We start from the raw sequence: 142,745 nt of genomic DNA on the forward strand, positions 1-142,745 counted from the left end.
CTTTCAGCCAGAAAGCGCGGGGGAAGCTTGCAGGGCTCGCTCGGGTTTTTCGGCTGGGCAGGAGACATGGCCATGGCTCAGGGTGAGCCCGCCTTGCCTCACGTGGGTGGCAAGAGGTGACCTGCACGTGTGCCGTCCCCTGGGTGCTTCCCACTCGGGTCACTTCCCAGGGGAGGCAAGAAGTGAGTTCTCTGCCCTACGGCATGAGCACAGGGAGAATAAATACTGGGAAGATCAGTGAGCTATGAGAAGCCGGGGAGAAAGGCCTGGGGACGCCCAGCCGGGCGGCGCCGCACAGCTCCAGCGCACCCCTCCTCGGGACGCGGCCCACGCGTGTCGCCCCCGCGCGGCGCACGGGGCGGCGGTGCAGCGCTCCCTCCCAGCCGCCAAGGGGGCGCCGCAGCAGGCGGGCGCAGTGGAACGGAGGGGGGTGGTCCGCCCCGCCGCACTGCGCATGCGCCCGCCGCGCGGTGTCAGAGGGCGGGAAGCAGCGGCGGCGGCGGCGAGTGATGCGGCGGCGGCAGCGGGAGCAGCGGGAGCAGCGGGAGCAGCAGCAGCAGCAGCGGGGCCGGGCGTTGCCGGGCGCCGTCGGGGCGCTGTGCCGGGCCCTACCGCCCCGCGGCCGGCCTGCCCCCGACACCCTCCGCCGCGCCAGGTTCGACCGGCCGCAGGCGGTGAGCGCGGGGCCGCCCCGGGACACCCTTCGCCGGCGGCCCCCGCTCTTGCCTAGCGAACCCCTCCTCTTCCTCCGCGCCCTCGGCGAGGGAGGGGCACGGGGACAGGGGCAGCCGCTCGGGGCGGGCACGGGTGGGGGGACATCTCTGGGGGGGGACGGGGGCACCTGTGGGGGGCCAGGGCCTGCGTGGGGGGGACTTCTGTGTGGGCCCCGGGTGGCACGTGTAGTGTGGCTCTCGGCAAACTCGCTGCTCTTGAAAGGGCTTTATCCTCCTGTGGTTTTAACTTAAAGCTTGGTATTTCGCCATGGTCTGCAACACCTTTCTCGTGTCACCTGAGGTTTGCTTCCCTTTGCTGTACACCAGCTGGGGTCTTTCTGCTTCAGGGCTTTACAGGCCGATGCTTGTGGGGCCTCCAGCTCGCACACAGGGTGCTCCGCTCACTCAGTTAGCTATTTTAAGCATTTTACAAGTGTTGACTGAAATTCCAGCTGTAAGAATCACTGTTTCAGTTTGTCAGCATACTGTCCTTGTGTGGCCAAGAAATGATTTCCAGTTCCAACTCATTGTATGCTGCATCTTGTTTGTGAGTTTTTGATACATTCACGGTCAGATCTCTTCAGTGTCTTCAAGTGCTTGTTTGACTACGGGCGAGCTGTGCCATATGTGGTTGTATCAGAGCAGATAGTTTGGAAGCCACGCTCCTGTATGCGTGTGCATCAAAGTAGAAGTGCTGGGTCTTGCTGTACAGCCAACATTAGTAGCCCTTTTCTTCCTGAGTGCACCTTACTGTAGGTACCGTTCATAAGACAGCTAATACGTGATCCTGCCTGATTCGACAGTGTTGGCAGGATGGAGCTGTGCTCTTCCATGTAACAACTGATGCTCAGATACGGGTTTAATTGCCTAATTTTAAGACTAAATATATGGCAGATATTTTGCCTGCTGATCTCCCCCTATCTTTCTTTTGCAGAGCCTGGATTTCTGGAGGCTGCTGTACACTCTTCTGAAACAAATCCACGGAGGCAAGTGGACAGAGTCTGATGCCATAGGTAACCTAGTCAGTCTGGCTGACTATGCGATTTCCATCTGTCCCAGGGAAGTACTGGGACTGGTTTTGTAGCACCTTTTCTTTGGCTCCTTGCTCCCTGTCAGGAGTGCTCCATTTTGAATACCTGTGCCACCAACTTACTGTTGCGTCACAGCTGTGCAGGCAGGTTTACTCCCCTTTGGCTTGCTTTGTGCAGGAAACTGGGATTTTCTTGCGTCGGCTAGGGGCTCTTTATTCCCTTTGACGTTTTACTGCAGGTCAGTCTCTGCAATGATCTTATGCATTCTCAGCATCTGCAGAGATAATTACAGAAATAGATTTGTTTTTCCTTTGATTACTTCTTTCCCTATTCCACATATGACCCATGATTCTATGGTTAATTTTCTATCAAGTCATATGTCAGGGCCGTGAATTATAGGATATGAACCATAAACGCAATGTTTTGGATTGACGTAGACAAAACAAGAAGTAAAGTGTGTGTGATTATTTTCGAGGGACTGTGAATATCTCTGTGGACGGGGCCACTACTCCAGAGAGAAGCTGTATGCACTTTGGCTTCTCACAATGATAGAGCACTATTTACTTCTTAAATTTATGTTATTGCAAGTACGATACTACTCCCCAGACTTCTCTCTTGAAAGATGTCTATCTAGAGCCCTTTCATTGTCAGAGGAAGTTTTGAGAATGGGAATGTCTATGATAGATAAAAGTGTCCTCAGACCAAAACCACTTAAAATCCACTTTTGCCCTTGAAAGCAAAAAAATCTAAACAACATTGTTTAAGCCCCTGAAGAGCGGGGAATCTGATGGCTCTGTAAACGGCGTTAAAAAGGGCTAAGCATTGTGGAGTGTGGAGCAAAATCAGCATAGTTTTGCTGGTAGCTCAGCAGGAAATCAGCATGGTTCTGTGTTACTCACAGGACTGCTATTTTTCATTTGGCTGGTTTTGCTTTTCCACTCATCCACAATCTGCTGTGTACAGTAAGTCAATCTATTGGCTGTCTCCTACAGCTTTGTGGAGGTGCTCCTGCACAAGTGCAACCTCATTGAATCCTGGCTGCTCCCATACTAGTTGCGTGTAGCATTTGGAGACAGGTTTTCGATGTGCATGTGGCAGGTTACTGGCTCTAGAGAGAGCAAACCCAGCCTTTGCTGGTAGATTGAGAGGTAGGAATGTGTGGTTCTGCTCAGAACTGCTCAGCTGATTTTTAAGAAACTTGTTTAGTCACAACTTGGTGATTAAAGCTGAAATTCAGGTTGGAGAGCCGTACTGTTTTTCAAATTACACTAATTACCTTTGCTTGGCCAAGTGAATGAGTTGTCTGCTGCGAACACAATCAATATTTTACTGCCTTTCTTCTGTGTCCCTGCTCTGGAGCACTTGTGGTCTTTCATGTATTTATTTCATGCAAATGAAGTGGAAGCCTTGGGCATAGGGACTAAATAACTTCCTCAGGTTTGTACAGGATCCTGTTGCACAACAAAGAATTGACACAGATTCCTCTAATCCAAGTCTAGTGCTTTAGTCCATGGATCAGGCTTTTCTTTCGTTGCTGTTTTTATACAACCTCTTAATTATCTTAGCTAAAACAAGGAGACCAGCAGTTGCTAGATCCCAGAGGAAGGCTGTGAAGACTCCTTCGGTATAAGGGTTACTGTGTGCATAGGAACAGCTTTCTGGAAGAGAGAAGCCATACCCAAGTGGTCTTGTACCCTTTCTTTTTCTAAAGGAGACATTGAACTTTGGCCTGTAGTCTGCATGTGTTGTTGGGGTCACAGTGGTTCTTTTCACTGCTCTGTAGAGTGAGACCTATATTTCAAGGACTGCATGCCAGATGTTGGACCATTTGCAGTTGTGAGGTGCTAGAATAAAGCAGTGCGTTGCAAGGACAGAATGCTCTTACAGATTCTGCCCATGGAAAAGGACAGATTTTTCCAGAAAATTTTTCCTTGATCTGGGAAGTCCTTTTTATCAAGTGACTTGATAAAGTTGCACCCCAGTGTGTATTTCTGTTTTGAGTTAGTAGTTTTCATTAGTCAGATTTTGATCTGATCTTGTCATATAGGTGAATTTTGGAGATTAAAATTTGCTTTGAATAGAACAGCTAGTAGTCATTCCCTTGTGTCCTGGTTTCGGCTGGAACAGAGTTGACTCTCTTCTTAGTAGCTGGTACAGTGCTGTGTTTTGGATTTAGTGTGAGAATAATGTTGATAACGCGCTGATGTTTTAGTTGTTGCTAAGTAGCGCTTATCTTAAGGCAAGGACTTTTCAGTTTCCCATGCTCTGCCAGCAAGCAGGTGTGCAAGAAGCTGGGAGGGAGCAGAGCTGGGGCAGCTGACCCTGAACTAGACAAAGGGGTATTCCATACCATGGAACATCATGCCCAGTATATAAACAGGGGGGAGTTGGCCGGGAGGGGCGAATCGCTGCTCGGGCATCGGTCAGCAGGTGGTGAGCAATTCCATTGTGCGTCACTTGTCTTTTCTTGGGTGTTATTTCTTTTTTTGTTGTATTCCTTTTCATTACAATTGTTATTCTTAGTTAGTAGTGTATTTTATTTTTGCTTGAGTTATTAAACTGTTCTTATCTCAACCCACAAGTTTTTCTTTTATTTCCTTTCCTCCTCCCCACCCCACTGGGAGGGGGAAGGGGCTACGTGGTGCTTAGTTGCTGGCTGGGGTTAAACCACGACACCTTGTTATGGTTGTGATGTGATATTGTTTACAAAAACTTTCTGCATCGTGTTTTTAAGTGGTTGATGTATTTTATTGCCTAGCTAGCAGAAAATAAAATATTTGAAAATTCACATATAAAAAAACCCCACACAGTTTGATATTTTAAAATGTAGGAACTATTGTGTTCTTGCAAAAAGAAACCAGAAACCCCACTGAAGCCTAGCACTCAGCGGTTATAAAATTCTGCAAATGGCTCTTTTGGTTTCTCATTTTGGAAGAATTTTTTCTTCACACAGTAAAAAACACTTATTGTGAACTTTGGTGGGAAGCCATTAATACACTCTAGCCTTTTAAACATGTCAGAACAATGGGTCTCTCGTCAGTGGAGCATGAGTCAAAGTAAGCTGTGTAATAGTACTCGGGGCATAACCTTACTGATGAAGTCATGATTAATGGTTTCATGCTGCTCTTTCTTCACAGAGGCTGAGAGCTGATAGACTTGGTTAACAACCTAACAACCACACCAGGTAGCAGTGCAATATGCATTTAGATAGTTGGAGGAAATGTTTCTTTTCTGGAGTCGCAATTCATTTTTTATAGTATGGGAAAGAGATCTGGAGCCGCAATATATTTTTGTTTGTTTGACAAATGAAGCAGAAAATGTTTTTCTGCAGCAGTAGTTTCCCATAATACCGCTACCTATGCAGGTGTTTCTTGCCTGAGTGCATGAAGTAATGTATCTGTGTCTGTTCTTGTACTTGATTTAGTTCCTTTCCATCTTGGAAAGGCTGCCAGGCTAATGCATAACCCTTATTTGAATATCATGTTGTAATTCACTGAAAATATTCTGCAGGATTCATGAAGCAGAAGAGCACAGCTTGAGTGTAGTTTTAAGAGAGCTGAACCCTGAGGTTCATCCACAGCTTGGTCTTACTTGCTGAACGTACTTTTATAAATAATGTGCATGCAGAAGGGGATTAGTTGGAAGGACTGTGTGGGTCTTTCTCTATAAATTGCCTAATCCTAATGAAATGCCGTAAGAAGATGTTGTCAAAGAGGAGGTGTTTGAGTGACTGGTGTTATCTGCTATCTGAGTGATGGTTTTTCCTCTCTCTCAGCTGCACATTATGGAGGAATCCATCTTGGTCTTGGGTACCTATACAGCCTCTACTGCCATTTATCTGAGCACCGTTTGCTTGTAAGCAGAGCGCTGTAGAGATGAGGAAGACTAAGTGACTTCTCTAAGGTCATGGAAAGGCTCTTTGAGCCCCAGTTCCAAAACCATGCTTTGACCGCTGGCCCACAATTCCTGCCTGATACTCAGACCAATCGTACCTTCTCATGTGAGGGCAAGTGTGTTGCAGAGGGAGAGATGAAATGGGGGGAGATAAAGGACCAGAGCAACACAGAGTTGCTTCCTTTTGGAAGTATTTCTACCTTTACCTGTTATGGTAATTTCTTTCTTGACAAATGCACAAAGAAAAGAAAAGGGCAACATGAAAACCTAGCTTATGTGAGAATATTCAAGAGTGACCAAAATAAAATCTCTAATATCTGAGTGCTCCCTCTGTGCATGAGGGACTGGAGTGCATATCTACAGCAAGATTTTTAGCAAACCATAGGCATTTCTGCCACCCTAGCATCGTGACGGGAAGCTGCTTGTTTTTACATTCACAGGTTCTGCAAAAAGAGCAAGCGGAGTGATTTAGGTGTTTGGGTTTCCTTTTTGTGTCTGTAATGCAGAAACAAGCTAGATTTAAAACCAATTGTCCAACTGTCATGTGTCTCTGCAGAAGCTCTGCTACACAAAACATTAGTCCTGCAAAAAATTAGTAGCTGTGCACCATCATGTCACCTGCTTAATCATGCTCCTGATCTTGTTTTTTGTTCTTCAGTCATGGTTAATGTCTTTGTCAGGAATTCATCTGTAGCTTTCACGTGGCCAATCATGTATTCCTGCTCCTACTGCTGAAGTTGTGTAGTAATCTGTATAACAGTTTCAGCTGTGTATTTGGTCTGAGGAGCACTCTGGAAGTAGGCATCTCCTTAGGGATCCGCACTCTTGTTTCCCTAAATCCTAAAGCTGGTCAAACAGTGCAAACGATATACCTTCCTCTGGTTTCTCAAGGCGCAAAGGGCTTGGTGGCTCTTTGACTACCAGTTCCTTCCAGCCTCAGCAGAGCTGTAGCAATGTACTGGTCCTATAGGGTTGCTAGCATAGGTCAGCTTACAGCTCCTCCCTGTGTCTTGGCTTTGTATTACTTTTGGTGGATAAGACTCCTTTAGCATTTTGCAAATCGAGTTAAATCAACCACTCTTCACTGTGAGAGTCTCTTGTAATGAACAAATTCCTTTTGAGAGCAACAGGATTTTTTCTTGTTTTTTGTTTTGAAGTTGGTCATTATGTGGTTTTTGAGCTTCAGCAGTCGATGCCAGACAAAGAAAGATTACAATATGTGTCAATGCTGAGGGATGTTTTTACCACAAGTGGCAAGGAGCAGGCAAATGAGTATGTAATGTGATGAATTGGTCTGTTAATTAAGGACAGCAGTGACTATCCCTGTGATTGTGTGAGGTTTGTACTTCCTGTTATTTTTCTGTGTGTGAGTGTGTACCTTTTTATGAAACCCTACGGAGATACTGAAAAAGGGGAGCAGCTTTCTTCCTTACTTTTAAGAATGCCTAAACTGGATCAAACTGAAGGTTCCTCTAGCTCCATCCAGCTGTGCCAGCTGTCAAAAGTGGATGCCCAGGAGAAGGGAAAGAGCAAATATAGAAGGATGCTTTCAGGGGGGTATTCTTTCAGCCTCCAGTAATTTACATCTCAAACCTCTCAAACCAGAGAGGGTATCTTTGTGTTTCATAAGCTTCCATGAACTCCTGTTCCATAAATCCAGTTCCTCCTTGAGCCTGTGTAACTCTGTCCATAGTGTCCCATGGCCAGAAATTTCAGAGGCTTGCTGTATGTGTGAAGAACATCTCTCTAACTTGTTTTGACCCACATGCTTGCTAACTTTGTTTGGTGGCTCACAGTTCTTGTATTGAATGTCGTGCAAATTATTCCCTATTCACCCATTCCACAACGCTCATGGTTTTAAAGAGTTTTGTCATATCCATTCTCAATCCTTGGCCTATGTCATCAGTTCTTACAATGAAGCTGTTCTGTACTTGTGACCGTACTTGTCCTTTCTCTTTGTTTTTTTCCAGGTCTTCTGTAGCCTTTTTGGGACTGAAGAAGTAAAATAACACTGTGAATTTGAGATATGGGGTAACAGTGGATATAGACAACAACATAATGTTGCTCCCTGTGTTCTATTTAGTTTCCTTTCTAGGTTTCTCACATTCAATTTGCTTTTGGATGCATATGAGAACCAAGTGTGATATTGTCATGAAAAATCTTATCTAAGATTGTGTTCCTGAGTCCAGTGGTCAGCTCCAAGCCCATTGCTATGTCAGTAAAGTTAGGATTGTTTTTTCCCTTGTGTGCATAATTTTTCATTTTTTCTAAAAAGGATGTTATCTGTCATTTTAAAGCTTGGGCTTATTAGGTTCTGCAATCCTTCACGATCTGCCTGCATTCCTTACTACTGAGTAATTTCACATCAGCACCAAATTTTCTGTCACTATCACATTGTCCGTGTGTCATTTTGACAGCAACTGTTTAGCACAGAGCCCTCATGTGAAACCACTATTTGTTCCTACCCTCTGGTTCTTGTCTGCGAGGCACTTGTCATTGATTCAAGGGCCTTCCCTCTCCTTCCACCGCAGTGGCTTAGTTTCTTTGTGCAGTTGAATCCCACTGGGAAGTCTAAATGTCCTGCATGGGTTGAATTTTCCTTAATCACTTGCTTGTTGCCTTTGGAGAACTCCAGTAGCTTTTTGAGCAGGACTTCCTTTTACAAGTACTGTTGGTTCTTCCCCAGTATGTATCGTTTATCACTGTGCCCCCTAATTATGTTCTTTATTATAGTTTTCACTTAGTACAGAGCTGAGGCTTACTGGTCAGAACCTTTTTTAATAACAATTTTCTCTGTGTTTCCTCGGTATTTTACAGTTCTGTAGTGCTTGTCTTGTAGCTGTCGGGTAACATTTGTTGGTGTGAAGGAATATGGATCAGAGCATTCCTGAGAGCTGAATAGTCCATGTGGTCTGGTATGCAGTGTGATGTGCTGCATTATCTCTGCCTGCTCACTGGTGCTCAGAGATTTGCAGGAGGCTGTGAAACTCCTACCTCTAAATTCCAGTTTCATTCAGGAGTAAAGTGACTCAGAGTGTTTACTAATTCACAGCATGCTTGGTGGCTCATAAAAAATGAATAGGTGAATTGGAGTCCTGTTAGAGTGGGGATGGCTGTTTACCTTTTTTGCCTTTGTTAATCTTCAAGAGGCCATTACTGACCTTGATCTCAACTTTGAATTTCTTCTTTTCTCTTATCAGTAGTTCCTGTAGATCAGAATGGGGCGGCATAAGGAAGACTTTTACCCTTTACCTCCTGTCCTTTGTCAGTTGTTGATAAAAACTGTAATCTCCACTGTCCTCCACTAATCTTAGCCTTGATTAAAAATTCTTGCTTTCAGAGGAGGCAGCAATTCCTGGAACTGAATGGTAAATGCATTGAATAGTGCAGTGTGTTATTCTCAATTGTTTTCTTCTTTTCAGATAACCAAATTAGGTTTGTAAAGTCAGCATTGTGGTACCATGGCTATGGCAGGCCAGAACTCTATCGGCTCCCCTCCGACGGCTCAGCGGGTAGTCGGGAGCTGCTGCTGGCGTTTTCCTGGCTGCTGCACAGACTCAGCCTCTTGGAGCAGCTTTTGGCTCGGAACAGAGTAAAGACTGGGGATGAAACCTCTGTGTGCACGGTGAGCATATTTGTGTCCTTCCACCTTATCTGTCTATAAGTAATGTTTTGTGACAGCAGCCATGTTATCACTAGTGTGTAATGTGTGGTATCTTGGTACCTTTACAAATAAATGCCTTACTCCAGCTTTAAAAAAACTTAAAGGGGCCAGCATCTGGAACCTGTTTTCTTTCACTTCTCTAAACTTTCTGTGTGCAGGTGATCTAGGTTCCTTCTCTTTTTCAAACTCCTACCCCTACCTGAATTCCCTGATTTTTATTTGCAGTATAGGTGAGACCGGTGTGGAGGAGTATAAGTGTGAATGTCTTTGATCTCTATGCTTCTGAGTTTTGTGCTTCCAGACTGTAGCATGAGTGGTTCTACAGTGTAGGCAAACAGGTTTGCTGTGAATGCTGAGTATGTTCGCACCGGGTAGAGCAAGTAATCCTAAGGCAAATAGTACTTTTTAAAAACTTCAAGATCTCAAATGGCAGCTACTGCTCTTAGGGTAACTAATGACCTTGTAGCCTCCTTGAGAGAACAGTGGGGTATATTGTTGTGTTTTCATCAATAAAACTATGTTAGCACATAGAAAGATAGAAAGCCTGCTCTGAAGGAAGCTAAGGATAGCTGTTTGTCTGCTTTAGCTGCAATATATATATGTGATCAAAAAAAAAAAGGGGGGGGGCAAAAAAATTCACAAAAACACAGTCTAGTAATGTTTGGTAATACTGCTTTCAACATCCGTTCCTTGCATTTAAGACCGCATGCACATGTTACTGTATAGACAATTGCTCTGGACCATAGAGTGAGAAGCTCAGGAGAGAAGATGATGTGTTTTCCATGTGTATATGTTGTTTGTTGCAAATAAACCGTCCCTGCTCTTAACAGAACAGATAACATAGGCTGAATTTAAACTAATTGGTGCAATGCCTTAGTGTGGCCGAGGCCTCTCTAGATGGTTGTGAGTTCTAAGTCATCTTCATCTGGTCAGACATTAATTACTGGTCAGCCTGGTTCAAAATGACAGGCTCACAGAATTGTCTCATTTTTTGGCAAAGGACGTTGTAGGTCAGAAGCCCTACCTGCTGATACCTCGTAATGTCTAAGACCTTGTGGTCTTCATGGTCATGTATACGTGCTCCCCTAGGCTGTAGGCTGCCTGGTTTTCCAGAATCTTTCTAGGGGACAGCAAAGCCGGAAAGCGCGAGTTCGGAAAGCTATGATATAGATACAGTGTCTTCGGAAGGAAAACGCTTGTACAAATGGAAAACAGCTCAAAGGGAAGACTCGCCTTTGTAACAACATGCTAACAGTATTTTGATAAAAGGGACCACTTGCTACACTACAGTTGTTTGCTGCACAGAATAGAGAGCACAAGAGGCGGTGCTTGGTGCACTGGGTGTGAGTGGTGGTGCCCTCCGGTGATGTGAAGGATGCTTTGAGACTTTAGGAAAAACACACTTCTGGAGAATTTTTTACTTTAAACTTCTTTTTGTTTTTCTTGTGTGGTAGCAGATTATTTTTTGCGTCCTTAATTTCTATTACAAGAGAGTGATGAGTGAAGTGTAGCAGTGACATAATTCAGGAAATGGGGCAGCGCCCATGTTATTTTCTCTAAGGTCTCAAGTTTTGCATTTTCCAAAAGGAGATGAAAGAACTATAGTAATACAATGTTATCTCTTATGGCCACACAGAGGCACACTGAGAAATTTATTGCTGTGCCTTTCACTGCAATTCTAACCTGCTCTACCTGTGTTTCTCAAAAAGCGTGGAATACATATTTCATGTTTTTATCCAATAACTGTCGAAATGGTGTTTGGAAAGGTTTACAGGTCTGGAAAATTTCTTTTCAATAGGCTAGACAAAAATTTTATAGACTGGGAGTTGGAGTTAGCATGTGTATGTAAGGCTCATTGTATCAATGGCAACATTTCTTGTATGGTGTTCATCTAGTAAGTTTTCATGCTCCAATAAAAATAGATGTGCGTGGCGAAAAAAAGATAGAACGTAGTTACAGCGTAACTAGTGTGTTTTGTGATTTTGCATCACAAGAAAGTTAAAACAAACAGAATTTTGAGGGAGAGGTCTTATTTTTTATTTGATCAACTAGGCATTACAAAACCAATACATTCAACCAATAAGACCCAACCAAATTAAGATCTAAGAATGCACAGTTAAGGACGTAAGGAGGTAATGGTGGGTGAGAAGGAGAAGATAGGTGGGTCACACACCTCATTTTGATTAGTAAGTCAGTTCTTTGTAAACCACTTATGAAAGCCTGTTGTTTGTTGCATAAGTGTGGTAGTTTTGTTGTTGTTATATGTTGTTATTTGATAATTATTGTTATTTTATGGGATACCTTCATGTGGCAAAGTCTAGTCATTAGTCAGACAGCATTCAACAATATAGCCCCTAAAATCATAGTAAGAAAGGAAGAAGGTGAGGTTGTCAGTTTGACACCTGACATCTTGTGAGTTAAAGTACAGCTTGAACAATTGAAGTACTGGAATTTTGACTCTGGGAATGTTAAATACCAGGCATTTGTGATACTTAAGCTAAAGTGTTGGTAGATCTGTAACAAATTGTAGAGGCGTTGCTAAACATGATGCCAGAGATGTAGTCTCTGCAGTCGTAACTCTCTTCTATTTAAATTGAAGGAAAAGAGTAAAAGAAGAAGAAAAAAGCTTCACTAGAGAAAGATCTGTCTCAAAAAAGAAAGAAAGAAAAGGAAATGTTCTTTAAAACAACTGAAATTCTCAGCCGAGAAAGAGCTTGAAAAATCTTCCACTGCATGGAGTCTGTCTTTTTTTTTAAATTATTATAAACAAATGAAAATATTTTCCTGAAATGAAAATGTTGCTAAACAAAAATCCATGAAATAGTATTTGGTTCTGTGCATTGCTGAGATCTATGCCAAAATCAGCAAAGCATGAAAGCCAGTACTTACTGGCAAAGCACATCTGTTGGTCTACTAGTGAGAATAAATGTGAAGAAAATCCTTACCCTTTGTCTTCATCTAAAAAAATGGGAGCCTCGAGGACTGTAGGCATAGCTGTAGTTCAAATTGATATTCACATGGTTTGCTTTTAAAATTTTGTCTGAAATCCACAAAAGTGTACAGGGTCTGTTGTATGAAGAAGAGAGAATGCAGCTAATCCCTAAATTAAGGGTACAATCATGTTCTGACTATTCTTTCAGCCCAAGTTTGAAACAAAGCCTACAGCCTGCTAAGTTGCTGATAATATGCCAAATACCCAACATATCAAGGGCCAATTAAATTAATTCCTTTCATTTCATTTCAGATTACCACTCTCCGGCCTTTTTTTCTTTGCAGTTCCTTAGCAACACAGTTTTCTTCCCCTGCAAATTGAACACTTCCATCAGCTCTAAGGGATTTCAGGATGGTTATTTATAGAGGGACAAGGGTATTCATGACACATGATGGACATGGAGCCGCTGCATGGAATTCATAATCTTAAGATCCTGAGCTGGGGAAGGTTTCCACAAGCTGACTTTTACATGCACTTAATCTTCAGAATCAAAAGTTAAGTGATTCCTAAAATTATAAACTAAACAGTGGTGAAAGCATGATGAAAGGGTTAAGGTGGTAGGAGGTAGTGCTTAATATGGCTAATGTAATTAAAAAAAATAATCTTGAGGTAGTTGTTGGTAGGGACAGGTATGGTTAGTAGCCTAGGATGATTATATGGGTTGACTGCTTTTGTGTGTTAGGTAAGAAAATCCTTCAGGGCACCTTGTCTCATGTGGCCTCCAGCTCATTTTTTTTTTTTTTTTTTTGGAAGGGCAGTACTGCAGTCTCTCCTGAGCCAGGTTACTGCATGCCTGCTGCAGGCTGCCCCGATGAGCAGGACTGAAGGAGCTACTGCCCTCTCCAGCCTTCTACCCACGGCTCTCTTCCAGTATGTGAAGTTCATAAACTGAGCGGGGAGACAGTTAAAAGAGCAGACTGGAACCCGTGTTGCTGTGCAGGAGGAACAGGAGAGGGAAGAAGGGATCGATGGTGCATGTCAGACTCTGGTACCTGGCTGCTGTAGTGCAAGTCCGTTCTCTGAATTTACTGTGCTGATCTGTCAGCACGTTGGTGACTCCAGAGGCAGTAAGTGAAAGTTCAAACCTTGCAGTGGTCAACTCTTTAAAAAAAGTAATCGCTAATTCTGTTAGATCCATAAAGACTTAAGTACAATCTGAATTGGAGGTGCACATCGATTTACTGAAGTGTCTACTTGGGAGTTCTCTCCTGTTATTGCCTTAAAGCACTCGGCGATTAATTGATGGACATTGTCTTCAAAGGCTTTTTACACCCCTTGTGGACTTCTATCTCAAATATGCACTGCCATGATGTCAGTCTTAACATCTTTTGTTGCTTTGGTGATCATGTACAGGCAGATTATTCTCAAGTGCCATTCATTGATTCCTATTTACACATGAAAATTGTAGAGTACAAAACACATCTGAAAACTTGTAGGTGAAACGCTGTCCTTCACTGAACCTGTAAGGCAGACCTGGGGAGTTCTCATATTCTCTCTCTCTCTCTCTGAGAAGCAGATAATTGCTTGATATAAACCTGCCTTTTTAGCACATTCAGTATTTGACTAATTTTTTTTTGCCTCACTTTTTAAATTTTACTGATATCATCACAGCTTTCTCCAAATCTATGATGGTTTGTGCAGATAATAGCAGTACTCTGTAAGCATGTATTCTTTCCGTTTCCAGGGAGGAATACTGCCTGTACTGGTATTATTTCTACAGCTGAAATTAATCTCTGCCCCATAATTCAATTATGTGTGGAGGCTGTTGAGTTTTTTAAATGGGGGTAGTGATGTTATATCCCTCATTATCACCAGGATGCGTGGTACAAATACTGGTTCTTGGTTCCACTAATTCCCTCTGCCTGCTTCTTGCCCTCTGAGTGAAATTGGATGCCCCTCCCCTTTGTGAATTTATAGTAATCAACAAATAGAGCTATTATGGCTATTATAGTTGGAATTCATGTGTGTGTCTCTAGCATGCCAAAGTGAACTCAGTTTAATTACTTCTGGTGGGGAAAAATGAAACTAAACTTGCCTTCTGACTCTTCGCTTTGCAATTTGATTAATCTTTTGTTTGTCATGGTCTAGTGTGGCTCACTGGCTATTTCCAGTATAGTGTAAGGCTTACGCTTGGTCTAATCTTGTTGTTGAAATGCCTTTCTCTTATGGAAATCTTGACTGTCACTGCTGTTCCATAAACTACGTTATTAGAGGAAAGTGTTAACGTAGCAGCCAAGCTTGATGTTCTCCGCAGCAGAAAACCAGGAAACCTTTGGCACTAGAGTCAGTAAATATAAATTTTCTGGGTTTTTTTTCCCTTCTTCACCTATTCCAGTGGGGGCGGAGGAAGGAATTCTATTAACCTATTGATTCTGAGTCAGAAGCATAATTACTTTCCAGATCCTTATGGGCTATATTAGTCTGTCAGCTTTCATTTTTTTTATTTCCTTCCCTTGTTCCTTGTGCTTACACTTCTATTCTCTTTGTCCTCCTATCTTCCTAGTAACTCTCACCATTTATTTTTGCCCTTTTTTTGCTACTCTTGTTGCTGTATTCAGTAGCTGCTAAGGCTTTTTTAAAAGCCGTCCCCGAAACCTAAACAGAGGGCACCGGCTCCTTAAAGTTTCTCCTGCAGAATTTCCCTCGCCACATTTTTGCCAACGAGCAGCGCTGCTTTGCCTGTGGCAGCCTGATGTGTTTGGTGTGTGCTGCACCCGTCTCCATGCCGCCTCTGCTGGGGTAGCACCAGGGCCGGACCTTTGCAGCTCACTGGGCTCCTGTGTGGCTGAGAAGTCTATTGTAGCACACTCGTTGCACTGCTGCCCACCCTGTAAATGCTTCTGCCAGAAACTAAGGGAGAAAAAATCTTTGAATTTTGCTTTTCTGCATACTTTTTGAAGTCACTTCCTGAACAGGTAACTGTTTAACCCTGAAATGTTAATTTTTGTCTTTAGTTACTGATATTGCCTGTAGGCTTATGTTTTGTGGTCCGAGGTGATTAAATTAGGAATATGTTTTTGCCATACAAGAACTGGAGCACATTATAGTTTGGACTCTTGAAATGCACTTTTTTTTTGTGTTGAAGCACAAGTTACAGGTGATAGCTGAAATTGTCTCCCTGTCGTTCTGCATGTGCATAGGTATATGCTATTCCTTCAGATCTTTTGTGTGTTTTTTAATTCCATGCTTTGGACTTGTCATTGAACCTTTTTCCCAATGAAAACCAATTTCCTGTGGTACACTGGAAAATGTACGGTTAACAACATTTATTTTTGCCTGACACAGTGAATACACTTTTAAGAGTCTTTTTTTTTTCTTTTTGGACAGCATGTCAAGGTAAAATGCTCTAAAAGAGGAGTCTGAAATGATCAGAAAGGCTTATAATTTATTGAATTTGCTGTTTCTCTGGTAATGTCTGAATTTCAAATAAATGCAAAATTTCTTGAACCTGGTGTTACAGCTGATGTGTTCTGGATGGGATTCTACCAACAGGCACTGGAGTCACTTGAGCTTTCACGTGAGGAGAGGAAGATGAGGACTGGCATGCTAATAGGAAGGCTTAGCATGGTCATAGTGGTACTCTGTACTTTGCTGAAATCCTGTGTAGGGAGCCCCTTCCTTGTCTGTTGGGGAAACCGAGTGATTTTAAGATGTTTTAGTGCCTCTCCTGCCCTCCAGTGGTGGGGAGCAGCCAGTACCTTTGGTACCTTCTGATTCTCTTTGCTCTCTGGCCTTTTGATTTAAATGAGAACATCCTCTGCTGTCGGTGTCCCACTTTAAGTGATCAGGGTTTAACTCTCGTTGGAGGATCTTTTGAAATAAAGCACTTTTTTCTCAGGAGGACAAAAGGAGCGTGCAAAGAAGGGCATGGCAGACCTTCTACATATGGCAGAGCTCTGCCTCTCCTCTCCTGGAGGGCAGTTACAGTTTCTTCTCCTGTTGGCCTCTTGCTCCAGATTTGCTGCTGATGTAGCATGCTGCATCTTTCTCTCTTCACCGATTACCCCCTGTCCAGCAGGTTGCCACAGTGGAGCAAAATGGACGTGGGCAAGCAGGGCTGCAGCTGCAGGCAGAGGAAATGCAGTGCAAGACATTATCTATATTGCATTTCTTGAGCCCTGCAAAATGCAGTGCTCTGTGAGTTAAGGTCTACCCTGCCACGTGTGTGTTTTAGTATATTTGGTTTCCATGTTTTGTCTGAATACATGATGCAGTAAGCTTTGGGATTTAAATGTTATTTTAAAACCTTGCAGCTCCAAAGATTAGGCAATGCTGCTGTGCTCTTTTAAAGGCATAGTGCTTTTGCTCTATTGCAGAGCTCTTAAGTAACCTCCTGAATGAGTGAGGAGGGATGGGATAAGGGACTGACTTGCTCTAGTGCCTCAGGCCTGTGGCTTCTGCCAGACAGGCTAGTTTGAACAAGGCAGGAATGGGTAGGAGCTGTGTTCACACTTTCTGTCTTCCCTCAGCACTTTCTCTTTTTCACTCTTTGCCAAAAGTGAGCTTTTGAGAGTGCTGTTGTGAGTAGTAATTTTTACAAAAGGCATTGAAATTTAAAAGCTAAAAGGCCTTGCGGAAACACAGGATTTTACATTATTTATTTTTAATTGCTGAATACGCTATGAGCGTAACTTTTACGTTGTGAGCAGTTATGTTTGTGGAAAACATTCTTCTGTGCAAATATCTGGATATTTAATTGGTTTGTGCATCATGTGGGAGTGGGTTCTTACACCATCTATCTTCCCATGCATACGTCTAATCTGGATCCTACCTTGTCTATGAGGAAATCCAATTAGTGTTGTTGATGGTGCTGTTAATGGAAATAGTGTTGTCGCTTTCACATTCATCTGTTCAAATTGTTCCTTTTCACGTTTTGCCCTCCTGCATATAGATATATGGCTGTATTAATTAAGAAAGCATGTCTGATACTGTTATTTCTGGCTATGGTGTTTAATTTTAAAAAAAATTATGCTCCGTTTAAAGATCTGTAATTACACAGCTTAACATATGTTATGTCACATCAAAACCATTGTCTGAATTATGAGCGGTTCAGAATGAGCGCTCAGTAAAAGCTGCAGAAGCACTTTATTGGCTTGATTTATGTGATTGCCTTGCCTTTCCTGAGTCCTGCAGCAAGGGATCTAGATATGCTCCTTCCCACCTTTGTGATACCAGGCTGCGTGCTTAGCGTAGTTAAGATTTGAGTAGTACCTGAGAGTAAATAGTTTCTGTCTAGACCCAGATTAACTCAGGCGCAAGTGAGTAGCGGGCTGGGAGCGTGCATTGGAGGTTTCAACTGGCAGTTGCTTTATTTTGCTCTGCTCAAGGGTTGATGTCAGGGAGTTGACCTAATGCACGTATCCATGGGTTAAACGTGTTATCCTTGTTCCAGGAGGGTTGCTTCACCATGGGAAGAGCAGCAAGCTGTTTGCTGGCTGTCTGAATATGGAAGCAGAGAGCTGATCCTTGGAGGGATGTGGAAGATGTCCGGGGAAAAGCCACAGCGGGCTGGGGGTGAGCCGGGGGTGAGCCGGCGGCGGCCGGGCTCTGTCCTTTACCGACAGGTGGCAGCTCGTAGTCAGAAAAGAGCATCTCTCGGGGAGCTAGCCCTGCTGTAGCCTTGTTTTTACAGCAATGCAGGCAGCATAGGCCTTTTCATTTCCATTGTGCGTACAGGGCATAGTAAATTTATTAAGGTAAGAATTTACAAGCATTAAGATACCTAGATGAATTGGAAAAGTACAGAAAGTGTAGAAGTGTGATGAAGTTGCACAACAAACGGTTTTCTTTGCAGTACTGCTTGTGGCATATTGTAAGTTCTCCACTGAATCTGCAGGGAATTTTGCTTTAAAACAATTTTTGGAGTTCGTTTAATTCAAAGTGTGTGAACAGAGCAAGGTCAGCCACATACCAGGTCACTAAAATCTTCAAATGGAGCAAGTAGTGCAAAAAATGCTGCCTTCTCACGTGTCTGCAAACACATTGATGCTTATGTTGTTCTTTGATAGACTATTTATATGATGAAGTACTTGTTTAATTTATCTCTATCCACTGTTGGTAGAACTGCTCTCCGATTTCCAATAACATGGGATTGCTTTGTATTTCAAACCAAAAAGAAAAGCTTTATTTCTGCTCTAAAAGTTGAAACTTCTTAATCTTTAATTTCTCTCTAAGCACGTTGCATGCAAATTGTTTGCTCAGATGTATGGAATGTGAATGAAAAGTGATATATCACCATGTCTTTTTTCACACCCTCCTTTCTCCCACCCCTTATTCTTTTCCTGTAAATACTTATATATCTGATGGCTTTTTTCAGTTCAGTGTGTTTCGTGAATCTGACTTGTCTGCTCAGAGCACTTCTGCCATGAGGACTGTTGGCTTTTTTTACACTTGCTGCATTGTCTAACCACGAGTCTATTCACATGTTTTGAGAATGATCTGGCATCTTTTTTCATAACAATTGGACTTGAAAGAGCCTGGGGAGGAATGTTTCGGGCAAAACTCCTGTGGTGTTGGAGACTGAATTCTAGGCTGCCTTGCAAAAATTTTAAATGTATGCTCTTAGGACATAAACCGGGTTTAGCTCTGACTAAGCCAGAGATGTATTTATGAGCTTGGGGTAGATTTTGTAGTTTGTGAGCTGCCTTAGTTGGGACGGTGATGTGTGGTGTCCTGGAACGTGTATTTATTATGGGGCTTAGCTGGTTATTTGCCTGGATCTTTTCCCACAGGGAGAGCTGGGTTTAAGTTCTGCCTAAGTGCAGGCAGGATGATAGTTCAGGATTTGGCTTGAAGAGAGTTCATGTAAATATATGCATGTCGCCTTCATCAGGCTTGTGCTTGCTTTTCTGAGTCGTGCCAATTAATGGATATTGAGATCTTCTAACAGCAGTACTTTGAGCTTTTAGGACAGAAAAGCTCGTTTGGGGTGAGTTACAGTGGGAGTGGAATTGAGGGGCTTCATTCTAGCTTCTGCTTAAGTTACGCTAATCACAGGTGCTCTGGAGAGTCCACATCATCCAGTTTGACAAGACTAGCTCTGATACCACCAGTGCAATGGGAAAAGACTGACACTGCAATGAGGGTATCATACGTGTTGATGTGGCTTTTGTACTGCAAGCCTGTGGCACCGTTCTGTAGCTGGAGTCCATGCACCTCCCTTCTCTGAAACAGAATCAAAGAGTAACATTAATTGCAGCAAACAGTTTACAAGCAAAAAGCTTTTCTGGTAAGTGGCTATGAAATGATCTCTTCCAGAGCTGGTGTGGAGCGTTCCAAGTGCGGGGAGCCCATTGAGAGCCCTGGGTAGTTGTCTTGGCTGCTCTCTTTATGACTTTGACTAAATAATATACACTTCTGTGTCTCGGAAGTGAATGTAGGTGTGTACCCATGTTGCTGCATAGATTAGATAAATTTACAGTGATATTTGAAGCAAAGGCTCTAGCTTGGGCTGGTATTTTAGTGATTTTTCTCCCACTGGGAGAGCAGTAAATAGTCTTAGATTGTAAAGTTGGGACTAGAAATTGAGGTCACAGTATAGTATGCAAGACCTTTTTTTTTACCTTGTTTACCTTATGCCAGGCTAAGTATTTCATAGCAAAAGTAAATTTTTTGTGCAGTTTGTGAAATAAATAATAGAGATCCTCTTAAAAAATGCATTGGCTGGCTTCCTTATTTTAATATTAATAAGGCAGGTTGCTACAATAAAATTAGCTCTGCATGGTGTTTGTCACTGTACTGCCAAAACAGTCGAGTCTAATGCCATTCCTTCCTGAAATGAATCCTCAGGAGAGCAGTATTTGTGCCATTCTGAAACCTCTAACCAGGGAAGTTGGAGTTGAACTATAAATTATGGAAAACGCAGATTTTAATCTGGGAATCCCAAGTCTGTCTTTGGCCTTGCGGCTTTCTGGCTGCTTATGTGAAGTGTTTTAATGTTGTTTACACATGCGTTTTCTCTGCTGTAGTGACTAATATCCTATTGCTTGGCTCATCATATTTATGGACAACGTGGTGATCATATCTGTATGGTTTCACAGTCCAGAAACCTCTCCTGGTGGGAGCAAGACAGTCTGAACCATGATGGTACTTAGCTAGGACTGCAACACCCTAGGACCCAGTGCCTTTTGATTTAGGGGCACGGGGCTGAAGGCATCTGAGGAAAAAGAGTGATATTGCAGTTGGCACAAAGGAGATACTGTCTTTTTTTTTTTTTTTTTTTTTTTTTTGGAAAGATGGATCTATGCCTTTAAAAGGAAAAGCCCTTTACCAGCCCTGTGCCCCTGTGATTTATAGCATGCATTTATCTGAACCACAGAGCAAAGGGAAAAAAACCTGTAATCTTGATACATTTTGTTATGTGACCAGAACAGCATTTTTGTGCTTATAAATAATATGAACACTCATTGTATTAGAGGCCCTGTCAACTGAGGTGATATTTAGGTTAAAACAAGCATTAGGGGGTTATTTGATCACGTTTATAGATACACTTCTGCTGAAATCTGCATTTAAAGCAAGATTAAACTCTCTTCATTTTACAGTTTGCATTTTTAGTTTAGGATCCAAATTGGAATGACATTCAAGCTTTGCCTGCCAACTGAATCTTTATAAGATTTTATTGAACATGGAAGTCTGTGAAGCAGGGAAGCACATATGTTTAAATACCATCAAGGTCTATGGGTCCAAATATCTGCTTAAGTGTTTTCTTGAAAACAGTCATGTTTCAAGTAGGCTTTTTAAATTTCTACTTTAAAGAAATGTCTTGAGAGTCCAACAACTGGGAGACACTTTCTTAGCTGGCGAACGTCCGTTCTGAATAACCAGGCCTTTGCAGTTCTGTGTTATTTCTCCTTCTTATGATATACTGTAGTCAAAAATTTGGAATTATGGATTGTGTTTATTTTATGTTCTTTCTATAGACTGGATGAAGTGGACAGCTCAGCCTTACTTTAAGTGGTGTTACTGGCATCAGAAGTAAAACAACCCATGTCTTCTTCCCCTTTTAAGTTGCAATCTGCAGGAGTCTTAGCTGAAAACAGAGAGAGATATCTGTTTGTAAATGTGAATAATCTCTTTGTGCAAGAGGCTGGGGGAGGTGGAATTCCCCCATGTTCCTTGGGAAAGAGATACAACAGAAAGGTCTTGCTTGCTTTATGCCATTGGCCAAGCAGAAATTTCATTCAGAAGATGAAGGTGGATGTTCATGGTTGGTTGTTGGGTTTTTTTGTTGTTCCCCCCCCCCCCCCCCCCCCCCCCCGGCAGCAGAAGGAAAGGGGGACAAGATGAACAAAAGGAAACTCTTTGCTTCTCCTTTCTTCCTTCCAAATTACTCTAGAGAAAGGCAAAACAAGGCAAGACAGGTGGTGCAGCTGTAGCTGGGAGTGCCTCTGTGGGCTCCTGGCCAATGTCAGCTGGATGATTGTTTCTTTTCCTCTATCCTGCAAGAAGGGAAATGCTGGATGGAGAAAAGAAAATAGCTGGGTAAGCACAGGCCTGCAATTTTGTCCCTATGTAAGGCATTGATTTACAAAATAGGGTCACCGAATACAGCCTGCAGCACTTTCGGGAAGACACTAGAGGAGCTAAATCTGTTTTTTATGTTCTTTGACTTATTAGAATCTAGTCAAAATGTGATTTCCCCCCCCCCCCCCCCAATCTGGGTAAAGAACATGCTTGCTGTCTCAAGAACACTGTGTCTTCCTGGGTACAGAAAATGAAAGATGGGAGAGGAGACAGCTCACCACGTCACAGCTGAGAAGCTGATATTTATTCCAGACTTCAGTACTTGTTTAGGCTGTTCCCAGTCCTGTATTCTAAAAGATTACAATTTCTTTCTACTGCTGGAACTTACTTCCTTTTTTGGGGATTTTTTCCTCCTTGGCCTATTTGCCTTGTATGTTCTTCACTACTGAATGATTTGAAAATATTGAAGCTAACTTAAAACATTTGGGTATTCTCTTCTGCTTTTAGTGTGAAGATGATTTGCCTAACAGCCAGAAAGGTACAACTGAAATAGCACCTGAATATGAGCTAGAAGACAGAGTAGATGTTCGATATCTTCAGTGGTTAAATGGGAGGCTGAGGTTCCAGTGGCGCAGTTTGCATGCTCAGCACCAAGAGCAGTGCAAACTTTTGCACAAGGTAAATGATTCTTCTAACTCATTATGGCATTGTTTATTATTTAAAAGCCTTGTCAGCTACTGCTAAATGTACAAATTATTCTTGTTTGCTAGTTCTGCATTTTCTGTAGATAAGAGTGAATTATCTAAATATAAGTATCCCCACCTTTCCTCAGTGTGGCAGAACCATGAGAAAATGAAGTATGTACAGTGTTCGTAAGGTTATAATTGTTGTATAAAAGTCTCTCTTGCAGGTTGGCACATTAGGCAGTTCTGCAACCATAGGCTGTCTCCATTTTTCTCAGAAAATGCCTGGTAGAAGCAAGACAGAGCACTCTGGTCCCACAGACAAGAAGTAGCGATTCAGAACTATAAGTTCCTCAGAAATGTGGATTCAAAATATTGAGCACAGGTGTTGAAAGTAATAGCAGCAAAATAAAATGCAGTTTCCCTTTCTGAAGTACTAGGGAACATCTGAGCAGAACCCAAAATCTACCTGCTCTTAAATCAGGAATCGGTAGTGGTCTCTACATTGCTAAGATTCCAGTTCTGTTCCCATTTATGAATGATGTTTATATGCCTGTTTAAAAATCACAGACATCTGGGAGCAATCATGTCTGCTTAGGATGGAAACAGCCTGCAGTCCCAAAGTTGACAGTGACGGTGACTGCAGAGACAAATTTAAAGAAATGGTTCTAAAGATAGTCCTAAAAGTTATTCAATAATGTCTTCCATAGGCCCTCTTTCTCCATTCATATCTCTTCAGGTAACTTATATGGAGCCACTTGGTATTGTACTCAGAACCTTCACAGAAAACCTTTCTGAGAATAGGAATGGTTTTGAGAAATTTCTCCTCAAAGAACAACATTTATCAGAAACTTGTCAGAATCAGAACAAGAGGGTTTTGAATGAAGATGCCTTCTTGGTTTTAATCCCGTGTCTGACAGAGCAATGCTGAAAACTATAATGAGGTTACATTTTGTTCTTCACATGAATTGATTGCTAGGGAAGATGTCTGATTGACAGCCCTAGGGAAAGATCAAGTGCTGTGTGTGCAGCATCTAAAATAACCTTTTGCTTCTCATTGCCCACTGTGAATGTGCTTTCCTGATCTGGGAACGAAGATAGCAGTTCACCGTAAGTGCAGGTGCAGTCCTTGGCTTTTGCACTGAGATTACAGACAGTGATGCTATTGGGAGAGGTGGCTTAGTGATATAAAACTGAAACGAAATGATTGGCATCTTCTCCACTTGATAAGCTACCTCTATTTAAGGTATGCTGATTTTTATAGTAGGTGAGGCAAATACCTCCATAACTCATCATCAGTGCTCTGATTTATGTAGTACTCGGCAGTAACAAATCATTAGGCAGCTTCAATACCTCGGCTTGCAGTTAATGAGACCAAGGAAGAATTAAGAGCAGGTCGAACCTGGGGTCTCGAGTACAAACAGAGATACTCTCAATGGTCCAGATTGAGCACTGAAACGATGAAGAGATATGCTGATTGGGCAACAAGCTAAACTTGTTGACAGGGGAGATGATGACCTCCTGTGGGGATTGTACTTTGAAATAAACTTGGACTCTTTTTCCCCTGTGGCTATCGAAGGAAAAATGTTTGCTAAAGTTAGGGCTGTTAAGTCAGACAAATATAAGAGGTTAGTTATGCTGCAGTTCCCTGGACCACAATTGCCAGAATCTGGAAGAATAAGCAGGAGGGAGAATGTTTCTCTGTTCATCCAGTTTCCCAAAGCTGCCGTTACTGCCTTCTCCAACAGTCATCACTGGACTAAATTGAAAGCAATAAGTGGTGCTGGTGATGATTCTTACAATCAGACTATGTTCTGCAGTGCATGTAGAGGGCTGCCATCACGGATGTATATGTAGGAAGATAGATTGGAGCCCAGCTCCTTCATATGTGATCACACACTGATATTATGCGTGCTCAAATATGTATGTGCAACTGTGGAAGTTCTGTTCAGAGCTGTAATAAAGTGCAGTGCTCTGATTTATATTTTAGTCTGAATTAAAAGCAAGAAAATTGAAAGGTAAAAGTGACTTTGGAAGGGACTTCATTACAGTGCCACATTAATGTTAACATTTACAGTAACACAAAATATAACATACACAATTTAACAGCTGCATAAACAATAATTGATATTTCCTGACTCTATAGAGAAATTGTCTGTACTACTGCATTGATTTTGAAACTTTTAAACTAGTCTATGTTTTAGAAGACTGAGCTGACCCAATATGATCTCTGTATGAGCTGCTGCTTTTCTCATATAAACCACAAATACAGTATGCAAAAGGCTAATGAGTGTTACGGTTTTTAATTATGCTGACAGATTTACAGAGGGCTTTCTCTGCAAAATGATAATTATGGCTTTTACTCACTCTGTTTAATAACTTAACAGGTTATGTATCTCAACTGTGGAACAGTCTTATTTACTGCTGATCATGAGCTATAATTTTTGCCAAGTAGTGGCGACACTTCCACAGATTTCATTCTGTGACTCACACAGGCTCTAAAATACCATATTCTCTATTTGGGGCTTTCTGAGAAAAACACATCACACTTGGAAAATATGTTCTTATTCAGGAGACGACTGCTTTTCCACTCTGTATTTTTTTTTAGTATGGATATTGTTACTGGAAGTAAGAATTGTACATAGAGGATCCAGCAAGAGGCTACCAAGATAGTCAAGGACTAGCTAAGTTGGGCATGACCTCCAAGAAGAGGCTGAGGGAGTTGGGCTTGTTTGCTCTAGTGGAGAGGAGGCTGAGGGAGAGGTCACCTAATAGCTGCCTTCAGCTATTTGATGAGTAGTTACAAAGATGGATCCATGGTCGTCTTAGCAGTACCAAAAGACAAAGGGAAAGGGGCCACTGATTGTAGATTATAGCTCGGCAGGTTCAGGCATATTAGACAAAGCTTCTCTGGGATGATGGGCAGCATTGGAGCAGGTCACCAGAGACGCTGAATGGTCTCCATCCTCGGAGGTTTCCAAGACTCACATACACAAAGCTACAAACTGATGTTGGCGATAGTCCTTGTTAGAGCAGGAGGTAGGACTAAAGACCTCCAAAGGTCTTTTCTGTTTCTATGATTTTGTGAAAAAATTCTGAATTGCTTGGGTGATCAGGGACATGTACTTTCAGGTCAGAAGCAATGACTCATGTTTTGATGAAATACTACTGTACTGCCTGAAGAAAGGGTAAGGGAGCAGTAGGAGAGAAATATGAGGGGGAAACAGGCAAAAATAAACGGCTGTCCTTTCTCTAAAGTACACAAATAACAAACTGATTGCTGGGGCCTCTATCTACTCTGTCCTGCCTGCAGCCACTTAAGGCTGATGGTATGAAGTTCTGCAGTAACCGGTGTAGGTTACTGATGAGGGAAGCCTCCCTGGAGCTACAGCCGGTCATGTGTTGGGATTTGCTTGTTAGGTGCTCTGACTGGCTGTTCCTCTTTGCTAGTTCTTCTGATGAGCTGCTTTTCAGTGACTTCAGCTCCCAGAAGGCATGTTGAAGCTTACAGACACACACGTGTACTGCTGCAGGAGGAAGCCTTCCTCAGGGAAATCTTAACCTCTCTGTTGCTGAGGAATTTTGCAGCCTGAGGCTATGAGCTGTTGAATAACATTATAATGGCTTCTCAACATGGACAGGTTGGCCTGCTTTGAAAGTGTAATATAGTAATACCATTATAATTCCCTTGAAATTCTCAGTGGTACATATTTACCTGATATACCTTCAAATATATGGAAGCGTGAAGGATAAATTACCTTGTTAAGGCATGCCTCTTGGTTCCTTCTGTTCTGTTTCTTCCTCTTTCTGTCAAGTGCCAGAGGAATATCTATCTGCCTGGTTTTTGATCCCTCTTGAATTCATAGGGGAGAGCAGCTGGTTTTAGTTAGGCTTTGAATTACCACTTTGCCTTAAAAAATGTGAATGAGAAGCCTTGCATAGTTTCAGAAAAACAAGTAGGAACCTGCATAGTTTAAAACTGGTATTGTTTTTTGGGTCTGTCAAATGCACTGTGCCACAATCAGCGTGTGAAAAGAAATAGCGGAACAAGTGAGATTCTGCAAAACTGATGGATTTCCTGTGGGTATTTTCAGCTATCCTCCATCCACTAAAAGACTAGGACAGAAATTACACCTGAAATAGGGGAGGGCTAGATCGGGTTCAGAGGTGAATTTTGTTAAGCAGGTGAACATCTGATTGTGGACTATGCGTGTAGGTTAGTGGGAATAAAATTATATTAAATGGAATTCTTGATGATAGAAGAAGAGTTTGACATGATTGGCATTATCAGATCATGGTAAAATGACAATAATGGTTGTAGTATGCTTGGAAACTGTAAGAGCAAGAGTTGTATTCTGTCGGTAAGAATGCAGAGCAGCACTGGGAGATACCTCCTATGAACGGAGTGGTTTCTTGTGCCTCCTCTAAGATAAATAATATAAAATAAGATGAATTACAGTGGATGGGATTGGTCGTATCTGTATATCTGATGTTGTAGTAAGAGAGTAAAGGGACAAGGACAAAGTCTTGATCTCTGAATAACGGAGGGCAGAGACTGGTGCTGGGTGATTACCTCATTGTCAGTAATTTATGAGTGAGCTAAACTGCAATTGTTAGATACATCTGTATCTTGGCATGAAGAATGTACCATGTTACTCTGTAAATTACTACATTGGTTAATTATATCTTTTTTGTCTTGAGATATTTCATTTGAAAACCTGTGTTTTTTCCTAAAGTGAATTTGCCATTAGATCTCAATAGCGCATTCTTTAATGCAGTAGAAGTTTTTCCTCTCATGCAAGTGTGCGTGAACTATGAACAAGCCCTCTTTTTATCTTCTCTTAGGTGAATTAGACAAGTTGATCTCCCTGCAGGGTGTCTAAGCTCAAGGGCGTTTAGGAATTGGTACTGGAAACTCCCTAGAAGTGGTGTTTAGTCGGGGCTGTGCCTGTACTCTCATGCAAAGGATAGTGTAAGGTTAAATCAGACCTGCCTCCACCTCAGTCCATCCCAGTGCCACGAAGCAACAGCTATACATGCTCTGTCTCTCACCCTCTCACCTGCTTCTTTTACCTTGGTACTGTTTCCCTCTTTAAGCCTTGTTTCATCTTCAGTGTGTTGTGGTTATCAGTAACAGATTGTAAAAATACAAATACTGGATTATTCCAGTTACAAATACTGGATTATTCCAGCATCCATCTAGTCTGGTCTCAGGGGAACACCTTATTCCTCTGTTGTTACAGCTTTAGAGTATTTGTTTTAGGCTTTAGCCAGTGATGCTGCTGCAACATACTTTTGAAGAGGGGCTGAAATTCATTCCTGGTGCTGGAGGCCCAAAGGTTTGGGAGCCAGAGTTACGCAAGAATGCAGCAGGGAGACGAGCAGCAAGTAGAAAGGAAGAACATTGTGTGGGGAGGTGCTCTTTTATTTTTAAACTCGCATAGCTCTGCACATGTGACAGATGGTTGTCACCAGAAGTGAGTTTTGGGAAAGGAATGCTAAAATATTCTGAAGTTTCAGGGAAGGGTTGATAATTACCCAGTGCCTGTCAACTTTAAAATAGTTGTCAATACCCAAGTGTATGATAAAGTTCATATTAGAATAAAGGAAGAAAAGCAGGAAACATTCTCTGTCTTCTGGAAGAAATATTAATGAAATATGAGCGATTGTCTGACAAATGTGCACTGCTATCTTGTTTGGCAGCTGCAGTTATTACAGTAACAAAGGGATCAGCTCTGAATAGGAGGAATTGCTTTTTATTGTTCCCTTGACTAACTTGGGAAGCTTCTTCGTCAAGTAATTGATGATACCATCACCAGCGCAGCTGGGACAAGGTCCCAGTAAGTGAAAGCCAACAATATATAGCAGCAAAAGAGAAACTTACTGTAACTAGGTAGCATTTTCTGCTTTAAAGGAAGAAATAAAAAATTATTCTGAGGCTATCCTTTACCTGCTATCTGTGTAAATGGTTTTTCTTTTCATGCTATGCACAAGAGTGTGTGTAGTGTAAGGAAAAAGACTTTAAAACAGGATGAAAAGAGAAATCTTTTAGTTTTACTGTGGCGGCAGCGGTAGCAATTCCTGCATGTGGTTCTGGTAACAATACCAGACGGACCATTTTGTGAGATGGTTGTGGTGTGTGATCATCATTTCCTGCAGGCTATTTTAAAAAGGTCTGTTGTATTGGTGGTAGTAGCTACATTTGTACTTGTCCATTGGGAATGGGCTTGTAACCACTGGTTCACATCACCGTTCCAATCCATGCAGCCGTTAGATGATAGCTAATGATGTTGTTAATGATCTGGTCCTTGTACTGACAAATATCTTTTAAATTAATCTATTCCAGATCCATTTATTCACTAGTGGCTCCCATATGGACCAGATCCTTGGACATTTTTCTGTCACAGAAACAGATCTCGTTAGACAACCGGAGAACTACAAGCAGGTAATGCTTCTCCTGTAATTCTTGGATGCTTAGTATGCTTTACACAAACATTGTTCAACAGAAGACTGCACTCCTTGTAACATGTTTTTAACTTGGTTTCCAACAGAAATAAGGGCTTATATTGAATTGTCAGTTTCCTCACTTATAACTTGTATTCACCAAATTTGTTTCTTCCAGTTTGATAGAGCATAGATACAAAGGTATTAGGCTAAGTTTTGTAAAAACTGGTAGACAGGGAGTGGGGAGAGACCTGACTGAAAGTGCCACTGAAGAAAAGGCTCATAGAATAAAACATTCTAGAACAGTTGGCTGACTGCTGTTCTATACTACCAGTAACCACATCTAGGCCAGCCAGGCACAGTGTCTGCGTGTGACCTTGCCTGAGCGGGTTGTCGGTGAGAACATGAGAGATCTGATTTATCTCGCCAGGAAAGCCAAAGCACACCTGATGCTAGTATTCATTAGTTCCAGAAATTATACAAGTTGACTACCTTTTTGGATGGTAGTAAGGGGCTTTATTTTGAGAAATATTTTAGAAGCACAGAATGGTTGAGGTTAGAAGGGACCTCTGGAGGTCATTGGGTCCAACCTCCCTGCTCAAGCAGAGTCACCTAGAGCAGGCTGCCCATGACCACGTCCAGATGGCTTTTGAATATCTCCGAGGATGGAGACTCGACAGCTTCTCTGGGCGACCTGCTCCATGGCTCAGTCATCTTCATAGTAAAAAAGTGTTTTCTTATGTGTTCAGACAGATCTCCTAGGACAACATAATTTTTCCTAGTGTACTGTTTTACCCTTAAGTATGTATTCTGCTGCTCTCAAATACTCAATTATCATAGATGTTTCAGTTTATTATTTGAAGCAGTACAATTCATTTGTTTTGATACAATATAATACATTTGGTTTACAAATCTGTTTGTAAAAGTTCATTCTATGTGAAACTGAAATAAGACTGAAATTTTGAGCTCAGCCCTAACAAAATCAATATTTGGCAAACTTCTGCAGTCTGTCCAAATCTGTTTACTCAAAGAAGATATTCTTTCTGCTGCTACCTTAAGAACAGAAGTGGGCATTGTAAATACTGTGCACAAAGAAATTCAGAAAAGTAGATTTGAAGATGGGAGATAGTCTTATGTTCAAACCCCCTAAAGTAAAGTGCATGTTAATCTTTCATTACTGAGCATTCCTTGGATGAACGGTTCACATCAAGCCTCTTGATAAGGTTCAGCTGTTTAGAACATTTTCCTGGAAAATTATTGTTTTTCTAGAGCAAATGGCTAAGTCAGCTTGAGATTTCTTTTTCATTTCTGCTTCACAGTCCCCCTCCTACGGTTTGCTCAGCAGCTCAGAACACACAGCAGCACAGTCCTCTGAAGCCTATATGTTACAGTCTTCCAGAGCTTAGCAAATGTCCAGAAAGTTCTGGTGGGCTGGTACTAGAAACTTCCAGGCTGTGTAGAAGGACTTTGCAACTACCTTTTTCCAAAGCCTTACCCTGAATATATCACTGATCTGTTACAGTAAAGCATAATGATACTCTAATAAAGCCTGTTTGGTTTTGACTGCGCTGTTAATGAATCATTCCAGGAGTTTTCTTTCTTGCACGCTGCTCCCTTACCTGGATGTCTGCTTCAGCTGTGCTGTTCAGTGGAGGCTCAGGATAAAATGGAAAGAATCTTTCTGTATATTAAAGATTATGGTTAGGTAAAGTGCTATAGTCAAGAAGGTTTAGTGGGCAGCTATGTTGCTTAGTTAAAATCTATGGAGTTTTCATTCCCCCTTTCCCAGGCTTAAACAGCAAATACATGAAACAAGGGGCACCCCTTCAAAACAAGGGTGATCACTGAGAGGGACAGAGGCAGGGTGGCAGAAGAAGTTTTCTTTAGATAAACTATGAGTGGCCACAGTCTCCATCTCCAGTTTCTGGGCAATCCCAAACAAGCTCCAGCTCCAGTGCATGTGTGTTGGAAATTCTTTTCTTATGTCACTTACTGCTTGGACTGGTCCAAAATTGGAATTGTTTGTCAGCATAATCAGCTGTGAAAATCTTAACCTCTTGAAGCTCTCCAGCCTGTTCAAGAAAAGGGGTTCCTCTAAGCTGCTCTTTTGTGCCTGATTCTAAAATAAACAGGAAAAATTGCAGGAAATCATCACAACACTGCAGTATACATATTTTCGAGAGACTTAAAATTCTTATTGTCATCATTTGAGCAATCTTTGTAGTTTTTATCTCCCCTTACCCTTATTTCCCAAAAGCAGCTTCCAGAAGTCATGTATGGGCTCAGTATGTATAAAGAGCCCAATATAACAAGGTGGTATGGACTTGAAAAGGCAAGGCTGTTTCAAGTGTCAGTTTTCCAGATGGATATAATACTCGATACGCAAAGTGATGCTTCTTTGGAAAATGTAATAAAAAGCCTCTAATTTTCAAATATCTTGATAAGATTAAGTAAATTATGCATATTTGAATAGCTTAGTTTTCAAATATTGGTGCAGATGGCAGCACTCTGCCAAATGTTTTTTCAAAAAACTGTGAAATAATTTTTTCTCTAAGTAATGTGACATTTCTGTTAATGTTACCTCAAATAACAACCTGCTGCATGGATCAATAAAAAGAGCAAGCATGTCAATATGTCTTACTGTAATGCACCCCTGTTGGTGGATGGTATTATGAATTCCTTCTCATGTTAGGCATCCTTCAAAGGATAGAAATGCAAAGTGGATCGAAGTGTCAAAAATCAGCTATCACAGAAAGGACATTGGGCTGTTTTTATTGAAGCCTAGAGTTCATTTTCATCAAAAATATCCCACGAGATAAGTTGCTCTGACCTGTAATAAAACAAGAGATGTTTAGTCTGACAGGAAAAGTGTGATAGGATGCAGAGAGCTGTGAAGTTAAATTTCAGTTTATGAAATGGAAAAGTCATGCTGCTTCTTTTCTGTAGAAGTTGCACATTAACTTGTTTAAAATGTTCTTCCCTTGGACTTCTGGCTATAAAACTCTTTTAGTGCCTTTATGTACAGCGATTTTGCTGGACATTATTATTCTTTTATCATCATAAATGTCTTTGTCAGATTCATAGAGCTGGAAGTTTTCCAAGTGTAATAGTTTTAATTATGTTTTTCTCTAGTGAGGCATGATCAAAATTCCAACTTTTCCTGCAGTTTGGCTTGGCTGTGGTTATATATATGTGTCTGGCTGTGAGTTGCAGGTCACCGCTGTGTTTAGTTCCTGAGCTGCCCAGGGGTGTCAATGAATGGGAGGTGATGTTATTTCAGCTGGCGTTCAATTTCCACTTGAAGTACGTGTGCATGCTCGTGTTAGCTCTTGACCTCTACATGTATGTCCTTTCTTTCCCAAGATGCTGTCATGTCTTTTTGAGCACTCCCTGGCTTCAGGAGTGTTGCATGAGAAACACGCTGGTGGTCATTTTCTCAGCAGAAGCGCCTCAGTCAGTGGTGATGGTTATGGAGCCGTTTGCCTGCGAGGCCATGCCAGAGCATGCAAATCGAGGAAAATTACAGCACGGCAGCGTGGAGCACCCTGTGCATTGCTAGGGAGCTTGGATGTTCGTTGTGTCTTTTCTTGAAAACCTCTTCCATGTATCGCTTAGAGTGTGCTAGAACCTAGTCTAGAGCATCTTGAATGTCCTGTGTTTTGTTACGTTTTCCAAGCTGTATTGGTACTGATTGTTTTTAAACAATTCCCCTAGTCAGCTGGTGTGGGGCTGGGGGGCTGCTGTTATTTGCCAGCCTGAAATATCTCAGGGCAGAAATGGAGTTCTGGTCTCTGGCACTGTGGCTGAAATAGTTTGGAAGCGTACTGGGGAGGCATGCAGAAGATGTGGCTGAGGGTAAGCAACATCTGCCCCAAACTTTCCAGGGCAGTATGGTCTCTCTCTGAGGATGTGGTCACATTCCTCTTGCGACTGTGAGGACAGTGGTTGTGATGTGCGACCGACTGGGTACTTTTTCATCATTGTAAGCATAATATAATCCCATTTTTGTCTATGAAGCCCATATACCTTAATTCTGCATTGCAGTGTCACCAGTTCTGATGTCTTACCTTGAGCTTGAAAAAATGTATGTTGCACTTAAGAGTCATTAAATTAACTTTCTCATCAAATTGTTACCATATAGAGATCAATGGACTTTGAAGCAAAGCAGCCTAGTCCTTTGGTTTCTTCATATACTGCTTTATACGTGGAATTCAATCTTGCAGGTTTTGTGATTAGCAGAGATTAAAAGTTGTAGTCAGAACTCAGGTCATTGGTACAATGGTGGCAGTGCTGGAGTGATCATTGAAATTGTAATGAGTAAAGATGACACCTTTAAATGCCAGTAGATCAATTTACTGAGTGTGACAGCAAATAAATAATGCAGCTGTCTGCCAGATGGACGTGCAAAGAAATTCATAGAACTTGGAAGTGAATAGCTAATAATTTTGTATCAGAATTTTGTGAAAAATATTTATACTTGTTGATCATTAACACGTTTTAAAGGGAATTTATTTGACTTAAGGAGCTAAGGTCCTTGGTAGCAAGTAAATAGGAGCAAACAAATAGTCTGCCTGACTTCGCATACATAATGTATGGTCAATTCCATGCCCATAAAAAATTCAGGTGAGCTTTAGCTCTCCAAGCAGCAGGGATCGGGTGGGATGGGATACAATGGTACGGGCATGGCATTGATCTGCTTTCTGGACTGTTCATCTATCAGGGAAGGAAGCCAATGTACAGTATGTGTATTGCTTCCTTCAGTCAGATGGGACTCCATAATTTCTTATTGGGACATCCAGGGGGTCAATGATCAAGCTGTAAGATAAGTTGATTGTGGACCCTAAATCTCATGACAGTTTCCATTTAAAACATCTGTCCCAGATGGCTGTTACAGATGGGTGACACAACAGGTTTATTCTCTGTGAGTAATAGCCCATGGTTTGAATTCATGCAAAGCACTAAAGAGCTTCTGTTCTTTTCAGAACAAGTACATTCAGATTGGGAGCATTAGGAACTGATAGGCTTTGAATTTGCAGGAATGTTGAACATGCATTTACTAGTTACTTTGCATGAAATTTGAGTCTTCAGTTTGCGTCATGTGCATGCACATGTGGGCTTGTGCACTTCTTGCATAAAGTCCTCCTGATCTACTGAAGTATTTTACCTGCACAGGCATGTTAAACGGTAAGATCAACCAGTATATTTGGTGCACAAACACCATGTGAGAGCTTTTGGTCCATTTCCGTCCGAGTGACAGCACCACCTCCTGGAACGTATGTGAAGGCAGAGCAGCAAAAGTGAAGTCTGTTGTCTAATACAAGTTATTCAGCTGGTTACCGAATAATTGCTATGGTATTGCATTATCTCTAGAAATGGATCCTAAGTTGCTGACCATCTTGGATGAAGATGGAATAACTATGGCAGGCTAACTCCAGCTGCTGTGTGCCAGGCTGTATTTGGTGTCCTTGTACTGGTTGTTTGGGACTTTATGGAATGTTCCTGGTGGTGACAGACGCTGCAGGCAGGTGCTAAATGAAAATAAACAGTCAAAACCCTGCTGCTAAGCTTGACACTGTGTCACATTACTGATTTGACACAGACCTGTGCTAGTATGTAGTATTTCTGTAATCAACCCTGTTATGGTCTTGTATGGTAGGGGTGAAGGATATGTAACCTTATTTGAATTTCAAAGAGCCTGCTAGGGGACCGTCTGATATTTTATGATGTCCTTCCATCTGTTGTACAAGAAGCAGTTAAATCAACACATTTTTCAGAGTGTAGATACCAATGGAAAAAAATCACATTCATGCTATAGTCCATGATGCTGCTGTGTAGAAGATTAATTCAGGAAGCGAAGGCTTGTACTGCATGCAAATTCCAGAAAAAAGATTTGTTCTTTTCTGAAAAAATGACCTTGAGCTTCAAGGACAAGCTGCCTTCATTGGTATAAATTGTCGTACATTCATTATCTTCTGTGATGCTCTGGCAATTGATTCTGTTTGATCTGGCCCTCAGCTTTTTGTATGTTCATTGCTTCATTCCCTTGGCAAAAGCCACATTTCTGTCATTTCTATCATGGAACAGGATCAGTATTTCATGTTGTAACTACCGTTCTAATTAAGGACAGCTTTGCCTATTTGTCATCGTGTTTCAGCTTCTTAAAAGGAAAAAAAAATACTTGAAATTTCTCAAGTGGACCCTGCATAAAAAATAATACAGCATGAAGTTCAAGAGTAATTGCATCTGGGCTTGTGAGTATTTGTGAAAATGTGGGGGTTTTTGTTTTGGTTTTTTTTTTTCCTCTGCATGTTCTGTCTGAAATCCCTCCTTGGCCAGTCTTGACTCCACAGAAATCTTCATGGAGATTGATTTTACTAGGTGTTATGCCAGGCTCTGTGTGAGCTCTTCATAGAAAGATTGTAGCATGAACCAATTTTCAAGGTGGGGGGAGACCATGTTGCTGTGAATGAGATCGGAAAGGTGGAGAACAGTCTTCCCCAAAGGAATACAAAGGTCTGTGACAGTTCTTGGAGCAGTAGGGCAGAAGAGACAGCCAAGCCCCAAAGGATCTAAACACAATGAGATTTTAGACTTTACTCTACACACCCACAGAATAAACTTAGTTTGAATCAGTGGTGACTCCTGACCATTTACTGAATCTGCTTACAGGGCTTCAGATGACCAGAATCTTTGGATTCTGGCATTGTTGAACTTTCAGAACGGCAAGTAAGCTGATAGATTCTGTAGCAAGAACAATTTTCCTTTTACAGAACTTTTTAAAGGTACAGGTTTTTCTAACCCAATGCATCAAAATTTTTACCTGTTTTTAAGCAAGTTTGTTTTTCATTGATGATTGCTGCTGGATGCGTCTTAAATAAGTTCTTTAATGATGAGATGAGAAGACGTTCTAGAACTGCTGACCTTTAATAAATTTCAGGGTTCACCAATGAATTGTATGTTAGACCCATGGACACACATGTTTTGAAAAGGTCAATTATGACAAGTTTTTTGAATTTGCATAATTATGCTCGCCATAGCACTTTGCATAAAAATAGCAAATGCTTTGCCCTTTTAAAGTATTCAGGTTTTCCTCTCTTCCTGTCTTTAACTTGCTTTTACTAAACCATTCTAACATTTTTCATTGAAGAACACAGGGAACATGGACTGACTGTGTTAGGAGCTGCAGGCTGGGAGCAGAAGTAGGGCTCTGGGCAGGCAGAGGAAAGGGATAGGATGGACAGTGAAAACCTCTTTGGCTCTTGTTCAGTGAAGTCAGGAGCTGGAAGAGACCCCTGCATGAGGGCATTGGGGAGGCAAGGTGACTCTGATGTGAAAGAATTCAGACTATCTGGGTGAAAAGAGACTGAGTGAGGCACTGAAAAGAGGCTGCGGCAGGAGGGGCTGAATATGGACAGGAAGGGCAAGACTGGAGAGGGGAGTTAGGGAACTGTGAACAGGGAAGATGAGTCTGTCTAAAGACTTGAATCACTGTCTTGCTCCTTGCGGGCTTGTGAGAAATTCCCTACTTGCAGGAAAATGTCATCCCCCTCCAGCAATGGTCCAAGTGAACCACCTACTACTGCTGCTAGTTAGTCTATTGACCCAAGAGTCTGAAGCATATCTAGTCTCTCTAGAGGTTATGATCCTGCAGATATGCGATGGGTATCTCTGGTGCTGCAGGAGGCATTTTCAAAAGTATCTGTCTAAAAACACCAAAGATATTAAGTCTAAATTGGAGTACGATGTTGCAGTGTAATGTATGTTTTAGGATATTTTATCCCAGAACCATTGTATCATTCAGGGAGCAGACTGCCTTGTTTCTGAGTCAAAGCTGTGGTGAAGAAAGTGGCTGATGAAGGTGAAGAAGTGGTAGTAAGAGTGTGAGAATTGTTGGAAGAGGAAGGAAGCCTTAATAGCCAAGGCAGTAGAGATTTGTCCTGGAGAGCTGCAACACTTCTGTGCCTTTGGGTTCTCAAGTTCCCCACGGCAAGTTACTTACATTAGACTTCCCATGGTGGGCTGCCGATGGGATGTTCACATTTTTTGTGTGTCCAATTTGATGCTCAGAAGTCTGATTTCTGGCAATGCTGAGTGTTCCTAGCTGCTGCTGAACTTGGTGGGACCTCTGCTTGGAGCCGCTGAAGAGTTTCAGCAGTGCAGGCAGCATCACCTAGTAATGTCAGATTTAACCCCAGATGGTGTAGTAGGTCCTTGCAGCACACTGCTCTGCTGAAATATTAGGCTGGATCCTAGAGTCAGTAGAGTGGTGTGTGTTAATGCAAGCTGGGCCAGCTGCCTGGTTTCTTCCACTAGAGCTGATCAGCCAAGACAGCGTGCCATGGCTATGTTGGCTCAGGAACTAACTCAATGAAAATTACCTAAAGCATCTCTGCAAGCTGTTGAGTTGTGCTGAGTAGATGTATCTATGAAGTGCTTTATAGTAATTTTTAAATTATCTGAAAATCAGGTCTCAGAAGTCCCAGTTAAGGCATCTAAAAGAAATGGAAGCATTTTACTTTCGTCTCTTTGCTTTCATTTCCCATTTGTAAAACAACAATAATACTATCATCTCATCTCACATGGGTCATTAGGAAAGATAACTTGTTTATGTGGAAGATAAAAATTCTGTCTTCAGAATGGGATTTGAATGATGTATGGCAAAAAAGTCCATGGCTTCCCTCTGAAGAATAGACAGAATAATATGCAATTTAAAAGGAAAAGGAATAGCTTGTGGAGTGAGTACCAGCCATTCTGTGCCCTTGGTGAGACAGATTATGAAGGGAAATATTTTGGTCATGTAATTTTAGACCTTATACACATGGAATGGCCAAATTAGTATTGTTTAGGCAGCTTGAATTCTGGCACTTTTTAACTTTGAATGCTTCAGTTTCCAACCTTAGCAGTTATCTTGCTGGATTGTGCATTAAAAGTGTAAAGCATACTGCCATGTGCTCTGAACAACACTGCCAGTCAAAGCCAATGCTTTTTTTTCCCATTAAATTACTTAATGTTTTGTGTTGTTGTTCCAGCCACAGTTACTTTAGACATTTTACATGCGTGGTAGTCAGATTGGTGAGAACTAACATGGGAGCTGACATGAATATTGCAGAGGAGAGCAGATCTGATAACATACTGAATTATATATGGGGCTCCAGCACCTAAATGCAGGAGGCCTGGAGGCTCACACAAGAAAGCTCGAGGGAGCTGAGTGATCCAGAGTACTCGATTTTTGATGGTGGTTGTTCAAATAAGAAAGAGTGGAGGCTGTAAGGATGGATTTAATATGAAGGTCAACTGCAGGCTCAAGTGAAATATAGCCTCTGTGCTGCTGTATGATGAGCAGGGTCAGGAGCATGTCAGTGAGACTTGGCTGGTCTGAGCTAGCTTTCTGACCCTGTCTGAGAATCCTGTCCTGTCCTAGACTACTGCTTTCCCCTTGGTGCCCTGATATCAGTAAGCTGAACGATGGAGCAAGAACTGGCTTTAAACTCCCATGGGTTATGTTGGTTGAAAGACTTATTTTTTTCTCTCTAGATATCTCTAGTTTGGTCTTTTGGTGGTGTAACGTCAGGAGCAGAGTGCCTGCCGTGGTGGTGTGCACAATGAAATCTGCTGCACTGGGATGGGTAGAGTTTCAGAGCCTGCAGGGAGGATGAGCTGTACTGGGAAACCCACATTTTCCTTGTGTGTGAGGATGTTCAGCACAACACATTAAAGTGTTTTGGTCCTCTTAGTGGGACTGCCTAGATCACCTTTAAAATCCAGAATACTTACTACTTATTGTTGTTTTTGTGGGAGAAGGCTCTGTTGGTTTGAAGCTTGGTACATTGAAGGTTATTGAAACTGGAAAAAGCTGTTATATTTTGTTTCTTCCAGCTGTGTACATGCGAACCCTTCCTTACAATTACTGGAGCAGCAGTGGATATTGTCTTACAAATGGGGTGATTTGGTTGTTGTTATGTATTTCCTGTAGAGTAGGAGAGTAGCTACTGAGAAAACAATTTAAAAATGAAATAAAAAAACTCTCGGTGATTCAGATATCATTTTTCCTTCTCACATTTCATCGCAAGGAAAGAATAAGCACTAAGAAAGCAAAGAAACTGTCAGTGACAGCATGTGCTGCCCACCCCGTGCTGCGTGGCAGGAACAAAGAATTTTATTCCTGCCTTTTTTTTAATGATTCACTCTACAGAAGGAGGGGGTAGGCTGCCATGTCATTTTCCTTCCAAAATACCGTAGGCAATTGGTTTTCAGTTCATTTGCTGACATTTATCACATAAAACATGGTTTGCTATAGTAGTTATTAAAACTGGTTGGAAACAGTGGATCAGGTACTCATTTGCAAAAATGAGGCAGAGCAGATGCAACCCTTGTCATCTGTGTAAAATCAGGAAGAATTACAGGGGTCAAATGGCTTCAAAGCTTTTTAGACAGCGTCTACTTGTAGCTGAGTTCTTGATCCTTCTTAAGAAAGTGAAGGGCTCTGGCCAGCTGTGCACTGTAGAAGCAAGAGCAGTCAAATAGTGCAAGATAATGTATATTGGTATTTCTAAGGCAGATTGAAGTCAATTTTAGAAGGGATGACTTTGAAAAAAAGTTAAATATAAATGACTTCCCTTTGGACGCTTTCTGTGGTGTCCTGTTGGGGCAGACAGCGGACCAGTTGTCTTGGGTGAGGAATTCCTCTCCTAACTTCCCTGGTCATCCCTGTTGTGCTGCTGCTGGAGGTTTTACCCCCCTCCGGAAGCAGTGGGGCTTGGCTTCCAGCTCCTGTCTGGAAGATGGACAAGGGCTATCCAGGGCCAATAAGCAGCTGGAGGTCAGAGTGGAAGTTTGGGGTTGATGACAGGAGAAGGAATGAATGGGTACCCGTGGGAGAGTTAATTTAGGGAGGTTGGAGAGGCTAGAAACATATGGAGTCACTCTTCCTCATGCTGTAGAAAGAAAGAAAGAAGCCTCTGCTGGAGCTAAACTGCTTTAAATCTCAAAGAATGAGTATGATCAAAACAATCTCCTCTGTTTCTCCTTCCCTGCAACTGTCTGCGGCGTCAGATGGTTTTCTGCTCATCTGATGCCTGCTGTTACCGGCTGGTTCAGTTCCGCCTGCTCTGGGACAGGCACTTTCCACCTCTGCAGTCCCCTCAGATCCTGCTGGTGGTTCCCTTTCAAAGCAGTGTGGAGTATCCCGTCCCAGGAGGCGGCAGAGACACGTAATTAAAGAGCTTTGAGAAAGGCAGATAGGGACAGAGAACGTGCCTGTGTTTATGTATCACTAAAGGAAAATCCGTATAGCCTTATAGCCAAGTTGGTTAGAGATGGGCTGGATGAGTGGAAAATTGGGCTACTGAACTCAAATTGGTGTTTGGTTGTTAGTGGCGTCCCTCTGGGATCAGCTTTTGGGCCAGTACTGTTTAACATCTTATTCATGGCTTGAATGATGGGATGGAGCACACCACCAGCAAGTGTGCGGACAATACCAAATTGGGCATAGCAGCGCTGGAGGGCAGCGCTGCTGTTCAGGGGGACCAAGACGGGCTGGAGAAATGAGCTGAGAGGAGCCTCAGGAAGCTCAGTAAAGGCTAGTGCAAAAGCCTGCATCTGGGATGGAATAACCCCTTGCAATGGAACAGGCTGGGAGCTGACTGCTTAATAAGCAGCTTTGCAAAAAAAAAAAAACCAACCAAAAACCCAAACCCAGTGCCTGGGGGTCCAGGTGGACAATAAGTTGCCCAGGAGCCAGCAGTGTGGCCAGGCAGCAAAGGCTGACTGCATCCCAGGCTGTGTTAGCAGGAATGCAGCTGGCAGGGCAAAGGGAGGGAACCTGTCCCTCTGCCCAGCGCTCGTGAGACTGAGTGCTAGGTGTCTGGTTTGGGCTCCCCAGCACAAGGACAGTAGCATACAGGAGCAAGTCCAGTAAGGCCACTGAGGCGGTCGGGGCTGGAGCACGGACCAGGCTCTTCTCAGAGGTGCACTGGGACAGGAGAAGGGGCAACAGGCACAAGTTGGAACCTGAGAAATTCTGGCCAGATATAAGGGGAAAAAATTGCCACGAGGTTGGTCAAACTCTGGAAGCAGATCCTGGAGAAGGGGTGACATCTCTGTTGTTGATGTTCAGGACTTGCTGGACAGAGCCCTGAGCACCTTGCTTTTGGCAGGAGATTGGATTAGAGACCTCCAGAGGTCCTGTCCCACCTGCGTGGTTCTGCTTGGCAGCTGATGGTGTTAGTATGAGACCAGCTTCTTCAGCTGACCAGCACTAGCTTGTCACCCAGCCATGAATCATTTAGTTGTTGAACTCTGTACCCGATTTCACTTTCCCAGTGCCCCTTCTTGAGAAGGATGCTTTATTTTTTTATTACTCCAGACAGTTTTAGTGCTAAAATATTTCTTTAGATATTTTTTAAGCAAGGTGGCCTCTGGCTGCAATTAGTGTCCCATTGGAAGAACTGGCAGCATTATATAGCAACACTAAAGCAAATCATTCTACCTCATGGCATTATTACCTTGATCTGAAAATTTCCCCAGGCTGCAATTTGTCACTAATATTGCCTTCAGATAAACTTATCCATACAAAAAGAGAGGAGTTAATAGAGCTGCAGTTCTGGAGTTGCCATCACCATTTTTTTGGGATGAGTTATTACTTAGTACATTTTATTGACCAAGCATATAGAGTTCTTGGTCCTTGAAAAATGATGCAGTGGTTCATCACGGACTCCATAAATTGTTGGACTACGTAGCAGCAATATCTTAGTCTCCTACACCATAAGAAAGGAAGGTATCTCGGAAACACAGTAGATACATAGTGCACTGAAGTAGGAACTGCACTATGCGGCTTGACTGGTACGAACACTCGGTTATGATTGCCAGTGACAGAAAAACTGATAAGATGATACTGAGTTTCACTGCTGCTTTTGTGCTTTTGCTTGTTTTATGCCGTACTTAACATAATTTGAATGCTGTGACAATGACAGTGACATACTATAATTCCACCTGAGACAATGCAGCTGGAATTAATAAGCTGGAGAGACAAGGCTGAGGTGCTTTGTCATCAGTTGGCATTGGATAATTTTTTTTTTTTGGTGGAAGTGCTAACAAACCAGTGGTGGGAGCAAGCTGGCCCAGCTCAGGTGATGCTTTGGGCCAGCGCAGGGAGGCCAGGCAGGCTTTGTGGTCCCATACAGTGCTATAGAAAAGGTTGTACCAGCATCATATCGGTGTCTGTAAGCTGAATGATGAAATTCCCGTTTATCAGCTGGGTCAGCTGAGGCTGATGTGCAGGGGCATGTGTGGTGTGAGATGTATGTCTTGTCTTCACATTCTTATCAAAATACCCTGGTCATGCTGCCTCTTAACCTTCCTTGGTAGGAGACTTCATAGTGAGTTGCTTACTTGCTGCCATTCTTTGGTGGTGGAGTCTGAAAGGGTCTCATTGGTCCAGCCTAGTGGATCTTAACTGGGGTATTGGGCCCTGAAGGAACAAATTGAATCTCAGGAAAAAAATGTTAAGGGGAGGAGCTTTAAAGCTCATAATCTGTCTCTTGAATTGTGCCTTGAAGCTAACAGTAGCCACTAGAGCATCTTTGCTTGTGGAGTCTTTACTGTTGTTGTTTTCATCCAAAAGAGAAATCAGTTATCGGCTTCTGACAGAAAAGGGACTTCAGGCTTGTCACTCTTCTCTTGTGCCAAAATATGGCTATTGATGAAGGCTGATCCTGAAGTGCCCCAGAGCTATGATGATCTTGTGATCCCTCGCTGGGACCTCTGTTGTCCTGCATCCACTGCTGCATCAAAAAGACACTTAACCCATCCAGAAAGTCAAACAAAACAGGACCACTGCATTCTCCAGCCTCATGCTAGTTAAAGAAGCAAACTACAGTTAAATTCATATATTGCAATGGCTTTGGTCACAACTGAACTGTTGCTGGAAAGCTGAACTGAACTCTGTTTTTTAGAGGTAAGAATGCAGCTCAGATTGTGAGGAGACTGGTAGAGCTTTTTTTATAGCCTTGTAAAATTAAACTTTGTGTGCAATTGGCCCATAATGTTAACTCAGCTCTACTGGCAGGTATTTCTGGTTTTTTAAATAGCCAGGGAAATAGAGTTATAAAATCAGCTTTTACTCATGCTTTGCAAGTGGTTTCGGATTTGTGGTTCTTTTTAAATATGTTTGTCGCTTAATTTAAAGGACTGTGTTATGATACTAGCTAGAGAAATGAATTGACATAAGGGAGACTGTAGCAGACTTCAAATTAGTAGTTTCTGTAGTCAGTAATGCCTATTTTAAAATGCGTGAAAATACCTGCATGCATGATAGGCTATGATGGCTTGTCAAAGAAGAGCTAGGCTGGGAGAAACTGTATTCATATCAAGTTGGCAAGCTTAGATGAATCCGCATATCAAATAACTTTTAAAATCCGTTGTTTAACTAACATGAACATCTGTGATAATTCTGTGTGCTGTTGGGTCTCCAATGGTGGAAGCCATTCTTCTTTTATGTTTCTTTTTCTGTCTTTGAGTGAGAGCTAAATTTTATTTAACGTTTATATTTGTTAATGCTTAGAGGCTGGGTTTCTGTTGCTGGGGATGCTGTACAAGCAAGTCCTAGTCATGATGTACATCTGATGGTGTCCTGGGAGTGCAGGTGAAGCCATGCAGCTCTGTCCCTGATGAGCTGCCCCTTGAAGCAGAACTGGGGACCCCTGGATGTCACTGCTTACCCGGTCCTAGGTTACGGACCACCTGGTCCTTACAGGCCAGTAGGCAAAGAAGGTGGCAGGGAGCTGGCAGGCACCTGTGGGAAGGTCTGCGTCGTGAAAGCACTTCACTTGTGCCTCCGAGCCCCTGTGTGTGCAGGGAGCAGACAGGGAGGGAAAGGGAGGCTTGGGAGCCTTACGTGGCCTTTGGGACTGTCAACCTGTGGTATACTCGGTTGAGAATGGATGAACCCATACGGAAAAGCCCCTGCAGGAGTTTAAGACATAGCTTGTGTACAACTTGTGCTACATAGCCCTTTATTTTGAAGAGAAAGTACTAAAGCTCAAGGGAAGAAAAAAAGCCAAACCCTTGGCTTAGTAGGTATTTGCAATATCGGCTAATTTAAAAAAAAAAACAACAAAAAAACCCCAAACACCAACAACAAACACCAACAAATGTTTCTTTGCCTTTGCATAAGGATAGTGTTTTTTGTTTATTCACTGCAAATGCAGGATAAAGATGTCAAGGAAGGACACAGTAGGTGGATATAATAAGCTGGTGGCAAGGATGGATGGGATAATAAAGGGGGGAGGGTAAAACCTAAAGGGTTAGTTCCCCTGCTGAAGTTAGTAGTCATAACATGCACACACAAAGGAAAGGAAATGCTCCTCCTATGACTGGCTACTTCTTCATGGTGTAGTAACATCCAGTGTGGAAACATACAAAAACCAGGATATTGGTACTGTTCAGAAGTGTAGCATCAATTCTGAATTCAGATGAGTTTAAAAAGCAAATTAGAAATTGCTTGTTCCTGTTGATTACTATGTGCGTTTTTGTGGTCTGTTAAAAATACAGGAAAATGGGCAAGTATGGGGGGGGGGGGAAGAAAAAAAATGAGTATGGATAATGCTTTGTTCTGTGTACAGAAACAGTCTGAATAAAGCAGATGAATAATGGTCTTTTTTTGACATCAGCTACATGGGGGTTCTGGTTGGCAGTACAATATGAACAGTTGTCAGGCAGTACTGTGATACAATTTGGTGCTTTCCTTTGAAATCCTCTGGCTGAGATTTCTCTAAAGTAAATTGTGATTTTTGGTACCTACTGGATGTGCTTTCACTGAACATATATTCAGCTAAAGGTACTTAGTACTGCCTGAAAATTTGGCTTTTCAGGTATGCCAAGGTAGGCACCCAAAATCAGTGGTGCCTTTGGGGAAGAAAATGTGTACCTCTTCCATTCTCATAAATCTTGATCTTGGCTGTTAAAGTAGAAAACTCGCACTTCAGTCGTCTTTTTCGTGATCTTTTTTCCCTGTTTTAGTATGTGCCATTTCCACAGGGAAAAATGCGAAGTGGTCCATTCATTGACCTGTTCCTCTGCAAATGAATGTCGTTGTTAGTACATCTCAGTTCATTGCCTATCAATGTGAAAGCTGTAGTACAATTTTTATGTGCCAAATGCCTCATTTTGTTTGCTTTAAATTCCATTTTCTTTCAGTTTCATTTTAAACAGCTGTTTTCTAAATCCCTCCACAAATAGCAATTATGTTTTATAATGATGATCTTTGTCACTTAAGTTTTTAACTAGTGGTTTGATTCCCTGCTCTCAGCAATGTAAAACTGAGATAGCTCAATTGAAGTTCGAGCTGCGGTGGTATAAAACTGATGTTGGTGAGTGGAGAAGTCACATATTTTGTTTTAGGTGTTGGAGGTTTTGCACACATCTGAGCATCTGGAATTACACTCCTCTGCCCAAAGCTGCTGTGTTTTGTATTTTATGTATTTTTATCTTCTGCAAAAGATCCAAATCCTGTTTTCCCTTACAGTGTACCCCACAAAAAAGATACCATTACAATTCCAAAAGAGATGATGCTCAACAGACACAGAAATACCTGCTTCTGGAGCCACAGAGGGCCTTTCCCCATCCCTGCTAGTGTTTTGGTCAAGGTCCCTATGGGGTCCCTAGTTGGCGGTGGGAGAAGTTCTCATCCACTTTTGTCATCCAGGAGCCTTTCTGATCTACCCGCCTAGTGATGGTTGGGCTGCAGTGTTTCTCCTGCTCTGTCTCAACCCTCAGTGATATTTCACAGGCAGAGAAATGACTTGAGTAGCTCTTTATTTGCCTTGTGGCTAGAGGCTGCTTATTGGTCTGTTGGTTTTTGCTCTTCAGCTGCTTGTACTTCACACTACTCCAGCGTGACCTTCTAGTTTTCAGGCCTATTTATTTTTGCTTCAGCCTTCAAGGGATATATGGGAATGTCTTAAACCAGCTTTGCTCCTGAAGAAATCACAATGTGGAACTGAATCTTGGAGCACTGAGTGTGTCCACCTACAGTGTTGGGTTTTTTTTTGTCCCAGCCTGAGATGTGTATGGTATCAAGATTTTCTCTGTTTTTTGGTGAAGGGGTCTCAAAACTTAGCCCTGCTAAAGTGCAATTTGGGCAGTATGTGCCATTTTAAACCAAATGTCATCCACCTAACAGCCTGCCTGCCGAGAGGCTCTCATTTGTCAAGGTTTGCTTGGTTTTTTTGGTAAGGGAGTTTTGTATTGGTAGCAGAGATGAAGCTGTGTTGTAATTTGTTTATTTCATCTGATGCTTGGTTAGGTCTCTAAAGCCTTAATCCTAGTTATGGTTTACTTCTGGTAATGTAAATTGTGTAACTTTTTCATGAGTGAAAGTTTTTGGAAGGAACTCCTCCATTTACCTTCTCTCCTGCAGTTGTTAGATATTCAGAACTAGTATTCAGATTACCAAAATTCAAGTTGAATAAAGCCATTTCGTATTAAACAAATAAAAGTATGAAATAGTCTTCTGATACTTTCCCCATATAAGCTTTCATACTAAGCCAACCCTGTCTTGAGCCTTGAGTCATACTTCAGAGATTTTGGCGTTTGGAGTGAGGTTTGCAGTGATCTGGAGTCCAATGCAAGTTTTCTGTCTACAGTCATACGTGAATAGGTGATGAATCAGCAGTTTTTGTCTCTGAGCCAAGAAACATAGTTTATTGCTGAAAGACCACTTTTTGTCTGTCTAACAATAGGATGATTTTCTGAATATTTAGGCAGAGCAATTTTTGATTAAAAATACTTTTGCCAGTGATACAGTAGTTGAATTATGATCTGTGGGCATCAGAGATTAAATACTTGTTGCAGGGAGCTCTCTGGAACTGAGCCTATGAAAAGGATGCATTATGCTGCAAATTATTAAATATTGATTTCTGTAACAGTCTGCAGGCATCAATGAATTTAGCAATATGCTAGTAAATAATATGAAAAAGATTAATATCTCAACAGAAAAAGTAATTACAAATATGTTTAAATAATGATTTTGGTGGAAGTTAGATTTGTGGATACCAAAGAGGACTCAAGTTTGGCCTCTTGTTGAGTATCCAAAACCACCTAGAAGATGTTGTCACCTAGGACTCTTGCAGCTGACGTTCCCAAAGCTTCCTGAGGTCTGTGAGCTGTGTTGGATGCTGGATGTTTGGCTTTGGAGATTACAGCCACATGTCAGAGGAAGCGAGGCATGTTCTTTACAGAGTTCGCATTCTTCTGCATCACTCTCAGGTTTCCTGGCAGCCGGCTCTGAGACAGCTCAGTTAAGCACAGTTTAGCCTCTATAGCAAAGCTGTTACTTGCAAGGCGTTTGCACCAGTGACGATTTCTTTACAATGGTTTAGAGAAGTTGTTACTGCGAAGTGTTTGCTCTCAGCATTCATTATGGAATTACTTCTCCACAGAGATTAGCAATTTGAATTTGTCATTGCTTTTTCTCACAGTGTAAGTATTTTAGAGCAATAACTTCCTCCAGAAGAATGAAGGAAATGGATTTCGTTGTCTTAATTTTGTGTGGAGGGAAAGACAGTTTTCATGCGTTATCCCTAAGCATCACTTAGATATCCATGTGAGGCAAACTTTTGACTTGCTGCTTCACTTTGTTCATGAGACAAAATTAATGCTTTTCTGCAGATGTTAGTCTTTAAATTTCATTGGGAGGCATGACAACATCTGGGTCCTTAGGTCACTGAAAATGAGCAGGCAGCTTTAGTTGCAGCTTACAAATTTGTCTTACATTGAGAGCTTTATGTAGCAGCAGAAGTGGAACTGCTCATCGCATATAAAGGCATCTCAGTGTTGTACTAAATGAATAAGAAAAGGTACTGTATTTGGGGAAAATGCAGAGGTACAGTTTGGGCTTTGGTTTCCACAATTGCAGATACAGCTGAAATACCAGCTGTGGCGTGACTGTGATGAGTGACCTAAGAAAATGTACGTCATTGACCTCAAAGTCACAAATGTGTAGTTTAGTTAAAGAACAATAAGTGCTCATGAGAAGCTTGAGTAAAGGACAACGTTGGGGGAAAGAAGCTGGCTGATATAGATAGCTGTTCATTTGCTAAGCGCAGATATGTCTGAGTGAAAGCCTGTCACCCCTGTGTCATGTGGAGACTGTCCTTGTGAGCAAATTCATGGCATGCAGACATACAATCCATTGTCCCATCCCCGCCTTGAACATTTATTTGTTTTTATGGTTTTTGCTAAGGTATCTCAAGGATAGTTGTAGTACATTAGTTTTTATTGTGTTCTGCTTTTTTCTCCGTGCTGCAATAACATCAGAGTCTTGCAAGGCCCATATAAAGGATGGCAGAGGATATTGGCATCCTTGAACACTGCCTTCAGTCCCTCGGGGCAGAAGCTCAAACGTTGGCTATTGCAGGCTGCCTAACGCTGTCACGATGCGTTCCAGCTATGTTGAAAACTGTCCTCCTAGGATGAGCGATGTAGTCATCCCATTACTGACTTATGGCTGAAACAATCTAGCACACAGTTGCTGGCCTGATATTTCTGAGGGTGGTAATACCTTAGTGAAAGGTGAGGATGCCATAAGTAGGTGAGTCAGATGAATGCTTTCAAATGAGCTGTTCAAGTTTTGTATAACTCATGGAGCAGTTTTAAAAAAAAAAAAAAAAAAAGCAACAAAAAAACCCAAAATGCGAAAGATCCTGAAAGGCTTGAGATTAGGAGGCTGCTCAGAAAGCTTTGATTGTTGTTAAGGTCAGTTAACTCCAACAGATCATTTACAGGTTTGGTGAAGTTTCAGAACCATATCCTTTCAGTTGTGGTGTGAAAGCAAGTGGCATATGGCTTTTTTAACATGCAGGAGCTCCTCTAGTGAGGCTAAAAGTAAAGATGATGACTATGTTTTTACTAAGATTTTTTTTTTTTGAAGGCTTAAAATGAAAAGCTCCCCACTCCAACCTTCAGCCCTCTTTAGCTGTCACAAGACATGTTCATACTGCAATCACACGCAGCTCATGACCACATTACAAAGCTACTTTAAAATCAGTAACTTAGCTGTTGCCTGAATATTTAATCAACTTTTTGGCTGGGTTTTATTGCCAGCATCAGATCCCATAATGTAAGCCATTTGTGCTGTAGATATACCTATGAAAAAAAGGAGAAAAGAAAAAAGGAGACAGAAACCCATTTTTCCACCTTTCATATACCAGCTGAGCTTGAAACTAGCTAAGTCATTAAGAATAATGCCAAGTGTCAGTTGTGCGAACAAATATGTAATAATTGTATTTTGGATCCAGCAGTGTTTTAGAGTAAACTGCTCATAATTTCCAGCACTTACTCTTGCAAAGTGTGTTCCTTTCTTCGATTTCTTTATCTTCAAGTTATATCTGCAGAATAAAATTGCAAAGTCAACTCATGCTTTGCAGTTAAATTATGTTGTGTGGTAAGTAACTAAACCCAACAAAGCTAGCAGAAGATAGTTGTCTATATAAGGTGGGTTTAACTGGTACTGATCTGATCCTTATCATTCTCTTTGAGACCATATACTGTTTGTGTGTCATCTTAAAGTTGCCTTTGGCGTCAGATTGGTGTTAAAATTGTTCATTTCAAATATATGGCCAGTCCTGAAATTGTTAAAACTGGTAAGCTCTGATTTATACCTAATTTGTTCATCTCTCATTCTTTCCAACAACTTTTGTTTTACTGATATATAAATATTTAGTCTTGGAATGTCTCTTTCTCCATATACCTGTGTGCATACATATGTGTTATGTATATATTTATGAAAAATATATAATTTGTATAGCTAGAACGTAACCTCTCTCCAAGTGCTCTCAGGTAAAGGGAGGGATTCCTCATGCAGCAGATCAGACAATTTCTAAAATACATAACATTTTTAGAGGGAGTTGTTCTACACTATTTCGGAGCATCAGAGATCATTTCAGTTTGAGTGATCTGAATAAAGGATGAAAGGTTTTGGGGAAGGAGGCAGAGAGCACTGGAGATACTGGAGTTCTGAGTTTTCTGCAGGTGTGTGAGCAGCATGGGAAGGAGATACGTTGGACTAGTGGAGGTACGTGTATATCGCACTTGGGGTCATTACTATTGAATATGAGGAGACCCAGTCAAAGACCAGCTGTGTAAGTTTTAGCTGAGAGAAGGCTGTACATGGCCTGGAAGAGAAGAAGGTGTTTAGACCTTACAGCCTTGATAAATGTGAGTGAATGGATAGATGAAAAAAATACTCTTGGAGAAACATAGCTTATTTTGGTAGTCAAGACGCGTAGAAGATTTGAAGATGGTCATGCATCTAGGCCTTAATATAGCAGAATTATGGCTCTTTGATCCCTCAAAACAATATGGAAACTCACATTTATGTCTATAAAAGCTGATGGTGTTTGTACATTTGGGGCGAGGAATAAATCGGTGATGCTGGGAAAAGTGTTTTACATCACGTTTCTGCAGCTGGTTTTACAATGTTCTTGTAAAGTAACCCAGTGTTGTCCCGTGTACCACTGACACTCTTTTTTTACTTCAGACCAAACACACATTTCATTTGGTTCATTTAGTGACCGATGTTACCTGATTTTCTTTCCTTTGTCTCCTTTCCTCTAGCTGCTACAGCTTCTGGAGTCTGAAACCATGCAGCTGGAAGCCTTTCTGGAGTGGAAGCAACTGGAACCAGTTTATTGGCAGTGGATGGTAATGAATCAAACTGATTTTGAAGGGTGCAGCTTTCTTGACTCTAACATAGCTGACCACTTCCAAAGGCCCCTTTCCACAAAAATAAATGCTGCAAACCAACTGCTCAACAGCACTTGAGAAAAAGGAAGAAAGCCTTTGGTAAAGTAAGGAATGTTTTCTTAGTTCTCCTTCATCGCTCTGTTTTCTTCAGTAAGACTCACCCAGCTAAGCTGAGGAATTGCAGGGCAGAGTGGCAGAATTTCATATAGTTAACACAAATGAAAATGTCTGATCTTCATCTCTTTTAATGTTTTTTAAATATAACAGTCGTACATTTTCTTAAAATTAAATGGCTTTTCAGAAGAGGGCCTCTAAGCTTTATTGCAGACTTGAGAACAACTAAATTTGCAAGCAACTGATATTGAAAACAACTTCATTTTTCCCAGCCAAATAGTGTGTTGAAATTGCCAATTTCCCCTTGAACTGTGTTGAATGATTATAAGAAAATCAATAAGCCTTTCTCTGTGCGTCTTATGATTTCTCAAGTGAGTGTGAACGGTACCATCCATCTCACTTCTCTCTACAACTTTTGCCCATTCACAGTTGCTGAAAATAATTCTTTAGAGCACCACATTAGCCGTATGAGTTTACAAAATCTTGAGAATCAGTGAGCTGACTGTTAATTGCTCGTATGCCTTGTTCTATACTAAAAGCAAGACAAAGGAGTGTAAAATTACCTCACCTGTCTTGGAGGAGTACTTCCAATGCAGAGCCATTCAAATTGTCATTAGTTCTATAATGGTTTTTGCTTTACATGTCTACCATCTTATGGTTATTTGGAAAGCACTAGCATCAACACTAGCATAAGCCTGGCTCCAAACAGGCAAAATATAACTGCAAGTGTTATGGCATTTCAGTGTACCCACCAAAACATTTGCCTCTGTGTTGAACAGTGTGGGGAGTATTTTGAGTGTTAGTGTGCTTCATGGAGTTAAGTCCTAAATAAAGACTTGCAAAAAACCTGACCAGCACATCTTTTTAAATTGTTCAATAGGCTGGATGGCAAATTTGGCTTTTTCTTTTGTTTCGTTGATGATGGTTGTTGTTCCCGGATGCTGTAGGATGTATGGAAATGAGATGTGCTTTGTGGATACAGTAGTTTTCTCTTTCCGCTTAACCCGTGTTTTGTGTTGCTGATCTGATGGATGGGATGATTCTGTATAGCTGCTGCCAGGTCTTCCTGATGATTGTGGGCAGGAGAATGACATAACTACAGCAACTGGAGCGACTGCAGTAATGTTACTTTAAAATTCTGTCATTTACTGAATTTCAAATGTAGGAAAAAAAAACCGAAAAACCAACAAAACCAAAAAACCTTTGTTTTATTTCCATGCAGTTTGTTACCCTGCTGGTGCCCCAGAACATGGCTGCATTGTCATGAGCTGGGCCTTTGGTCAGCATGAGCTGCTGGCCTCAGTGCTGTTTTGTGCCAGTTTGCAATGTTGACGCTCACTGAGAAAAGAGGTTTTGTAGGGTGTCTTTTGCCATTCTTAGCTATTTTACAAAGTTTTTTCTTGTATGAGCCTAAAAATCTCTTGCTGTGAATTAAGCCAGAGTTTTTAAGCTACCTGCAGAGAAGAGAGAGAAAGGGGGCAGGAGGGGAAATCCCATCCTCTTTATAGCAATCTTTTATGTAAGTGAAGGCTGTCAGCATGTCACTGCCTTCCCAGTCCCCGTTTCTAGGCTAAACAAAATTGCTTCTCTCAATGTCTCCTTGTAGGCCATTCATTCAAACTTCTGATGGTTGTTGCTGCTCTCATATGGGACTTGGCCTCCCATTTGTCTGTGTTTTAACTTCAGGTGCCTCACCCATATGTCAGTGTTACAGTCAGCACTCTTCTGTCACGGAGACTTGTGTTTATACTTTCTAAAATGGTACTTGACTTTAACAGTATGACATTGGTGACTTCTGGTTTTCTGACATCTGTTCCAGCAGTGTTGCTGCTGAAGCCAGTAATTACGCATTTGGTTTTTCCTTGCCTGTGTGTAGAGTGTGATGCTCAACTGCTGAATTTCCTCTCACTGTTTTCAAATTATGTCTACAATTTCTAAAGATAATTTTGAATGCTGATTATGTCCTTAAGAGATTATGACCTCTCCTATTTAATGTCTTCTTGATAACAATACGGAAATAAATATTTAACACTGTTTGAGTGAGGAGGCCTGGGTCCTTTAGTTATGCTATGCTACCCTGGCTTGAAAACTGTGTGTTTCTGCATAATCTATGCACCACGGTGTATAGGTACATGCACATGCACTTCAAGGAGTCTGAATTTATTTGATATCTTTTTTTGAGTATTTCAAATAACAGTTGCTATCTCTGAAGGCAGTTGCAGAATTAATTATAGAGCCAGCTAGGTGCTCATGGTCAAGCAGAGCTGACAGAGCTCCTGACCAGCCTGGAGCAGGGGTCTCTTGGGGTTTCTCAACTTGTAGAGTTTTACATGGGCACAAGTGATCCCGTGGGTGTTACAGCTTACTGTGCCACATAGCAGATGGGGCTCTCCTGAACAGCGTAAGCATGTATCTCCTTCCTAGTCATCACTTTGTTACAAAAAGCCATAGAAGTGCATCCAGCCTCAGAGTTTGAGGGGAAGGGGCATATCTAGAGCTTCTGCAGTACTGATGATCTCTGTCCCATGAGTGTTACTTTATGCTTTAGTGCAGTGGAGAGTAGCTCACAGTATGCAGTGCTTTCTAAAATAAGCTAGGTTAGCAACACAAATTTTCTGTTAACTTAGAAATATGTTATAGTGAACCGAGGTTATCTCTTAAAATGACTCTGAAATTGTGGAGCAACTGTATACTGAGATGGCAGCAGTGAATTCCCAGGAAAATGGGGGGGGGATGTGGTGTGGAAACCATTTTAGGTCCTGCTGAAAAGTAGCTTTTATTGTTTTTCCTTTAGGAAACTGTGTTAGATAATATGGCTGAAGAGGGAAATATGTGTGAGTCCCAGGACGCTCGTGGAGAGAAAAGTGGGCTGCCAAAGGCGACCTCGTGCTGCCCCTGGGCTGTCAGTCTGACTGGGCAAATTGACAGATTATCCAGAGATCTAATGACTCTCCGTGACCAACTGCATAAGCTTGTGACTCACCGAAAGGCTGCATGGTGTGAGAAGGTAAGGCTTTGGGTGGTGTTCTTGATCACTAGTGATTTGTAAGATCCTATATTTTTCAGCGCTCTCGCTACGGCCCATCCTAGGGCAGCCTCCCTGTTGCTGCTCTGTGTCAACCTTGCTGCAGTCTCGATGTCAGATCTACAGTCACTTGTCTGTTTATGCCCACAGCATGCCACATGCTCTTTCAAACACAAAGTAGGCATCTGTCCCAGAGAGGCAGCATGCTGAAACAAAGCAAGTGTTCTTTTGGAAGGGAAGGCATCAAAGGATAGGGGTTGCAGAGGAGAGAAAAGAAGAGGAGGAATTCATGGCAGCCCCCGGAGGCGATAGAGGCAGCAGGTTGAAAGCATCAGTAATGGTTATAGTGAGAAAAATAAAGATAGGTATTTGCAGGGAAAGGACGGTGGAAGAGGCCGGAGCTTGTCGTCTTTCACTGAGTTAGTAGTCTTTGAAATGTCTGATGGGGGAAGGAATAAGGATTTGAAACCTGTGAAGTGAGAGAAGGGACTAAGCACAAGATTTGGTGGAAGAACAGACTGGCTGTGGGAGGCTGGCTGCGGAGGAAAGCAGGTGATATGAAGGAAGTGTACATGATATTTGCTGACATAGGGATGGGGAGACACTGGGAAGCACCTGGAGGGGGTGGTGGGACATAAATAAAGGAGCTGTTAATGTAGATGTAGAAGGTGAATCTGAATATTAATATGCTGGCACAACGAGAAGATACGATGAAGATGCAGGCATAAAAACTAGTAACTTTTTGCAGGCTTCAAGAGGAAAGAAGGATACCAAAGAATCTATGAAACCTGTGGATGGAGAAAAAGTGAAAGAAACAGTTGGGGCAGATAGAGCAGTAACAAAAATACTGTATCACTATTTTGTGTCTGTATTAACTCAGGAGAGGGTTTTTTTGCTTGGTTTGGTGTTTTTTGCTTTGGTTTGGGGGGGGAAGGGGTTAGATTGAAGTGTTGGTAGGCAGCATTATAGACCAGCTGACAAAATGAAACGTGGCAGGTTGTCAGATAAAGAGGTATTTGCCCAAGAGTTCAAAAGGGTCTGGCATGGAAAAAGTGTGTGGAGAGCTAATCGCTCTCTTCCACTGTAAGGATAAGGAACTAATTAGGATCAGTTGGATAGGGACAGGCACAAGGAGCTGCTGCTTCACACAGAGTATGGAACTTCTTCCCACAGGGCACTGTGGATATAAGCAGTGTACGTGGATTGGAAATCTGTTGGACACATTTTTGGAAGATGAAATCTATCAAAGACTATCAAATATACAGATATGAATTACAAACTTAGGAAGCTGCGGGAGTACAAATCATTGCAGGCTTAGGGAATATTCTGAGGAAGTATCTCCATATATTTGCCTTTGTCTTATAGTCTTCTCTAGGCACTTGCTGTCAATCACTATCAGTGATGGGGTACTGGACTAGGCAGGTCTCTAGTGTCATCAGATTTGGTTGCTTTTATGGCAAAACGGACATGACTGTTGCAGGACAACTCAGACCTTGAATTCTAAAAATAAAACTTCCAATGCATGATTTCCAAAGCAAGATATGATCTGACTCCTCTTACGTATAACAATATATATGCTGTTAAATATTATGTTAAATATTTAATAATCACACTGAAATTTTTTTATGCTTAAATTCGGAAATGAAGCCCAAAAAGATTAACTGATGAATTCTTCACTGTACTTTGAAATAGATGCACTGATTGGCTTTGAATGATGGTCGGTCAAGTTCCAGTGTTTCTGAGATTCAGTGAATGTCATATGAGTTTATGACTGTGGGTAACAAATGGAGTGCATCTTAAGTGATAAACCATCTTTTTAACAACACACAAGTGTTTCCTCTTCTACATGCCCTGGGACAGAGTTGTTTTGTAACACTACAGAACAGCATTTTTTGGAATGCTGAGGGTCAGATGACTCTCCATCAATCCTCTTTATATCAACCCTTCCTTTGAATAGTGTTGGTGCTTATGTGATGCTTTCTGCCTGTAGTCGTCTTTTTTCCCCACAGTCAGGATGCTTGCTGAATGCAGGCTCCTCTATCAATTGTATGTTTCTGTACCCTTCAGTCTTTTCCCTGGAGAAATAAGCTTATCACTTATCAATCTTTCCTTCTATATTATTTTTTTAGCCAAACAAAGAGAAGATATAGTGGTAGCTAAAGTGGTCATTATCTCTAACTTTGTATCTTGTGATACTGAGACATCTGGAAATTATCTTGACTCTCATAAGCATGCCTGGCTGAGGGACAGTACAGTTTATTATAGCTCTTGTGCCCACTACCTTGTACTTCACAAAAACCATGATAATCCACAGAGTAATTATGTCTGTTGTTACCAGTAGGCCTGATGTCTGTGCCAGGCAACTGAGTAGAAACTGTTCTGAAGAACAGAATTGAGGGCACGTGATTAAACGTGATATACTGGGGAAGAGACAGCAGAGTTTTTGCAGAGAGGAATCATGAATCTAAAATCCGTTGGAGCTCTTTGAAGGGACCAGTGAGCGTGTGGGCAAAGGAGGTTGGATTGACATTGTTTAATTGCATTTACAAACGGCATTTGATAAAGTCCCTGAAAAGATTCTCAACACAAATAAACTGCCCACGTGGCTGTCTTTCCTCTTACCCTTGACCAAACAGCAGAGCAGGAAGCGGAGAGGAGGCAGCTGTGATCGATTTGCGGAGGTGGCCACCGGTGGAGCATCAGGGGCCCGTGCTGCTCAGCGTGTATCTAACTGCTCTGGGAAAGGAGGTGCATAGCGAGGTGCCCAAGTTGAGAGATGAGACTAAATCCCTGAGAGCACGTGAAGGACAACAGCAAAGGATTGTTGAGGGTCCTTGTACTGAGTAGTGAAGTGGTAAAAAAAAATGTCAGATGAAATTGCATGGCGATAAATCTAACAAAATGCATCTGAAGGGAGAATCATAATTTTACATGTGTCTTTTCTGATCTGACTGTCATGGCACGTGAATGAGCTCTTGGGGTTATAACAATGGTTCTGTGGAAATGTCAGTGGTGAGAAATAGTAAACTGAATCCTAAGAATTGTTAGGAAAGCAGAAGAAAGCAAAAATTAAAATATTCCCATCTGTTCCTGGAATGCCGTATGCAGTTCTAGTCCCAGTCATTAAAAAAAAAAAAAAAAAAAAGTGGTTGAGCTGAAAAGGCACAGGGAGGGGAAGCGATGATGACCCAAGTTGTGAAAGGGTTTCTCGGTGAGGAAATTTACCTAGGCTGGGGCTCCTTGCACTAGAAGAGGAGAGAATGAAGAGGGGTATCGCACTGGAGCAGGAGGAAATGTTTTTACTGTTCTTCTGATGCTCCTTGGTTTTCATGATGGGTGAACCCAGAGAGAATTACTGGACAAATTAATGAAGAAAACAATCTTTGTTAAGCAAGAAGTATGGGAAGTATTCTCTGGTCAGGAAAGTCCTTCAGCCACAATCTACTGGAGTTTAGGAAGTTGTATCTTCCAGTGAGGTATTGTTACATATTTGTCTAGTCCTAAACTTATTTCCTAGCTATTTGCTATTGAAGACTATTGGAGACAGTGCTGGGTTAGATGGAGCTTTGATATAGCAAGTTACAGTTGCTCTTTCTTTACATCCAGTTTTGAGCATCACAATTCAGGAGAGAAATTGGGGAGAGTCCAGAAGAGAAAAATGAAAATCACCATAAGTCTGGAATGTAAAGTCTTTGAAGGTCTTTATGTTAAAAATGGAAAGACTAAGGTGAGGTATATGATTCTTTGAATATGAAGAAGTTTTCTGTAGGGGAGAGATTTTTATTTTTTTTCCCCATGTCCTCAGTGAATGGGACAAGAATGTGTGTAAATCGCAACACAGAGATTCTAATTAGATACTAAGGAAAAAAATTCCTAATGCCCAGGGCAGAGAAATGTTTGAGTAGGTTGTCTGGTGAGCTGTGGAGTCTCCATTCTTGGACCCTGCACAAACCAGGTTATACAAATATCTGTCGGGGTGGCTGAAGAGGAGTTGGACCTGCTCTAAGACTGTGGATTGGGCTTGAAAACCTGTTGAAGTCTCTTTCATTTATGCAAGCCTGTGATTGATTGATTTTGGACTATGTAGAGGTTTTTCAGGTGTGTTAAAGTTATTGCTACGCCACGATGTCTGGTTTGCACCACTAAACACAACTGCTTATTATTTAGGATGTGGTTTCAGGGGCAACGTGTCTATTTGTTGCAAGTTTGATCATTTGCACACTGTGATTCTGGTAGTTAAAACTATTGATCTTAAATCTTTTAAAATTAAGGAACTTATTTTCCTTATTTTCTTTTGTTTGTTTCTGCCTGCCCCCAGCTCTTTCTTTGGTTATGTGCTTGGAATGACCCTGAAACCGTTTCCCCTTTCAGGGACATTCACTAGAAGACATCTGAACGTTGCTATGGATTTGGGTGATTTGTGTAGCCCTGATTAATATGACATTTTAACTGATATCCATCTCTAGGCAGCAATGTGTTCAGTATCTTGGAGGAGAAAAGGCATATGACAGAGGTGTGATCTGAATATGGGGCTTTCTTATTGTTAGCTTTGTTCTTTTCCATGCAGTACTGGGCAAATAGTCGTCATTTCTTTGGTGACGTTTTGGGGATTTGAAAATGATCAAAAAGTTGAGTGAGATGGTTAAGCTCTAAAAATGTTTCTCTTCTTAGAAACAAACTTAACTGTAAAAGATGAAATCTCCTAATTCCAGAAGAGAACTTGTTTGTTTGTTTGGTTGGTTGGTTGGTTTGGTTTGTTTGTTTGCTTTTTCCTTTCTGAATATTTCATGTTATCTACTCCTCTATTAGACAGCGGGATTTGATTTCAGTCTGTGTTAAGCATTCGGCATCCACAAGCTGGAATGCAGAGTATTTGACTTCAAGTGGTGATCGTTTCAGTTTTCATCACATAAATGCTCACACCATACTGAGCTTTTGTTGAAACTTGGGATATTGTATCTTGGGATCCTCTGTGTTCACTAGCATTTAAAAGCAAGCCAGACTCCTTTGAGATGGTGATATGATGAGATGGAGCTTGCTCATGCATACGCCTCTGAAGCGTAGCCCAGAAAGAGCCATTAATCTGAGCTTGAACACGCTCTTTCCACAGTAGAGTCCTCTCCAGAAATACTGGTGGCTGTCCTTGCACACTTGGCTCATGTTGTGCCTGAGTACCCAGAGTTGAGATTTTAAGAGGTTGTAATCCCTGGCCCACATCAGACCTCCTTAATGGCAGTGGAAGAGCACGCTGAAATCTCCATTTTGTCTTTGTGTATTTTTCTCCTTATTGGTCGCCTCCCCTTCCATTCAGTAACCTCTAACCTTCCCAAACTGTTGTATCCGCAGCCTTGATAGGGATGGGAGGATGCAGGGCTGCCCATTTTGGAAGAGACGCCCTTTGGATTCATAGTGTGTTGGGGAGGGGCTGTATGGGACAGGGATGTTTTGTTTTCTCTTGCTGGGGAGAGGGGAGGTATGGGGATGGTCAGTGGTGGTGGCAGGAATGGCCTGGGATACCCCATCAAGTGGGGATGGCGGGGGCTGAAACACAGAGAGGCTTTCGCTCCATCTCCAGAGTCCTGTAATTCACTCAAACTTTTTGCCACTGCCACCTCGTCACAGCACACTGCTGGAGACCTTGTAGAGCCTAATAAAAAAAGGAGATTTTTTTTCTAAGGATCTTAGATGTATAAAAGACTGAATGGTTTTTGATGCACTTTGATTTAAGGCTTAACTATGTGAAGTAGGGAAGCAGCTCCAGAGGCTGATGCTGAAACATAGTCCTACAGCCTTCTGGTTTTGGTTGGGTTTTTTTGTTTTCCTTACCGAGATTGAGTTGAATTTTATCTACTCAAAGAATTGCACTTCCAAAGCTTTTCTATATGCCTCATGATGAATTGGAGGGGGGGATGAGGAGCTGTGGGTACCCTAGTAGCCACTGCTAGTGCTTGGTGGCTGTGCTGTGTGTGTGGCTAACCTGCATGAAAATACAGGCAGGTGCAGTGTATGTATGTGGGTGAGGGAAATATAAAGTCTCATTATTTTCTTCACCATGTGAATGGTGAGAACACTGGTGGGGGTTGGACTGGCTCCTGGTGTGCTGCGTTCCCTCCTGCACTGGTGTGGGGCTGGGTTGTGTTTCTGCTGCCTTAAACCTGGGACTTGTGGCAAAGAGACAGCTGAGCTCTCACCAAAGAACTCTCTGAAGGCTTGTCAAAAGCTCTTTTTTTTTTTTTTTTTTTAAGCAAACTGTTCGCATTGCATCTTTACTGTTTCTGGTGTTTATTCTGGTTCTCTGGGCTTTTTGCTAATATGAAGATGTTAGTGTAGTGAGTAGTTAATTATCCAGGCTGTCTGGGGTGCAGGAAGTGGAGGAGTGGTAGGGAATGGTTCAGTGCCGCGTTATTTCCTCAGTCAGCACATTCCCTTCCCCTGCCCCTTCCCCGGTCCCAGAGCGTTTCTGTGTTCCACTTTGTATTTGCAAACCTCCATCTGGAGCACCGAGCAGCTGTCAGTGGAGCTTTTCATGCAACAAGAAATTGAAGAACTAGCAAGGCCACAAGAGCAGCTTTTGGAAATGCATGGTTGGCTGGGCCCAGATGCCTGGGTTAGGGGGAGGAAACCCAGAGAGATCAACAGAAACATCCATCAAAGGGAGCAATGGAGGACATGGACAGGAGGATGGCAAGGAGGGACAAGGCTAATGGCTTTTATGTGTGGTTCTTATTTAGTTAAATGTAGGATTAAATTTGTTGCTGATGGAATTACCATGGTGTTAGCAGATTTAGGTTATTAGAAAGCATGGATCTGCTGTAAACAGTAGGAAGTAAGATCCTAATGTTTGTATTCACTTTTTGCTCATGTATTTTCTTGCATTGGTTTATTTCATCAATATTCCTGGCGGGAGATCTGAGGCTGCTTGCTTCTGGTTAAGTGCCCATGGAGACTGCGGTGGAGATCCAAGTGATTGTTTCTGGAGGGCAGTGTGCTCTCTCGTGTTGGAAGGAGGAAAGAAGCCATCTCCGTGCATCAGTTCTCCGCTTAACATTTGTGTTAGACCTGAAGCCCCTAGTTAGCCTGGTTTAAGGCTGGCATACACGTGGAAAGTTACTGCAGATAAGCAGAGCTGGGAGATTTTTTGAAAGAATCTTGCTCACTCCTGAGAACTCTGTGCAGGTTGGTCAGACTTGAATAGTCAACGTTAAGCTTGCAGCATACAAAGAGATGAAAAAGATTAGTATTTATTCTTCGTTTGCAGATGCAACTTGCTGTGCAGATTGCTGAATGAGTGCTGAACTGTGTGAGAGACAGAGTGACTCTACCAGTTGCTAAATCAGCAAAGTGATTTCAAACACACACAAAAACTGTAACTGAAAATAAATTACCCAGCCTGACATTTTTCATAGGGCTTATATATTCTAAAAGACTCTAGCTCCTTAGGGAAGAGAGAAACATTAAAAACTTGAGTGCTGTCTCCTGTTATGTGTGCAGAACTCTGGGGTTTGAAGTAAGCGTGGGTGAAAGTTTTTCTTGCTTCCCAAAAGATGCTGTTTTCCCTTCCTTTGCCAAAATGCAGAATGTTTGCTCAGGTGACAGGATCAGTTAAAGTATAATCAATAACCAGTGTTAATATTTTACTTGCATTATTTGCTGAGATGTTGGATACCGACCAAGGCAATGAAACATGTAGTAAATGCAGCTGAAGAATTATACACCAATAAATTTTCGATGAGCTTTATTTAACAATAAACTGTAAAAAAAACCTATTCCAATGAGAGAACATGTTTTGTAGCCACTGTAAATGTTTTAGTGCATTTTTAAGAAATAAGTGTAGTACTTATGTTCTCACAGTTAAAACGCACAATAAAACATGGACGAAGACTAGGAACGCCTGTAGGGCGCAGATGTGCAAGGTATGTAAGATTGGACGTCCCAGCACCACCTTTATCTTTTGAATGTGAAAAGCTTGGAGGCTGATGGGTAGGATTTGAGGTACCTGTGACCACAAGGTTGCTGGATTTCAAGACTCTCTTGCAAGTGGTGAGCCACTGCAATAAATGTTGTCCTCCAAGGGCAATCTCTTGGGGACATAGCTAATTCTGGCTGACAGAGGCCATATTAAACACCATAGCCAGTGGCTGTATTTTAGAGCAGCTCTACCTGAAACACTATTAGTGTGTTTTACTGAACCTTTCAAAGTAGATTTTGGGGACAGTAACTTCCAGGAGGTATCTGGCTGCTTTACAGCTCCGGGCAGACTGTCGGGATGGGTTCCTCCTCTGTCAGCAGGAGTTACAAGCGTTGTATACTTTGCAGTACTGCTTGGTTTTTAGGTGAGTTGACAGAGGTGCTTTTAGAAGGACTGTTTGCATTCATGCATTCAAAGCTTAACTGTAAGTTTCCTTTTTTCTTAAAACCTTGGCCTTGTTCTCTGTCGTCTGCCCTGAAATTGAAGGTCCTTGATCATAAGAGAAAAAAGTATCCAACTCATTTCTGTGTCTTTGTCCCTTGTGCTTGTAGAAGAGCTGACATAAAAGTAAATCTGTAGTTTAATAGTCACATTTCTTCTTCCCAGCCAGAAATGCATCTAAATAAAGCTTTAGTACACTTCTGAGCTCAGAACTCACTACTTTTAACTCTTCGTCTTAGCGGCGCTCTCAAAACCCTGAGAGCTGTTTGATTTTTTTTTCCCTTTGCAGGCTAGCTGTAGCGCCCAGCCTTTGACTGCTGCAAGAATCACGGTGGCCATTCAAGCAGCTTCACATCCACCTACAGCTGCTACTTGCCATCAAAACTGTGAGCTAATAAGAGAAACTGCTGAATGTATTTTAAGAGTAGTGGCTTTAGAAAATGTCTGCTTTTTCACTGAAACTCTGCAAATGTTTTATGTAGACAAATCTCCACCTGGGAGTTATAATTCATTTGCCTCATGCCATAGTTGTGGATAGGCTGGGTTGCTGGAGCGACCTTTGTTGCTCTGGATGCACTGCTCCTGCCTCCCCCAAAAGCAGCAAGAGCAGCTGCAGGGCTGGGTGCTGGTGGAGGTTCTGCAGTGGTCATGCAAAGCCCCTGGAGGGGACAAGAGAGTGTTTTCTAACTGAAAACCAAACCAGTTTAGGGGTGAAGAAACTCCCTAAAAGTTGTGGGGGTTTGGGTTGGTGTGTTTTGGGGTTTTTTTGTGGGTTTTTTTCTTCATTTTCCTTGTAATTTTTGCATAAGACCAACCCTTTTCTGAGAATTTGTATGACTAGGTGGTAATACCTTCTTCTCATCTGTGTATTTTAGAAGTGGCTTGTATAAACATTCCTTCTTTTGGCTGTATATACAGGGACTACATTGCTTGAATTCATTTCACATCCTGTTCTCCCAAAGCAGGGTAATACAGAGAAGTGCAAGTCACAAGCAGCACTCTGTTTCTAAAGTGGCTACTTTCATGTTGCACAGTGATAAAGCTCTGCTTAAAACAAAGTGGGGCCCTGCAAGCCTCTGCAAGTCACTTAGATCTGAGATGATATCTCATATCATCAGTGTTTGTCTCTGCTGCCCAAGATAAAAGTTTGGAAGAACAAATTGAAAAATAAGTGAGCAATTTATTATACGAAGCAATACTTGTCTGTTGCCTTCCTTTGTAATTTGTAGTTGTCAGGGTCTTTTTCAAAGTAGCACTGCAGCCTTTTTGCAAGTGTCTAAATTACTTACACTGACATACTCTGGGTTTCATATCATATATTTTCAGTATGTGCCTATTACTACATTAATTTGTGTGATCTTCTAATTGAATTCAGGGATTTTGAAAAGTCTAGAGATAAAACTGTAGTTAAAAAGAAATGCATTATAAAAGGCTGGGCTGTTAGAATGGAAATTTTTTTATTACTGTAAAATGCTGAAGATTTATAATTTGGAGAAGGAAATAGGTGTTTATCTCTTATTCCCTGTGGTGCAAATTCAGAATTGTGTGGCATATGGGACTTTCGCAAGTCTGAGCTGTGTCTCCTTGTAGTCGATGGTAAAGAGCCTGCAAGTGTGATGCTCCTGCCTGGAGCTGTCCCACCTTCCTGAGAGCAGCAGGACCATGCTGGGTGGCAGGCTCACATATCTTCTCGGGAAGTAGCTGAAGAGGTTTAGATGAGCTCCTGGCTCCAGAGCACAATGATTCTGGCCATTTCTTGTATGCTCTTGCTGATGCTTCATGTCTGCTCTTTTTATGCTGGCATCGCTGGCATCCTCTTTAGCTGAACCGAGGTGATGCAGAAATTGCTGATTTCTTTGAAGACCATTTATTATTTTAAGATTTGTCCCTGGCTGGTTCTGCCCACAGAGTTGCTGCAATAAAATAATCACATTACATTTTTGACTCCCATCTATTTTTTTTTTTCTTTGAGTTCAGTTGTTCTCCTCAAAAGTTAACCACTGGAAAAACAAATTACTCATGCCAAAAACTCAGGAACAGAGAATTCAGAAAATATCCATACAACAGGAAACTTTTTTGTAGCTTTGTGGAAGAGGGATGTATCTCATGAGGCTTTCAGCATAGCTACCTTCATTCTGGGCTGTTTGCCTCAGGTATGTCCTTTAGCTATCCAACCCAAAGGCTGTCCTTGAAGCAGCTGCTTCTTTGTGCATCTCTTCAAGGGTAGGATTCAGTGCAGCTCTGTCGCAGGAGGAGAGCTGGGTGAGGTCCTTACTGTAAGCAAGTCTGCTCACACGGGCTCACTGCGCAGCAGTCAGAGTTCAGTTGCTTTTAGGCCTAAAAGGATTAATTTCCCTTTTGCTTTGCCTGTGTGATAGATATTTGTAGACTCTGCAAACAGGCAATGCTTTTATCAGTCATGTGCTTTTGTGTTTCGTATTGATATTTGGAGGTATATTTCGCATTTTTCTGGTAAAGACCCTGAAAAAATCTTAGTGCTGTTCTTTTCCTGTTTTCTTCATCCTATATCCTTTTCCTTTATCTTAAGCTAAACTGACTTTTTTGACCCCTATCAATGTGGTATTTGGATACATGAGTCTAAATACAGACCCATTTGATTATCTTTAAAAAAAGGGGGGGAGGGGGGCAAAAACCCCCCCAAAACAAACCAAACAAAACCAACAAAAATGTTGTCCATTCAGACAAGATCAGGTTACTCCTCTTTATGAAATTATTTCATTCAAATGCTTTAATTAACTTGTAACTTTCCATTACTGTGCTTCCTCACCATCTAAAAGCTTTCCGTTGGAGAACAGCATGGATGTCGTTCTAAAGGCTTACGGAATGCTTTGCAGTATTCAGTGTATAATAAAAGGAAGCACAGAGCAGCAGTGCCCTGCCAGACTGCTGTGGTAGCTGTTCTCGTCGGATGCAGCTATGTGCTTTCCTGGTGTTAAAACTATATTTTTAGTTTCTCCTCAGAGGACTCCTCCCCCAGTTAAAAGATGGCCTCCCGTTCTTAGATAAAATAGGTACAGTTGCCTCTCTGTGGCTTCCCTGTCGATTTGTTTTGGAATGACAATAGGTGCGCCTGGGAGCTAGCATTTGAATAGTGAATGTCTTGCTTAAAATGCATAAGATGGAGATGCATACATTCCTCTCTAATTGCAGGAAATTGCAAATCCGGGCAAAATTTGGAATGCAGCTGCTTGTATAATTACATCTTCTGTCAGTTGCTATAGCTCAGCTTTACAACCCTTCTAACATCTCTTCATAGTTTACGGTACAAATAATGCCCCCATTAATATTACTTTGGGATCACCCCTTTCATTTATTTGCCACCAATTCCAAAGGCCTAAGATTTTTCCTCTTGCTGAACTAATAACGAGTGTTAGTAATTATATTAAGGTGAAATTTTGCTTTAGCTGTTATAATTATTGGTAAGCCAAAAGAAATTGAGTTTCTTACTGTTGCTGGGGTTTGGGTTTAGGAAGAAATACCTATGCACGTACCTCAAACCAGTTTGATCTGCCTACAGCATCAGGTTTTGGATATGTGCAAACCTTGCCATTTCACGGCCTCATGAAATAGAAGGTAACGGTAATGGGTCATGGAAAAGTTGTTAGGTTATTGGCAGCTAAGTATTGCTGTCTGCTACTGGTCATTAAATGACAGCTAAAATAAGATCACAATTCAGAGCTTAATGAAATGTGTTGGCCCTGCTTATACCACCATCACAACTGGAAAATGATTGAAAGGTTGGAAAGGATTAAAGGAGGGGTAATAAAGGAATTATTTGGTCTGTCTTTTTGAGAGGTGAGAAAAGTGTAATTTAACCAAGGCAAAGTTATAGCTGGATCGTGTTCTGCAAGTTCTTAGACAGAAGGGGAGTTTTGAGGGTATAAGACTTCAGATGAAAGATAGTGTAAGAAGACCCAGTGGCTGAGGCGGAACTCACTGAAAAGGGGCATGTTTTTGACCATAAATGTATTTCCCTGCTGAGATAACACAGTGATAGGGTATTTTCTTGATCTGGTGGAGCCTGTGTTTAAAAACCCAAAAGTATGTGTTTCTAGAAGAGACCCTGTAGCTTACTGAAATGTAGTAGAACAGTGCAGAAATTACTAGGCGAGATACTGTAGCCTGTGCTTTCTGGTAGGTTAGACTAATCAAACAGTTTATTATGACTTTAAATCCATAAATGCATGAGCATTGGTATTAAATGGGCTATTTCAGAAGAACATCAAGTATCTTTGTGTACGATCAAGGATCTCACAAGAAGAAAGAAACCTCATTTAGGCAGGACAGTGTGGGAAGTGTTCAGCTATTAAAATAGAAAATGATGGTTTCCAGCGTTTTTAACTGGTTGCTCTTCAGTGTGTAGAAATTGCTGCAGAAAATTAAAAACCTTGAAAGCTTAGAGCAAAGAAGCTTGATTCAATGAGACAAGTTTTATAGAGCTGCAGTACTAACTCTGTAACTTTCTTAGAGGTTTGAAATTACATTTGGGCAAGTTACTATAAGACATGAATTTGAAATTAGGGTAAGGTATTTTTTTATAGTAAGACACCTGCTTACTCAGTGTTGTAGTGTTTCCAGAACAGCTGATTGCAGATATTGCTTTTGCTTTAACTTGTGGGTTTTTTTGTATAAACAGCAAATGCCTTTAGATGTTTTTCTGAAGATTGGGAGTCTGATTTTCTTGGAAGTCACTCTTCAGCAAATGTTTGAACTTCATAGGCTCTGCAGGGTCCTGTCCTCCCCTGCTCCGTAATTTTTCCCTGAAGTAGGAGCTGCAGGATTTGATTTTTCCATCACTTATGCATTCACAGCATCCCTTGAAATGGTGCCTTTCTCTGCTTCTCTGAGGCTGAATGGGTCACTGTCTATAGCTAAGGAAGGAAAGCATTTGTCATACACTTAACCATGATCGTTCAAAAAAAAAAAAAAAAGCAAACATTTTTGTTAAAAGAAACTGGCCCCCTAGCCAAATTATTGTTTGTTTATTGTTAAAGAAGTGCAAAGCCCTCACCCTACTTATGCGTGAAAAAGGTTTTATTTTTGTGCCTTTGAAGACACACAAGCACATAAAACACTTGGGTTATTCATAACTGTTCTGTTCTGTACAGAAAACAGTGACGAACATGGAGAGCAACGGTGTTGGCTTGTTCAGTTCTTGCCATCTCTCTCTGCTTGGGCATCTTCTTTCACAGACAGACCATGGTGCATGTTTTTCAGCTTTGCTCTGTGTGCAGCAAGGTGCAGAATGCGTATTATATAGCCAGGAAATTCTTGTATAGGAGCACAAAGAGGTTGTGGGTGGAAATTGTGGGATCTCTGTGACTATTTTTATTGTATTTCACTTTTATTTAATACTTATAGATCTTTCTGCTCTGCTTATAGTGGACTCTGCTCTTCCCCCTTCTATGTTATTGATACTTTTGCTTATTATTTCCTTTTGCTCTTTCCTTTTGTACTTGGTGCTGTTTTTTCAGTGCTGACAAGGAGGGCTTTCTTAAAAGTAGTCCCCAAATCCTGCTCTATCCTGTTTTCTGTATCCCGGATAGACTGTCAGCTGGGATTGCAGTTCTGCAAGGTTTTTCTTGGGGGGTGCGAGGGGGTGGTGGTGGAATAAACACTAGATATAAACTGTAAGACAGCAAAAGGTATAAATAATGATAATTTATAAAGTGTTATTCAGGCTTGTACTGATTAAAGACAAGTGTTCGCAAGGTTCAGCCCCTGGACTGATCTGGATTCCACTCTGGAAACTGAAAATTCCTAAACTAGCCTTAATTTGCAATGCCTGGTTTCCAGCGCTCAGCTGTCAGGATTTCTGCGTGGCATCCATGCTGGCAGTCTTTGAGCCATTCCAATATCTCCGTGCTTATCCCGCTTTCATTTTTTACTTATAGATCTTTATCTATAATTGATGCTTGTCTGTTGAATGAGAGTCTGCTCAACATACATGGAGACTGAGAGCTCTGGGCAGCTCCGCTAACCTGGGGAACGCCTCTCAGTGCCTGTGCTTGGGATATTGCCATGTGCTGGGGGGCTGTTTGGAGCCAGGCAGGTGAGTGCACTGGCTGACCTGGCAGATCTTTTCTATTTCTGCAGTCTGGCCCCTCATTAATCATATATTTCCAAGCTTTTAATATTTCACTTCATCCTTTTCAACTCCCCAGGTACTGAGGGCCATCTTAGGCGTGATAGCTTTAAAATAAAGCTCAGAAATGAGCTTCCTTTAGGAATAAAAAATTCTGCAAGTCAAATGCTGTTTGGTGTTTTTGGAGGGACTAGGTGAGTTTATGAAAGGTGTTGAGTGATTATGCCCTGATAGCAAAAGCAGTATGACTTGGTGGCTTAGATATTGCATCCATTTGTATTTCCTAATTTCCTTTCACTCCCCAACCCAAAAATACAAGATCTGAGATTTTTCTGTTTGTTCCTTGTGACTCGGAGCACAAAGGAGCAGGCTGCACTGTGTTTTCCAGCAAAGGCAGGCATCGCGGTTTGTAGTATCTGTACAGAATGGCAAGAATAATTTGTATTTCATGCTGTATGCATATGGGGTCTTCTCCCTATTCATAAGAGAAATATGAGAGAGAATGAGTGGACAGATAGGACTGGAGCAGAAAATGTGCCATTTCTAGGCTTGTGCAGTTTGTTTTTCTGAACAATACCGTTATTATAGCCATTTCTGCAAAACTCCTAGAATAATTTGAAGAGATTGCGATTTAAAAATAATGACATGATTCGGGTCTTTATCATCCACTTCAAAAGGAGCTCCAACAATTTGGTTTGCTGCTCCTTCCTCGAAGCTGGCAACAACATGATCATGAAATAGAAATGCTCCTATGCCTCCCCCCGCTCTCTTCCTCGAAAGAGGTGTTTGGACCTTTGCTGCTGCATTTTAAACTTCATCTCTAGCTAGTAGCTTCCTTCGGGTATGTAACTGAGAGGCAGAGCATTCATTTGCTTTCTGAGGCTTTCAGGTTGCCATGTCAAGTTTTAACAAGCTGAAATATTGACTTCCAGCATTTGGAAGATCGTCACATTTGTTAGGTCATTACTGAAAATTATTTAAATAATGTGATGTGGTTATCTAGATCTCTTAGCATCTCTTTGGGATGTCTTGCGTGTTGGTAAAATTCTCTCCAAATAAGTTCACATCCAGCTTGCTTTTTAGCAGAAAAAGAACCATTTTGTGCATCATTTTTACCGCACTTTTCATTAGCGAGCTGTTAAAACTCTGAGACAGATCAGCCTCTCGGGGATGTTTGAGCCACATGGAATGAGACACAAAGCGCTGGGAAGCTCATTACCAGCAAGGTGCAGGCAAATGTGAGGGAACTGAGGAAACCACAGCAGTAATTGTGAAGGGCTGGAAGGTCTCCTCTTTGAGGAGAGATGAAATGAGCTAAATGTGTAGGTCAGCTAAGGTCTGATAGAAGTAGACTAGATGGGCAACTGAAAGACTGGGACTGTCCACATGACAAACATCCAGAGAAAGTGAATCTGGGTATTACTGTTCTGGCCTCAAAACAGTGGAACATGCAAAGAAACTGGAAGACAGCTTATTTAAAATGTGTGACACATTGCCTTTTCCATGATTTGCCCACTGAACTCATCCCTATAAAATTTATTCAAAGCCAGAAGATTCCCAGGACTGAAAATAGCTGAGATACTACTGTCTGTCCTTTTCATCCAGACAGCTATCTTAGGTTAGAAGAAATTTTAGAGAAGGTAGGGGAGAGGAAGTGCTGGGGAAGTTAATCATCTGTGTAGGTGTCTCCAGGCTTGAGGTTTCTCCTGTGCATCAGTGCGTAAATTAATCCTCCGCGGCAGGGACTGAGCCGGGTTGCCTGCTCAGCCTGTTTCTTGGATGTGCCTCACCTCACTGCCCCTTTCCCCGCTGAACATGGCAGCGTCGTGGACCGGGCCCATCCTTTTCTGTTTCGGCTTGGCCATTTTCCTCAGTCAGACCTCAGCCTGAAGGTTTTGGGAAATGCAGCATCAGTCATGGCGCTGTCCCTGGGGAGATGGAAAATCCTTTCCGCACTTGATGGATGTCCCGCCTGGCTTAATTCTGCAACGTCAGGAACTAGAGGCTGCCTGTCTCTGCCCACCCTCTGGCCGATGTTGAAGAGATCTCTTTTATTCTAGTGCTTCTTCCTTTGCATATTCCTGCGTGTGAATCTGCCATCAGTGTCTGTGCACGCTGTAACCCTTTGCACTGTGCCAGGCTCAGGAAGGGCAGCACGGGCTGTCACTTCACTCCCTTTTTGGTCTGATCTAAGATGCAGCAGTCCTATCTGCAACTGCACTAGCTCGTTGGCTTCTCCTTAGAACATGAAAATTATTATAGTCTTCCCTTTAGCTTTTAGTTTTTAATACCTTTTGAAAACGTACGGTGGTCTTTTGGAAGACTTAAGTTATTTTAAAGGAAATCATCTGGGAGCACTCGGGGCAGTTTGGCCACTATCCTGTCCCAAACAGTGGTCGGTGACATGGTGAGGCGAAGAGCTAGAAGGAACTTACCAGGAGTACTTGCCTCGGTTTACACTCATGGCATCTGTCCATCTGCATCTCTCATAGGGCTGGTGAGGACCCTTCGTGCCATGGGAGGTTCCTGCTAGCTTATCATGGTCTTGGGAGTGTGAAACCTGGTAGGGTATGTTGACCCTGGAGCACGCAGAGAGACACAGCACGCTTCCATGGACTCAGTTGCAGTGTCTGTGAGTGAGTGCTCTGTTGTGCTGTTGCGAGCAGCTAACCAGATCAGTAGTCGCTGCAGAGCGGGATATGTGTCGGTTTGAAGATGCTGATTCCTCATCAGCTGGTTCCCTCTACGCTTGGCGTGGCTTTTCTCAAAATGCACCGGGTCCCTTTGGGATGAGGTTGGTTCTGTAGAAGTGGAAACTGTGATTATCATGGCAGTATATTTATTCGGAGAGGATGTACAGCAGTTGTCAGACAGTACTACGTACCTAATTGGGAATTCAACTTCCAGCTGGTAGATTGAGACTGAAAGGTGGAGCTGTGGGATAGAGATGGGCAGGCACAAAATGCTGAGGCTCCTAATCTTTTACAGTATGTTTGTTTAATACAAAGTGGTCTGCTGAGATTGTTTTGCAGTGTAGAATAATCATTGTGTGCTGACTAATGGGAGACAGCAAGCTGTTGAAGAGCATCAATTAACCATACAGGAGGAGGTTATTGAGTATTTTCACAAGCATTCAGGATGTGAAGAGTAAAGAATATTACTTGAAGGTAACCCTCAGAGATTTTTAGCTGTTGAAATCTACAAACGGCAATAAGAGTATTTGTGGACATACACATGGTTGCAGAGCTTACCAGGAAAAACAGTGCAAAAAAGAACTTGAGCTAGCTTTCCAATTCCAGATTGTGCTGATACAAAATAAATAGTGCTTTGCTAAACTTGTTCTCGTATTTCATATTCATTATTTTGAAAATTTTTCCTGTTAAATTTAATCTAATGTTGTCCCAGGAAATGTTCATCCTCTTTACAGAAGATAACATGTGCAGTGCCCTTCTGATATTCAGATGTTGGAATTTGTTATACTTCTGCTTCCCTGACTGCTCTTAGAGTTAGGCTGTTGTCCTTGTCCTTACAGCTGCTCCTGCTTCAGTATAGTAATTCCTATTCCTGCTATTGCTATGAGTTGAAACTCAATGCACTTAGTGCTGGGAGGAGCATGCTCTTCCATCATGTGCCTTGCACAATGGATAATAAAATTGTCCAATTTTGGCCGGTGGAGAATATGAAAACCTATGTTTCATTAGGAATACTTTTATACAGCCCTACTCATATTCTGCCTGAGTTTAATGCAAAAAATAAGTAAATTTTGTGGGCTCTGTTTGCTGAGTGATTTTGTTCTTTGTAACTTACGGCAAATTTTTCCCGTCTTGGATTCCAGTGTTAAAACCGCTCTGTGGAAACGTTTTCCATTTATTCATAGGCAGAGGGGAGATCAGATAACGTTGAATTTATTTTTTCAGTTTTGTTTCTTCTAAAGTGGTGTTAGAGAATTAGACCTCCGATATTCTTTTAGCCAACAGCAAGAGATGTCCTGGGATTCCTTGGGGATTATAATAAAGAGGGACCCTTGGTTCTTGGACAAGGGCAAAGATAGACTTCTCTCAGCTTCAACTCTCTATTCAAATGCCTTAATCGACAGACGTCTCCTTTAACAGATGGTTCTGCATCAATAAAGACTTCAACGTGTTAGGAAAAATTCAGAGAAACTTACTCCTTTTCTGATTTGATTGATTTTTCTTAATCTTTTCTGAGCAGGGGTGGGGGGAGGAGGGGAGAATAACACATCAGAAGACTATGGAGGGGATTAATTACTTGTCTGCAAAGCTCATGAAGATATTCTGGTGAAAGACTTGGGATAAGTGAGTGAAGTCCTGGTGAACTGGCGTCAGTGGGGAAATTTAAATGTGACTGCAGCCCTCGTGCCTGCAGTGTTTCTCACAGTAAGAGAATGTAATATGAGCTCCTCTATGTCAAAAGCTTCTGAATTTGTTTCAGTAATGAAACCCTCCCTACTGATCTATGGAAAAAATCCTTTTTTCGCCAGATACGGCAGCTGGTTTGACCCTGAGCATTTGTAGCTTGGCAGTGGCAAAGACGGGGGGGGCTTTGCTATCTTAGGAATCTTGTCCTTACAGCTGGTGCTGCTTTGAGCTCTGACTGATCTCTGGTGCTTCACAGAGATGCCAAAATATCCCTGACTTTACAGGGAGCTTGTCAAAGCTCTAATATGTGAGATACTAATATTTTAATGCAGATCTGCAGATTTAAAACCCCAAGGAGTTGTTCAGCTTCACCCGTGGCCAGGGAAGGGAGGGGTTGCAGAGCAGTTTCAAGGCTGGAAGGAGGTATCATTAGCACTGAGCTTGACCAGGGTTGAGCTTTGGCCAAAGGATTCATCCCTGGAGCTGCAATGAAGCATTTCATGGTTCATTATCCTCACAGTAGGAAACAATGTCTTATTCTGAAGCTGAATATCTAACTCAAATATTCATCCATTTGATCTTCTTATGGCTTTGTCAGCAAAGTCTGGTGTCTCACCACTTTCTTTTCCGCTTTCTTTTAGGATCTAAAACAAATTATCTATCTGTCTCCATGAACGGAATAGTTTGAGCTCTTGAAGTTTCATACTATAAGGCTTGTTTTCTGGGCTGCGAGTCATTGGGTGACCTGCCTTTGAATCCTACTCTGTTTCCCTGTGGTTTTTTGAAGCATGAACTGCAGAACTGCGCACAAGTTCCAGGAGGGCTCTGGGATTTGTGCAGGTTGCAGAGGCAGCATCGCTTTTCTGCAACTTTGCTGCTTCTTGGCTGAGCTCATTTGGCAGCTTGTTGCCGTAGCAGAAACAGAAAATGCCGTCAGACCAAGAACCATTTCCCTGAAGGCCTTAGCAGGGTACCTCTTCTTATGGATGTTTCCCCACTGACAACCACATTTTGAGATGAGTCACTGAATTCATTTTTAATCCACTAGTAAAATTGGCAAGGCAATTGCCATCTTGCAAGTTCTTCAAATCAAAATGTTAGAGAACATTAAATCAAATGCTTTGGAGAAATCTCAGTATATACAATTGCTTTTATCATCCAGTCTGTGATTCTGTCACAAGAAAAGCTTTGTTTTATTGGGCCTATCTTCAGTGAAAGTGTGCTGCCTGGCACTCATTTTGGTCTTAGCCTCTACTTCTTTGTCTCTGCTCCATTATTTTCCTTTTCCTATTTGTTACCCCATAATGAGAATTGAGAATTAAGGAATTTCTAGCTTACAGTTGTCATCCCTACTTTTTAGCATTGCCAAGTACAGAAAGCGTTTGCAAACCGAAATAATACTGTTAGTCACGAGGCAATTAATCTGTTATGACAACATGGTGGCTTAAAGCACAACGGTGATGAAGGTCACTCTGCTGGGTCTCCCTTTTTGCTCCGTGTGTTTTGCTCTGAAGTCCAACCACCCACTCCTCGGTAAGAGGGAAGCGTGCAGAGCCCTTGTGTATTAGTCATCAGTGGAGCGGCTGGTAGACTGTGAATCTGCAAACAAACGACTACAGGCGGCTTTTTGGTCACTGAGGCTGCTACCTGGTAGAAAGCACGTGTTAGCTTAAATCAGTTTTCACTGCCACGCACTTAGGTTTACACTCACAGTTGGCTCTCTTCTCTTTGGTACATCCTAGTCCGAACATGACAATTCGTGTTGTTTCCTGGCAGGAGGATTTTTTCACAGAAATCTACCATACTCTTCCCCACCCTTTTTTTTTTCCTTCTCTCTACAGGTGAAAACAAGAGCGGAAGAACTACAGAAGGAGGGGTTCTCTGCCACTGCTAGAAAGGTACAGGAAAGTGTTGAACTAAAACTGCTAGATCTTACACACCTTTGTGCTCCAAAAAAAAATAAAATGCACGGTTCGTGCAGACTGGTGTTCAGAAGCAAACATCCTGCCAGCAAAATGGGCTTCGGTAGGTCTGTATCCAAGGAGCGTGTTTCAGCTGTCAGTGCTACAGAGGTGATCAGAGCACTGCAGATGAGAGAGGCCAGCCTGGCGAGAGAGCTGAAGCAGCTGCAGGAAGAGTGCAGGCAGAGGCTGGGTGAAATTGCAGAAGGGTTGGATGGAGTGATTTGTATCTCCCCTTGAAGAGATAAAGCTGGACTGAGAAGAGCAAAGGAGTAGACTGACTCGATCAGAACACGTTGTGCAGCTTGGCATGGGGGAGTGCGAGGTGAGAAACCAAATGTAATTTTTAATTTTTAAGCCTGGGAATCATAACTTGTTACTGCTTTGTGACTTGCACTGGGGCAATAACCTTGATGGTTCTCTCTGCAGCCCCTTTATTGCTAACCTTGCCAATTAAATTCTGCAGTAGGCCTTGGTGGGAGTGTGCGTAAATCTCCCTTTTATCTTTCGGATTTCTAGTTCTTCTGCCAAGCACTGGACTCTTTTACAGTGCTCAGCTGCGAGGCACGGCATACATTGAGGCTGTGCGTAGAAGTACTAATTGCATTCAATATTTTCCAGCAAATGGAAGAGTTCATTAGTCAAAGAAATCCAGGTATTGGAGAACATGCAAAGTACCGAGGCTTAGAGAGATTGGAAATGTTCAAGAAAGTGTGCTGTTTTAATTCAGCTGGTTTGCGTATTTGTGGCAGCTATAATGCAGTCACCATAAGGAAAAACAAATGCCTAATAATAAATAAAGCAGCACACTGATTTCATTTACTGGTGTGATGCACTTGAAGTAATTGGGTTCTCAAAGAGAACAAACTAGAAACCCATTCCACCGAGTTATGGGTCACAATTAGATAACTTATGGATCTGCTATAGGAAGTTTCTGTAAAATAGAAATACGACCTTAACTTCCAAGCTTGAGGAGTCTCCAAGCTCTGTCTCTGGAGGCTTCTTCCCCTGGAACATGCAAATGTTTTCACTTGGCATTCATTTCCTACCCTTTTCTGTTTTGCTTTCACCAAGGAATATTTTTATATTCTAGTTGTACACTTTCAGGAATAAATAAATTTTTAAAAAAACAGTTTGCTTTTCATTTGTGAATTGCTATGAGCAATAGGCTTTCCTCCGTCTGGATTTCTCCCTGCTACCCCAGCTTGGTGGTGTCGCTGATTACCAGCTGCTCTTGGCTCACTCAGTAGCCAAACGTGAGGAACCTTTAAGGACCTCTTCCCAGGCATCAGCACGATTGCTGCTCTGCAGGGAGACCATGCACGGGTGGGAGTGGGTGGACAAGGCTCAGGTCTCCTGGTTTCTGCTGCACCAAGTAGACTTCAGATGCTTCCAGACCCTGCTCATCTGCACCACCCGTGTTGGTTCTCATGCAGTTTTTGCAGAAGTGAGTGGCAATGCAAACATCAGTGGAGAGCCACGCGGGGAGGGCTGGTTTGCCCTGGTTGCACCCAGTTGAACGCAAGCATTGCTGGTAGGCCACGAGTATACAAGCTCAGTTTAATATGGGCCAAGTTTCAGACAGCCTTTCCTCTGCGCGGACCTGGTGGCTTGTCCTGGTGGGAAGTGCAGTTCTCAGCTAGAGACCTCAACGCCACTCAACCCTACACAGATGGGACAGCCCCCAGGAGCGGGGTGTTTGTGTGCGCTGACTGAGGCTGTCAGTCACAACCAGTGTGCCTGCTGTCAGCTGGCACCGGGGGTGACAAACGTAGTCCTGGAGCAGAAAACTCCAGTGGGCTAGTGAGATCCATCTTTGGGGCAGGTGGCCCCAGGCTGCTGCTCCTGGGAGAATAGCCCTGGCCTTAAAAAGTCAATTGACATTGCTCTGCTTTTCAAACCACCTCTGTAGGTGCAAGGTACCAAGCACTGAACTGTTTCAAGCTGGTACAGCTTTGGGAGAGTGGTGGCTCCAGGGCTGCTGAAATTCAATGCATAAGAGGACTTGTTCAGACACAGGTTTCACAGAAAATTATTCATGAATGGGAAAGAAACAGTATATCCTAGAACTAACAAGAGTGGCAGCACCAGTCTGTCTCTCTCTGAGCATTTTATATCCTCCTTCAGCTTTTGTACAAGGGAATTTTCATACTGCATCACATTTAGGTTTAAAACATTACCCTCAAAAGATCCTTTGTTCTCCCGGGATTTTCAGCAGAGAAGAGTGGGCAAATATTCTTGAGCATGGTGAGAGCACTCAGATTCAAGTGCAGGTCTAGCTTATGCCTTGCTGTGGCTTATCAGGGTTGGCTTAATGCTGAATGCCACCAGGTATCATGCTGCTGTCCACTTCAGCTGACAGTAGTCACTCATGGGATGATTTATTTCCTAGTATCAAATACTTGTCACCATGCTGCACTTAGTGCAGTGTGCTTCAGTGTTCATCCAAGGATCCCGTTTCAGCAGAGACCACAACTGGCAGCGCCTTTCCCCTGCTTGACCCCAAAGAATTATTTTTCTCTCTGGTGGAATGTAAAACTGACGGCGCTCAGTGTGTCTGTAGATATGCGTGTGTGTGTGTGATGTATAAAAGTGCCTACAGTGAATCGCAGACAGCTGTACCGAGGTGGCTGTATGGGAGCTGTCAGGAGAGCCAGTGGGTTGGAGCTGGAGCTGCTTGTCCTGGCACGTACACCGAGAGGGGCTGCAGCTGAAAGCAGCTTAAAAGAAGATCGCCTTTCCACCCGTGGTGCTGCGCTGGCATTGCGCACTTCAGACGCCTCATGCAAAGAGCGTAGGCAAGTATAGTTTTTATTTGCTTGCACTGATTTCCCACTGCCTTTTGTTTCAGGTACCAATTAGCAGTTTAAACCAGAGCAGATATTCTGCGGTCCCCGTTGAAGGTCAGCGGGGCGTTTTGAGCTGGCAGTAGTTTTGAAACCAATCCCTGCAGCCCCTTCTTTCCTTTGCCCCTCTTCTCAGCACCGGCATGGAGAGCACAAAGCGGGAGGTACTTTAAGGGCCTGGTGGTCTCATGCACCAAATTTTGGAGGGTGATTTTCCTGTGAAGGCTGCCTTTTAAAAATCGCAGCACCTCCGCAGGAGCTGGACACAAAGGGACTGAGCTGTGGTCATGCCTCGGTGACTGGTCACAGCTTTTGATTGCTTTTGAGGCATATCGATGCATCTGAAATACAGATGCTTTCCAGTCCTCGTGAGCTTGGCAAGGCATCAGCTGTCTCTCCAGTACTACAGGGAGATGCTCTATGATAAACACCACTTAAAAGCCTAAGAAAATCATCCCTGGATTAACACACTGGCTGCAATGAGGGCAGGAAAGGGAACTGGGTGACTGCAGTCACACTTAATGGGATATAACCTAGGAACAAATAGATGTTTGTCACCTCGTACCGTTACCGTGGCATTTGAAGTGTTTTCCTTTCCTTGTTTAGGCTGACTTCTCTCACCCACCGTCACAGCCCACTGGTTTTAAAGGCTGCAGTGACCTTCTTGGTCATCGGGGCTTGGCCCCGTGTCAGCAGTCAAAGATGCTGTAGAAGGGGGAATGGCTGCCCTGGGAGATGTGTGGCAACCAGCAACCAAATGGCTGGTTCGTCTCTGGCAGACGCTGCGACAGGCGGAAGATGACTCAAGCGGTACATATTATCCATGGGCTCAAGCATGCTTGGTAAATGTTAAGTATTACTTCACAGAAATTGGAGTGTGTTGTGAAAAAACCCACTAGAGACCAAAAAGTGAAGATATGAGCTGTTGAGCGGTTTGTCCTTTGCCATATCACCACGCCGGTTGTACATTTCCTTGTGAAAGCAGGAATCTGCCCTAAAATTGTTGATGAACAGAGAAGAGTGGGTATCGGCTGGAGAAGCTGGTAGAGAGCGAGTCGCACATTGTGTGCAACTGGTTGCTAAGCTCAAGTGGTGGGGGAAGGCTGGTGGTGATGCTGCCCTAACATCTGCAATAGGCAGCCAGGTTTGTTTTGGTTTGTTTTTTGTTTTTTTTTAAGAGGCTACAGCAAAAGTTCTCCCTGTTGGTGCATCCTAAAGGGAGTTAGTTTAGTTTGGGCTTGGAACCAGGGTTTCTAAGTGGTCTCAGGAAGAGAGGAGCATATTAGAGGCGATGGACCATGCTGGAAAAGCAGGAAACCAGGGTTAAATCAGCACCCACCGGAGACGCTGCACGTGGTCGTGGGGTACACCTGACAAGGGTCAGGCAGTAAAGAGCTGTCCCAGATGTTCACCTGGTGACAGCTCACAGCAAAGCCTGTCTGCAGGAAGCCCCCATAGCAGCTAGCCGTCCCTGCGGGGCTGGGAGCGTGCAGCCTTTTGCTTCATGCTCTGGTAATGCCTCACTGAAGACGGGCATGGTTACTGCTGCAGTGTTTAAAGCACACTCTCTCTGGTGATGGATTGCTTCCAAGCATAGCCTTAAGAGAATCTTTTACAGGACTTCTGTGTGTGTAGTTTCTGGTAGGCCAGCATGGAGGTGTTTATAGAAGAGCACACTTTAACTCGTTTCTCTGATGTAACTGGTGCTTGCTTTCCAAACATCTTGCTAGGAAAATGGAATTGGCCATAAATACTTAACGGGCTGATAACTCTGGCTCGCACTGTGTAGCTAGAAATATTCCTCCCCAAATAACTGAGCATCAATCAGCTTGCAGTCAAAACAGGAGATTTGCTTTGCAAAAGGCAAGCGAGGCATCTGCAGTCACTGCTCCTGACAACATTGCGCCTGCTGGTAAATAAGGGCTGCAACCTATGTTTAAAAATAAGAGCTGCTGGGAGTAGTGATTTTCAGCCTAGAGTGTTTTGGGTTCCCTGTGGGATTCCTCCGCCAGCTCCTGCAGGAGGATGAGCTGGTAGCAGTTGGTGTGAGCGTGTGTGTGTGGCAGCGTGGTGCACGCTCAGTGGGAGTTAACACATGCCTGATGCTCGAGCTCCCTCTTCTCTGACCCTCAGCCACTTGCAGCGAGAGCCTCGCGTCTTTCACCCTCGCCCTTCGCCTCCTGGAGCTAGCAGCTTGTGTGAAGCAGTCTGCCGGTACCGCTGCTCCTCGGCTGACAGCCCAAGCCCTTGCAGCCGGTGTCCTGTAGCCTCCAGGCTGGGAAGCTTCTTGTCCTCCCAGCCCCTCTGTACCTGCCCTGTGTCCCAGCCACCAGACCAGCAGCCAGCCTGGTCCGGGTGGGCAGCTGGGCTGGGAGGGAGCTGTGCTCTCTTGGTGGCTCATGCTTTGATTTAGCATTGAGTACAGCTAAGAAATGTTTGAGCATTAGCTTTCTAGCGTGGCTGACTGCCTCAAAGACAAGCAAACAAGGAATTCGCTAGGGTAGCTGTCAAAGCAGGTTCTCAGCCCCTTCTAATGCTCTCCTTCTCCCATCTGACCTTATTAACGCAGCCTGGTTGTTTTGCAAGACGCCTCCTTTGCCTTGCAGCAACCCACGGCCGCTCTGGAGGGAGCGGAGCTGTGAAACCTCTGGAAGGACTGAATGGCTCCGTGGAGTATGACCGGAGCGCCGGGAGGGAGCAGGATGTGGGGGGTGAGCTGGTGCGGCAGGACCGTGCCTGCCCTTGGGTTTGTCTTGCAGGAGCCACCAAATGCCCTTTGTGTTACAAATACAAATCCAAGGCAAAAAGCTGGTATTTACTGCTGTTCCAGCTGCTCAGCTGGCAAAATCTTCTCCAGCACTTGGGGGGCAAGTAAAGGATTTTGCTTAATCGTGCTTGCCTCTTGTCTTGCACGTGGGATTTGCAGCTTCCCTGGGCTGTACGCTGATGGGTGCCGGGGCTGCGCTAACAGCCAGGCCCCAGGAGGATGCAGGGCATGAGGGGTCTGGCCATGGAAAGCGGGCAGGCAGAGTTTTTCTCGGGATGCTTTTACGTGAAGGCTCCCTGTTGAACTGGGTTGGCCCTGGAGCGTAGCGGGGGAGCTGGTGGGTCCCCCAGCCCCCTGTTCTCCTGCTGCTGCAGCCCCCTTGCATCCCTTGCTGGGGAGGGATGAAAGGCGGCTAAAAGCCTGTGCGTTTTCTGTAAGCACAGAAATCACTGCCTCTTGCGCTGACCCAGCCCCACCACTCGACAGCGTCGGGCGCCTGTAATGACTTGGCTTCTCCAGGTTGCGCCGTTAATGCCGCGAAACGCCCGCTCCTGCCGCGGGCTCAGCAGGGAGCTGGAAGAAGTCTTAGGCTGACGGTGAGCCCTGAAGCGCAGTTCATCCCGTGTTTGGCATGAGGCAGTTCGTGACTCCTGCAACAGGATTAGCCCCTGATCCGAGCTGGGAGGAGAGGGTCCCTGGATCAGGTGTGGAAAGAGCCTGGATGTGTGAGGTGTGGATGAGCCGTGAGCCTGGGGAAGTTCGCTCTGTGCGAATGCTTCACGGCCCTGAGACGTGATACTAATTCATTCCAGTCCTCTAAGTAAATGTGCTTTCTAATTAGCTTTTTTAAAGGATTTTTCTTGCTTATACTGATTGATATTAAAAATGCTAATATGTATTTTATAATGCTAACCACCCGCGAGGAAACCACGCTATCACCCTTGATTAATGCCAGCTTTCATGGCACTGGCATAGCGTCTTCTCTCTTTACAAACCCCTTTTAAAAACGAAAATACACTGTAAAGCCCATAGCTGAGGGTCCAGGCTGCCCGTGGGGCTGGGGGAGACGTCCTGGCCAAGGCTGCGTGTCCATCCCTCTGCCTGCTGGGTACCACCGCGGGGGACAGAGCAGCGTGGCCAGGCTGCGCCGTGCATGCTGACGTCCCCTATTAATCCCTGGCTCCCCGCAGTTTCAGGGCACACATTTATTTCAGGCTCTTACAGGTTTCCATTTGTATTTTCCCTTTTTCATTGCCACCCTCTCGAGGCCAAGACCAGCAACAAAAGGCATCATAACAATAAAGCTCGATTGCAAGTTATTTACTTGGCATCGTTGCATCTGCCAAACAACGATATTAATTTTGTCTCTCAATGAAGGAAATATTCTGCTGATTAGCCACGGGGGCAGCATTTGTTCTAGAAAGCAGCCTTTAATAGGCCTTTATATCACACTGTAATTCATATCGCTAAGTTAGGAAGAGCTTTTCATTGATGCGCTCGGGGTCTGCACCTCCGTTGCGTGGCCGGGCAGGGGGATGGTGGCTCACGGCACGGGACAGGCACAAGCCTGCATTGCCGCGGAAAGCCAGACGGCCGGGATTTGGGCTGTAAGTGCTGTGGGGAAGGAGGGTGCTGCAGGGTGGGAAGGGCAGGACTGCAGCAGGGAGGGACGGCGTCACCCCGAGCTGTCACCCCCGCAAGGGTGCTGCAGGGATGTGCCGCTGTGGCCAGCCCAGCCGCGGGGGTGCACAGCTCTGCTGTTCCCCTGGGAGCTCCAATGGGGATGGAGACGGGCTCACAGGGCTGTGAAACTTCCCAGGGAGAAAATTGCAGAGCCCAGGGGATTGGAGAGCATGCTTTCTGCAAGAGTGCGCCTCTGCCCACCAGCCATGGCCACGCTCCAGCCTCTGCGGCCGGCAGGGATAGGAAAGGGAGTGATTTATGGTCTCGCTGCTCAGCAGGGATTTTTCGCTCGCCTGTGTTTAATTTTATTTGGAGATGATGGTGCATTTAAAAAAAAAAAATCTCTCTCGTATGCTTGAAGAGAAAACCTGGGGCTGAAGTTTCCCGGTGCTGCCCTGGTGGTGCTTAACACAGTCGTGCCGTGAGTAGTTAATGTGGGGCATGCCAAGCCTGCACCGAGGACCTGGCGGGGATATTCCCTCCCGTTTCAGCTACAGCTCAGCATTACTGCCTACGTCGCTGTTGCTCTCGACCGCGAGTCCCGGCTAGACATGCACTTGGCCCTGGGCTGCATGGCCAAGGGCAGCACTGGTGGGTCTGGAGCCCCGCCGGCCGCTCCCTGCCACCCAGCTGCCCTCCCCACCAGCAGCGCTGCACATTGCTCCCCTCTCTCGGCACCATTTTCCCAAGCACAGCAATGTGGCACATGGCTTTGAACTCCGTTTTTCCGGCGGGGACCCTACGGAGCACCACGGTGCCTGTGGCAGAGCCGCCTTCCCGGGGACCCCCCCCACCAGGAGTGCTTTGAAGCGGCAGCTCGGGGGTCCCGACGGGCGCGGGTGGGAGCCGGCATTCCTCTGCCGGCTGCTCAGGGGAAGGCGAATGCCCCGGGTAATGCTGAGGGAGCAGACGGGATTGAATTTCTAAGGGCAAAGATGCTTTTTAAAATATTTTTTTGCATCAATTCCTCAGAAATTGTTTGTCTCAAAAGAAATGGGTTAGAACAGAGGAAGAAACAGGGATTTTGCTGTTTTGGCTGCAGGGACTCTGTATGCTAATGAATAATCAAAAGGACCCAAGTGCCCCTAAGAGCCCTGCTGTAAGAGACGCTCCATCTGCCGCTCATCCCCTCCGTTGCCACCTCTGGCTGTGGGGACAGGGCCTGTCTCTGTTTCCCCATCTCAGGTAGCAACCCCAGCGAGAAAAAGCGAGGAGGACATCACCGGGCTGTAGCTCCTCTCCTTTTGACACGTTGCTTGGGGATGGAAACCGAGGTGTGTGCTGCTGTCCTGGACCGAGGGCAATGATACGTTCTTGAGCAAGGTGAAGCCAGGCAGACCTGGGGGTTCTGCCAATGGGGCTATGTGGCCAGGGGAGGATGGTACAGGGTGCTCCAGGGCTGCATCTACCTGCTTTGTGCCTGACCAGCCCGACCCAGCGAGGACTGAGCTGCTGCCTAGCCTGGCTGCGGCCAGCTTATCCCCTCTCCTGCAAGGGAGCAGCCGGCAGCGACCCTCTGGGGTGAGCTCGGGGAGGTTTCAGTGCCAGCACATGGCCTGGAAGGCTTGCTGGCACATGGGGCTGCTCCCAAATAACCCTCAGGCACCCCGGGGAGAAGGTTGCTTTCAGGTCGGAGCTTGCTAAACCTGTGGAATGTGAATGTGAAACGCTCCATGGCCAACAATGTGAAACATTTCAGCTTTGCTCAGTGGGAGCATTTCAGCAAGATGTGGGTATTTTCCCCAGCTATTTCTGAAGAACTGCCACAACCTAGTCCTTGAGATGAATATTATATTCACAAAATTATTAATTTATAAAATATTTCTTTACTAGTATGAAGGTTTAATGCCGTTTCAAGTGTGTTTCTGTGTGGGAAGTCCACATACTTAGGAATGTTTATTTGATAATTTAAGACGTGCTTATCTGATAAGACCTTTCCCCACGCACAAAATCCCCACGGTCGTGTACAATTCCCAGGCGGAGTCACGCATCATCGTGTTCATTTGTTTTGAAGAGGTGATACAGAATCTCTACTGAAAAGTAAGTGGTGTCAGCCTATCTGCTTAATGCATTGGTGCAAGTTTAGCTTGCTGGTTTATCAGCCTCCTGAACAATCTGTATTTAATTCCGCATCCCACCTCTCTGCTGACCTTTGAGACCATCTCACGTGGCTACCAATCAAAGGAAGAAAGAAATTAGAAATTATTTCAGATGGGGCTGAAGTATTTAATCATTTCAGTCTCCAAAATATTCAGTGGAGGGTCTTCTAGATAACATTCCCAAAATATGGTCCAGTAATATGTAATCAAATAACGGGGTGGCCTATTTTTCAGGGCTTTTTTTTTTGGATATTGCTGCTGTCTGTGCATCCCCCCTGGTCTTACACTCTGCATGGTGACACACACACGAAGGGACAATCCACGGCATCTCAGCCAGAGCCGCACATCCCTGCTGCCCTTTGGCTTCAGAAATAAACTAATAAAGGATAAAAGGGAATTACGGATCTAATGAAAAGGGTTGTTTTTCCACAGGACAGGCCATGCGCCTCCATCCCTGTTACACAGAGCATCTCTGAGCCTCACTAAGTGTCAAATGAAACGGACTAATGAAATGGATTAGGATCTTAATAGCACATTTGATTAGTGAAGCTCTCACCTCCGGGCGCTCTCTCATGTGTGTTAATGGGCGCTGCGGGGGACGGCTGCCTAAATGAGCCTATTAATGGGGAAGAGCTGATGCAGGCTCCCCGCCACCGTCGGCCGCAGCCGAGCGGTTCGCCCGGGCTGCAGCTCGAGCCCCTGGCAGCCCGCGGGGAAACCCGTGTCTCTGCCCAGCGTGGGAAAGGGCACTTTTGTGTAGAAAGGAAAAGAAAAAAAAAAGGGAGAAATAATAAATTTTTTATTTGTTGGTGAAGAAAATGACCGGTCTGTCCTTAACTTAAAGGACATCACTCTAGGAGGGACTAACATTTTGTGACGGATGGGGATCTATGAGTAGAGCTGCTGGGCTAAATGTATTCGTGGAGCCCTGTAAGAACGTACCGCGGTAATTCCTATATACTGGCGTACCACCCTTCCTCCCCAGTGGCTGGACGTCACCAAGGTCTCGGGCGTAGGGAGAAATGCCTCTGCGTTAGTGGTGCCTTCTGCTGTAATTAATGCTTCCTAGAGTAGTGGCGCAAGGGTGAAATCAGTGTCTTCCACTAATTAACATGATTACGCACAGTCAGCGCCTGCTCCCGCCGTCCTCGAGGGCCTGGAGGAGGATGCGGCGGGAGCGTGGGGGCTGCGGGGAGGAAGGGACCCCTATTGCCCTGCCTGCAGGTTGGGCAATGGAGGGTTAAATACGTTAGAGGCATGTGAACACCGGTGTGTTTCAGGCTGCATCTGGGGTGCCTGAATAATTCCTTAACTAATTTTCATAATGTTTCTTATTTCAGTGTCAGGCAGTAAATAATACAGAGCCGTAAACAGCTAGGATGCTGTAGGGAGCCAGGAGTTATAAATTGCTGATGCAATAAGCTATCAAGTTATCTTAAGGAAGGCATTTAAAATATATAAATGAATAAACAAACAGAGCTGGTTTTTTTTGGATGGCTCCAGGATCCAGCAGATTACCGAGAAAAGGAGTCCGCAAGCAATCAGCCCTGCACACGGCTGCTGTCTGCTGAGAGCAAGAGTTTCATCATCCCATCCCGTGAGTTGCCTCTGACTGGGGCTTCTTTTATGGTACTTGTCATTTAAAAGCAAAATAGTTGAATAGCTAACCCCCTGACTGCTGTTGTGGCAAAGTGCCTTCTCCCCAGAGTATATTTCCTTGTTCTGAAGTCTGATGAAGTCTCTGAAATTATGTACTGAGGGGATAACCAGCATCCCCCAGCCCGGACACTCACTGTGCTGTAGGATGGCTCCAGGTACGATGCTCCTCCCTGCTGCAGCAACAGAGTGGAAGGTGCCCAGGCGGCCCGTAAAGGTTTTGGGGAAATTGCTAAATTTAACAAAAGTTGGGGGGAAATAAAGAAGCCTGGCTCTGTTTTTGCAGAAGCAGGTGCCGCCAGTCCATGGTCACCCTCTCTGGGTGTCTGGGCTCCCGTCCTGGCTGTGCAGCATCTCCTCGTGCACAGCATGCAGCGATGGTGCCACCAGCCCCGCTGCAGCAAGGTGCCAGCGAGAGCAGCCCTTGAGGCACTACCCAGGCAGCTTTAACAGGTAGAAAACAGCTCTCGAGGAGCCTCAGAAAATTAGGATTTGAAGTAAAAGTGGGTTGGAGCCCAAACAGCCCCTCTGTGCCCCACATCCGAGCCTGGGCAAGGGTCCCCAGCTGTCCTCCTCCAGCCCTGCCTGGCATCCCTGCAGGTGAAGGGCACGTTTTGGCAGCTGCCTGGGATGTTAGGTACAGATGTCTGGGGCCTGGGAATTGTTTCAGGAATTTGGCTCGTCGTTTGTAAGGCAATTAGTCATTGGAGTAATGTTAGCAGTGCCTGATGTCACCGCCGTTTCCATGGCAATGGGCAGATTCCCGAGGCAGGCAGGAGGAGCATGCGTGTGCGTGCGTGTGTGTGTGTGTGCATGCGTGTGCACAGGAGCAGTGGCATAGGGAGCGCGGGAGAGCAACCAGCCCCAAGCCAGAGCCCGGAGGTTTCCGAGCCATCGCACCAGCAGTGCCGACGCTGCCGGTGCTGCAGCCCTCGTGCCCCAGCACTCCCCTTTGCACGGCTCTTCCGCAGCAAAGCCCAGGGTGGCTCAGCTCCGGGCAGCGAGGAGGCGGCGTTCCCGCTCCATCCCCGGTGGTGCTGTCCCTGGAGAAACTGCGAGTCCTTCTGCTTGTTGGCCCGGACGTGGTGGCACAGGGCCATCCCAAAGCAGAAGGGTTCCGGTCCCTTCGGTCCTGTGTCCCTTGCTGGCTGCTAGATGTTGCATGGGAAAATTATGGCAAGAGAGGGAATAAACCCAGAGCAGTGACATTGCCCATGGAAGGGGAGCGTCTCCCAGGTGTAAATGCCTGCAGGAGGGACGCCCTGTGCTCTGCAGCAGCAGCCCGAGAGCAGAGGGAAGTGACAAGCTGCTTATTAATGACAAATGTCATTAGAAATTATGTGAAATACAAGGTCAGGTGAGTTATGGCCTAACTTGTATCATATTTAAGTGTGGCAGCTCTATAAGACTATTTATTCTGCTTTTCACCCTAAGTGCTAGCTTAGCACAGAAGTGACATCTTGCTGTCCAGAGCTTGCAAGACTCCAGGTATCGCCCAGCTACCTGGAAACCTGCTGGGACGGGAGCAGAGCCAGGCTGAGCCTCGGGATGCAAAAACAGCATCAAAAGCCCCAGTTAGGAGCCGAGAGTGAGCAAAGGAGTGTGGCTGCATCCCTACCTCACAGAAAAGGTCTGCCTGGTCTCTCTCTTTCCTAAATTAACCCCCGTGGTGAAGCTGGAAGAGGACCTCTGCCCAGCCTGGTCGGTTCCTGGTCTCCTGCTGCCAGCCTGCATTAGGGGTTTGGGAAACCCGCGAGAGCCGGTTTGCATCCCAGCAAGGTATGATGGGCAGGGCGGCCGCTTTTCCACTGCCTGAGCATTGAGATCTAATTCATGTTGAGGGCAAACTTAGCGAGCTGGTGGAGAGCGTCTGTCAGCGAGGTACAATGAAGGGAGGGAGCGTAATGCAATTGCTTCATTTGAAGCAATTAGAGCGGAGCAAAAACATGTTTTTATAAACGGACTCGATATTGGTAAGTGATGCACGGCTGCTTTTTGTTAGCGCAGAGTCGAAAAGCAATTTTCCTGTGTGTTAGGGGCAACGCAGAGGTCTAACTCGTTTGCGGTGTGGGCCGCGGTGGGAATTTTCGGTCTGCATTGGAATGAGCTGCTCCGTTTCCTGGTGAATTTAGAAACAGGCTGTGGACAGGGAGGGGGGGCAGCGGGCAGCTCCCAGTGATTGCCAGGCTCTCGATGGCACTTGACACGGCTCGGGTCACAGCAATCCTGCCTCGGCAGCTTTTGTGCCATCAGGTTTTGGACCATCCTGTCCTCCTGGGGCATCTTCTGGCCTGGAAACTGCTGCCAGGGAAGGATACAAGGGCACACCGGTGCAGCACGGGATGCTGAGGGACATCACTGCACGCTATTTAAGTCAGCTCTTGGGAGAAAGGTTGTAAGGAAAGCTGGAAGTTAATCCCATTAATCCGGCCTCGGGATCAAGGCTAGGAGAAGAGAGTGTGATGTATTCAATCTGCGGATCAGGAGATAGCAGCAAGAACAAAACAGCATGAAAGCGCTGCCGTTTCTTCTGGCACTTAGAGATGGGGGCCAAGGAAATTGATACCCAGCCACGGCTTTTTGCATGGCAAAGATTACACGTGGGAGTCGGCGAGGATTTAAGCTGTTGCCACAACAGTGCCTGATAGCCTGAGGTGTTTCTATACCTGTAGAGAAGATGATAATAATAATAATAATAAAAATAATAAAAAAATGAGGAACAAGGTAATTAATGCTCTAAAATGGACTGCAAGGCCAATCCTGTCATTTGTATGGGATGTGCAGGGATGGTTTGTAGCCGGTAAGGTTGCAGACACATCCAGCTGCCTGCAAACCCATCATCGCCTCCCTCTGCCCACACCACCCTAAAGCACAGCTGACGGTGCCAGGCGCGGTGGTGTGAGCTGCGCCCCTAAATCCATGCTGGGGGGCAGACGTGTGATGGAGACCCGGCTTTGGAGAGCTGCAGCTGCCGTGGCCAGCGGCTTGGTGGGCTTGTTTGGTGGGGCTGAGCCGTGCGGTGGTGGCTGCCCTTTCACAAGCGCATGCAGAGTTATTGTGGAAGGGGCGTTTGTGTTTGCAGCCGACGGAGGGCTGGGGTAAGGAGCTCACCGTGCACAAATCGCCCGGCCACAGGCTTCTCTGTGGTGAAAACAAGCGGTGAATGTCTGGAGAGTATCAGTTGCGAAGGAGGTAGGGGGTCGCACAGTGAGATCATTAGCTGGAAAGGAAAATGGGAAGCAAAGCGTTTCCTTTTTTGGGGCCTTTTCTGTGCTGGCTGTGGGCGCCCTGCATGGGACAGCAGCTTTGACTGACAGCACTGGTGCCTCTGTGGCACGGCACGGCACGGCACGGCACGGCTCGGCTCGCTGCCAGTGTTTCCCCCAGCTTGGTGGCTGCACTGTGCCGGGTGAGTTCGGAACGGATTTGGGTCAGGGACACTGGTCCCTGTCCCATCAGCCATGTCCGTGCCAGCTGTGCACAAAGGGACACGGACCCAGATCTGAGCTCAGGGCAGCCCATGGATGCCTGGGGCAGTTACGCCGTCCTCGGGGCTGGTGGGCAGACCGGGGCATGGTGCAAGGCACAGGGGAGAGGCTTGATGTCTCTGGGACAGCAGCATCCTGTGATATTTATCCAGCCTATCTTGCTCTTATCCCAGAGCGCCTACGCTGACAGCCCTGCTTTAAAAGTCACAGTCTGTGAGATTAATTGGGCTGTCAATTCTTTTTCCAGCAAATGAACTATCCAGAGAGTCTTTTCCAAGGTCCTATTTTCAGTGGGCAGAAATGTCATTTCAATATTTGAGGAGAAATATAGACAGGAGCTTTGTGAAACAGAATTTATATCTTACTTGCTTTGTTTTAGTGCTGAAGCTAATTGGAGCAAGCCTTAATGGCCAGGGAGCTGATGTGTTTGATTGATTTGAATTACTCCATAGCTGTAGGGTGAGCTGAGCCCTAATCGATACATGTGTTTTCCTCTGGGATGGGGAAAAGAGTGAGCCCTCCCACCTAGAAGGAGAAGTGGGCTCTTTGGTGTCTAATATACCTTAAATTCAGGTCAAAACTTTTCTTGCCTCTGGGGTCTAAATACACCAACCAACCAACCCTTCCTTAACGCCTGCTTTCATGAGCCTGCTGTTGTTGGCCCCGTAATGTGCTTGCTGCTCACCCGGGACCTCGGCAGCATTTTGGGGGGTGAGTGGCCTGGTGGGAGTCTGCGCTGAAAGGCGGGCTCTGGCTCCCCTCCTTTGCCATCACGGCCGCAGCATTTTCCTGCCTTCATCAGTACTTGAGCCCAGGAGTCAGCATGGCTCATCACATTCAGTCCGTTAATATCTAACTAGAAATTAACCTTTATTAGCCTAAATACAGTTGCTTTTTCAACAGCCCACTAACCTTTTCCTCTTGAATCTTTGCTTGTGTCTTAAAAATCCACTTTTGGTGTAAAAGACTGTCAGATTTAATCCTTTTTAAATATCCTTTTCCCTGCTGAGGCAGCAAGATTTCCCAGGCAGCCCTGAAACTTGCAGATAAGATTTTACTGGGATAAGACATCCAGATGAAATGAAGTCTCTATTTAAAGCAGCTTTTTGGGGGGTATCCCACTTTGTCCGTGTTTCTCTATAACTTTTAAGCATCTGTTTTCTCGCAGGACAGCTCATTTAAACTTGGCTGGACAAAAATAAAAGCTCTTTCTGCTTTACAACTGAGAGTCCGGAACCCTGGTCGTAAGGTGGGCTGGGAAGCCGGTGGGTCTCTGGCAGTCATCCATCCCCGTGGGGAGGCTTCATGCCTGTCACACAGCTCCAAAGGGCTCTGCTGAGGTCTCCTGGGCTTTTCCTTGCTGATGAAGACCACAAGGAGCCAGACAAAGGGACTTGCAGCGCAGTCATACCAGCAGCCTCCGTTGGCAAACGAGCCTGTGCTGGTCGCCCTCATCTTCTTCCCCAGCCCCACTGGGTGAGCCACACTGGTCCTCCTTTTTCATTACTATGCAACACATCCCATTACTATCAAGGTCTGGAGCACGTCTTCATCCTGAGCTCTAGGATTGATAATTGCTGTGAGCATCCAAGAGCACGTTGGAGGGGCCGCACACAGCGTGATGGGACAGCTAGGGGAAGTCACTGTCACGAGCACAAGAAGGGGAGCAGTTCGGTCAGGCTAGGCTGGTCTGCGCTAATTAGAGAGCAAAGCACCACACACCGACGGGCTTTTCCCTCTCACCACCGCACCCCTGTACACCCTGCAGAGCGGCTCCGGCCCTGGGCTGGGGCCAGGACTTGGCTGGAGCGGCAGGGAGGGGGCCGAGCCGGTGGGGTGGGGGGCCCTCTGTGTCCCATGTCGCTCAGGTGATGTGGCCTCGACAGCAGAAAACCAGGCAGAGGCAGCCAGCCGCAAATGGCTCTCACGGTCAATGGAAGAGCGAGCTGGGGGGTTATTTTTCGAGGATGGATAGGTTTGCTTTTGTGTGTTTTTTTGTTTTTTTTTTTTAAATGAATTTTATGGCCAAATATGTGTGTAACTACCTGCTTCTGGTTCACTAAAAATAGCCGTAAACACAATGCTAAACAAGCAGTAAGCAGGTATGTGGATGTATGACTGTATTTCAGGGACAGCATTGCCATTTAGAGGTCCAAACCATGGTTAGATTAAAGGCTTAATGGCTGCAATTAAACTTCGTGCAGGAATGATTTCCTTGCTGAGCTTTATCCGGCAGCAAACTCTGTGGTGCCAGCATTTCCATAGCAGTAAGGAGGTGCAAAGGCAAAGCCCAGCACGAGCCCGGCCAGAGGCACAACCTCTTGCCTCTTGGCCAGCTGACAGGATTAAACAAAGACTCTTTGCAGCTATTTCAGCAGGCGTTTCTGGTGCGTCTCAGGGCTTGCTCAGATATTTTCTCTGCAGAAAGGGGGTAAGGCAGGTGTGAGAAAAACCAGTGGGGAGGTGGCAGGGTGCCATCGGGCAGCGCTCAGCTTGGGAAAAACCCACCGGCTTTCAGCAGCGCTTAGGAAAACCACTCGATTAAAATGAGCACACAGTTCAGCTCAGAAACAGAGAGAAAATGCCTGATAGCCACAGGGCAGGCAGCAGACAGCAAGCTTTGCCTCCCCAGCAGGCAGCCAGGCATTCAGTGTCAGTGCTTTACAGGCACCACGCACCCTGTGCGGCTGCCTAGCCAAGCTGTTGGGTGAAGAGGGTCCCCGCTGTCTCCCATGGGACCCTACACCTACATGCAGAGGTAGGAGCCGGTGGGCAGCATCGCAGGGCTGTGCCCTGCCTGCATTTCCCCAGGTATCAGACTTTCAAAGGCACCTGCATTTTGCAGCCTACCTTTCTGGGGTGAAGAGCAGCCACTCCCAGGGCAACGGAGGCCTCCCAGCAGTGGCTCCTTCAACTCAGCCTGTGCAGTGAGTGTTTTATCCCAATAAGTCCTCATCCCTGGGGACACAAAGACAGGAAATAGACTCTCCAGAACTATTAGCATGAGACGCCAAGGTTTATTTAACAAACCACATTCACCCACAGAGATTAAACATTCTGGGGTGGTGCACAGGGAGCTGCAGCAAGGCCCCACAGTGCCCCATGCCCCCACAAAACAAGTCCTATTGAGCAGGAGGTTGCCGTTTTGACTCTTATTTCAGCCCCCCTCGGCAGGTTGGCACTGCCCCGTTCAATACGGGGAGAAGTGTTTTGCCTTCAGACATGACGGCAGCGGAGGGATGCCCAGCCCGGGGGTGAAGCCAGACTCAGGTGTCCATACCAGTCCTGGTACTTGCTCTTGCAGTATGCATCTTCTTTATGCATAGAGCTGCTCTGATGAGTTTGGGGACATTCAGGATGTGTTTACACCATCACCTGGGTTTGCCCTGTCCTGAGCCAAGGTTTGGCTCAGACCATGCCATGGTGCTCAGCCCCCCAGGTATGGCCACATGACTGGGGAACAGGGGATACAGGACATGTTTTGGTGGGATAGCAAGACCTCAGCTCCAGCCACCTCTACAGCACGAGCCAAGAGGGCGCAAAAGCCGAGCAGCTCCGTTACCCGCCCCCCAGACTAAAGCCAACTCTCTATATTCAATGGAAGACAAAAAAAAAAGGAGGATTCAGCTAATTAGGCAAGAGCAAACCTCTTCTTGGCCTCGGTACCAGGTCCCATGGGGCAGTCGCTGCAGATATCTTTGCTCAGCCAGGTGGGCACGGGCATGTCCTGGGGGAGCAGGAGAGCCAGTGAGTCTCAGATTAACAAGCTGCTTTCGGGTAGAGGAACACAGCAAAGAAAGCAAAAACCATATTTCTGCTCACCTTTAAAAACAGGGCTGCTGACAGTGAACTCGGCTGTAAAGCACTTTGCTGTCCAAGGATGAAAATTGCTAGATGAAAGCTTTGTATATTATTTTTGCTTCAAGTATAACTGTTATCATTTAAAGTGATCTTTAGTGCCTGCTTTTGACATCTTCTTTTCAACCTTGCAGACTTATTTTCATTGGCGTGAAGAGTAAATCTGGCCATTTCCAAGCCAAAACAATTTTCTGGTAGAAATTGCGGCAAGGTCAAAATTAAGGCTAATACAATATTGTTTGCAACCGTTATACGGAAATGGTGTTCAGATGAAAACAAACGTAACAAGGGCCCAAGAAAACAGCCAGAAAGTTACAGCACCAAACTGCTATATTTTTTCATTACAACAGCAGTGCTCCCTTTGAGCTGGCCATAAATTTAGAAGTCTTTAAAAAAAGGAAGCAAGAACAAGTTAAAAAAAAAAAAAGGATCAATAAAAACAAGGGAATGAAAAGCAGTGAGACTGAGTCCATATGTTCATATGTAGGTTAATGTCCAGCTCTTGATAATTACACCTTCACTGCTTTGGCACTGGCGGGGTTCAGGAAAAGCAATGCCACTTACTAACTCCTGACTGCTCTCCTTGGGATCAAAATGGAAAGATTTAAACCAAAAGTAAAATGTGATCAAGTCGTTTTGGTCCGATGGCAGAGCAGGCAACCCAAGAGGTGACTCCGCTCTGCAATTAGGAGGTGATGTGCTCAGCCATGCCAGCAGCTCTCCAAATTGTGCTCCAGCTAGGCGGCAGATCTGCTTTTTGATGCTTAGATGAACCTGAAAACCAGGGCAGAGGGTGTCTGTGGTGCTTTCTTCCAGAAAGCTTCCATGGGGGAAAGGGCAGTGAAATACTGAGCAGTTACTTACCAGAACAGTGGCTTCCCTCAGATGAGCAAAACTGCCTGGAGAAGGGTGGGCGAGCAGCGATGCTCCTGAAACAGCCCATCCACAGCAGGTCCTGCCTCTCCAGGCAGGGATGGGGCTGCTCAGCTGAACCGGCTGGCCTTTCCCCAAGGAGATGTTGCCTGTTGCACCCAGTGTCACCAGGTTGCAATAGACCTGGAAGCCGCCTTCATTTACCCTTGAAGCAGAAGTTGAGCTCAGGTCCAGCAAGTCAATATCAAGGCCATAGCTGGCACCTAAGAGCCAGCATGCCGAGGCTCGTGTGGTCTTAGCTCCCAGCTGGACACACTGCTTTTGGCCCCTTCTTGCCCAGTCTGTGGGCACAGGGGAGCGGTGGGCACACAGCTGCTTTCATTACTACCATGGGAGATCAGCCCTGCAAAAGACGCGGGGAGCAGGGGGCAGGAGGGGTGGTGGCATCACCATGGCTTGGGCACAACCCCCATCGCCATCCGTCCCTGGATGGTGTCCGCAGCCCCATGGTTTCCGTCCATTTTCACATGCTCCAGCCAGGGGAAGGCGACTCCGGTCTGGTTCAGCCGCTAACCACGGGGCAGGAGTCACCCAGGCAATGCTGCAGGCTCCGGAGAGGCAGCTAGGTAGGTCAGCCAATTTTAAAATATGCCTCTTTAGTGCATACAGAAGAGAGAGCATCCATCATCTTCAGCTGGTATAAACGCATGCCCTCTTTCTTTCAATCACACCCTTCCGAATTGCAAGCCTTTCCTGCCCACGGGAGGATCCGCTTTCTCTTTTCTAACTCTGTTTAAATTCTCCTCATTGGAACAGTGGCATCTATACCAACATTGAAAATTTCCCTATTACTTTGCTTCTCATCCCAATTTCCTGTGCTTCTCATAGCACCTTCCTCACAGACACCTTTCCCTTCCTTGTTTTCCAACTATTATTTTCTTATTTTTAACAGCTGTCAGACTAAACTTCTGGCAAAATTGTTTCCTTCACTGTTTCTTAAACACTTCTTAAAGAGCTCTTTAACTTTCCATTCACAATCATTTAATTATTGTTTTTTCCACCCAGTCAGTTTTGCTGGTAATTTCCCCTGATTTATCTTAGCCCTTTTGAAACATCTAGTAGCTATATTACTGGCTGGGGCTGCCCTCTGTTTGCGACTGACTATAATCAGATCGTTGTCACTACTCCCTAAGCAATTACCACTTCTTTAGCAATTAAATCATTGCAGCAATACAGCATCCTCTTGCATCCAGCTTAACAGTTTCTACATCAGCAAATGTCCATCTGAACCCTTTGGAAACTCTCTTGACACTCACCCCGGTCACCCACATCCCCGGTGGGGGTTTCCCCACAGCATCACCATCCGGACCCCATGGGAGGGAGGTTGCTGGGACCCGGCACCAATCTCTGCTTTAACTCAGCAGACTTTTTTTTCTTCTTTCTTTTTATTTGCAAAAAAAAAAAAAATCCTAAATTGCCTGATGATGCCACGTGAATGAATGATCGAAAGGTTTTTTCTTACAACACCCTTCTCCCAGGGTGCCCCCAGCAGACAGTCCTCGAGGCTTTCAGGCACATGTAATGTACCGTCTTCCTGACAATAGGCTCTAACACAGCAGGAGCAAGAAACATTTCCCAGCTGCTATATAATTCTCCTACAACTATAAACCAAGTGGCTGGGCCCTGTTTGCCCGTTTACCCTAGATCAGCTGCAATCCCCAACATAGGCCTCTGCACTGATATTGCACAGAGTGGCTGTTAAGCATTTTTGCTGCAAGACTGCAAGAAGAGTAATTTATAGCTCAGGGACTTAGTGACATCTTTTTCTTATTAAATCATCTCTATCTCACCCAAGGTGCAGGGCTTGGTGTCTTTCTGACAAGAAAAAAAATTTGGTTTTTGTCTTTCCTTTTTCCAATGGTATCTTACAAGGCTCTTTTTTCTGTTGCATCTTCAGCACAGACTTCTGCTGTGCTGAGCAGCCCAGGAGGACATGCTCCTCAGAGCTGAGGAGGAAAGAAAGTCTAGTCCCTTCAGACTACTTTTGCCTGCCAACATGCTCAGACTCCTTCAAGGCTGAGGGGGAAAGGACCCAAATTACCTTGTTTTTTACAGCTTTTCTTCTCCTTTCATGGTGGCTGCCCTGGCCAGATCCACCAGCTCACGTTGAAACACATGGCAGCATTGGGGCATGGCTGCAAGAGGTGGGGTTCACCTGCATCCCATCCGCAGCACCTCGAGAGGTGAAGTAAAGCCTCGCTGTCCCAGCTCTGCTTTGGGCAAACCCCCGGGCAGAGGGAGCCCCGGCCCCAGCCCCGCTCCCTTTATAGCTGGAGACAGCCTCAGCTGCCCCGGGGCTGCTCCCCTGATGCGTAACGAGCTGAGCCTGTCTCCAGCCTCTGCAGCCCTTCCCTGCTCCTTCCCTGCAAAAAAAAGGTTTGCACACAAAAAAAGGCTTTGCAGAAAAAAAAAAAAAAATAAAGCCTGCTCTGCCTTTCTGTCCCAATTTCAAGCAACCTTTAGTGCCAAGAACAATAATAAATCTGTACTTTTTTTCCCGGGAAAGGCTTTCTGCCTTGCCCTGGTACCAGTCCCAGTCCGGACAGTTTTAGCCCCAACCCTTTGCCATGGTTCCCCTTGTTCTGCCACCTATACATGCCCTATGGAGGTCTTGCGGGGCCCGGCACACGGGAGTGGCTTTGCAGCCCTGTGAGGGTGTAGGGGGGGCTTTTCTGTGTGGTGTGATGGCCAGGAGGATTGCCATCACACAGCTCAGCCTGTATTTGCCGGGTTTTGCACTATATATTTTCATTACTGGAAAGAGCTGAGGGCTAAGGATACTTAAACTGTAATAAATACATAAATTGTTGCTGAAGACTCCCAAACACCGTGATGGAGGCCTGGGGAAGACACAATTACCTTACAGTGTAATTGAAGCCCTCGGAGAGGTCACTTTATTTCCATAGCCCTTAATTTTTTATGAAGAATGGTTCCTAATATGTGCCTGACAAAGATGCTTATATAGTGTTGCTAAGTGAGAATAGGAGAAAAGGGAGGGAATGCGATTACAGTGCTGCAGAGAGCAACACGCCATCTTTCACGGCACCGCCGCTGATGCCCCCCGTGCCAAACGCACACCGGGGCCGAAACGGGCAAGGGGCAGGCTGGCTATGGGGAGCCGGAGCCCCCCCTGCGCAAGAGGATGCTGGCAGCGTGACCGCACCTTTCACACCCAACTTTGGGGACCCTAAATCTTCCCTCCTGGCCTGCCAGGGCCGTAAGGAGGACTGGGTTGGACCCGCTGCGTTGGGCAGGGGCTCCCCGGGGGACACCGGTAGGCAGTGGGTGTCCTGGGTGGCTGTGGGGCGGCTGCCAGGCGGCGGTGGGGAGGTAGCCTGCCAGAGCATATGCTCGCCCAAATGGTCCCTTGAAATCTTCCAAACAACTAATTAGTACAACCTGGAACATGTTTGTTGCCAATTTGTGAACGGAGAGAAGGTGGGGAAGAGGAAAAGCGAGTGAGTGAGTGACAGCCCAGCCAGGGGACAAACGTGTGCCCCGGGCTCACGGACAAACGCAGTGTTGTCCCACGGGGCCAAGTGATGGGACCTTTTGTTTTGGCGGGCGGAAAGCTGCTGGCAGAGGTTTGCACCTCCGGTAGGTGGGCAGGGAGCCCCTCCGCTGCCCGTGCCCTGAGGGGGGGCAATGCTCCGGGGGCTCCCATGCACCAAAGCGCCTGCCCAGCGCATCCTGTCAGGCACGGGGCAGGTCGGAGGAAACCTCGTCCCTTGCAAAGGCAGAAGCTGCTTTTGCGGTGGTGCTTTATCTGTGGCGTTAACTCTTTGTGACTACAAGTTATTTAGCTTTGAAATGGAGCTGGGCATCTGGATGGAAGGGACTGACAGCTCAATTTTTCAGAAATTTATTATCCCTGATTAATTATATGACCCGCTTTGGTTGCAGGCTTTTATCGTTGCCTGCTACTCGTTTTGCTGTAAATCTCTGTCCAAGAGTTTTTACTCATGGGGTACCATATAATTTGGTTCTGTATATTCATTAGCGCTTTCTGATATCGCAGTAAAACCTTTTTGCATAAAAGTGGCTATTCATTTTCCTGCAGTAAGTGTAAAAGACAACCAATGTTACCCATAAAAATAGTTTATTTCAGCAGCAAGTGTCTCCATGGGAAGCAAAAGCATCATTGCCAGGCCAGCTGCCTGGCGTGCTTAGAAAGTGCCCTCTTAGAAGGAAAAAGCAAAGTCCTGAGCGAGTACTGCTCTGTCCTTGTGCAAAAGGGACGGCTGGCATGGGCTGTGAGAGCACCCTGGGGACCCGCCAGCCCCGTCCCTGGGGACCCTGGTGGCCCGAGGCCCAGCACTGCAGGAGCAGCGGCGTGTTGGGACGTGGAAGCGCAGGAGCCAAGCGCTTCTCAAACCAGCGTGAAAGGACATATTTTGTTTGTTCTTCCTCTCCTCAGCCTGAATAAACACAATACGGTGTGTCTTCAGGCTTTTCTTCGCACTGTTTGTTGTCATCTCCCCTGCCGTAACGAGCACTTTCCATTTTATCCCAGCTACTAAATGACAGACTCTATTATTGGGCTCATTACCGAGGCGACTGGCTGATATTCTCCGGCGTGGACCGACACCGCAGTCCTCCTTAGGCAGCACCATGGATGCTGCCGGCGCGGGGTCCCGGCGGCTCCCGGGATGCGGGCAGCCTCTCTGCTCCCCGGCTGCAATTAGGCATTCGGAGAGGGTTCATATCAGAGGATGTAATTCCATTCCCACATATTCCCTGGAGAAATGAGAGTTAAACAATGAAAAGATTGATTGTCCAATGAATGCCAATTTGTTTTCTAACCGGAATATCAAATTACAGGCTGGGAGGAGGGGAGCACGGCACAGTGCAAGAGGGGACTTTTTTAAATGGGCAAACAATTAATTCCCAGATTCATTACAACGATTGTAAGCGAAGGTACATGAAACAGTAAATGCATTTAATTTGGAGCCTAGCATTTCCCCTGATGAGATCGGGAGCTTCAATATGCTCTTTCCATCGGTGAAGCTTCCCTTCCCCTGCAAAATTTAATTACCTCTTCATTACTTCAGGAAATTGATGGGAGACTGACACGAGGCTGGAAACTTCACAGGACGCTCCCCAAATCACCTCCCCCACCCCGCTCCAAGGGCTGTTGAAATGGGACTGGATGGGACCTCGCAGCCCTCCGGCTCATCTCCCTGTCTGCGGGGAGAAGCGTACCCTCGCTCCCCTGGGTGTCCGTGGCAGCTCTGCGGGGACGAAGACCCCAGCCGGACCAGGGCTGGATGCCCCAGGCTGCTGGCAGGGCGGCAGCACGCCGGCTCCCGAGCTTGCCTTGATGTGGCGGCGGGCAGTTGGGGTGCATAGGATGGGGGTCCCAGCGGTAACAGCAGCAGCTGGAGCACAGGACAAGACCCTTACACAGCTGCTAACCTGCAAATGGGCACGGAGAGGGTGGCTGTGCCCATCCTGGTGCTGCTCTCTGCTCCGCCGGAGCAGCTCAGTGTCTCCTGATGCAGCTCCTGAGGACGCTGGCCACTTGCATCGCTGCTTGGGAGAAGCTCTTCATGGCTTGTGGGCCTGGGAGAAATCAGCAGAATGGGTGTGCAATAAATAAATTCATCCAGGCAAACCAAATTGACTTTCCAGGTAATTACCTAATGACTAGCTGAGAGGAGCACAGCAGATATAACAGTCTCCAGGAGGGCCTCTCCTGAGTCCTTGCACATCCCAGGCGTGGCAAGAAGATCAGGTACGAACGTGGCAAGTTTGGACCTGGCTGATGAGACAGGCTCAGAGGGTGATGCCCAGACACATAACCTTGCTGATGGCTGGTAAGGATCCAGCTGCCAGGGACTGCTCCCCAGCAGGGAGAGCCCAGGTCCTGCTCCCAGAGCAGGCAGCACCCCAAGGGGACACACCAACCCCCTGGCACCAGTCCGCAGGGACTGGTTTCATCCCAGCAAGGGTAAGGAGAGCGGGGTCCCTGGGCTCAGGTGCTGATTAATGGGGTTTAGGGGTGGGCAAGCGCATGTGGCTGCTGTATCCTTCCTACAAAGCCCTGGCACTGCCTCCAGCGCTCTTGAGGTGCTTTCCCTGAAAAGTCAGCTCCAGACAGAGCTGTCAGCAGTGCGGATGCAATAACAGATTTCGTTGGCAGTGCTGGTAAACAAGTGCCTTGGAAACCTCAGCTGAAAATAGAGTTGTGGCTGTCTCCTGCTCTCCTGAGGAGAATGGAGCATCCCCCCCGCCCAGGCACTTTTTCTGAAAAGTCCCCAGATAGCTCAATCTGCTGGTGAAAATGCAGCAGTGACGTGCTCTGGATGGGGCCGATGGCTTGGAGCCTCCCTCCGGGTCCTCCCGCGCTCCCCAGCAGGCACTGGTATGCAAGGCAGACCTCAGCTGAGCTTGCAATTACCTGCCCACGTCTTTTAAGACAGATGATCCATTTTACGGGCTGCCGTAAAAGCACAAGGAAACTCACACAAATCAGGCAAAACTGCCGTTTCCCCAGAATGATCCTTTCTTCTCTCAGCAACAGGGACCTGCGTGGAGCCCATTAGCAGTGCTTCCTGGAGACCCCGGCGATGCTGGGGAAGCTGCCAAAGCACGCAGCCCAGCACGGGGAGCCGCCTGGAGAGGTCCCAGCGTGGTGGCTCTCCCAGCAAACGCAGCTCCCCGGGCCTGCTGAAGCATCGCGGGCAGTCTCGCTGCTCGGCAGGAGTACCCGGGCACCGCAAGACCCTTTGGACAAGGTTTGGTTTCCTACCAACGATCCTTGTCCTGCAGACTGACCCCCTGGCTTCCAGACTGCCCCTCCTGTTAAAATATATTTTAGTCGTATACAGTAAGAGGAAAGAAGCACAGTGATTTGGGGGGTTGGAAATTGCCGGGGGTTTGGGGAAAGGGGATTTTGAAATTATATATTTTACTGCCAAGCGAATGGTGAAATTGCCGCTGAAGTGCTTGCCCTGGCTCCCCCCAGCTTTGCTTTTATCTTCCAACACCACAGGCATGTTGAAACCCTCAAATTTGAGACCAGCAAGATATGATTCAGCAACAATATTACAGCACCTTTTAGGTATGAAATTAACGGTGTGTAATTAGAATGGCAATAACGAGAAGTTATTTAATAATTCATTTCTTCTTATGAATTATTCGGTGTGTGCTTAACTTCAGGGCTGATGTGTTATTTAGCAGAGAACACCCCCAGAGCCCTCTCAGGAAATCCTCTGGGTGCTGCTCGCGCCAGACCCAGCTCCCCGCGGGCCAGAGGGGCAGCACCGGGGGGCTCGGAGCTGGTTTTAGGGTTCCCCAAGTGCATCCCCAAATTCAAATCCTTTAAAACACGGAAAATCTCATTTCAGGCAACATTGCAGCCACAAGAGACTTCTGCTTCTGCGGAGGGAGGAGAGACCTGTCATCCATATGCCCGTGTTTATGGTTTGAGCCTCCATTTGCTCTTGTTAACTCTAAGTTACTAAATTTACAAGGAAGCTAGTAAATCAGCCTCAGTCCTTCACAGCGGCGCGAGACGTTATCTGCAGGCTGGGTTATTCTCACAGGGGGGCTGAGCTCAGCTCTCAGAATAAATGAGTTTTGGCTGTAGCCACGGAGCCATCTGTCCTGCCAGGCCTGAAACCCAGGGGAAACGTGGCCCTAGAGACTCAAGGGTGCTGCCTGCCGGTGCCAGCCATTGCCCTGCCCAAAGCCTGGGCATGCCCGTCTTCCCTGCCCAGCCCTGCGAGGCGCCTGAGGCTCTACCGGGCACCAGAATCACCTGGGCTTTCTAAGCCTCTCAGCCCTATTCCTTTTGACACTGGCTTCCTGGTGAGATGCTAACACTAGCAGGACCGTCTCTGATTGCATTTCTCACTGTGGTGTTTTGCCTGGCCCGGTTAGAAAGCTGTGTCAAGGCTCATCTCTGAAGCAGAGCAGCTTCTCCTGTGGGGCTCGAGCACACCGTTAAAATCATCACCAATTACTGACTCAGCAACACCAGATCTATTTCTATGCCAGGGTCTGGCTGACCACGTCCGCTTCCCCCCCCGCCGATTAGATAGTTGGCGCAAAAGACTTTGCCTCCATCAGAAACCCCGAGCCCTGGGGTGCTGCAGGCCACAGGCAATTACTGCTTTGCAGACCCAGTTCCGGCATCCCTTGCCAGAGGCCACCGTGCCAGGCAGCGCAGGCGGGCGTCCCTCACCCCACGTGCTTTTTCCCATTTGCACTGTGCACGCAGCCTTTCCGTGCAGGCTGAACCTCAAATTCAGGCTCTTGGCACCTTGGGATGGTTCGAGCCACTGAGACATCGAAGGTAAGTCTCTGACACGCGTTGATGGCCACCTGAGCGTGGGTTTTACTCCATTGGCATCACCATCCTCATCACATTTCCTGCTTCACTTCTAATTGCTGCTCATCTGGTTGGAGAGTCACACCTTCCTGCTGAGCGTAGCTGTAGCTTTTGGGGGATATTTATAATGCCTGCTGGCTCCTTCCCTCTCCCTCCTCCCTGGCCCTATGGTCATTTCTCCCCACTGCTCTCCGTGGCAAGGGAAGGGCGACGTGCCAGGACTGCATGCTACTTGCACATGCCTTAAGCCACTTGGTTGCCACGTGGCTCATCCTGTCAGCCCATGAAAACCTCAGCATCTCCAGTCCCATCCTTTAACCCAGCCCCTCCAGGACCCAGCCACAGCTCCACAGAGGTATTCTTGGTGGCTGGAGCAGTTTCCATCCTCACATCCCGCTCCCCCTACATACATTATCTGACTGTGGGTTTTCAGCACACAACCCTGTGCTTAAATCTGATATGCTGAGGACTGACTCTGCTGAGGTTTTGGAAGCTGCTCCTAGTCGTGTCCCTCCTTCAGGACACTCCTCATCCCTGGCCTTTGCTGCTGCTGAAGTAGCGAGGGAGCATGTCCATCACAATTGTACCTGCCTGAAGATCCAGCCGGGCAGAAGGAGCTCAACGCTTCAATCACAAATAACTTTAAATTCATAGCTTTTTTTTTTTTTCCCCCCTACGTGTGTGTTATTGAGCAAAACCCCCACGGTTTTTCATTGCAGGAGTCTGTTGGCACAAAGCAATCAACACGCTTCAGCCCTTGCCTGGCCTGGCTGGACCCTGTGGAGAAGATGAGTTTGGAGCATAGAAATGCTCTTCTGGCCCCCAGTGGGATGGCCAGCACAGCACAGCACAGCGTATGTGTACTGGAAATGCACAACTATGAAGTCCCCATGATGTCCTGCGCAGCTTTTGTCTCTCATACAGACGTGACTCACCTGCAAAGCACGCCCAAATCGGCTCAGTCTGTTCCTGGGGTTCCCTCGTTCAGGTGTCTCTCCATTTTTGGAGCTTTTACAGGGATTGCAGGGTGACCATTCACCTCCTGGCCTTGCAAAGTGAGTTGTGTTGGACATTTACACTAGGATATCATTATTTCTGACCAATACATTTTCTTTTTCAGCCATGTTTTAATTAAATGAATTTTCCTTTCATTTTGTCTTCTTTGGCTGATCAAGAACAACATTGAGAATCAAGATAAACCCAAGAGAAAAAGGCCATTTGTAAAGAAATAATTTTATTTTTTCCCCTTCTTTCCCACTGGCACGGATTCAAGCAACCACCCACAGGCTGGTTTCAGTTTGAATTTAACCAAGTGCCAGTGAAGCACCACCTCCTCCTACTGAAGGACTGCTCTTGCTGCTCTAGCAGGCGTCCGTGCAATGATAAGCACATAGCTGCCAAGGTGGGATGCTGCCTCTGGGTGAGGCACGTAGTCCCAGGTGGGCACCCTGGAGCCGCAGCAGCAAGCCTCAAATCTTGCCGTATTTTGCTCCATTATCCGATGCAATACTGACACGTAGTACCTGGGAGTAGTTCTCTAAATACCAACAGAAGCATTGATTTTCAATATTCAGAAGTACACCTCCTCTTGATCTCTTTCCGAGGGAGTGCAAAGGGCAATGCATCCCGCGAGAGCAAAGACAGTGGCTAAATCCACTCCAAGCGTAATTAGCAATTCTCCTCCTGTTAGCCCTTTCTCAGCGCTCACTGCTGTGCCGTGCCTGTCCTGCCCCCCTATTTTTTGCTCTGCCATCCAATTTCTTTTCTTCAGGACTGCCTCCCAGCAGCATCCTTGCGAACGACTCTCCAGGCAGGTGTGGCTCCTGAACGGCGTTACGTTACAATAAGCTTTTCTAAGCTACGAAACAGAAAGCGTTTTCTTTTCTTTTCTCCCCTGCCTTCTGAAAGCCTTTCCGTACAGTATCCTGTTGTTCCTTTGCTCCTGAATTTACGTCTCAGTGACTGTAATAAATTGCAAAGGAAATATTGCTCCATATTTCCAGGAACTAATCAAGCATGATTGTGCGGCAGCAAAAAGCCAGGGCAGCTGCTCGGAGGAGTAAATCCTGAGGGAGGACTGAGCCGTGCTGCCCAGAGCTGGCCAGTGCCCACGCCTGCCCCTGCCCGGCCAGGAGAGCAGGGCGGATGGAGGGGGAATGCCAGTTCCCCTGGCCTCCGTCTTTCCCCCGCTGTCGGGTACTGACTAAAACCAGCGCTTTTAAGCATTAGGTATTGAGAAAAAGGCTGCCTCTCATTTTACCCAGTTTTTAGCCCTCTATTTGTTGGAGCTGGTTGCAGTCCAGGCTTGGCATATGTAGGAGAAGTCGTCCCATGGAAAGCCTCTGAGCAGAGTTTGCAACCAAGGAGCTGCTAATATCAGCACCAAGATGAAGTGATTTGGCGAGTTATGTACATTGATGTCAATCATGTTTCCCTTTGGTGCTTCTCTCCCTGCAGGGAGGTGCAATAAATCACATGCATTTTCTGAGTGCAATCCCGAGCTGCCTGGCCTTGGAGGCAGAAGACAAAGCCTGAGCATCATGTGGGTGGAAAAATGCAGGTACTCCTACGAACATCAAGGAAAACACTTCTCTGCAGCTGGTGTAAGCCAGCAAACCCAGCCACGCCTGATCCGACCCAAGGTCCCGTACAGCAGAAAAGAGGCTTTCAAACGTCCTGGGAAAGAAGCAGTGATTCAGCTTGCTATGTCTAAATCCAGGATCATGTATTATGTATTTCTCACCAGAGTTTGCATGAGATCAATGAGATCGCATCCATCAACAGCCTGCTCTTTGATGAACGCCGTGGTGAAGCCTGAGCGCAATTGCAATGGCTGGCAGCGGGAGCGCCGGTCGGGGCAGGGCGCAGCTTAAAGGCAGAAGGAGCAGAGGGAGAGGAGGAGGACCTACCCCAAAGCTCCGGGAGGTCACCCCTGGCTGCAAATTCTTCGCAGCCTGGACGTGGTGATGCTTCCCTGGGTTAAGGCGCAGAGCTACGTCCCTGGGACTTCTGAATTCTTCACTCTTATTTATACACTCTTCCCTACACACTCTTATTTATTCACACAAATAAAAGCTAGGCAGTGACCCACTGCTTTATGAAAAATCCCATCAGGCCCATTTTAACTGATTTAGTGCGTGCTAAGTAATTTTCAGAAGATAGGCTTAGGACTGCTTCACATCTCTCTTTTTGAGAAATACAGCACTTTCCTGGACCACAGCAAATTGCCTTCCCTCCAGCTTCCCCTTTGCCACGGGGAATGCATTTCAGAGCTTTTTTTCAGCTCATTATTCTAAGCGTTTCCCGTTACGTGTATGATTAGCGTTTCACAGGCTGTGTTGTGCTATAATATCTGCTTCTGACGTGGGCTGCGGCAGCCGGAAGAGAAATCCATTGCATTTTAGATTGAGATAACAGTTTAATCTGATCTGCACTTGGGAAAGAAAAATCTGCCAGGGAAAGACCAGGTCCCCAAAGGCAGCGTACGAGGCAGAGGCACTGCTGGCTCCCGTAACCATCCCTGCAGAAAGGTGACCTGTTCTCAAAAGAAAGCACTAGGAGGTCTTACTTGATGGCCATTTTTCAAGATATCTTTAAGCCTATGATAAACCCCACGAGCAGGCTCTGTGCCATGAAAGAGGAGAGAAATCGAAGCTCTCCCTGGCTTTGCGGAGGGCTTGATGCTTAACATAGAGAAACCTCTGGGCATTTGCAAACGCTGCAGGAGGAGCAGCAGAAGTGGGTTGTCCTCGAGAGGAAAATCAGCCCACGGTCTTGAAAAGCATGCATCGAAACAGGGCAAGGGCCTCTGCCTGGCCAGGGGAAGGACTGTCCCCCCACAGGCCACATCAACAGCTCACACTCTGCTTGTCTTACACACCTACAACAGCCTTGAAACCTCAAAGTCGGATTTAATTTTAAGGTGAGGCTAGCCAAGAGCAGCAAAAAGATCTGTTTGTGTTTGTAGTCAAAAGTTTTTAAGCTTATTCCTCCCTCCCCCCCCCCCCAGCTGTAGTTATATAGAAAATCTAAACCAAAAAAAGCAAGCAAAGTTTCTGATTAATCATTTCTATGTTTGAAGAAGAAACGCTTTGGTTTTGAGTTCTTCTGAAAACAGAGTCCTTCCATGCTGGGCAAACAGAGTTACCCAGCAACAAGGCAGGGAAAAATAAAGGGAACAGGAGGCGAGGAGGGAGAGGAGCAGAGCCTGTTTTCTCCCCAATGTCCTTGGTGGGCTCTGCGTGCAGATGCAAGAGTGAGTGGCCTGAACTGCGGCATCTCCTGGGCCATCAGCCACTGCCCGGCTGGCCACTGTCCTCTTCCCCAACACTTCGGTTGGAGGCTGGTGTGCAACAAGCCTCCTCCTTGGCAAGGTGTGGGGACAGTCCCCAGCCATCCATGGATGCTCCTTGCTCCATGGAAAGGCACCTGCTCTGAGAGACCCAGCGCTGGGCATTAGTCAGACCCCCCAGAGCATCAGTTTGCTTGTTCCAGCTGGCTTAGCAAGAGGTTTTACCTCTAGCTACACCCTGGCTTTTTAAAGAGTCATCAAAATCTGGCTTTGAAATGCTGCATGAAGGAACAGCTTGCCTGGAGTTGTGGTGGAGCGTCTGAGGGTCTATTATGCTCCCTGCATAAAAACATTAGGGCATCCTATCCTTAATCTTTTTTATGGCTTTACCTGCTAGATTTAAAAGCCCTGTATATAAACAAGCCCTTAAATAAATGGACCTGGAAGCATAGTCTCCTCGCACAGATTCTTACAAAATTGTGTTCAAACCATCTCAATCTTCAGACAAACCAAATGGATTGAGACCATTAGGTTTCTCCCTGTAAAGTGGCTTTTAGAGATGACCCTTCTCTGAGATCTCCCGGTTTTCCTACTTGTGCTTTTAGATGTGTAGGCAAGTCAGTAAGTGCCAATACCAGCCCATATCTCTGCTTAGCTTTTTCCATTTTATTCATCCAAGGATCTCATCAGTCCATTTGTGCACAGCATTAAACTCCTCATGAGCACTCATAATTCCTCTGCGTCCTGACATTGTCTTCATCCACAACTGCACAGCACTTTGGAAGAATTACCCTGTATTTGCTACCTGGCTGATCATCACAGTCCTGTCATTAATAAAAGCCTGCATGATCAATGCCCCATCGAATCACGAGTGCGATATTTTTAGAGGGATAATCCTCTAAGAGAGGTTTTGGGGCTAAACTACGCTCACCCAAGTACCAGCTGGAAGCTGCAAGCTTCTTATTCCTGACCAGGACAAAGTGCTGCTTCCACTCTTCGACTGTTTCTCTCATTAGAGAAGTTGTAGCCGAGCCACGGTTGGAAGAGGGGTCAGGCACGTGATTTATGATCTAAGTACAGTTCATTGTATCTCCAGCTGGCAACTTCATAAGCCAGACGTAACTCATCTTTCCATCTTGTGGCTGCTGGGAGCGCTATTTAAAGAGGAAAAGATTGCACCAGTAGAAAACAAATGGAGGTGTACAAGCAAAAACCCATGTGAGGCACTCTGCCAGTTCAGGAGGGGCAGGAGAAAGGGAGCACAGAGATGTGGGGATGGTGGGAAGCATTGCATTTCCTTTGAGTCTGTTCCTCGGGAAGCTTTACTCTGAATTTCTTTGTGTTGCATTCATCTGTCCTCTCAATAACCCCCCTGTTTGGTAGTTGCAGACAGCAGTATCATCCCCCAAGCCTTCTTTTCTGAACAGACCTGGTGCTCTTGGCCTCTCCTCATCTGTCCTGTGCTCTGTCCACCTCCACATCTTGGTGGCCTCCACTGGACTCGCTCCTGTATATCCACAGCCTTCTCATGCTGCTCGTTTTCCCTGTGTGTCCAGGGCAGAAACGGTTGTTTTGCTTCTCTCTGAGCCTCGCAGCCATGTGGCCAGGCCTGGTTTAGAGATGAAAGGCTTTCCTGAGAGCCTGCCTGCGACTGCTGCTCCTTAGATATTGTTGTGCCTCCTTGTGTTGGAGCCAATATCAATATTCAGCCAAGCCTAAGGAGAGGAAAATCATTACAGTGCACCAGTTCCTCCTCTCTTTTACTTAGTGAAGAAAAAAATCGTGCTGGCAGCAGATCTGGAAGCAGTGTATCATGTACTTTTAGGCAGACATCAGCTAAGTCCTTCCTGGGATGTGAACAGCCCTGAGCATCCCAGGGCAGACAGTTAAACCGAGGACCTCCAGGCTCTGCAGGGGCAGGGTTTGCAGAGTCCCCTCGGTAGGACCATGGTAGGGACAGGATAGCAGCAGTACAGAAACACAGGCTGCTAGGTCACTAACCTGCCTGGACCAGGCTCCCTGGCCAGCCGCCCAGCCGCTATGGCTGGCTGCGCAAGGATGCCAGCGAGCAACCTGGGTTAAATGCTCCAGAAACGGTCTTGGTGCAGAGCACATCATAGCTTTATTGCAAGTAGTCTTTCAGCAGGAACTGAAACCACCACAGCTCCTCTCCCCATCTGCCCTGTCCCCTGCATTTATTCTCTTGCTGGTCCCCCACACTCATTTCTTTCTCCCTCTCCCTCCCAAAGGGCAGGTAACACCCTCCCTTCATGTTTCCCTCATTCCTTTGCTTGGGCTCAGCTGCCTTCCTGGGGTCCATCACCTGCATAGCTCTCCTGGTCAGACGATCAGGTACTCACCAGCGCTGCCCAACACAGCATCTCATCTCCAACTCCTTTCAGCATCTGTGCATCTCCTCCTCTTCCCAGCCTGCCTAATGGCCTGAAAGGAAAGGGAAACTCTCTTTTCAGTCCCATGGGACAGGCTAAGCATTTGTATGTAGGTCTATATGCAACTCAAAAGTCATCATTAGCCTAATTCATTAAGCCATTAACGATGCTAAAGCATGCAAAGTACATTAAAACCCTCTGCTTAAGTGGCAAATTCATCCCATGGCTTTTAGGGTCAGTGCAAATTGATATGCACAGCATCAGTGCCGCTGCAGGATTTAAGAGCTCTTGCAGAACACTGGCCAGTGCTGCCCTCTCCTCCCCATAGCAAGACACGGGGACCTCCGACCTGCAAAGCTGCCAAAATTGCTCTGAACTTCTGCAGCAATCTGCCCTACAAGGCGTGCACGGCCAAAGAGATTTATTTTTTCCTTTCTGCAGGTGACAGCAGTTAGACATAATTTACGGTGCCAGGCCAACACACAGAAATGCAAGAAGCATCACCTGCAGCGCAGATCCAGCTGAAGGCGTGCCAAGGGTCACAGAGTCCACACGCCTGCCCCGGACACGTGCTCAGCAAGCACTGTGCTGCTGGGGGTTGTCTCTGATCCCCCAAGGGCAGGAGATAGGCACAGGGGCTCAGGGCAGAGGCTGGGATGCCCATAGCATGGGTAGGAGACGGCTGCAGGATGCCCACGCTCCCTGGGAGGTGCCAGGCTTGGACTGGAGCCCAGCAGGTAGGAAGAAGTTTTCCAGAGGGCTAGAGTCTGGGGGTAGTGCACGGGCTGCACATCTCTCCATCTGTATTCGGTGGTTTCTTCTGGACAAAGCCACTTGTCTCAGGAGAAGACATTGCTGCTGTTTCACTGGACTTGAGGTGGTAGTTACCATTGGGTCCATGAGCTTTTCTGGAGAAAGCAGATTGCCATCTTTGAAGAACTTGAAGGGCTACCTTTGGCTTTTGAATTACTGCCCAGCTGAGCAGAGGTGCTGAGCAAAACCCTGCCTCCATCAGCCAAGAAAATCCAGCCACATTCTGCAGCTTTACTCTTGGTGTAGCACAGGGTGTGAGGGCACAGAGGGAGGACACAGAAGGTCTTTATGTAGGTGAACTTTAAGGGTCCCTCTGTAGTCCTAAATAACTTGGTGCTCTCCGACACTTATTCTTTTTCCCCAATGTTTGAAGTTACATAGATCTGGCCACCTCAGTAAATAAGTGGGTCTGTATCAAGGGAGCCATCTGACAAAAAAATTGAAGAATTCACTTTTATGGCAATAATAAGTATATCATGCCAAGCTTCCTTTGGTGTCCTCTGTCACGGGGACCTGTGACAGGCTCTCTGGTGAGGTACTGAGATACTGAGACACCTCATCCCATTTTCTCACCTTCAGGATTTGAATGGAACATCAAATGACAACTTTTGTTCTGCTTGAGAACTGCAAATTAGGATGTCTTTAGCATGCAGGGATGCAGCATGGGGCTGGCAGGGCTGCCACTGCCAAAGAATTTGGTGTTCACTGTCGATGCCTTCCCCTTGTCCCAGGGCACTCCTTCAGAGCAAGCAAATGGAGGCAAGAGGAGAGTCTGGCTTCTGCCACTTGTTCCACTCTCAGGTGATGCCGAGATCATTTCCGTAGCAGTGCACAGCACCCCAGGAGTCCTGACCCCCCGTTTCAGGCAGAGCATCACCCCCCCGGAGGCTCAGCCTTTGTGCATGATGCTGGCCAGCCATCATCAGCCAGCTCCAAACCCGGCCCCTGGCTCGCAAAGCAAGTGCAATCTCGGTGAGGCCTCTGCAGCTTCTCCCAGCATGAGATAAAAGTGGTTTATTGCGCAGCGCTAACAATGTGATTTGCTAACACATTACCCAGGGGTGGCACAATCTGTACTGGTTAAAGGGAAATGTTAAAACTGTCACTTCGGCAGGAGATGTTCAAATGTGCTAAATGGGTCACACCGTTAAAACAAATATTCCCAACCTAAATTTATAAAGTACTGTAAAGGGACAGATATCTGAATGCTGCAGCATCCAGAGCCTCTCTCTAGCTGGCAGCCGTGGCATCGCTCAGGTGCTGGTGCGTGGCTGAGGCTCCTTTTATGCAAACACAGAAATTCCTGTGCAAGACGACAAGTGCACCAGCAAGGGGTGGTTGTGACGAGCTATAAAGGATCACTGGATTGGGACCCAAGTGCTCAAGGTTCCCCTTGCCCAGTGGCCACCAGCCCCACGCAGCGCAGGGGTAGTCACAAGAAACATGGCACTTGGATCCCACTGATCTGAGCATGGTGCTTCCAGGCAGAAACCTGTGCCAAGGAGAAGCCTAACGAGGCATCGCTTGAAGCAGCGCTGTGCAGGGAAGCTGCCAGCCGACAACTAAGCACCACGCAGCCGCTCACTCACTCCCCGCTTCAGTGGGATGGGGGAGAGAATCGGGGGAAAAAAAGAAGTAAAACTCATGGGTTGAGATGAAGACAGTTTAATAGGACAGAAGAGGAAGGGAAAATAATAATAATAGAATATACAAAAGTGATGCACAATACAATTGCTCACCACCCACTGACTGATGCGCAGCCACTCCCCAAGCCATGGTGCCCCCTGGCTAACTCCCCCCAGTTTACATACTGGGCATGACATAATATGGTATGGAATATCCCTTTGGTCAGCTGGGGTCAGCTGTCCTGGCTGTGTCCCCTCCCAGCTTCTTGTGCACCCCCAGCCTCTGCTGGCAGGGCAGTATGCAAAGCTGAAAAGTCCTTGACTTAACATAAACACTGCTTAGCAACAACTAAAACCTTCAGTGTGTTATCAACATTATTCTCACACTAAATCCAAAACACAGCACTGTACCAGCTACTAGGAAGAAAATTAACTCTATCCCAGCTGAAACCAGAACAGAAGCCCAGCTCCATCCCCCAGCACTCACCCTGGCTCCTCTGGGACCCCACTCAGTAGGGCACCAGCACACCAGGATGGAGATGTCAACTCCCAGCAGCTGTCAGAGACTGGTCCAGCTGCTGCCCACCTGCACACCCATCCAGCTACAGGGTGGTCTCCAGTGATTGCCATGCAGGCTGCAGGGTTGGGGCAGAGGTGGAGATACAGGGGGGACACCGCACCCGGGAGGCGCTGCAAAGCTCGCTCTCATCTGCTCTCCCAGGGAAGTAACCAAACAAATGAGTTTGCTACAAGATGACAGAGGTAATTTTGGGGTGGTTTTTTTTCCCCCCTCCCAGCTACACTGTTTGGAAAAGTTAATCCCTGCTGGCTCGCTTTCCTTAATCCTCCTTTCCCTGCTTTTGCAGAGGCAGGAAACCTCCCAGAGGTTTCCAAGAGGCGACTCCCAGTTTCACACAGTGATCTGAGCTCTGGCAGCAGCAAGCAGCTTTGGAGCAGCTGATCCAGCTCAGGGTGGACAGGAGCATCCACAGGGTAGCACTGACTCTTCCTGAGATGGCATCAAGCCCACAGGTTTTGCTCTTAAGAGGAGAGTTTCATTTCAGAGCTTCAGGCAAGCCCTTCCCATCTACCCCAGCAGAGCTGGAGGTAAGGGCTCAGCCATGCTGTGACACCCAGCTCCGGGCAGGGGGAGCGAGGGGAAGACGGTGGGAGAGGGGCCGGAGACAACCCATGCATCCAAGAGACCGGACAGGCATGGCGATGGAATGAGTAAACACGTTGCTAGGAGACACCAAACTTGGGATCAATAATTCATGAGATCTCTGCAATGAAGTGAATAATTTAGGGGTGTAGGAGGCAGGGGGAGAAATGGGGAAGAGACTTTAAAGGCCCCCACCCAGCCCATGACCTGAGGCAGGGACCCTGGCACCCAAAGAGCCAGGATTGGGCTGGGGGTGCCCCCAACCAAAACCAGCCACCTCCTCCCAGCAGGAAGCCTATTGTCACTGGTCCCCTGCCCACACATCATGCCAAAACAGCACGCAGCCTCACATGGACAAAGAGAAAGACCTAGGGCTTCTCCATGCCTGGAAGGAACATCCAAGACACCAGCTCAGCCTGGCCACCTCAGCATCAGTGTACCCCAAACAAGGCTCAGGAAACACGGTCATCTGTTTAGAGGCTGTTCACCATTTCAGACTCACTTAAATGATTGTATATTTGGCAAAGTGTTTTTCCTTCCCCAAAATATTATGGTTTCTAAGTCATAATGTTAAATAGAAATAATCCTGAAAGGGTCCAGTGATCCATTAGAAATGTTTCATTTAGAAATCAAGCTAAATTTAAATAAGAATAAGTACTGCAGAACAAAACCAAAGTGTTTTCTTTTGAGTTGAATTGAGTGCTTCATTCAACATGAAATAAGGATTTAAAAAAAAAACACCAACCAACTCTGGTCACTGAACCAGTACAAAAAAATCAAATTTTTTTTGCAGAGTGCTGCTTGAAATGCATCTCTGCAAATGAGTTTGGAGAGGTAACTTGGCTGATAACACATGCATGTTTGGATGCTTCCCTGAATATGAGTTCAAGGCTTTACTCAGCCTCTCAGGAGACAGGACCCAGCGTGACATCCAGTTTTCCCCCCAGCCACACAGATTCATGTCAGCTTCCCTGTACATGCCTCCCCAGTTTGGAAGTCACACAGCCCACTGGAGGATGGACCAGCTTCTTTCCCCTGGGAAAGGAAAGACGTCCTTGGGGGTCTCAGCACTATGTGCAGAAGCATGGAGGGAGCTGGGTACCAAAGCTAGGAGAGGAAAAAATCTCCCCCCACCCTTTAAGAAAGCCCAGTACATTGAGTCTGCTGGGAAGATCTCCGATAGCTCTGTAAAACCCAGTATTCATTAGCATTCAAGAGAAAGAGCGTTGTTTGGAACTGCCTCAGCTCCTCACAAGCCAGAAACACAATTGGAAGAAAACAACCAGAGTTTGATTTGCTCTGAAATGAGATGGACTTTGGACAGGGACTGGTTCCAAAATTGCCTGGTACTACCCAAGCAGTAAAAGCTGAATGAGTGAGCTGTTCACCAGGCAATGAAGAGGGGTTTTTTCCCCCCACAGAAATATCACTTTGCCACTAGCAAAGACTTTGTGAGCAAGGAGGGTCAAATGTCATTTCCAAACCCAGTTACATCCTACTGTCAGGCTTGGGAGTCCTCCCGAGAGCAAGGCTTTCTGCACCCCACAGCTCCGAGCTGGGTGGTAGGGGTGCCGAGCACCCCGCGGGAAGTGCTCTGGGAAACGGCTGAAACGGAAAGAAATGAATTACTCAGAGCCTGGCAGACAAGCCAGCGACCTGAGGGGGTTTCAGTAACAGCAAAACCAATTCTACTCTAGCTGCAATATCATATCCCCTTGCTGTGGGCTTTATAAACTGCTGGGCCCTGAAGAGTTGACCTTTTCCTCTGAACATGTTTTTGGGGATAGAACTGTAAGAAGCTCCTTGCAAGAGACTGAGCATAAATTAAACAAAATAAGTACTGATGTGCTTTTGGATCCAAGAAGACTGGGAAATGCTGTGGCAATAACTCCAATTTGCTCAGCTAACGGGAGGGAGAGGGCTCAGCACGAGGAGCAGACCACACACCCATCTCCTCTAGCCTCCCCATCCACTGCTGCTGGCACAGGGGCTTGTGAGTATCACTGACCTGTCAGAGGTCTTCAAACAGGGAAATAGATCAGCTCACAGTTTCTAAAAGGACAAAGCTCAGCTGATCTCAACATCCCTTTCTTGTACACACTGTACGGTTGTAAGACATAGTCACATTACAATGATCTACAGGATCTTTTGCTGGAGCCTTGCCACATCCTGGCTGGGTTCCCGGAGGAGCTTGCACACCCTGCAGAGGCAAAGGCTTCAATGCTCTGTGGTCACATCTCTCTCTCCCCATTAGACCCCATATTCCTCCTCCCAAGATGCATTCATTGCCACACTTCAAGTAGACATCCCTTTTTGGTGCTGCATCTCGTGCTGCCAAAGCAGTGCTTCGCAGCACATTCAACGGCAAGTGGTGGTGGTTTTACTTTCACAACAATAATTACTCCACAAGGCACTTGTCAGTTATTGTGCTTCATGGTAATCAAAACCTCCACTTTGAAAAATACAGGGCGTATTCCCGTCTGTTTCTGCTCTGCGTGGGAAGATCACTCATTCATGGCTCTGTCTTGCAGCCAAGTCATGACAGATGGGTGGGTTGGAGTGAAAATCAGGACTCTGACTCAAGAAATTGCTCCAGCGACTCAGGGGTTTTCACTTTCCTTCCCAGCACCCAAAATTGTGGCCTGGCTGCTGCTCCCTGTGCAGCATCCCATCTCCCCAGGAGGTGTGATTGTCCCTCTTGGAGCTTCTGGGCCAGGCACCCTGCTGCATCATGCCCCTACGGCACCTCCTGAGCAGGGCTGGGGGGGAGCCCATCCATCTCACCCCGACAGTAAGGAATGGGAAGGCATCACTGGTGATTCATCCCCATTAAGGGAACACAAGCAATCCTCACCTGTCTTAACTCCACAGCTGGCTCCATTAACTCCCAGCTCCCTCCGTCACTGGATTGATCATACAATAAAGCTGCACATCAGCACTTGGCACTTTCCTGGTCTCGACCCCAGCAAGCTCCCACGCAGATGGCCTGACAGAGCTGGCTGAGCTCAGCCACTCAAACCATGCCCTGGAGACCCTTCTCCCAGCTTGGGGGAGGTCTGGGGGGTCTGCGGGGTCCGACACAGGGTGCTGTGATGGTCTGTGTGCCATGCCAGCATTGCACAGGCAGCCACCACTGCAGCTTGCAAGTTGCAGGTGCTGGGATGCGCTGCCAGAGCTGGAAGGAAACCCTGCACCGTACCGGCAGGCAGTGACACAAACCCAAGGGTGTGCATGTAGCCACATGCTGTGGCCACTTCAGCACAGGCTGAGGCCACCCTCAATCCCCAGGACCATGCATGCAGCCTGCATGACTGTGGCCCAGCATGTACACCACTGCCTGCTCTAGCTCCTTGCAGCCCTAGAGATGTTTGTATGAACTGAGCATTTCCAACAAGGCATGTATCCCACAGATCTAACTTTTCCAGCCTCTGATCTTGGGGCTGGGAGTTTTAAAAACCTAACTTTCCTGAAATCCACAGCTACTGCTACAGCTTGTCTCAGTGCCCATTGAGTTTTTGCTATCAGGACGGTGACAGAAGATGTTTCCTGATCAGCTAAACCTTCAGGCACTTTGGCTGAGAGAAAGGTGTACGTAAAAGATCAAGTTCATTTTTTTTTCATGCTGGAAAATTGCTCTGCAGGGCATGCCACCTGGACCCGGTGCACCAAGGGCTGTGGCAGGCACATGCCCTGGGAAGTGACACAATGCATGACCTGGGTGACAAGTTTCAGCCTGAGCAGCGGTTTGCCTGAAGGGCAGAGACTGCTTGGGCAGGGGGAGCACAGACAGCAGAGCACAGCACGATGGAGCAGGCAGAGGTGACACACATCTCAGCTGCAGGAGCACGTAGCAGCCCCCTGCACCATGACCAAGGGATGCAACATTCCCGTTTCTCCAGGATGGACCCACAGGCAGGGACAAGAGGCTGTCCCCAAGAGGGGGACACAGCATGAGGAAGCCCAATGAAGCAGGGCAGCCATCTGACACAGCGCCAAGCGAGAGCCGTTGAGTGCAGCAGCGACATCTCTGCCATGATAGCTAATGCATAATGCTGCGGTTGTCTGGCTACAGGTGCCTGAATCTAATTAGGTATTTCGTCACAACGATCATTTTAATTAAGTAAAGCCAACTGCCTCTGCTGGATGCACTAGTATCCAAAATTCCCAGGCAAGTTTCCATTGCGTCTCCCCCACCCTGCAGTTCATTCCTCCGCTTTGTAAACAGTTTGAACAAAAAGACATTTTTTTCCCAGGTACGACACAACAAAACCAGGCCTCAAAAATGGGCACAAGGCTCCCAAGACAGCAGGGATGGGGCATGAAATGCACATCAGGGGCTGTGCACGCTGCAGGGTGCATGCAGGGCTTTGGTCCAGGCTGGACCCCCCCATCCCACTGACCAGAGGATGGGAACACAAGGGCAATCTTTAACCAACAGCTTCAGCCACGGTGGATTTCCAGCTATAAAGAGGCTGTCATGAGCCTAAACCAGACCACGTCTTTATGTGACAGCAAGAAGCAGCATGAGTTAGAAGTATGAAACACAGACCAAGAGCACAATTCCCTCCTCCTTTACAATTGATGAAGAAAAATCAAATAAATTGCCAAAGCGACAGCTCTAAGGACTCAGGGTAGTCCAATTTCATTAGGGGCTAAGCCCTTCTAACACATGTGATACATCTTATTTAATGTATGTACTTCCACTGCATACAGAGGCCCCCTCCATCACTAGACAGCAGACTGCAAGGGATCCCAGGAGCTGCACTGCATTTTGGGGAGACTAGCAGAATTTCCTGTCTGTCCCACACAGCCCTTCACCAGCAACCCCACCTCCAGGCTCACCCCAACAGAGCTTCAAGAGGCTTCATTCCTTGGTTGCTCCTTCCAAGGGAAAGGGGCTGCCCCAGCAGGCTGCTTAACCCACAGGTACTCACCATTTCTAGATGTCATAGGAAGAAGCAAAACACTGTTCTCAGCCATAAATTCATCATGTTCTCTCCCTACGGCATCCCAGAGGTGGTGTGAGGACCTCACAGCAACTTCCAGTTCCTCTTAGAGTGCTACATCCTCAGCCCTCCTCCCACACCCCAAACCTTCCCTTGATCCTGGAGCTGCCTTTTATCCCCCAACACCCCTGTCCCAGGCTGATTCCCATCACCTGGGCTGGCCCTGGGAAGCCTCCCGGTGCCACCCAGGTGTGCCAGGTCCAGCCTCAGGAGGTGTGGGGCAGGCTCACGGCAGGGACGACAGCTTGCACGGACAGGACCTGCCTTGAGCTCCGTCATTCCCAACCGTGGGAATCCTCTGGAGGGGTTTGGGAGAAGTTTGGATCTGACCACCCCAACCTGGCTGGCCAAGCGACCGCTGGGCTCCTGCCCTCACTGCTCTGCAGGTGATTTCCCAGGCAGGAGGCATTTTTTCCCCTAAAGGGTTGTGCCAAATGGCTCCTCCTGCAAATCCCCATCTCCCTGCCCAAGAGCGGCGGCAGCTCCAGGAACTCAAATCTGTCAGCTTCTGGAGGAATAAATGGTCCACAACTAACAGTTTCTTCAAGAAATCAAATAAAACAACAATATATGGAAAGACCACATGCTTAAAAGGAAATCATTGGGGCTGCTTAATTTGTGAATCCAACCCTACTTAACTTTTTTTAATTACTCCCATAAAGCCAGCAGTTTCAAGCACACACGCAATATTGTGAGCAGATTCAAATCTAATTAGCTGTGTTCACGTTAATTAGATTCATTGTGTATTTGATGCTCAGCTCTTCCTTGAAGTTTTATCTTGGAGCATGTGTTCATAATTAACCCAAATTTAGTGTGTAGTTAAGGCCAGTTCTGTAGGAAAGGCTCTGCTCTTGCTTTCCCTAGGGACAGTCCCTCGCATTTGTTGCTTGGGGTCCGTAAGGGATGTGGGGAGCTGGTCCTGGCAGGGAATGCAACAGAGCGATGGCTCTTTTGATCCTCAGAGAGGTGTGATTTGGGGCTCCAGAGAGACCTGAAATGCAGGGAGAAAACATCAAGCTTAATGAGTCGAGCCAGCACAGCCCAATAGAAATAACCCCAGGGGAGATGCTGGCGCCTGTGGGTGATGGATGGGGGCTGAGCACCAGGACAGACCCTGTTCTGCCCCTGCCCATGGCTGCTTGGAGCTGGTGCACTCAGGCTCTGGAAAGGCTCATGCCTCCCAAGCGTCACCTCTGGCACGTGGGTCTGCTTGGTCCTGCTCTGTGAGCACAAACAATAAAGCAAAGGCTGAGTGCTGATAAAAAATGTGAGGTTTCATTGGATAACTGGGGTTTTCTGACTACAAACCTCACATACACTTCCCAATAAACATGTCCCAACCAGTTCTCACCAGTAACACCCGTGAGGGTCCTACGCTGGAGCTGCATGTACCCATGGAGAGGGAGAAATGAGCCCTGGGGGATGAAGGGCGATGAGGGACAGGGGCAGGAGCCAACGCAGGGAGAGTGCTGGTGAGGAGCCATCCGAACCACAGCCGGGGGGACTGGAGCAAGAGTGGTCGGCACTGCCGGGAGCCGAGCACCCACGCAAGCCGGACCCGAGGCTGCCCTATGGCAGGGCGGGGGGTCGGCGCGCTCCCCAGGGCTGGCTCTGCCAGGGATGGTGGTGTCTGCGGAGGGAGGCGATGCAAACGGCCTTTCCGCTGCGAAAGCAGGTGATTGCTGGGTTTGGGGCTCAAAGTTGCGTCAAGGTCCCTTGTGCTCGGTCTCCAGTGGGCTGAGATACACAGCCAGGCAGAGGTGCCGTGCTGGGGACATGATGTCTCCATCGGCTCAGAGAACGACACTGCTTTTGGGAAGGATGTCATTTGTATGAAGCCTGCTCGGCTCTATTTTAAACTAGCTCTTTTTTCCTTACCTTGATTTCATTAGCTAAATATTTGCTCTTACAGGACACTGGTGATGAGATTAACATGTATTTCTCGCTTATCTGAGAGCAGGTTTGGTAGGCACAGAGGTTCCTACGGCATGCGTGCCAGCAACCTCCGAGAAGCAGTAGCGTTTCCCCAGGGCTGGCTGGGAGAGGCCATGGAGGGGATGATGGAGGGGATGGAGGGGATGGAGGGGTGGCACTGGCAGTCAGGGAAGGCAGTGGCGAAGCTCCTGGCATCGCGTTCCCAGCCAGGGGTTCCTGTGCGTTGCTGCCCAGGGCTGGGGGAAACCTTTGGCCAAATGTCTTGGAGGAGAATTTGGAAAGTTGGACTTGCCTCCTCCCCCCAAAAAAAGAGAAAAAAAGGGTGAAGTATTCAGTTGCAAAAAACCCCCATATGTAATAATTCCTTTTTCTTTTTTAATTTGAAGCAACAGAATTATTGGTTCCGTTCAAAGGAAAATGTAAACACTAGTGACAAACCAGTCACATCTGAAAGCCTCTCTCATTTGAGAGTCAAGAAAATGGTTTATTGCATAAAGGTAAATGACATTATTAATTTATTTGCTATTTCCGAGCCACCAAAAAGTCTGAAGAAGTGCTATGTTCTGTTGACACTGACACAAAATAACTGTGACAGGTCACTCCTACTCTTCAAAATTGTCAGAGGAGCAAAAGAGCAGAGATTTGTTGACTTGTCCGGCTCTGTACCCCGAAAAACCAGGGAGGTGCTGAGGCAGAGCCTGGCCCTGGGTACCATTGCTGGGCCGGGGCAAAGCACCGTTCTGAAAAGCAATTTTTAAGAACAGCATTAAACAGAACAAAGCAAAAAGCACTGACTTTAAAATTTTTTTTTTTTTTTAAACAGGAAAAAGGCTTGTGGCTTTCTTTTCTTTTTAAGAAAAAAAATCTTTGAAAGGACAGCCCCTTTTTTTTTCTTTAATATCTACAGCAATGCCTGCCGGAGTTCAAGGTATTTGGCTGCTGACAGATTCGGGCTGTCAAAGGGAACTCCTGCCAGCTGGCACCGTGCAGGCAGCCTCGGCTCAAAGACAGATGAACCGTACTGTGGGTGGCACCGGGAGCTTGAAGGGCAGGGAAGAAACCTTTAAGATGTGAAGTCAACCCTTTGCAAGGCAAGGATTAAGGTTTCCGGTGTCACTGATATTCTGCTCCTTCTGCCCGTGTTTTAGGGGGCTGCCCTTAGCTACCTGGTGGGGTGCTACATCTGCAACAGGAGCCCCCCCCCCTACACCGTGAACAGCCCCAAAGGCAGCAGGCTGGGGGCACAGGGGGGCTGGCGGGTGGGAGGTCTGCGGGGCTCGGTCTCTCCTTGGCCAGGGAGCAGCACCTCACCTCCCACAGACCCTGGGCAAATGCCACGCTTGTGGCCGGTCCCCAAGGTTTGCAGAAGCCACTGAGAACTGTGATTGATGGGATTGAGCAAGCGTGTGGCTCCTTATCTGCCCCTACAAACGCTCCAGTGGGGCCAGCGGCCGCGATCAGCGCTGCGGTTCCAGCAGCACTAACGAGTGCATCTAATGAGTGGAGGGGGCCAGAGATGGTGACTGGGCTGCGTGGCAGGAGGGGATGGTGAGGGGACCCAGTGCCACTGGAGTCACCTCGGTCCCCACTCAGTGCTCTGCTCTGAGCTGCCTTGTGGGCTGAATCGTCCCGTTCCCCAGCCCTTCACCCATCCAGCCACTGAGCCACGTCTCGCTGCTTCCTCCACCCCTGATGACATATGCCAAGTCCAATACAGCTTCTTCTACAAAGTTCAAACAGACTCTATGATTTTGACCTTTTCTAGGCCAAAAAAAAAAAAAAGGGAATAGAAAGGAAGTCCTTGATCTGTTGAGAGAAGCAGTATTCACAGATAAAACAGACGTGGTAAAGCAGAATGGAGTTGGCTGGACACATTTTGAGACAGTCATTTCATCGAAAAAATGCTATTTCATCAAAATCTTCTGGAGGAAGACATGAATTTGGGTATAATCTCACTTCAGAAGAAAGAAGAAACACGTACCTTACAAAGCTCCCCATCTCTGCAGCTGTATCTTTTAGAGCAGAGTATTTTCCTCCTTCTCGGTGGCTTTTCCTTTATACTTTAACAAACCCCAGTACAGGTGGGCAAAAAACCCTTACGCAGTGTGCAAACTGGTGGGGGCTGCAGGAGGAGCGGGTGCACCCGCTGCCCGGGTTGCTCGCAGGGCGCTGCCCTGGTGAGGACCTGCGAAGGAGCAGGATAGGGCAGGGCAGGAGAATCCGGAGAGGGCTCAGGCAGAGACCGAGGTCTGGGGTTCCGAGCATTCCCCCGCCATACCCAGAAGCACCCATGGGCTCTCCGCAGCCCCCGAATTTCCCGAGCAGGAGCAAGGCACCGGGCGCATCCCAGCCTCTTGTCTCCTCCATTTTTGGGTGTGACGGCGCGGAGGGAGAATGCATGGTGGGATCTGGACTTCCCTAAGGCTAAAATTGGGTTTTCAGGGCCTGAGTGTAGGTAGGACATGGCCCAGCGGCGCAGACGGCAAAGGCAGAAAGAGAGATGGATGGCATTCAGAGGTGTCTTTCATTTGAATGCTGCCCGCTTCGGTTTGATGGAGCAGGTCTGGGGATGGCATCGGGTGGTCAAATATCTAGTCAAAATTTAGATTTCTGCTTTCCAAAGGAAATAAATCTCAGTGTACTTTGGCAAATCTTTGACTCATTTTTTCTCCAAGACTTTTCTGGGGGAAAAAAAAGTAAAAAATGCAAGCTAAATTCCCTTTCATTCCAGTTTCACAAAGTTTGACCAATTCAAAATGACTTTTTTGGGCGGAGGAGGGAAGGGCAGCGATTTTTCTTCATTTCCCTATATTGCTAACAAAATCCAAGTTATTTCTATCAGATCTGTGCCAAAAGGAGTTTCTCCTGGATTTTCAGAAAACCCTTCTGCAGTTCAAATCCTCCTTGCAGTTTCCTGTCGCCATGTGCTGCTCAGCTCCCTAATAAACAATTGCAGTAGACCGGGCATCTAGCTATAGAAATCAATATGAAATTCATCTTTGCAGGTGAGTCTTCCCTGGCACGCTGTATGGAGGGGGGGTGCTCAGGAGAGCACAACCTCTGCAATACCACCCCACCTCCAGTCCCCATGGGGGCAAAATAAACCTTCCCCTGGAAGAAGCCTCACCCAGGACCGTCCTGCCCGATGTTATACATCAGCTATTTTGCTGCAGATTATTTTGTCAGGAATCACCTGGCACTGGGGTCGGAGAGGCATGACACCAGGGGGATGGGCTGGGGGGGTGCCAGCAGCCCGGCAGACAGCCGGAGCACCCTGGGGGCTGCTTGGGTGCTGTGCCATCCAACACACATATTGTAGAGGTTTTATAGTTTTTCCCCTTTCTGATGCATGGCTGGGTGATTTTTCTTTGCTTTGGAACAAGATGCAGAAAGCTTGACAAATGGCAAGGAGAAAAATTTCTCGCGCCAGAATAATTCAATTCTATTGTAATTCTTCGCTGCGCGACATGCTCCCTCGAACTTGCTATGGGGTGAAAATCACTTTCTGGAGAGTATAACATGCGGAAAGCCTCAGAAAGCTCGCTGGAGCTGTCTGTGCTTTTGTCCTCCCCTGCTGCCAGCCTCGACTGCACTGTCAGGGTGGGAAATGCAAAGTAAAAGGGCTCTGGATGGTGTGAAGTTGGTGTCTGCTCCCCAAAATCCTGGTCTGGGTTCTGGACCCAAAAGGGAGCCCCACACGTCTCCAATGAGCGTACATTTCCTTGGCAAACTCCCAGCTAGTCCTTGCTCTACAGCTCCAGCCACGGCCACGGTTCCTTCCGGTTAATGGCATTTTCTTCTTAAAAATTCTGCTGGAACTTCTGGCAAATGAAAAATTTCCCAGTCCCCCCAGTTTGGGAGCTGGAGATGCAAGACAGCCACCATTCCCCCGTGTCATGTGGAGGGGCTTGTTAAGCCCTTTGCAGTGCTCTGCCATTAAGAAGGATATAGAAATGGCAAACACCACTAGCTTTTTTTTGGCAGTTTATCACAAGAAGATCGAAGGGACACTCCAGGCAATCAGAGAAGGATAAAAATTGCTTGGAAAGAAAAGTCAGCCTACCGTTCCCTTGTGTGATTATTTTCAGCCCTTTGGACCTAAAAATCAATGCTGGAGTGTGGAAGGCGATGGCGTGTGAGCTGAGCAGAGGCATCCCCAGCCTGGGGTGATGCTCTCTCTCCCTGGCGCTGGGGAGGCAGTGGACCATCTCTGGGGCTGCAGGCACCCGCTCCCCATCCCGCTCCCCAGTGCCAGCTGGCATCACGCATGCACAGGTCTGCCCCACAGGGCTTCTCATTTCGGAAAGGATTCAGCATCTCTCACTGCCACGATTTTTGGAAAGAAGAGGTGCCGGTGCCCGCTCGCTGCAGGGGACATTTCTCTTTGAAGGTCTCTCGGTGCTGCTTTTAAAAGCCTTATGGGCTTGTGCCGCTGGAGAGGAGGAGGACCAGGGGGGATAAATTAGAGCCGTGAAATTGGAAGCACCTTGGCGAGCCCTGTTAGCAGGACTTGCACAAAGACAGGCAGGAGGCTCCTGCAGCAGGACAGGCAGCACGAGACGGACAGCACAAGACAGGAAAGGCAGTGCACAAGAGCTCTCCTTCAGTCTCCTGGAGCAAAGAAGTGGCCCTGTCCCCTTGAGCATCCTTGTGTGTGTGTGCGAGGGCCCATGCGTGCCTGCGGGACTGCTCCTGGGCATTGCCCATCGCAGGGCATCGCTCCCTGCCCGCGGCGTGGGACAGCCCGGAGGCCTCCCTGGGTCGGCGGTGGCAGCCGTGGGTGATGACTCCCTGCTGATGGCAATTTCTAGCCTGGCCAATTTTTCTGCCTCTTAACTTACGCTTTATTGATGTTAGGCAGCGGTATTTTTTAAAATCGAAATGTCATGTAATGCTTGAATCAAGTGTCTTACAAAAACCTGGAGGGCTAAATATAGTTAATTTGCACAGTAACCTTCACCCGCCAAGCCAATGTAAGTCAGCAGAGGAGAGCCACAGCCATGGCTTTGCTTGACGGGGGAGTCAGGGGGCTGGATTTTAGCTCCTTGATGTATAAAGGCACTCACGGAGCGGGGAGTGGGCAGAGGAGCCCCGGGGGACGGTGGCAGGAGGTGGGCGATATGGGCAGTCCCCAGTGGGGATGGTGGGTACCACGGATGCTGGGTAGTTTTGGAAGGATGCAGGCTGCATCAGGTCAGCTGGCCTGGGGGAGAAAAAACGATCAGCCTTGCCGGTGTGGGGTAAGGCGAGGTGTGGGATAAGGGAAGGTGTGCAGGAAGGTGACGCTGCCCTTCCCTGGCTGTCACAGCTGGATGTTGTCTTGCCTCAGGCCATTCGCAGCATCTCTTCCCTCTCCACTAATAGGATTTGGGAGCTTAGCTACCTTTGTGCAATAATGACAGCTCACCCCAGAGTCTTTCAGGCATGGCTGCTTGGCTGCCTAAAAGCCTGGAAAACTGCTAATGAAAACTAATTCCTGCCCGGAGCCGCGGCACCCGGCGCACCTTGGCAGGGCGGTTCGGCTGCGGCCACCCCTTCTGCACGTAATGCCCGCAGGGGTTGCCTGCTGCCTGCGCGGCTGCCGGCCCCCACACCGCCCCGCAGTGCGTGGGCTCCTTCGGGGACGGCAGCCGCTCACCCCGTGCCAGTGCAACCCGCCCTGCTCCGCAAGGCTCTCCGGCACAGCCCTCCAGGGTGCTGCAGAAGGGCAGGGGCACCGATCACGGCTGCAGAGCCCTAGCAAGGAGGGCATCTCTAGCAGCAGGGAGGTTTTAATCTCACGGAAAAGGCTTAAGAAAATTCAGAGGCCGAAGCATTTCTGGCTGAAAATGAGGAAGATGTGTGTGCAAAAGCCTTTGGCTTTCCTACACCCAGGGCCTGGCATCCATCCTGACCTCCTTGCAGATGCCCACAGAAAAGCTCATGTTTTATTTAGCCCTCCTGGCCTACTGAAGCAGTATTTCCTACCCTCAGCTCCCTTTCCACCCAGCTGTTTCCCTCTCCTCTCCTTTGACACAGCCTGATGCTTCCCTGAGCGCCTGCCCTTGGTACCCAGTCTCTCCGCCACAGGAACGCAGTGCTGCAGGCAGCCTATCTCTGCCCTGCAAGTGCTGCTGAGTCTAGAGAAATTTTTTTTTTTTCCCAAAAAAGATGAACTGTGCAATTATTATCCTAATGGATGTGACACGTTCTCCACGTACTGACACATAACATATGGCGCAAGATTACATCCCCCTAAATGATTCATGCAGTTCATCACCACCGTGATTATCTGCTCCTTTCCAGAGCCGTGTCTTCCCATGCAGCTACAATTCATGACCCCCCTCCCCATGGCCCCTCCTCGGCTCCAGCTGCTGTGGCATTTTCAGCCTCAGGTAGACACCGGGCAGCTTTGCCCATCGTACCGGTTGTCTCCAGCCCATCTACTTGTGCAATGAACCCAGTTCACAGAGCATGGATAGCTTGTCTTCACTCCTTGCCTTTTAATAGCACCCTTTGGCCAGGCCAGGGTTTCCCTGCCAGCACCTTCGTGATGAGGCTGCGAGGGTTAGGGACACACATCCCACAGGTGAGACGGTTGGAGCAGTTTACCCACGAGAAGAATTTATTACTCCTACAACAGAAAATTCCTTCAAGGAAAAAGTATTCATTGAGATGCAAATTCACCATCCTCTCCTCAGAAAATAAACCCATTTTTCCTGCACAAAGCTCCAGTAACCTATTTGTAGGAGCACTGCTCAACAGCGGTATCTCCAGCTCCCCAGGAAAATTAGCGCGCATTAGCACGGAGCAGTGTATGGGAACAGAGAGCAGCATCCTGGGCTTGCTTATCCTTGGGACATTCAAGAGCGAATTAATACAATTTAACTTTTCTGATTCACACATTTTGCTGGGGGACTTTAAATGGGTTTTTAATATAGAAGCCTGGTCTGCAGCATGTGACTCAAGAGAGCCTCTTGGGGCATTTACCAACCAGTCTGCTTTAATAGAAAAACCGAGCCATGGTGACATGCAAAGCCTCGCATTAGGGGAGGCAAGGTAACGATGCTATATGCTGCTCACTTATAACCAAGAGCTAATTATCTGATGAATTCTGTGGGAATGGAACCGATACCAAATTATTTAAGATACTACGGACAAAAAGCTCTGTTAAAAAAACATTGCTCAGGCGGCAAGTTAAGTACTCAAATGTTGGGAAAGGCCAGATTTGTGGTTCCTGCGCAACTTTAATTTTGTGCATTCCATGTGCACTGGAATGAGAGAAAAGCCCCAGGAGAAAGGAGTAAGTGATCATTTAACTAAACACTGCATCGTAAAGTAAATGGGGGCAGAACGAAGGTCAAACTGACTACCATAAAACTAGCCTTGCCTAATTTCTGAAGCTTGAGCTTGCAGCCTTTTAACGGAGACTTTGGCGAGATTTCCCAACCTCTTTTTTTTAAGTTTTCCAATGGCTAAAAAAAAAAAACCCAAGGGAAAGGAAGGATGATGTGCAGAGCCTTCCCATGCCTTCACCTTGCCAAGCTGGCTGACCCACAGGGCGAGGAGCAAGGCCAGCAGCTCCGGTCCTTGATTGACTTGACAGCTTCAGCCGGGGTTTTGGATTAATAAACCTTAGCTGACAGATCTATCTCATCAGACAGAAGTTCTTGTTATCCAAATTGCTCCTCTGCAGCTCTGGGCCTGAATCATTTGTCTCTTTCTAAAACACATTGAAAGGCCATCAGTTGCCTCCAAAGCCATTTCTGGGCGGTTTGTCCTTTCAGGGGCCGTGCTGCTGCCTGAAGCCTGCCTGCCCACAGCCCTGCCTGCGGTGTGCATGGTGCTGGAGTCATTACGGGCTGTGCAACCCTCCCTTCCCCTGGCCTTCCTCCCGCCTGGGACCTCTCCATCTCGCTGAACAAAGAAATCGGCACCACCCCAGCTTCTCCTGAAAAGCCCAGCAAGTGCCTGTACGCTGTTTGCAAAGAGCCTTAGGTGTACCTCAACTGTACCCCTATTAGCTCTCAGTCTGAAATCATGCCAGAAATCAAACAGGAACCTTCCAGGCATTTGAAATGAAATATAACCCAACTTTGCAGCTGCCTGGGCTTCTGTAGGGAGCTGTTGTCTCGCCCGCACGGTCTCCAGCTGTGCATTCCCCATACAGTCGTTTGGTCTCCAACCATAAATTGCACAGTGAGACCGTGGCCTCGTCTCAGTGCTGACGGGTTTGGGTACGAGAGAGTATTTCAGGGTACCACCAGCTTCTGGCAAGAGCTGCAAGCCAAAGCAGCCACCAGAAGCCTGTCCAGAGCCACTGATTTAAAAATATTTATCTCTGGTAAATATTGTTTAACATGCCTAACATCAGTTAAAAACGAACTGGGAAGTATTTCCCCCAGCAGAGGAGCAAGAAGTGTAATTAGCAATAAAAAGCAAAATCCACCAACAGCCAGAGTGGGAAAATAGACAGCAATCAATGTGAAACACAGCAAATTGATCTGGGAAGCAAAAGCGATGAGCAGAACAAATCCCTGGTCCAAGGGGGCAAGAAAACAGCAAAGGGGCTTTTTCAAGCTCTGAAGGAAGCCGAGCGACAGGGAGCTGGGGACCGTAATCCAGAGCTATACTGACATGGAAAAGGCAGAGGCGGACAGTAACTCTTCCTGATTTTCCTACGGAGCGCAGCCAGCCAGATGCTCCAGGGCATGCCCCAGCCCCGGCAGGAACAGCCTTGCCCCCCCGGCCCCCTGTGAGCTCCCAGACCCCCATCCCACCGCCTCCCAGGGGTGACCGTTCCTGCACAGCCGGCAGCCTGCCAGCTCCTCTATGCCCGCTCCGTATAATTGCTCTCGCAGCTATAAATAATCTTTATCTCCCTCTCCACTCTTCCCATGATGTTCCCTGGGATGCAGAGGCATGGCTTCCCTGTGACTCAGCCCCTCGGCGCTGCTCAGCCGCTGCCACCGTGACTCTGCCTGTCCCTGGGGCACTGGCATGTCTCTGGCGGGTGGCCGAGCAGCGAGGACAGGCTGGGGACGATGGCGAGGTGGCTTTGCCCTGGCTCTGCAGCTGTGCAGAGCCATGTACCGGCCACGCACCGTATCCACAGGGATGGGTTTGGAGGAGAGGGAAGGAATTTCAGGGAGGGAGACTCTTTTTAGTGTGTTTTGTTTGCAAAGGGATAAAAAAGAAGAAAGAAAGGGGGAAAAAAAAGACAAATGAGCATTTTCTTTTCCCTCCTACTGATGGAAGCAAGGAGAGCTTGCCGTGATTTGTCTCCACATTTTGCTTGTCTAGAAGGAAAGCGCTAAGAAACTGCTGTGTTTCCAGCAACTCCTCCCCTTGCCCTAAGAAGGCATCGCTTGACTCAAATGGTTGGCGTCCCTCTGAGGGCAGTGCCTGCCTTCCCCTGGCACCAACAGCAGCAGGAGGGGGCACCACGCCGGGGGGTGCCCAGGGGGACGAGCAGGGAGGTTCCCGGCGAGGGTGCAGCAAGCGGTGTCGGGAACAGCAGCAGGAGCTGGGCACCGGCTCCGCGCTCATTTTCCCAAGGCATGCCAGGTCTGGGCATCTCGGGGGCATTTCTCGGCCACGGCTGAGGCCATGGCTGCCGGAACAAGGTGCATCACTGGTGTGAGCTCGGCCACCTCCTCGCCCCAGCCCTCTCTTGGGGCAGGTTTGGACATGGATGCACCCCAGGGAGCCCACGGGGACAGGCAGCCGCTAACAGGCATGAAGAAACCTCTCAGTGGAAACATTGCTCTCCGGAGAACCACTTTTTCAGCAGCAGCTGTGAGATTCAAGCCATTTTTTCCCCTTCCATTTAAGGAGATACCAATAAAAAACAAGCACAAAACCACATTGTGGTGCCATTTTTCAGTTTAGAGGAAAGCAGGAATTACACCATTTTCTAGGAAAGTCACAATTCAAATGCCCGGGGTTTGAAAAAGAATTTTCCCTCTGAAAACAACCGCTTTCATCATTATCAACTGGGGAAAAAAACCCACAATGCTTTCCACAGACAATTTCCTGGCTCTTTGGGAGCATCAGGCCCCGTTGGGTGCCCTAGTGTGCTCGGTGTCGCCCCACTCGAGGACGCTGCCCGCTGTGCCCTCTCCCTGGGCACCCAGCCCTGGCCGCTGCCCACCCACCAGAGCAGCCCAAACTGTCTGGTAATTGGGAACTAACTGAATCCATTTGCAATTATCTCCCCCCCCCCCCCCCCCCCCCCCAGCCCCCGGTTCTGTTTCCACCCTGGAACGCTGTGCTGTTTCGGGCTGAGAGCAGCATCTGAAATTATCAGGGCTAATTCCCTATGGCTCTGTTTATTAGGCCAGAGGACTTCCCCAGAGTAATCAAACCCAGCCAGAAATCGCATAAAACCCACAAAACAAACACTGGTGTTTGCAGCACAAAGCCCTTCCTGTCTCATTAAGATCAATTAGGTTGTCTTGAGCAAACTTTCCGCTTTCTTTCTGCTAAGTCTGGACCATTAAGCCCATCCTCCACCTACACAAGCTCAACAGCGAATCTGAAGGTGAAAAATACCCATGCATCACTGCCGTTGCTTCCAGGCAGGCTCTCTCCAAAGCTGGTTGCAAAGATAAAGGCATCAAGGTAGGGTGGGTATCCAGGATATCTCTCTCACACCCCTTTCCCACCCCCCCCCCGGGCAAAAGGATGTGCACACACGAGACATCTCCTCTCCATTGCTCTCAGGATCATCCTGGCTCACCCGACTCTGGCACAGGCTGCAGGACACTCTCTGTGTACATGGGGTGGGCTGGCAGGCAGCTCAGCCTGGGTTAATGCCTCACAGTATTTATTGGAGGCCACAACAAAGTCTTCCAGGGCCAGAAGTCCCAGCTGGTGTAGAGCAGCGTGGCTCATCTGTGGCGCTGATTTACATGGAGCATCTGCTGCAAGGGGAAGGGAGGAATACATTAAAGCACCATAAATTCAGGTGGTGGAGCAGCCCTGGCAGCCCCAGCTCCCCAGCAGCCAGGGTTAGCCATCCCTGGCAGCATGCAGAGTCCTGGGGGACGACAGCCCCGAGAGAGAGAGAAGGAAGGAGAAGGGGTGTTGGCTGGTCCCCCGGCACTAGTTGTAGGTGGCCTGGAAGAGCTGCCGTCGCAGGGTGCATCCTGACCCTCATGGGCTGCACGCAGCGATGGAGCTGCTGCAGCCCAGCGCGGGGGGATGCTCCGAGGCACCAGGGGAGCTGGGGTCCCAGGCCCAGAGGACTGTGCACATCCCCTCTCTCTGGGCCGTAAGGACCACATGCAAATTCCCAGCCTGGCATCAGTGACCAGCGGCCGGAGGTAAGCTGGGACTTCAACTGCAAACCCTTAGATCTGCAGCCTCCGTCCCCCACCTCCCTGCTGTGTAACAAGCCCACTTTCTCGCAGGCACGGCTGAGCATCGCACAGAGCAGAGCAGACGTGGCTTTGCTGAGAGCCAGCAAGAAAAGGAAAGACATAATTAAACTCCTGACTCTGGCTACAGACATTGCATAATGAAATTAGCCCCCCGGTCCCAGGCTGTGAACTTCCTGCAGAGCAGGCGGGCGCAGACTGCAGCAGCAGCCCTCCGAGGCGACAGCAGCAGCGCCAGCTCACGTTCAGGGGCGTTCGCTGGCCCTGCTCAAGGCTGGGCATCCTCTGAGCTCTCCACAAAATCACTCCCGCAAACTGCTCAAGGCTTGCAGATGCCGGCACAAACTCGTGGGGCTCCCACAGGGAGGGAGCTCTCTGCACCCGAATGGGGACAGCAAGCTCATGTGCTCAGACAAGCGTCCTATTTCCATCAAACTTAAACATAGTAGGACTTCTGTAGGGGTTTCTGAATCGTCCCAGGTTCAACTGGAAGAGGATATTCTCATTCCCAAATGAGAGCAGCCTGGCACAGGAGCGCACACGTGCCAGGCAGCTCCTGGATCCTGCTGCTCGGTATCCCCAACTATGGAGACAACAAATTTGCGACTGCTTGTGAGCCCAGGAAGTCACTCAGAGAGGATGCTCCGGGGGAAAGATGATGTTAATTCAATGGGGAGGGTGCCTGTGTGTTGCCTGGGGATGGAAAAGGAGGAGGGAGGGGAGCTGCCCCTGCCGGCTCTGTGAACCACAGGAGAATCTGATAGGATTTCTGCTAGAAGGCAAATAACATCAACCAGCCTCCAGAGATTGTTTGTTTTCTCAGAAATCTTAACATGCAAGAACTGGAAAATAAACAGCAATCCTAGAGAAACCCCAAAGTCTTTTTTTTTCCTCTTTTTTTTGGAACCCAGAAGAAGTGGCTGTGCAGGTCTTGCCTGCTTGCTACACTAGGTGCTGCAAGGGATGCCTGCAAAGGGAGGACCAGGAGTCATACAGATGCAGGAAAAATGACAGGCTTACGTGGCCTGCTTAAAGTTTTAAACTTAAAAGTGGAATTGGAGCCTGGTTCTGCTCTGGCATGTCTGGAAGCTGGTGTGGGTTATTCCTCCCCTGCCGTGCTCGCCCCAGCCCTCTGCTCTGTCCCTTCGCTGGCCCAGCCGTGCAGGCAAGGGGCAGCATCTCTGCCCTCAAAGCTGGATGCACAGGTACCTTTATGGGACTAAACCAACATAGTAAAGCTGCCACTCGAAAAGAGCCAGGAGCAGATGGTGTCACGCACATACGCGCTTGCATTTTCCCCTTCCACCAGCAAAGCTGCTAAACGCCTTGATCCCGCGTGGAGGATGTTTGCTGAATCCTGCTTTGAAAGTTCGGTGCAACTCAGAGGACCCGTACTTGCAAGGACACGGGGAGGAAGGGGAAGCTTTCCAATATGAGGATGAAGCAGAAAAGAGCTCCTGCCAGTGGCACATGAAGTAGGGGATGGGGCAGAAGAGCCATGGTGAAGTGCTCAGGTTGTTTTGAAGAGCAGCCCCTGCACCAAGCCAAGGAGAAATCTGCAGGGATCCACGCTGGAGAGCGAGAAGTGTGAGGTGCGTTTGCAAACGGACAAAGCCATCAGCTGAAAAATTGAGTGTTTGCACCTAATTATTTTCAGTAACTGACCAGCTTTACGGATGGTTGAATAATATTCGTCAGATAAATTATTCATGGTTTCTTTCCACTGATCAGCAAATCAATTAGCCACAAACCTCTCTTCAATTATTCATCCAGCTCCAGCAGGATAAATGGGGAGATTTATGACACAGACAACCAACTAATGTATATTTCCAAACAGGGACCCTTAAAATCCTTAAACCTTGTTCTGAACTGGCTCTAACGATCCAGCGCTTTGATTCACAGTTAAACTCTCTGAGCTCATGTCCTGTATGCTGCCTGCTCTCTAATGTCTCCTGCCACTCAGCATACCTGGGAGGTAAGGCAGCGTGGACCTGCGGGCACGGGGCACGGAGAGACATGGTCTCGGGAGGTTCAGCAGGGCTCACAAGTGATCTGGAAATACAGATGTTCTCCGCGATGAAGAAACTGGTAGATATGGCCAAGTCAAATACAAGACCTGGTGCAGAAGTAACCGGGTAAGCAGCCTGCGGTGTGCATGAGGTCGTGTGTGATGACGTACAAATCTCTCCAGCTATGAACTCCACGGATATGGGCCTGTTGGAAAGTTGCAGTTCTGCAAATTAACCTCTACTGTTATTATTCACTGTAAAAGCACTCTCACACTGAAATTAAGGAGTGTTGACAATATTAAGCTGCACAGTAAATGCAAGTAAGAGTTATTAGACTAACAAATAGTCAAATTAGCATAAGAGCTGGCTTTGCCTCACTGGAGTGGCAACCTTAGAGGTTGTGTAAGTGAAGCATAATTCAGCATAAGTGTGATAAGTGACCAGGACTGCACAGAGAGATCTCTAAATTGCCCTGCTTTGCAAGACTTCACATCCCGACTATATTGGTGCTCCAACTCAGAAGTGAGGCCTTCCTGCCATACCTGGCATGGCCACAGGTCCCTCATAGCAATCTACAGTATTGCTCGTTAATATGGTTGGAAATTAGGGTTGTGGCTGGCCTGCATAGATAAAGCGGGTCCAGATGTAGGAGGGCAGCTGCTGTATATGCCAGGCAAAGCTGCTTTTCCTGCAGTGATGTAGGAACAGGCGCAGGAATAGCAAGGCACTCCAGGGGAAAAGCATCACTTGCAGCTTTGATTGATCTGGTTAGTGGATTAAGCTCATATTCATATAAATACACTTGCTACCTTAATCTGCTTTCATTCAGCTGCCTGAGAGGCCCCCCTTCCCACATAGTCCCATCCATAACTACAGAGGGTTCGTTCATTTGGAGCAGCTTTGGCTACAGGCAAGAGGCTGTGAAGGCACTCTCCTCTGCTGGCGCTCACAGCCTCCCCCGGGGATGTGTGCCCAGCCCGGCGTGGTGACCTGGTGCAGAGCAGCCTCCAGCCTTTACCTGGAGAAACTGTTGGCTGTGGGTTCGACAATTTTCCCGTAGTTAGCATCCCGGTGCAGAGGAACTGTAGCCACATCAGGGAGCTGAGCCAGTCAGCTGTGTCAGGGGTAACTGCTGCTTGAGAGGCAGTGGGAGGCTGGGCCAGCCAATTCTGCATCTCACAAGGGTCCCCCATTCATGCCGCGAAGGGACGGTGATTTCCTTTGCAAAGAGCGAAGGCGCAACGGTTCCCTCTTTGCGAAGTGCTGTGAGCCTGCGGGTAGGAAGGGTGTGAGCAGGGCTGCAGGCTGGCATCCCTCTGCCCTTCACCTTTCAGTGCTGCATGTCCTCGGTGCTGAAGACAGCTAATCAAGGAGCCGCTTCTCCTGGATCACTGGTTCTGCACCCCAGGAAACACTCAAACTGAGGCTGGATGTCCAGGACAGGACTCACCACACTTCAGCCGCTGCTGTCAAAAGCCAAGGTCTGTGGAGTTAAGAGATTTCTAGTGGCATCAGTTACCATCCCTGTCACCCACAGGCAAAGCCCACCTATGGCAGGGTGCCTTCAGTGCCGTTGGGGTCAGAGCTGCTACAGCAATGCCCCTGGTGAAGCATCGTACCTGTGGCTGGGCAGGGCTGGAAGAGGTAGGAAGGCACAGCAGGGGCAGGAGGGGGACTGGAAAATTGATACTGAGACAGGGCACGTGCCTGGCCTGGGCTCCCCGTGGGATGGTGCGGGACCTCTGCTATGGGGGAACAGGCTACGGGGTGGGGGAAAAGACTGGGCAGCCTCCTCCCCATTTTCCAGCAGAGCAGCTGAGCCACCCCTGGGGCACAGCCAGGAGAAGGGCTTAAGGACAGCGTCCTGGGCTCTGGGACTGATCACAGCTCCCCAGGATGGTTACAGGGAGTCCTGGGCTCTGGCAACGGTATCAGCTCCAGGGGTTGGGGCTGCGGACTCCGGGGCTCTAGGCCTGACCGCAGCCCCCCGGGATGGGGATGGAGGGGGCGGGTGGAGGCAGGGGTTCTGGACTCTGATGTCGCTCTTAGGTCCCAGCGATGGGGACAGGTGTCCCGAGGTCTGGGACCAGTCCCAGCCCCCAGCGACATATGGACGGGATCCCGGAGGACGGGATGCTCTCGGGTGCCAGGGACGGGGATGAGGGTCCCCGGCCGCAGGATGGCGGTGGAGGAAACCCCAGCTCCCGGGAACGCGGGTCCCGGGGGACGGGGCTGCGCCCGGGTCCTGCGGACAGAGTGGCGGGCTTGGGGGGGGGGATGGGGGTCGCAGCCCCCCGCCCGGCGGCGGCCGGTCCCCCCCCCAGCGGCGCGGGGCGGAGGGGGAGGTGGGGACGGCCCCCCCTCCCCGCCGCACCGGCGCGCCGCCCCGCCGCCCGCCCCCAGCGCGCCTCCCGCGGACGGCGGAGCGCGGCGCGGGGCCGCGGGGCCGGCGGCGGGGCGGCGAGCGGCGGCGGGGCGGCCCGCAGCCCCCGACGGCAGCGGCGGCGATGCGGCGAGACGGGGCGGCGGGCGGCGAGGCGGGGCGGCGGGCAGCGCGGCGGGGGCGGCGGGCGCCGCGGGGCTGAGCGGCGGGCGGCCGGGGCTCCGCGGCCCCGGGGAAGGGGGGGGGGGCACCCGCCCGCCCGCCCGGCGCCTCACCCGGCACACGGATTTACGGCGCGGACCGCAGCCTCCGGAGCGGCTCCCGCAGGTAAGGCACCGCCGGCAGCACCGGGGGTCCCCGCCGCCCCCGCGGCGCGGCTCCGAGCATCCCCCCTCGCGTTAGAGCCTCGCCGGGCTCCGGACGCGGCACAAGTTTCCCCCGTTGCGGTCCCACCGGGCACCGTCTCCCTCCATCCCCTCCCCCCCGCCGCTCCGCCATCGGATGCTGCAGGGATGGGACTGCCCCGGGCTGCGCACACCCCCCCCCCCCCCCCCCCCCCCCCGCCAGCCGCTCGCCCTCCCCTCCGCTCCCCGCTGTGCCCCCGAACCCCCGAGCCCCCCCGGCGAGGGAGCGGCATGGGCCGGGGTCCCGCTCGGGCAGCGCCAGTGGGGGAGTGCCGGGGGGCTGCGGCCAACGCGCGCCCCCCAGAAGGAGGGTCGGCGGCCAGTTCGCAGGGGGGAGAGCAGAGCCGGCTGCTTGGGCTGATGCGGGAGAAGCCTCTGTCGCTTTTGGACCCAACTTGGCTGCGGGAAACCTGCCCTCAGCCCGGGAGCGCCGGGGTGGGACCCATGGGACGGGGGTGTCCCCTAAGGGCATGTCCAGAGCCTCCTGCTGCTCGAGGTGCTGGGCACCTCGCCTCGGCTGGTGGCCAACTCGGTCTCGGGGATGCTCTCCGGCTAGGCCTCAGCTGGAGGATGCAAGAGCCGCGTTTGATCTCTGTCCCCCCCAGGGAATGTGAACTCCCTCCAGCCCTCCTCGCAGCGGGGCTGAGTGCCGGGAGGCTCGCCTTGCGGGCAGGGATGCTCCCGGTCTCCGCGCTGGAAACCCTTCCCCTTTGCAGTCGACCTCAGAAAGCGAGCGTGGGAGAGGTGGCACAGCCCGTGGGAGAGGTGGCACAGACCGGTGGCCACCGCACGCTCCGGGGCCTGGGGAGGGGGTCGGCCCTCCCCTGGGGATGCTGAACGTGTTCTGAGTGGGACCTTCCCCTCTCCTACCTCGCTAGCAGAGGTACTGCCCACCCACAGACCTGATGTGCACGGGAGGATGTGGGTACTGGTGGGGGTCCTGCCTTGCAGGTGCTGTCAGGTGCGGATTTTACTTGGGGCGGGGGGGGGCTTTCCTGTGCCTGGAAGATCCCTGTTTGCAGCCTTTTCCCCCTTTTTCCTGCATGGTGGCAGACTGTCACCATCCGTTGGGCAGACGGGCTGTGCAGCTGAGCCGTGGCTTCCCATGGGTGTGGGGTATCGATCTGCTGCTCCACCAGAGCCCATGCGGAAGTTGTGCTCAGCCCGGCGCATCGCCTGGGGAGCCTGATCGGATGCTCCTGAGCTGCACGGGGCTCAGATCCAGAGTCCTCACTCTGAACATGCCACTGTCATACTTCTTGTTGGGCAGCAGGGCAGCTGGCACGAGAGTTGTCCCATGGTGATTTATGCCGGGAATCTGGATGCCTCTTTAGCTGTGAGCTGCCTTCACCTGGGCCCACCGTAATGCCCAGTCCCAGTACCATCCTCTCCGCATCTCCCAGGCTTGCTGAGCCCCACGGGTAGCTCCTGGGTAGCTCCTTAATCTGCCAGCGCTGACGCTGTGCTGGGCTGCATTCAGGCTGCAGGATGTCCACCCCGTGGCCACACATCCCAGGTGGCACTTGCCTTCTCCCCCAGGTGCCTGTTGGGTGCAGAGGGTGCCCAGGGTTCATCTGCAAGAATGGATGTGAGTGCAAGAGTCTGATCACTGCATGCAAAATCCTCCTCCAGAAATCCCCTTCTCCTGAGTGTCACCGACATACGATGAAATAAGCACAGATCCTGCAATTTTAGGGCTCTCTACAGGTTTTGCTGCAACCAACAGTAGACTGGGCTGAATATAAAATGGGTTTCTCTCTGTTTCCCAATGCAAAGCTTTTGCTGTCAGAATGAGAACAGATGTTTGGCTGCCTGTTTAAGCCAGTTTTACAGAAAACCACCTCTGGTTAAGACAGTAGCAGTACTAGGATCTCCAGCCCCGTCCCATTTACCTCCGTGGCTTCAAAGGCTGCCTGAGCGTAACTGTTCATAAACTCCCCTGGACCTGGCAGAGCCAGGGTGGCTGCCAGAGAGGAATCCCCCTGCTCCCTTTAAAAATAATAAGGGAAATAAATACAAAACACCGTGCAAATGCTGGAGGAGGATTTCAGAGCAGTGAGCTGAGGAAGCAAGTGTGGCTTGGCACAGCGTCACGGTTGGAGCTCTAGTCTGGAGCCGAGTCCCCGATGCCGCATCCCCATGTCCCCGTCCGGCTCCGGGCGCCCTGCCGTGTGCTGCAGGCACTCAGAGGAGCTTTTCAAAGGAAACCCAGCGGAGGGTCTGGGCCCTAGCTCCTCTGTCACCTCGCCATGAAAAGGCGGCAGCAGCAGCGGGATATCCCCCAGGAGCGCTGTGTACACATACCGACCTGGGAGACAGCCCTGCTTATTCAGTTATTTAGCACATAGATCCAGAGAGAGAGTGTTTTCCTACGCCCGTTATTCTGCTTTAACAAACTGATAGATTGCTGCTGCTATTTTGCTGCGGGCCACCTAAAAGCACAGCCCGTGCACTGTGGTGGAGCTCATCGTCTTGCTGGTTTTCTTGTAGCTACTCAGACCATAACGCTGCCCAGGGGCGGTGGCAGGAGGGAGGTGCAGGTCCTGCCGCAGGCTCGGGGTGTCCCCCTTTGTGCGCAGGGGGACGGGAGCGAGCTTGCGCTGGCCCCGAGAGCCACGGCAGGGCTCTGCTGAATCACAGCTACCTGGGCGCTCCCTCTGCCTTCACAGGTTGCTGCTGGTGCTCTGACGAGTAGCTTCGTGTGTAAATGGGGATTGCTTCAAAACTTCTGGGAGGAGCAGCTGGCAACGGAATAGCTCTGTGGCAAAAATGTGTGTGTGTGTGTGCGTGTGAATTCCAGTCTAAACGGGAGAGGGAAAACATCCAGAGTTACGGAACTAATGCAAATGGAGTTGGCTTTCATCTCTCCCTGCAGCATCCTTTGTGGAAGGCATTTGCATTTCCCCAAAGTCAGTTCCTCCCTACCTGTCCCTCAAGCAAATCCAGAGCTATAGAGCAGAGGAAAGCCTTTTTACAAGGTGAGGAGTGGCTCTCCAGATCTGGAGAGAGCTGAACTCAAAATATTTGAGAAGGAAGGCTCTTATTTTAAGGTAGCAACTCCGGACACGGCAGAGGATTGCACACACAGACTGCGGTGTGAGCCACTATTGAGCGCAGGGATGGGGACCGTTCCTGAGCTCCTACCAGGCCACCGCATGCGGGTGACCCATCCGAGAGGGGGACGGGGGAGCTCACGCATGGCTCTGAGCTCGCCCTAGCACAACTCCGGGATGCCACCAGGACGTGCTCCTGCAAGCGGGTGCTCGGAGCGGTCCAGCATCACTCCGTTTAGATGTGCTGGGAGGCCCCTGTGGCTCCCATCTAACAGCCCCCTGCCCTGGGGTCCCCAGGTGTCCTCTTCCCCCCCACCCCCAGTGGTGTGGGGGGCTGCTTGGGCTGGGGGCTGCAAACAGCTCCTGGGTGGACTGCTGCCATTTCAGAGGAAGCCTCCAGCTCAGCAGAGACACAAACAAAACAGGATTTCATGAGCACTCTAGCAATAGCTATTAGCTATGCTAAAAGGATTAACAGCTCTGCAGGACTCATCAAGTGTTTAAAACATAACTCAGGCATCAAAGGCGGCTCTTACAGGCTCACATTTTCACATCAAGTAAGTCTGAAAATTCCTATCCAACTTAATTGAAACATCCACTAGGCTCGTTAAAAGCAAAAAAACAAAAGCCTTTTTTCCTTAAGCACCAAGCCATTTTGAAGAGAGGAGTTTACAGAAAAGTACGCAGACTTCTTTGTTAAAGCATCACCTTTGTGAAAGTCTCCTGTCCCCAAACCACTGTGTCTGATTAATCTCAAGCTTTCCAAAAAGGAAATAAATACCATTTTTGGTTTTTTTTTTTTCCTGGCTAGGGACCACAGAAGAAAGATGAAAAAGTGAGAAGAGCTTTGTACAGAAAGTTAGATAAGAGGGTGGGGGAGTGTCAAAACCAGACCTATAATAGGAAACAAGCCACTGAAGTGCTGGTGAAAGTACCTTTCATCTCGAAGGCTCCAAAGTGCTGTGCAGTGCATGAATACACACAAGAGCTGGAAAATAATTGACAACAACCAGCGTCATGAGATGAAGTCACCACCTTTGCTGGCAGCAGAGTCACCACGGGCAGGTCACCGGCTCACTCGCCGTCAGTCCCTGACTGCCTCTCTGCTTGCTGGATTTGTCGCTGGTGGTGTGAGCTGGCTCAGCCAAGCTATTCTGCAAGACCCCAGGCCAAAGTTTTAGATGCCACACTTGTGTGACACTTACATGAGGATGTGTGGTCCTGAGCTGGCCCGGCATGGCTGAGGTGTGATGGTGCTAATCAGCCCCTTCCCAAGCCCCTTCCCTCGCGTGCTTGGTCCCGGGCAGCATCACCATCATCTCCCATAGGGTTATGCTTTAATTCTCCTTCACTGTGATGTGCCCAGTCTCGGTGACGTTGCGTCGTCCCCAGGCTTCAGCATATATCCTCCCCGACCACTCTCACCATCCTCTGTCTGCCTCAGAGGCCTTAGTTATTTCCAGTGCCCTGGGGAGACTTAAAATAGGTAGAGAGGCTCCCTCTGTACGAGGTATAACTGGGGTGGTGTCACTGGAGCTATGGCTGCATTAAACACAATATTTAAACTTAGTAAATGCTTTTTTGACATCCGTAGAGGCCTTGAACACTTTAGGATTTCATCCCATTATGTTAATTTTGTTGGTTTTGATCAATAATGAACTAGCATCCCCCAAAAAAGGATTAAATAGCTCCTCTCTTTCCTCTCGTTTACAGGTGAGTTTGGTTTCTTCCTCTTCACACTGTCCTGTGTGGTCAGAGGGTGCCTGGGAGGGCAGTGCTGAGAAATGCCATCAGGAGCAGAGCTGCTCCTACTGCATCTTCCCGAGAAGCTTTGCAGCACACCTTGCCTCTATCCTTCCCACTTGGCCGTTTTCTCGAGGCAGATTGTAGCCTCCCGCCCCTGGGTACTCTCTGGGCTGCCCCTGGGGACCCGCCACGCTCCGGTGCTGGGGACAGCAAGCTGCAGTCGTGCAGGGCTGGTGGCATGGGAAGGTGTGTGAGCACAGAGTTTATACCCGTGCACTCAGTGCACGGTCGGGATGTGAAATGCAGGAATTAGGAGGTAGACAGGGTTTTTACATCAAGTGTTTATAGCACCTTCCTCACTTTGTGTCTAGACATAGCTATAAATGAGGGAGAGGGCTATTACCTAGGAATAAAACTACTGAAACCAGCCCTGGAGAGCTTGTCGCTGTATTTCCAAGGAACTGGGAGATTCCTTATGATTAATGTAACGATATCAAAGGCTATAAACTCACCACAGTTGGTTACTGAGTCAGGGGACACACTTACAATGTACCTGCCACTTGCAGCTTAGACTAAGCATTAACTATGGTCTCTCGCCAGCCCTTGGCCATTCCTAGGGCTGCCGCTTGCTTACAGATCATGGGTTCAGTTCAACTGACTCCACCAACTGCAATGGCGTAATAAAACAGCCCAGCGATCGCTGAGGTATAATTTCTCATTGCAGTGTGGACCAGAGGTGGTGCGGAGGAGAGGAGAGGCCGTGAGCAGGGCCTGGATTGTGTAGCTCGCTGGGAAACTCTGCCTTCACGCCTGCTGACTTCAGGCAGGGAAAGCAGGAGCACATGCGTGGACAGCCCGTGCCACCGCTGACGGCTCCGAGCGGTGCCGTGTGTGTGTGCGTGGTAGCGTGGCGGGGGGCTTCAGGCGCCTGTGCAGATGGCAAACGCCTGGGATCTGAACCCAGAAACCCATCCCAGGCCTGACTTGCAAGATCGTGCCAGTAAATAGTGGTGGGAGAAGTTAGACGGCAGGGATCTCATTTTTTTGGATGCACATTCTTTTCTCTGATCTCTGCTTCTACTGCGTCCAGCACAGCGGGGTCTCAGTCTCTGCCTAAGGCTTTGCAATACTGTTGTAGCATCAGCAAAAGTAATAAAGAAGAGGGTGGACTCCCTGGAAAAATACCATGAAGCAAACCGCTGACACGCTCTTGACAGTGTCCACAGTGAGAGCACAAAGACTTATTTTTTCAGCTAAAAGGAACCTACCTACTCTAGGTCTGAATGATGGAGCGGAGTGGCAGGGCATGTCTCTTCTGAGCCTTCGGTTGAAGGGCTGTCATGAGAGGATGAAAAAGGGTATGGAAAGGGTCACACGGCAGTTGGGACCTGTTGGGACCTGCTAGCCCATGGCTGACCTGCCTTCTGAGGGAGGAAGGATGGGAAGGAGCAGCAGCACGAGCGGTTGGTGCAGGAGGCAGCAGGTGGGGAATTTGGGTCAGCACCTTTGTGTCTGCAGGAGATGCTCCCCAAGTTAGGTTTCCTCCCCCAGGTGAGGTTTCCTCCCCAGATTGTGCGCCGTGTCCAGGCTTTGTCCCCCCCAGGAGTTTTCTTGTGCCACGCATTCAAGCTTAGGAGGCACTTGGGTAATATGGGCCTCCTAAGTACCTAAGATCTATTAAAAGCTGCTCTCATTTGACTCCATAAAGAATGCCATTGGGAATACAGCGACGCTTCTTGGATGTGAGTAAATATTGGCCCTGAATGAAGTTGCTGATAATGGGAGATAAGTTATCAACAGCTGTTTAACCTAATATTACTTCCATACAAGATAACACTGAGCTTTTGCAAGAGGTTAATAACTAGATGCAGAATCCATCACTGCATACAAAGACACCTGACAAACTGCAGCCTTAATTTTTCCCCTGGACCTTTATTACAGCTGAAGGAGCACGTAGCAGGGAAATGTGCTGGTGGGTCAAGCCCGGCTCCGGCAGCAGCCGAAGGTGATACTGTTGAGCACGCGGCTCTGTGCAGTGACCAGGGGGACAAGCGTGTTTCCCTGCGGGTCTAGCTCCTCCACATCAGAAGTGCTGGGATGGCATCGTTAAACGGTTATATTAGCAGAGCTTTTGCTGCTGCTAATCAGACTTGAATCCCTGTGCTGGGCAATGCCTGCATTGCACATCTGAGCACAGTGACCACGGAGCAAAGAGTGAAGGAAGGTAGGTTATAACTAGCATTAATACAGATATTTGGGAGGCGGTGTCGAAATACAAAGCGTG

At 46.9% G+C, this 142,745-nt stretch overlaps 1 protein-coding gene and 1 long non-coding RNA gene across 3 annotated transcripts; one reads left to right on the top strand and one right to left on the bottom strand.

Moving 5' to 3' along the window:
- The first annotated feature begins 509 nt into the window (after positions 1–509).
- On the top strand, positions 510–75,723 carry TEDC1 (tubulin epsilon and delta complex 1). The gene is made up of 8 exons (XM_050901014.1): positions 510–674; positions 1,648–1,726; positions 9,061–9,263; positions 22,264–22,434; positions 28,786–28,884; positions 50,496–50,582; positions 53,533–53,745; positions 74,500–75,723. The coding sequence occupies exons 1-8, from the start codon at positions 510–512 to the stop codon at positions 74,857–74,859; spliced, it is 1,377 nt and encodes a 458-aa protein (XP_050756971.1). The 3' UTR covers positions 74,860–75,723.
- A 22,884-nt stretch (positions 75,724–98,607) lies between these two features.
- On the bottom strand, positions 98,608–117,612 carry LOC127019210 (uncharacterized). 2 transcript variants are annotated; one of them, XR_007766872.1, is made up of 4 exons: positions 117,500–117,612; positions 108,936–109,017; positions 99,365–99,511; positions 98,608–98,686 (listed from the first exon to the last, which is right to left on the bottom strand). It is a non-coding gene; the product is annotated as an uncharacterized LOC127019210 (long non-coding RNA). The 2 variants fall into 2 exon arrangements; XR_007766871.1 differs by lacking the exons at positions 98,608–98,686; positions 99,365–99,511 and adding an exon at positions 106,301–108,290.
- Between the last annotated feature and the right edge of the window lie 25,133 nt (positions 117,613–142,745).

The sequence above is a fragment of the Gymnogyps californianus genome, chromosome 8 (genome assembly GCF_018139145.2).
Source record: "Gymnogyps californianus isolate 813 chromosome 8, ASM1813914v2, whole genome shotgun sequence".
Taxonomy (NCBI): Eukaryota; Metazoa; Chordata; class Aves; order Accipitriformes; family Cathartidae; genus Gymnogyps; species Gymnogyps californianus.

Excerpts from the sequence above, each read along its gene's own strand:
- TEDC1 (XM_050901014.1), top strand. The coding sequence starts at position 510 with ATGCGGCGGCGGCAGCGGGAGCAGCGGGAGCAGCGGGAGCAGCAGCAG. Across the intron at positions 1,727-9,060 it reads GACAGAGTCTGATGCCATAG|ATAACCAAATTAGGTTTGTA; the intron begins GTAACCTAGTCA and ends TCTTCTTTTCAG. Across the intron at positions 9,264-22,263 it reads ATGAAACCTCTGTGTGCACG|TGTGAAGATGATTTGCCTAA; the intron begins GTGAGCATATTT and ends TTCTGCTTTTAG.